General features: G+C 39.1%; 16 protein-coding genes across 38 annotated transcripts; 7 read left to right on the top strand and 9 right to left on the bottom strand.

The window, feature by feature from the left end:
- Nucleotides 1-831: 831 nt before the first annotated feature.
- Nucleotides 832-4,639, bottom strand: LOC113783750 (rho GDP-dissociation inhibitor 1). The gene is made up of 5 exons (XM_027329965.1): nt 3,809-4,639; nt 3,649-3,715; nt 2,387-2,605; nt 2,164-2,288; nt 832-1,530 (listed from the first exon to the last, which is right to left on the bottom strand). Exons 1-5 carry the CDS (start codon nt 4,097-4,099, stop codon nt 1,447-1,449), a joined length of 786 nt encoding a protein of 261 aa, XP_027185766.1. The 5' UTR covers nt 4,100-4,639; the 3' UTR covers nt 832-1,446.
- A 1,981-nt stretch (nt 4,640-6,620) lies between these two features.
- Nucleotides 6,621-9,711, bottom strand: LOC113783059. The gene is made up of 3 exons (XM_027329080.1): nt 9,455-9,711; nt 7,193-7,405; nt 6,621-7,090 (listed from the first exon to the last, which is right to left on the bottom strand). Exons 1-3 carry the CDS (start codon nt 9,653-9,655, stop codon nt 6,869-6,871), a joined length of 636 nt encoding a protein of 211 aa, XP_027184881.1. The 5' UTR covers nt 9,656-9,711; the 3' UTR covers nt 6,621-6,868.
- Nucleotides 9,712-17,556: 7,845 nt separating this feature from the next.
- LOC113783305 lies at nt 17,557-18,516 on the bottom strand. Its single transcript, XM_027329398.1, has one exon. The coding sequence runs from the start codon at nt 18,514-18,516 to the stop codon at nt 17,557-17,559; it is 960 nt and encodes a 319-aa protein (XP_027185199.1).
- A 2,353-nt stretch (nt 18,517-20,869) lies between these two features.
- On the bottom strand, nt 20,870-21,977 carry LOC113783304. Its single transcript, XM_027329397.1, has 5 exons — nt 21,669-21,977; nt 21,460-21,571; nt 21,288-21,369; nt 21,129-21,180; nt 20,870-21,059 (listed from the first exon to the last, which is right to left on the bottom strand). Exons 1-5 carry the CDS (start codon nt 21,975-21,977, stop codon nt 20,916-20,918), a joined length of 699 nt encoding a protein of 232 aa, XP_027185198.1. The 3' UTR covers nt 20,870-20,915.
- A 1,376-nt stretch (nt 21,978-23,353) lies between these two features.
- Nucleotides 23,354-27,480, top strand: LOC113783057 (ER membrane protein complex subunit 3). Its single transcript, XM_027329077.1, has 8 exons — nt 23,354-23,695; nt 23,804-23,897; nt 25,395-25,514; nt 25,632-25,680; nt 26,051-26,150; nt 26,231-26,292; nt 26,446-26,504; nt 26,868-27,480. Exons 1-8 carry the CDS (start codon nt 23,541-23,543, stop codon nt 26,970-26,972), a joined length of 744 nt encoding a protein of 247 aa, XP_027184878.1. The 5' UTR covers nt 23,354-23,540; the 3' UTR covers nt 26,973-27,480.
- Nucleotides 27,481-34,083: 6,603 nt separating this feature from the next.
- LOC113782887 (fibrous sheath CABYR-binding protein-like) lies at nt 34,084-35,840 on the top strand. Its single transcript, XM_027328833.1, has 2 exons — nt 34,084-34,203; nt 34,895-35,840. Exons 1-2 carry the CDS (start codon nt 34,189-34,191, stop codon nt 35,381-35,383), a joined length of 504 nt encoding a protein of 167 aa, XP_027184634.1. The 5' UTR covers nt 34,084-34,188; the 3' UTR covers nt 35,384-35,840.
- A 1,278-nt stretch (nt 35,841-37,118) lies between these two features.
- LOC113781907 (E3 ubiquitin-protein ligase UPL5) lies at nt 37,119-43,681 on the bottom strand. Of its 3 annotated transcripts, none has more exons than XM_027327768.1 (3): nt 41,511-43,681; nt 38,855-39,450; nt 37,119-37,677 (listed from the first exon to the last, which is right to left on the bottom strand). In XM_027327768.1, exons 1-3 carry the CDS (start codon nt 43,411-43,413, stop codon nt 37,414-37,416), a joined length of 2,763 nt encoding a protein of 920 aa, XP_027183569.1. In that variant the 5' UTR covers nt 43,414-43,681; the 3' UTR covers nt 37,119-37,413. The 3 variants fall into 3 exon arrangements, with proteins under 3 accessions (XP_027183569.1, XP_027183571.1, XP_027183570.1); XM_027327770.1 differs by having other exon boundaries at nt 37,476-37,561; XM_027327769.1 differs by having other exon boundaries at nt 37,596-37,677; nt 38,804-39,450.
- Nucleotides 43,682-45,674: 1,993 nt separating this feature from the next.
- On the bottom strand, nt 45,675-49,889 carry LOC113782692 (F-box protein CPR1-like). 3 transcript variants are annotated; one of them, XR_003469837.1, is made up of 5 exons: nt 48,421-49,889; nt 47,215-47,292; nt 46,937-46,998; nt 46,596-46,824; nt 45,675-46,021 (listed from the first exon to the last, which is right to left on the bottom strand). XR_003469837.1 is itself a non-coding variant. In XM_027328590.1 (3 exons), the coding sequence occupies exons 1-2, from the start codon at nt 49,629-49,631 to the stop codon at nt 47,253-47,255; spliced, it is 1,251 nt and encodes a 416-aa protein (XP_027184391.1). In that variant the 5' UTR covers nt 49,632-49,889; the 3' UTR covers nt 45,675-46,021; nt 47,215-47,252. The 3 variants fall into 3 exon arrangements, 1 of the variants encoding a protein (XP_027184391.1); XR_003469836.1 differs by lacking the exon at nt 46,596-46,824; XM_027328590.1 differs by lacking the exons at nt 46,596-46,824; nt 46,937-46,998.
- Nucleotides 49,890-52,227: 2,338 nt separating this feature from the next.
- Nucleotides 52,228-55,406, bottom strand: LOC113783121 (F-box protein CPR1-like). Of its 16 annotated transcripts, none has more exons than XR_003469885.1 (5): nt 54,145-55,406; nt 53,929-53,949; nt 53,739-53,811; nt 52,767-53,021; nt 52,228-52,511 (listed from the first exon to the last, which is right to left on the bottom strand). XR_003469885.1 is itself a non-coding variant. In XM_027329160.1 (4 exons), exons 1-3 carry the CDS (start codon nt 55,251-55,253, stop codon nt 53,772-53,774), a joined length of 1,170 nt encoding a protein of 389 aa, XP_027184961.1. In that variant the 5' UTR covers nt 55,254-55,406; the 3' UTR covers nt 53,329-53,580; nt 53,739-53,771. The 16 variants fall into 16 exon arrangements, 5 of the variants coding, with proteins under 5 accessions (XP_027184961.1, XP_027184962.1, XP_027184963.1 ...); XR_003469890.1 differs by having other exon boundaries at nt 52,228-52,507; XR_003469887.1 differs by having other exon boundaries at nt 52,767-52,975.
- Nucleotides 55,407-64,024: 8,618 nt separating this feature from the next.
- On the top strand, nt 64,025-67,448 carry LOC113783821 (tonoplast dicarboxylate transporter). Its single transcript, XM_027330050.1, has 6 exons — nt 64,025-64,609; nt 65,475-65,952; nt 66,095-66,138; nt 66,227-66,322; nt 66,427-66,937; nt 67,112-67,448. Exons 1-6 carry the CDS (start codon nt 64,142-64,144, stop codon nt 67,186-67,188), a joined length of 1,674 nt encoding a protein of 557 aa, XP_027185851.1. The 5' UTR covers nt 64,025-64,141; the 3' UTR covers nt 67,189-67,448.
- Nucleotides 67,449-68,359: 911 nt separating this feature from the next.
- LOC113783037 (cysteine proteinase inhibitor A) lies at nt 68,360-69,036 on the top strand. Its single transcript, XM_027329050.1, has one exon. It carries the CDS (start codon nt 68,456-68,458, stop codon nt 68,828-68,830), a length of 375 nt encoding a protein of 124 aa, XP_027184851.1. The 5' UTR covers nt 68,360-68,455; the 3' UTR covers nt 68,831-69,036.
- A 5,331-nt stretch (nt 69,037-74,367) lies between these two features.
- Nucleotides 74,368-80,155, top strand: LOC113782830 (putative MO25-like protein At5g47540). Its single transcript, XM_027328760.1, has 11 exons — nt 74,368-74,672; nt 75,223-75,384; nt 75,558-75,676; nt 76,428-76,502; nt 76,691-76,784; nt 77,264-77,323; nt 78,098-78,166; nt 78,891-78,989; nt 79,312-79,356; nt 79,461-79,563; nt 79,655-80,155. Exons 1-11 carry the CDS (start codon nt 74,550-74,552, stop codon nt 79,729-79,731), a joined length of 1,026 nt encoding a protein of 341 aa, XP_027184561.1. The 5' UTR covers nt 74,368-74,549; the 3' UTR covers nt 79,732-80,155.
- A 1,076-nt stretch (nt 80,156-81,231) lies between these two features.
- Nucleotides 81,232-85,795, top strand: LOC113782934 (inositol monophosphatase 3). 3 transcript variants are annotated; one of them, XM_027328914.1, is made up of 12 exons: nt 81,232-81,463; nt 81,611-81,660; nt 81,886-81,936; nt 82,674-82,754; nt 82,892-82,995; nt 83,098-83,182; nt 83,585-83,639; nt 83,726-83,769; nt 84,310-84,378; nt 84,466-84,623; nt 84,845-84,951; nt 85,529-85,795. In XM_027328914.1, exons 1-11 carry the CDS (start codon nt 81,451-81,453, stop codon nt 84,939-84,941), a joined length of 807 nt encoding a protein of 268 aa, XP_027184715.1. In that variant the 5' UTR covers nt 81,232-81,450; the 3' UTR covers nt 84,942-84,951; nt 85,529-85,795. The 3 variants fall into 3 exon arrangements, with proteins under 3 accessions (XP_027184715.1, XP_027184714.1, XP_027184713.1); XM_027328913.1 differs by having other exon boundaries at nt 84,845-84,975; XM_027328912.1 differs by lacking the exon at nt 85,529-85,795 and having other exon boundaries at nt 84,845-85,258.
- Nucleotides 85,796-85,949: 154 nt separating this feature from the next.
- LOC113782933 (cytochrome b561 and DOMON domain-containing protein At4g17280) lies at nt 85,950-87,651 on the bottom strand. Its single transcript, XM_027328911.1, has 2 exons — nt 86,945-87,651; nt 85,950-86,753 (listed from the first exon to the last, which is right to left on the bottom strand). Exons 1-2 carry the CDS (start codon nt 87,560-87,562, stop codon nt 86,172-86,174), a joined length of 1,200 nt encoding a protein of 399 aa, XP_027184712.1. The 5' UTR covers nt 87,563-87,651; the 3' UTR covers nt 85,950-86,171.
- Nucleotides 87,652-101,062: 13,411 nt separating this feature from the next.
- On the top strand, nt 101,063-104,030 carry LOC113782949 (U-box domain-containing protein 4). The gene is made up of 2 exons (XM_027328933.1): nt 101,063-102,921; nt 103,542-104,030. The coding sequence occupies exons 1-2, from the start codon at nt 101,524-101,526 to the stop codon at nt 103,602-103,604; spliced, it is 1,461 nt and encodes a 486-aa protein (XP_027184734.1). The 5' UTR covers nt 101,063-101,523; the 3' UTR covers nt 103,605-104,030.
- A 1,548-nt stretch (nt 104,031-105,578) lies between these two features.
- LOC113783431 (inositol transporter 4-like) lies at nt 105,579-108,289 on the bottom strand. Of its 2 annotated transcripts, XM_027329563.1 has the most exons (6): nt 108,006-108,289; nt 107,656-107,726; nt 107,217-107,552; nt 106,969-107,076; nt 106,239-106,850; nt 105,579-106,095 (listed from the first exon to the last, which is right to left on the bottom strand). In XM_027329563.1, exons 1-6 carry the CDS (start codon nt 108,139-108,141, stop codon nt 105,613-105,615), a joined length of 1,746 nt encoding a protein of 581 aa, XP_027185364.1. In that variant the 5' UTR covers nt 108,142-108,289; the 3' UTR covers nt 105,579-105,612. The 2 variants fall into 2 exon arrangements, with proteins under 2 accessions (XP_027185364.1, XP_027185365.1); XM_027329564.1 differs by lacking the exon at nt 108,006-108,289 and having other exon boundaries at nt 107,217-107,431; nt 107,656-107,691.
- Between the last annotated feature and the right edge of the window lie 4,072 nt (nt 108,290-112,361).

Below are 112,361 nucleotides of genomic sequence, written 5' to 3'. Positions count from 1 at the left end.
CTATTTGATAATTCAATTCAGTAATAAAACTTAACGATTCAAATCTTAACATATTTAGACGCATTTGATGACAAGAAATAGAATATTTAAGTTAATTAAGTGGCATTAAATTTTCTAAACAAAATTTGCTCCACAAAATAAGTAATAAACTATTCATTTATCACTTAATATGATATAGTCTCAAATATATCACATTTAATACTTAACAATTTAATAAATCAATGGATTTAAACTTCAGATTTTAGAATTCAATTTTCATACTTCAGTTTTAGCAAATGCACTCTTAGTTCTTGCTTTCTCTGAAAATTAAGTGAGTATATAGGTTGGGAGAAGAATGGGTTAGGTGATATAGAGGGCGGAGATCACAGGTTTGAAATCTTCCATTTAAAATAAAAACAAGGAGGAAAAAAATGAGTATGTCGGCTAACAAATTTTTTTTTTTTTGGGGTAAAAAATATATAGGCTAGCATTTGGATGTCCCAAAATTTATTTTACGTTACACAGTAATTGTATCCATCAGATGTTATACCAAACGAGGAAGAATTAGCACCGCATAATTTTCTCAAGAACAGCAAACCAAGCATAACCCTCTTTCACCCAAAAAAAAAAAAAAAACTCATTGTTCCTAGCCTTTTACTTCTCAGACCACCGTGCGTTTGGAATGGCAACCACCGGAACGATGGAAGACGCGATATCCAGATTGGAAGGTGTCGTAAATTTCATCGTTTCTAAATTGTGTGAGATATATATATATATATTTGGAGCTAGATATGCAAATTCCAAGATTCATGGCATGGTAGCAGTCTAATAAGTAGAAACTGCACCGGAGAATGAGGAACCAAAATAAATAAATAACAAATACAGGACCACTTTTTTCACTTACTGAAAATTGGGTCCAAAAATCCAGTCGCGAACACCCAAATTTCACTACATTCATCTCTCACCACAATTTGTTGCTTGCAATATGGACAATAATTGGAGAGAACCTGGATCCGCATGCGAGCGAGTACTGGTAGGTTATTGCAGTTTCTAACTCCAATTGTTAGTTGCTCTTCCCCAGAAAAATAGGTCAATGAAATGTCAGGCTGGGCTACCAAGGAGAAGTCATTCCTCTTTTTAAGATTGTTACAGGCCAAGCTTAAGTTTATTGTGAATAACACTTCAAAAAGGAAAAAAAAAAAAAAAAAAAAACAATGACCTTACTTGTACCAAGAGAATGATAAACAACAATCTAGAAGCTAAACACTTCGAGCATCAATCAATCAATCATTGACAGATTTTCTTTCTTCCTCTCTTTTTCTTCTCCATTCCATTTTTTTTTTGTCGATTGCTGTCTGTTCTCTCCTCCTTCCTCGAGAAAGTTTGAAGAAAGATTGGCATAACTAAGCTACAACCCAAACAGAGCTACATTCTGCGGCGAGGAAACTAGATTTCCAGCAAAAAGCATCAATTATTGGTTGCCTGCCACTCTTTCTTGATTTCAAATGTGTAGTTGATCTCCAAGTAGCACTTATTATCATCATCAAGAAACTGTACCAAAAAAGAAACAGAGAAAAAGACAGGAAGCAGGTTAGGATAGCAAAAGGATTAATATTATTATTCCTCAAAATGGCCTCATTGAACCCAAAGAAAAGATGCATGAGTTTCAAATAAAGCCAAATTTTCAAAATCTCATTATCTGGAACTTCATCTTTACATATGCTCAGCTCAGTTGTTGTCAGCATCAATTGTCGTCAAATAAAGATATCTTGGATTTAGCATCAAGAGAACATTTTGAAGTAAGCTGTCCTTAAGACCTTACTTAAATGCTTAGAGCATTAAATGCAAAAGACAGGGAAAAGGCAAAAGACAGAAGATGGTCCACCAGTATTCAGTTTAGTTATCCCACCATGTGCAAAAGTGATCAAACTGACATTGATCCATCAATCCACCAACAACAATATACCAGAGGTGGCTGCCACCTTAATAATTCCCACAACCAATTGAAAACAACCAGTCAAATGGTGATTATGTTTAACGACAAAGAGGGAATTCTCATTGCAGCAGAAGCTATTCAATGTATAGTAGCAGGACTTTGGGGAAATACTTTCTCCACCCCTTTAGGCAGTTAAAAATGAGTAATTTGAGCTTGCAGAGGCAAAATGGAAAAAGTGCAAAACTCACCTTTGTTCGAGCTGAGTATGATCCTCTTGCAAACATGCCAGAAGGGGTTGTCTCTTCTGGCATTTTATGTGTGTAAGGTTCTGCCTGCGGACTGAAGGTTCCTATCATTTGTTTTGTACTGTCCACTGAAATAAGAGTCATAAAAGCATCAAGATTCATATGAGAGCATCAACAGCCTTGACATTTTGCGCTACAGTATTCAGAAAGGGTAAGGAGAGCGTACCTTTAATACCAGTTTTCCAAACTGTATTTGTGTATTTGAGGCCTGATACTATGTTATTGTTGACCTGGAAAGTGAATTCGAGGCTGTAACGGCTGCCTTCTTTCAATGCAAACCATGGCCCTCCTGGCTTTCCATCCTCAGGAATCGGAAGAAAAATATCAGATCTTCCAGGAGACTTGATTGCAAGACTTAAGATCCTCACTTCAGGATCCAGAGTCTCTATAATATGAAGGCCGTGAGAAAAGAAGAAATTGTAAGAAATGCATTCAAGCAGCAGATTCTTATTAAACAAAAACAGCATTCATGCTGCTCATGAAAAGCACATTCAAAATTTGCATTTGTCCCATGTGCTGCCGAAGTTATTTATGTTGCAAAATAAAAAATGATGCGGAGCGTACGGACGAAGAAAATCTATCATAAACATTTTAAAATTTTGAAACCTGTTTTAATGGCCTTTTTTCTCATCACAGACATTTGAAGCATAGCAGCAGAACTTTAAGCTTTTTTTAAAAAAAAAAAAAGAAAAGAAGTGAACGTGATATCACTTTGGTTCGTATGTTCAAAATCGAATCTCAAGCAAATAGTGAATGAGAAGCACAGGTGCTTTAACTTTATATGACGCGTACATTACTTAAAATGATTGCGATGGACAGGCTTTACCCTGCAATGACCATCTGAAATTACCCCTCTTTGTTTGATTAAAAATTTAATCTTGATACAGCCAGAAAACAGCACCAGTTTAATACAGATCGGCCATCTACTTAAGTTTCTGAAACAAACGGGGCATCCATTAGTCAGGGAACTTCAGCCATCAGACAGAACAGGGACTCCTTTTTATCCCCCAGGGTTCAAAATTGTAGCGTTAACTCAAAATTCGAATCTTCTTGTCTGAAGGGGGAAAAAGTTCCCTCATTTCCTGTAACTTTATCTTTCTATAGTTCCTTCCTTAAGGGACAAAGCTACTATTTACGAATTACAGAAATCAAAATCAGGCTTTATAGGTTTACATTTTATTGTATTGTGGATACAAATTTGTTGGTCGTGACAAACTACTGACAGCCAGAAATTTGGCAAAATTATGTTAGCAGATTTGAATTCTGTGATAAATATCTCTAGTATGTATCTGCATTTTCACCGGAAAATGGGGTTGCAAATGGAACTTAGAAGATGACAAATTGAACTGTCTTTTCGAGTCAAATGCATCTGAATCCTCATGTATGGAAAAATTCGTTCAGCAAAGATAAAAGCAAGAACACATTTACCTCCAACAGAATTGATATCAACACTCCCAAGGAGTTGCTCCTTCCACCTTCTCAAACTCTCATCATCCTACACTTTTTGCAATACAAATTATCAGACATGAGACAGAAATGCCGATTAATCAGGGAAGAGAAGATGAAAATAATTCGAGCAAGGACAGACCTTATCCTTCTCTTGAAGTTCTTTGAGGGTAAATTGAGGGCCTAATTGTATATTGGCATCAGAATCTTCATCCTCCTCGTCTTCCGTGGTATAAATAGAGCTCTCACTCATCTGCCTGTTGATTTTTTCAACAGATTCTTGCTCAATCTCAGGGTCAACTGGCGCCGTTTTACCAGCATTAGTTCCTGGAGCAGGACTTGTTCCCCCATTCTTCTCATCCCCATTGTTATTATCATCAAACCCCATGCTACTACTCTTGGAACTTGAAACAACTCCAACAGCCAAAGACATTAACAACAACAAACCATTCAACAAACAACTAATACAAGCAGAACCTCCTCCCCCTGTCAAAGGAAAAAAAAAAGAAAGAAAAGAAAAGGAAAAGAAGGCCACCCCTTCACTCCCTGAATTCAAATCACAACAACCAGAAGAGGATAAGAAGAGGGGGACAAAACAGGAAGAATCTCCTTCCCTCAATGGAAACAACAAATTGAAAATGTCACGCCACGGATAGAGAAGGGTGGGGTGTGTGTGGGGGGTGGTGGGGAAGGTTATTCTTTAAGCTAAGAAGTCAAAAGAATCCAAAGAAAAGGTGAGGAAAGGAAGGAAACAAACTGGGGTGGCAAAAGAGATTTTTAAGAGCAGAAGGCTTGTTGCTGATATATGTGAAAGTGAGAAAGAGCGGGGGTTGTTTGAGGAAATGGAAGCAGGGAACGAAATGGTCATGTGGTGATCCGGGCTTGCGAATAAATGAAAAAAGTAATGAATGCGAGAGAGAAAGAGAGAGGTGGTGAGATCGTGAAGGTCACTTAGTGGCAGTAGGTTTCACGAAGACCACGATTCGAGGGGGCTTCTACACATATGATATGAGGACAGCCTCGGATTGGGTGGACGATGTTTAGTTTGTTTGACCCCTTCTTATTGGACGACTCCTAAGTCCTAACTCCCCTCTTCCTCAGTCTTAGGCAGCCTTAATGCTTATGCACTCGTACTCACTCACTCCGGAAGAAACTCAACTCAAAACAGAACAGATTACTGCAATAAACACCTTTTCATCACATAACTCATCTGTTTTTTGTCAAAGTTTAGGTACAAAATTGCACTGTAATTCATTCCAATCCAAGTCGTAATCTTTTACTAATGGTGTAATAATCATCATCTTTTACTAAGTATTATTTTTTTCTTTGGGGGGGGGGGGGAGGTACAAATTGCATAATGATCTGGCCGCTGTTGGCCATTGATATCGCTACACATTCATACCACAAAGATTTTTGGTTGATATCATATACGGCCGTACCTTTTTTAACACTAGTACCGGATTTTTAACACCGGCTCATTCAACGGAGTGACTAATGCTGTCCACTCAATGCTGTTGGCAAGTACACAAGGACAGAAAGACCCCAAACAAAAAATGAAAATGCCTTTTGTTCGATGTATGTACATCTCTAGATTTTAATAATATCTTGCTTTGACAAGAAAGAACCAAACTTTTTCAACAATCGGAAGTTGGCACTACTGTTTCTTTCTTCTCCTTTAATTAATCTCAGGCGAGAACTTCTGCTACAGTGAAAACTTAGCAGTCCAATGGGAGAATGGATACCATTTTTTGCTTTCTGTGTTAAGCTGCTTTAAGATTATTCGTCAATCACATTTTTACCTCTCAGAAACTCTTAGAACACGCAATCCACGTAACCTCTGCCAAAGTTTAACTGTGTCAATTATGCATTATACTAGTACATAATTTTATCTTCATATTAATATTGTCAAGCACAGCAGGTGAGCAGAGTTCCCCAGAAATAATGACAAAATTATTTGTTTGGCATTACTAAGTACAAACACCAAAGTACACCAAAACTGCATTGGACATCGAACTGTGGAAAACATATTACTGCTAGTTGATTTTTTCAAGTAAGGTTAGTTGGGTCAGTAATCTATCCGCCGCTATTTTCAACTGCAATGATCAAACCAACTCACAGCTAATCAGTAACCCGAGAACGGCAAATTCTTTTGCAGCTCCATTTGGTAAGATTCGGGACATTATGTCTCTGGAGCGTTAAATACTAATAATAATGACTTCTTGGATAGAGGTCATTTGTACAAAGTTGCCTCGACTCGAATCACTGGATGCCCAGCCCCAGCAGATGATGATGATGATGATGATATAAACAGATGCAAGAAAAGGAGATCTGCAAGTTTGCGAGGCGATAATTGACATAATTAACTGGCCCCATATGATTCAAATTGATGTACCATAACTGGTAGGTTGACTAATAATTTGCCCGGTTAAATGCTTACGCTTGATGAAGCTTTATTAGTTTGGGCGCATGATTGATGTTGAAACTTTACATTCGTCAAATCCGCAGCATAATCAGGAAATGTAATCAATTTCGCCCCAAGAACAAACTTCAGGGTCAAGCGTATTCATGAAGGTTGGATGATTTTGTTTTGTGTGGTTTACAACAGCTTCCCCTTCAATTCACTCCTCTGCTACTGGATGGAATAGAGAAATATTGAGACGAGGTGAGGCGGACAGCTTACCGGATGGCTCTTTATGCATTTACTGTAGAAAACGTTTCCAAATTTGAAATGTGTGGAGATAACACAACACAGACACCATCATCAGTGGCACTGGGAATTTGAACATTAATTTGCCTGGTTCGGCATCCCATATTTCTCATGTTTGCACGTACACATTAATTTGCTCAGTGAAGTATCATGTATTTTTCATGTCGCCAATCCATAAATGCATGAGCCGATTTTCTTTGGAATTAGTACAAAATTTTAGGATTGGAGGCAAATTCCACTAATAACATAAACTAACAACAATGAAAAGCCATTTGCATTCAGCTTGATTGGGAATATGACTTCACCATTACAAGAGACGGAACTGATCCTATGAGCCTTCTGTCAGAGGACCAGGGGCACCTAGCAGGGAAATCCTATTTGCATGGTGGTGCTATATCTTCAGAAAAAAAAGTGACAAGTATCTTAAAAAGACCAATATAATTAAAGGAAGGACTCTTAGAGAACCAAAATTGCTGTTGCAGGCGGACCAAGCAATCAACTACTTCCCCATTTCTTCATTACACTCTCTCTAGCAGAAACGGGGGCAGAAATTTGCCTCTGTTGAACTGTACGAAGACTAGGATTTGTAACTGAATTTAACTTTTCCCTGACTAGAGTTGTTAAGAAGGTAAGCCCATTCCTTGTTCCACGCAGAAGAAACAACAAAGGATTGAGAACAACGGCAATCATCAGATCACCCTTTGCAATAATCAGATACTGTAGGCATGTATAATAGGGAATTAGAGATATGATATGTAGATAAAGAAAAAACTTTGTAAAAATAGGAACAGTGAACAAGGAACTAAATCAAGTCCTTACCATGCCAATAATACCTAAAATTGTGAGACTAGTCTGCTGCGCCTCTTCCCAGAAATGGTCATCATCAGACCCACCAAACCATCTAAACCAACCTCCTCTCCCAGAATTACCTCCTCCACCTGCCTGTTCTCTTCGCTTAAGTTCTTTGTCCCATTTCTCAAACTCAGTCTTTTTTCCCCCAAGGGCACTTTCTAAAGCTTTTCTAGCCTCCTCCTGCAGAAGAAAAGGATGATACAAGTCAATCAGATAGGATAAGACCTAAAAAAAATAAAAGGCTGAGAAAACGAAAAAAGAACCAATGAACACAAAAGAGGTCATTCAGGTAGTTTTTAAGTATCACTGCAACCAGAAACCTCTATTCCAATTTATCAGACTTAGAAAGCAGGTCATCATTTTGACAGAGCATTCCTCGAATTTTGTTTACATAAAAATATACAATTTGCAAGACAATGAGGTTCATGATTCATCCCTTCACTGCTCCAAGTAGACAAACAAGAGAAGAAGGTGTTCGATCCAAATTTATCCAGTAAAAATGGAAGATTTGTCACATACATTTTTGCCAACATTTAAGGGCCTACTTTGTGGATTTCTTAACACTGAATTTGACGCTGATCACAACAGAAAGATGGAAGAATGGCATCCTCCAAGTGTTTTAACTGTTCTAGAAGGGAATGGAGAAAAAAATCATAATTAAACAAACCAATTGTTACATCAATCAAAACTCCTCACTCTGAAACCAAAAAGTTCAGTACCATCCACAACACAAGTCTAATCAGAGACAAAATTAACTATCGATCATCGAGCAACATGAAAGAGTACTTCCCTGCACATGCACTTGCAATTTGATCTATAACATCTAAGTGATTAGCAGCAGAGTACAGAAGCAAAATAGAACAACTTGACCAAATACCACTAAAATTAACAGAATAGGAGTCCCAAGAAAAAAAGAATGCCAGGACTGAAGCAGATCTGTCAATTACCTTATAATGCCAGAACTTCACCAATCATTGTAAATGACTCGTAAATTTACAATACGACCAAGATTTTCTGCTATAAGGTAGCTCAAAAATCAGCAGTCCGGATTACTATAAAAGCTATTAATTATCTAAAACCAGAATTTCCAATAGTGGCTAATCATTTTCTTTTCATGCTTTCACTTTCAGATATGCAACATTGGAAGAATCACCAAAAGGCACAATGCATTATGGCAATAACTTCATTTACTTCCAGCGTGTAAGCAGGACTAATTGTTAAACTAATGATACCTCGCATATGATAAATATTGCTGTGAACAAATATTCACACCACTCATGGTTTGGACTTTGATTCGAAATCTGGTCCACTTTTGCACTTGCCACCCTCCCCCAGTCTCCATCTGTCAGAAGCAGTCCCATAAGCCAGCAAGAACAGAAACATTAAATGGCTTGCATCAAGTCTAGCAAACCATATCCAGGTCTTATTGCTTGATCACCGACCATTCACCTCCAATATTCACATTATATTCCAAAAGGCCTTTTTTTTTTCAATCGTCTTCTTCTGAACCTACCAAAACTTGTATCAAATGCACAAAGCAATAAGGTCAAGTTTACCAATGAGATTTAGCTACGTGGTACTAGAGTCGGCTCCAGAGCTGTGATATCTTGAGTAGGAGCCCAAGCTGGAGCCCAATTTTCCAACCCAAAACGAAAGACAGCTCTCAGGTTGGTTTTATACATGTCACTCTGTGTGTAATTGATAGTAGGTCAAGTTTGCTACTTTTGAGGTGTTCGCCATATTCTAGGTTAAGTGCTACATCAATTAGTTGTCATTGCTATATTAGTTAGTCCAAAAGCTGAAATCTTCATATTAAAAACATCCTCAAATTTCAAGAAACCCTAATTAAAAGAAACATTAACGCGTAAAAAATATCCCTTTCCAACCTTTCAAGACTTCTATTTTAATGTTTCACTGTTAACCCAAAAACCAGATTAGTAACAAAATCCACCCAGAGCGTTTAACTCCAATAACACACTTGAAAGGGAGGAAAAGACAACAGCGGAAAAAATTTAATGAATAGCTGAACTTAGACAATTAGTCCTGAAATATCTTTATTTGAACTAGTATGAATTACACAGAACTATTTCCATGACTTCTCTTGCAAATAGTTTGCAAAATTTAGTTTGATAAATTCTACTGACAGGGTAACACAAACTATTCATTCAATAATTTATTCTCAAACAACAAAAGGGAAAATAGTGGAAGGTCTGAGAGGGGATGGGATACCTGTTTGCGATTGTTGGAAAATAGGCAAGAAAATCTGCCGTTGCATTGGAGGCTCTGCTGAAGAGATGCCCAGGTGGGGTTGACTCGTGCTGAGTTGTTGTAGCTGGTTAGTTGATTGCGAGCTGAGTTTTTGCGGGGCGGTGATGATTTCCGGTAGTGCAGGGTCGGCAACGGAGGCCTCTGGCTCAGAACCTGCGCCATTGTTTTTCTTCCCGGTACTCTGCGTTAATCCCCCTGTACAGACGTTCGCATGATAACATTAGGTCCTATACGCCGTCGTACTTGAACGAATATTTTCTTTTGTTCTTTCTTTGTTAGAGTAATGGTAGTGTAATACTACTCACTATTGTTATCGAAATAATTAATAAACAAAGATTTACTAATAAACAAAGATTTATAGTAGTACTACCCTTCTAGTATGCATCGGTAGCACTTTTTTTTTTTTCTTGAGTCCCCCATAATTTTGAAAAAATCGAAAAGTTTGCCCGAACCAATTTGGCTCATGTATCGAGTCTCAATAAGTTGGAATTAGGTAAAATCAAGATACATTTAATCACTAATATTGGTAAAACAATTTACTAATGCATATTAAAGTAAGATTATCTAATACCAACCAAATCTCCAAAATTACTAATAACAATATTATATATCCCGTGCCTATATATATATATAGACACGCACACACATATACATATATGTATGTATGTGTGTATGTGTGCATAAAACTACTAATACATTATCATTAATGAACACCAACAAACTATAATTTATTGATTATTGACTAATTTGCTAATCTAATATATGGAATTAGAACCACTAGGGCTAGTCTAGCGATCAATAATAAGCTCTTAAAGTTCATTCTATTGTTAGATTCAATTTTGAATCTTAGGTCTAACAGCTGATGATGGGAAGGGTGAAGAGGTGATTTTCGTTCCGCTGGAGTAAGTCACCCGAACTGGAGAAGTATTTTTATCTTGGGTAGCTCTCTTGGACGTGGTCACCTGCTTGGGTAGTAAGAGGGGCTGAATCCCCTGGTATAACTCTGAATCTCAAGTTAGTTCGGTTGTAAGGAGGTAGTATAATAGAAGGGAGTAGTATGTTACCAGAGAATTGGTCATCATCCCTTTCTCAATAGAAATGTTGAGAATTTATAGAGGAAGGATAGGAGAGAGGGACTGTCTGCACGAGTCCCTAAAGATCTGAGATGGTCAGTGCATCCGGTAGACTTGACCGATCTTTATGAGATGTGAGGGGACATCTGTCAGGTTCAGGCGGCGTGTCAAAGCAGCCTTCCCAGGTGTCAGATGTGTCAGGAGTCACATCGTACCTTTCTGCAGTTATCAAATACTCAAGCGTCACTTTGGCTAACGATCTTAGCCGAAGTGGTAATGAGGTGGGTTCCAAACCAACAGGTCTTGCCGAGGTGGCACTTCAGGAGGCACTCCATGAGCCGAAATGACCATCCTCACTAAGCCCCCCAAGCTTCGAGAAGAGCGAGGTCGGGGTCTCCCGAGGTCGTCACTTCCCGAAGCTGACGCGCGTGTAGAACACGGAACATGGCAAGGACACGTCACGACTGTGTAGATGTGACTGGGGGAAGGTGAAACGGGGGCTGGCAGCTTTAACGTCGGATCAATACGATCGATTGTCAGGTGAACAGTACCTTCATTAATGAGGGGAGAGAGAGCTTTAGGGAATCCCAAAGATCGCGTCTCTTCGGTTCCCCCCTGTTGCCTATAAATAGGGGTTTCTTTTCACCGTTCCATTCTTTACCAAAATTTCAAATCACCTCAGAGCTCTGTCTCTTTGCTTTTTCATTTCGGCAATCTTTCCAACCTACATCTTCTTCAGCAACTTCTTCACTCCGCATCTCCTAAGTAAGTTCACTTCTTCTTTCTGTATTAATGGCTAGAACAGCTCGCACACACAAAGAGACGGTGAGGCCTGACTTCACCGAGGCAGAGAGGCCCGACCCTTCCGATGAGAGAACTGCATCCGACGCCGAGGAAGGAGGTGCGGAAGCGTCTTACCGAGCCTGGGGAGGAGGTGCGGAGACATCTCGCCGAGCTGAGTCTCCGGAAGAACAGACCGAAGAGATTGAGGTCGAGCCCGAGGTCTTGTACAATGATGACCTCGGGAACGAAGTTCCTAGGGACGAAGGTGTACAGGAGCCCTCCACTCCTCCAAACGTGGCCACGCTAAACTATGGCCAGATGCCGGCCTTCATCAGTGCGGTGGACCAAGATTCCATAGCCGAGGTGATCCGCAAGTACCCGTGGAGGAGGGATTATAGTATCTACCTGCCGCGCCCACATCAGTCCGCCGCCCTGCCTCCAAAGGGTAGGGTAGCCATCTACATAGAACAGCTGGAGGCCGGGCTCAGGGTGCCAACTACGAGGTTTCTTCGGGACTGCCTGAGGTACTGGGGGGTGAGGATTACTCAGCTCACCCCAAATGCAATTCGCATCCTCATCGGCTTCCAGCTACTCTGCCGACATCAGGAGATAGAGCCGAACGTCAACCTCTTCCGTCCTTGTTATTCACTTAAGAACAGCGGGAGCGAGAAGGGGTGGTTCTACTTCGGGAACAAGGTTCCAAGGTTGGTATATGATGCCCCGAGCTCAATAAAGGAGTGGAAGAGGAACTTTTTCTTCGTCCCGGCTGAGGACTTCCCCAGGGGATTCTGGTGGAGACCTCCCACTTCGGTCAAAGAAACCTCCCGTGGCAAATTGGAAGAACGCAACTTCCAAAAGTTGACGGGGTCGGGCCTGAAGATTAACTGTTGGGACTTCCCTGAAAGAGTGCTCGTGAAGGGCGAGCTCAGCCGAGCCTTGATAAGCTCGGGCCATCCCGTCCTCATCTCCACTAGGCTTCACATACCTTGTACTTTTTCATTTCTCACTTTCTTGTTTATTTTCCTTGAATTCTAACTAATTTCATTTCGTGCTTTGCAGTAATGAAGGTTTCCGACCTGATAACCTTGGAAGAGGTCGAGGTGGCAAAGAGGCCAGCCAAGAAGCGCAAGGAGGCTGGTGAGTCCTCATCCAAGCCGGCTAAGAAGACCACTGCGGCGGCAGACACTCGCGAGCCTGCCGTGGTGATCATAGGCGAAGGGTCGCACACCTCGGGCACGCCGGGAAGGTCCAGAGCGTCCATTCCAGTGGGAATTCCATCCCATGGAATAACCATAGCCTCTCAACCTCGGGGCCGGGGTCGAGGTGCGACCGTTGTCCAGGATAACCCCGTCACGGGGTCCTCATTATTCAACCTCCACCATATGCTTTCTCTTGCAGCCGGGGAGGACAAAAGGCACTCGGGGGCACATTTCTGCCCGGAGTGGGAAGTCAATGTCAATGACTGCTGCAAGAATCCCCAAGTCGCACACGAGCTCCTGGTGAATTCGGTTCTGCCACGGGACAACACTTATACCAGGAAACTGAATCCAGCCGAGCTGATGCAGAGCGCCGCGGTCTCTTGGGCTTCCACTACAGCGTTCCTCGCCGAGATGTACCAGCGCTTCGGTCACTTCATAGAAACTTACGAGTCACCGACCGAGCTCCAAAAGAAGATCACCGAACTGGAAGAAAAGCTAAAGGCCACCGAGCTGGAACGGGACAAGGCCACAGCGGCGAAGAAGAAGTTCGAGGTCGCCAATAACTCCCTCTTGACTGCCCTTGATGAGGAGAAGAACAGGAGAGTTCAGGAGGAAAAATCAAACAAGGAGGCCATCGACCAAGCCGGGGTTACTGCCGTGGTGGCCTTCCGGAAGTCAGAATCATTTACTCGCGACCTCGGCGAGCTCACCAGGCCAAGTTTCATGTTCGGCTATACCTCGGCCATTAAAGAGGCAGCGCCCTTCCTTACTTCTGAACAGTTGGAGTCCCTCCAAGATGCTCAACATTACAATGAGGACACCAAGGAACTGTACGACCGTATGGCTGAGGGCATCCAAGATGGGAAAGACTTAGCCGAGGTCCGTGCTGAGTTCAACAAATGGCTCTAAGAGTTTGATTTAGATGATGAGGGCAGTGAGGGGAACAAGGCCGGCGGAGGAGATGGACAGCAGGGAACCGAAGCGGGGGGTGAGACTATGGGGGGCCAGAACCCCGGAGGAGGAGATGCTTAGAAGCATCTATTTTTGCAATAGGTGGGCCGAGGTCGTAGATAACCTCGGCCATTAGCTCTTGTAATTGGGGGCCGTGGTCATGAATGACCTCGGCCTCTTGCTTTTCGTATTTCAATAAATTTGCTTTTTTAATCTTGCATATTTTTGCCTCCCTTTCAATTGAGTTCAGTTTTTTTCTTTTAACTACTGCTTTGTCCCCTTATTTGTCACTTGTAATGAAATAAGAACGGGTGAGAAATAACTTAAAAAAGTGAGATTTAAGAACACGTACCTTTCAAGGGTAATACAACTTAAGGTTCTCAGCATGCCAAGTTCGGGGCACACGCGAACCATCTCGGTAAGCCAGTTTACAATATCCATTTTGGCTGGACTCAATAACACGGTAGGGTCCCTCCCACTTGGGGTTAAGTTTTTCCTGGGGTTCAGCTCGGCTAACCGAATTCTTCCGGAGTACCAGGTCTCCTGGACTGAACCTTAGGTGTTTGACTCGAGCATTGTAATAACCAGTTAGGATATTTTTATAAATAACAACTTTGGCCGCAGCCATATCGCGCTTCTCCTCGGCGAGGTCGAGATCAACCCGTCGCTCCTCTTCGTTGACCTCGGCAGCGTACGCGGCCATTCGCGAGTTGGGAGTGATGAACTCGGCCGGAACGACAGCCTCGGATCCATAAGTTAGAGAGAACGGTGTTTCTTGAGTTGCTGACCTCGGCGTGGTTCGGTAGGACCACAGCACGCTGGGGAGCTCTTCCATCCATGACGATCCAGCCCGGTGAAGCCTGGTCTTGAGGCCATGGAGGAGAGTTCGGTTGAAGTTTTCGGCTTGTCCATTTGCCTGAGGGTGTCCCACCGAGGTGAAGTGCTGTTTAATTCCCAAGTTTTCACACCCCGTTTTGAAAGGATTGTCCGCGAACTGTCTGCCATTATCCGAGATGACCACCCGGGGCAAGCCGAAGCGACAAACCACATTTTTCCAGAAAAATTTTTGAATGGCCACTCCGGTGATGCTTCTCAGGGGCTCCGCTTCGACTCATTTGGTGAAGTAGTCCACTGCTACCACCACGTAGGTATAACCACCCGGAGCCCTTGGAAATGGGCCGATTATGTCAGTTCCCCACTGCTCGAAGGGCCACGGCGAGGTGATAGGAATCATAAGATTGGTTGGTTGGTGGTGCTCAGGGGCATGGTGCTGACAAGAAGGACAGCAAAGGACCATAACCTGGGCATCTACCCTCATGGTGGGCCAAAAGTACCCCAGCAACAAAGCCTTTTTCACGAGCATCCTGAAACCGACTTAGGCACCACAGAGTCCCTCATGAATGTCTTGAAGAATTCTATCGCCTTCTTCTGGGGTGATACATCGTAGCCATGGGCCGAGGTAGGACCTCTTGTACAAGAGGCCCTGTCGAAAGGCGTACCGAGCTGCTTTACGCTGAAGTTTGCGTGACTCAGCTCGGTCTTCGGGGAGTTCACCTCGGCTGAGGAATCGAACTAGGTGTCCCATCCAGGTGTCCCCAGGGTAGATGGGATACACCTCTTCCCCTTCGTACCCCGGTTCGGCTAGAACTTCTACAAGGACCGTTTTGTTCAGGTCAGAAAAAGAGGTAGAAGCGAGCCGGGAGAGAGCATCAGCTCTCCTGTTCTGTGACCGTGGTATCCTCTGGATTTCAAAAGACTAGAAGTGTGCCACTAGCTGGAGGACCTTGGAGAGGTATCGATGCATCACCTCTTCCCTGGCCTCGTATTCGCCTAATATTTGGCACACGACGAGTTGAGAGTCGCTATAGACCATGATATGCGCGGCCCCGAGCTTGCGAGCTAACTGCAGGCCGGCGATGACTGCTTCGTATTCGGCCTCATTGTTGGAAGCAGCAAAATCAAACCTCAAGGCATACGAGCAAATTTCTCCTTGGGGATCTTTGAGGAGCAAGCCGGCTCCACTACCCTCACTATTGGATGAGCCATCCACATGCAAGGTCCATCGTTGAGGCTCGGCGGTGGACGAGGTGACAGCTTGGGTAGTAAGCTCGGCAAGGAAATCCGCGAGAGCCTGGGCTATAATTGCCGTGCGAGGCTCATAGGATAAGTCGTATTCTCCCAGCTCGATGGCCCACTTGGTGAGGCGTCCAGAGGTTTCCGGTCGCGATAGGACCTGCCGAAGTGGTTGGTCTGTCCTCAGGCAGACGGGATGGGCCAGGAAGTAGGGCTTAATCCTATGAGCTGCATGAATTAAGGCCAGCACAAGTTTCTCCGCCTGAGTGTACCTGGTCTCCGGACCTCGGAGGACTCGGCTAACATAATAAACAGGTGTTTGGACACCTTCCTCCCTTATCAGTACGGCACTTACAGCTTCAGCGGCGGCAGATAGGTACAAGATTAACTTGTCCCCTGGGCGAGGTGAAGTGAGTGTTGGGAGGTGGTTGAGGTACTCCTTTAGCTGCTCAAACGCCTGTTGACACTCTTCAGTCCAGGAGAAGTTGTTGGCCTTTTTGAGGACTTTGAAAAATGGCAATGCCTTGGAGGCTGAATGCGATAGGAATTGATTCAGGGCGGCCAACCGCCCCGTCAACCTTTGGACATCGCGGACGCACCGAGGTGGAGACATTTCTTGAATTGCTTTCACCTTGTCTGGATTTGCTTCAATACCTCGCCTGGAGACGAGGTAGCCCAAAAACTTCCCCGAAGTTACCCCCAGGACACACTTCTTGGGGTTTAGCATCATTCGCGTCTTCCGAAAGACTTCCAGGACTTCTTTCAGGTCGGCAAGGAATGTGGAGGTTGTCCGACTTTTGAGGAGGATATCATCTACGTAGGCCTCAACCATCCGGCCGATCTGAGACTTAAAGGCTTGGTTAACCAAGCGTTGGTATGTGGCCCCGGCGTTCTTCAATCCGAAAGGCATAGTGGTGTAGCAATATGTGCCTCGGTCAGTGTAGAAGGAGGTCTTTTCCTGATCCTTCGGACTCATTCCGATCTGGTGGTACCCTTTGAAGGCATCAAAGAAGCAGAGGACCTCATAACCCATTGCCGAGTCCACCAAGGTATCGACCTTGGGCAACGGGTAGCAATCCTTGGGACAAGTTTTGTTGAGGTCGGTGAAGTCGACGCACATTCTCCAAACCCCAGTGTCCTTCTTTACCATGATCGGGTTGGATAACCAGGTCGGATATTGGACCTCCCGGATGATCTTTGCAGGGAGGAGCTTGTCCACCTCTACGCCAACAGCTCGGCTACGCTCAGGGCCGAGGTGCCTTCTTTTCTGTTTGACCGGGCGGATTTGGGGGTCGACGTTCAACTCATGTATCATGAGGTGATGCGGGACCCCTTGAACCTCCTCTGCGGCCCAAGCAAAGACGTCCCGGTATTCTCTGAGGAGGCTCACCATACCTCTTTTGACAAGACTGGGCAATCGGGTACCGACGCGAATCGTTTGATCAGGCTTCGTGGGGTCCAGAGGGAATTCTTCCACCTCATCCCCAGTCTCCAGCCTCGGGATCTTCTCAGCTCGCTGAGGATCGATACTATCTATTGAGAGGATATTTGACCTCCTCTCGGGCCTTGCTCCGGAGGTGGACGGGGAGGCTGCTTGTAGAGTGGCGAGATAACACTCCCGGGCAGCGCAGACGTCGCTGCTGACCTCGGCTACCCCCTCTGGAGTAGGAAACTTAAAGCTTAGGTGATAGGTGGAGTATACTGCCCGCGAAGCATTAAGTGTAGGTCGGCCTAGGAGTAAGTTGTATGGGGAGTCAGTCTTGACCACTACGAAATTGACGGGGATGGTTCTGCAGCGGGGGTGACGCCCTACAGTCACTGTCAAAGTCACCATCCCTTCGGGGTGCACAATGTGTCTCCCGAACCCGACAAGAGGGGTTCTCACCGGGGTCATGCACTCCCTGGCCAGTTTAAGGCTCTCAAAGGTACGGAGGTACATGACGTCAACTGAACTCCCCGGGTCAATGTATACCTTTTTCACGATTTAGTTATTGGTGAGGATTTCAATCACCAAAGCTTCATGACTGCTGGAGGCAGCTGGGACGGGATCACTGGGCCCGTAAGTAATCACCTCGGACAGGCGAGAGCTCGACTCAGCCTGATCCGGGTTGGCTTGTCTGTAGGTCCTCTTCCGAGAGTTTTGACTATCTCCTCCCGTCGGACCTCCGGCAATGGTGTTGATGACTCCGGCAATATTTGGTCCATATCCTAATCCTTGACCTGAGGATCCGTCTCCGGGTGGCCTCTTCGACTCCCTAGGATCCTCAGGAGGTTGGCAACTGGTTCTCGACGTCCACCTCTCATCTTGGAGTTGGTCACCTCGCTTATCACGTTGATTCTCATCACGCGGATGACCTCCACTTAGGCGGATGAACTGCTTGAGGTGGCCTTGTCTAATGAGGTTCTCGATCTCTCTCTTGAGATCGTTGCAGTCCTCGGTTTCATGTCCTATATCTCGGTGATATAAGCAATAGAGGGTCGAGTTCCTCTTGTCCCTGTTGCCCTGCATCTTGGGGGGTGCCTTTCCAAGGTTATTTTGTTCCATTATGGATAGCACCCGAGACCGGCTAGTGTTCAAAGGAGTTAGTTCAGACTCGGGGATAGATGCCTTTCCCTTAGATATCCTGTCAAACACACTGCGGCGATCTCGGGCAGGACTTTGGAAGCCACTGCCCGTCCCCACCTCAGTTCGGCCAAGCTCTTTTCCCTTTCGGGGGTCGGCCCTCGGGCGAGCAGCTTGAACCTCCTTTTTCATGCGGTTGAGATCTTCGGCTTGTATGCCCTTCTCAACCTTTAACCACAGCTCGTGGAGGGTGCGGGGATATTTCTTGTGAATCCCCGTGTTGAACACCCCGGAAACGAGCCCATGGGTGAAAGCGGCGATGTGTGACCTGCTCATTAGGATCAGGTATCTGCACGCTTTCTTCATGGAACCTCTGAACATACGACCGAAGTGACTCACCCGGGTTCTGCTGCATGTTCAGCAGATAAGCCGAGGTTCGGGTCGTAGGTCGGGATGAAATAAACCTATGGAGAAATCTTTCCACCAGTCCTCCCAGGGTTGAGATGCTCCTAGGTTCTAATCCCCAAAATCATTTTCGAGCTGTCCCCTGGAGGAATACTGGGAAGGCTCGGCATATGACGGGGTCAGGGATGCAGTATAAGCGGAAGGCCGAGATGAAGGCATGAATGTGATCCTCGGGATCACCTCGGCCGTCATAAGACGGTATCGCGGGCAGCTTGAAGTTTGGAGGAAGCCTTTCCTCGTTAATGTCGTCGGTAAAAGGCGAGGCCCTCATATAATTCACCCCAGGTATTCCCAGGGGCCGAGGTTCTTCCTCAGGTCGTCGCCCCAGGAGACCTCGAGAAAAGGCCTTAGTTAGGGAGGCTACCTTGGAGGTGGCCTTGGAAAACGCTCGTTTCGACGCACTCCGGCTTAGGCGCCTCCCATCAGACTCCTCTTCAGATGAACCTTCAGGAGATCCATCTGACTTTCTTTTAGAGGACTCAGCCTTCTGCTTGCCTTGCCTCTTTAAATATTTTCCCAACTCCTCAAAGATGTTGGGGTTCTCGGTTACAAACTCGGCCATACGAGTGATGGCTTCTTCGTTTGCGGGCTGGGTCCTTGGAGGCCCCTGCCCTTCAGATATGTCTTCTTGTGAAGCTGCATTGCTTTGCTCAGCACCAATGGTGAGAGCTTTTCTACTCTTAGAACGCGTAGGCTTCATACTCTGATGTCTTTGCGTTCCCACAGACGGCGCCAATTGAAGAGGTGATTTTCGTTCCGCTGGAGTAAGTCACCCGAACTGGAGAAGTATTTTTATCTTTGGCAGCTCTCTTGGACGTGGTCACCTGCTTGGGTAGTAAGAGGGGCTGAATCCCCTGATATAACTCCGAAGCTCAAGTTAGTTCGGTTGTAAGGAGGTAGTATAATAGAAGGGAGTAGTATGTTACCAGAGAATTGGTCATCATCCCTTTCTCAATAGAAATGTTGAGAATTTATAGAGGAAGGATAGGAGAGAGGGACTGTCTGCACGAGTCCCTAAAGATCTGAGATGGTCAGTGCATCCGGTAGACTTGACCGATCTTTATGAGATGTGAGGGGACATCTGTCAGGTTCAGGCGGCGTGTCAGAGTAGCCTTCCCAGGTGTCAGATGTGTCAGGAGTCACATCGTACCTTTCTGCAGTTATCAAATACTCAAGCGTCACTTCGGCTAACGATCTTAGCCGAAGTGGTAATGAGGTGGGTTCCAAACCAACAGGTCTTGCCGAGGTGGCACTTCAGGAGGCACTCCATGAGCCGAAATGACCATCCTCAAAGGGTATTCTGATTAACTTCTATTATCTCAACTTCTCTCTTGGGCTAAATATTATTTGTATCTAAAATTTGAGGCACTAAATATTGTATATGAAAGGTCTATAATCTTCACACTTTCCTCTTGGACGAATTTGGATGCCTGTTTATACTCTGGCTTTTTTGTTTAAAAAAAAAATTCTCCTGCCCCTCCTCACTTTCTCACCCCCACGTTTCGAATTCTAAATTTGGCAACATTGCAGCCCTTCCCTAATCATTGAGAACTTTGGCTTGATTATGCATTTTGCTGAAAAAAATGGATATTTTATTCATTCCCAAAACTCGTTTGTAATACTTTGAAAAGCTTATTAAATTTGGAGGATGAACTGAAAGCTTTCAGTGTGAGGTCCATGCACAAATGCACTTAATACCGTTGTTTGGAAAATACAAATTTGGCACCCTACATCGCGTTGGATCTAATTTATGCAGTCCAAACATGTAATTTCTCATTAGTTTTTGGCATTGATAACTCTACATTTGCCGCTGCTGTCCGATGAATGGTTAATTGCGAAGAATGATGTTCTTCTTTTGGCCTTGAAACTGCGCAACGGATCTTCTGTCCCACACTCTGTGCCACTCTCTGTCCCATTTTTTATTATATTGTTATTTCTCCTTCATAAACATCATGTTTTAGTTCTTTTTTGTTTCCTTAAGATTCAATAATTATTAATTCAGTAAAAAATAAATACAACAATTTAAAAAATATATATATAATAGAAAATTAAAAAATACAGCAGAAAATTCATAAAAAATCTCATTTTTTATGCATTTTGATTTTTTGATTTTGTTAAATTTTGTGTATTACTCAATTAATAGTTATTGAATCTTAAGGAAACAAAAAAGAACTAAAACATGATATTTATGAAGGAGAAATAATAATATAATAAAAAGTGGGACAGAAAGTGACACAGAGTGTGGGACAGAAGATCCGTTGCGTTGAAACTGTCACCCCTACCAATACTTCTCGACTCCATGGATTCACACATGCCTAGAAACGATGCCTGAGATAGTACAGTAATGCGGCCACGAGAAATAAAATGAAGAAAATTTTCATTGCTGCTTTTGCCTTTCCTTGAAATGAAGCCCTGGAACAGATGTCGTCCATGGCACTCGTCAATGATGTAATTGTTTTCTGTGGAACATCGAGGTTAGCCCATTCACATTGCACTGGGAAGTAAAATTGAAGTCTAACTATACTCACCAGTCTGAGGGGCTCAATATGAAGGATTGGCTCCAAGAACATATCTACGTTACTGGATTATAAAGCAATCAAACAGAAACAATTAGTCACAGTTGAAGCTGACAGTGAAGACAACTAACTAATGCAAGTTAAATTTCTTTCATCTGTTGTGCTACTTACTTTATGACCACCTTTCCCTGATAAATGTGACAAGTGTAGAAGCTCAGACCTTTGCCCAGAGGGACGCGATCCTTGCCCCATTCTGAAGAATGGACATAAAGACGAAGGATATTCTTTAGTCCACGTTTAGACAGGAAAAAAATAATTAATAAATATGAAAGGGGGAGAGAACCTAGTTTCCAAGATACACCAACATTCATTCCGTCATGGAACGTCGGCTGCACCACGATTTCAATGTTATTTCCCAAGTTCTTCATGAGAGAAGAGAAGAATCCCAATACTTGCTGCATGCGAGGGTATACAGAGAAGCCCAGACCAGAAGGTTAGACGTGCATTCAAGGTTTGTGTGTGCGCGCGAGCACGTGTGTATATTCAGCTTACCTCCTTACCATGAAAAGGTTGGAAGGTGGAGACAAAATTGCAATTGCATAGGCATTCTTCTCCAATTATATCAGACAGTTCATTGATGTTCTTATTCTTGATTGCCTTGTAAAGCTTGAGAACTGTTTTCAGAGCTCTGCGATCATCAGCTTCTGACCCTAATCCTTGAGCACTGCATTTGCATGCCACCGACAATGTACCCTGGTCTCTGGGCAGCAGCTTATTTGTGGAAGAAGATTGAAAACAGTGAAACCTGTCCGAAAGGCATGCTCTTTGGCGTAGGCGTTGGTGTGGTACTTCGTACGGCATCGTCGGGCACGTAAATGGAAAGGAAATAGAGATCATTTGGCTGAAGAATATGAAGGCAGGAAGGAGATTGAACCTGTGAATTGAAGATCCAAGAAATGAATGTCGGATTTAGAATTGTTGGAGAAAAGGAACAAATGTAGTGCATGGATGGAAGGTAATAAGATCGTATATAAAGAATAAAGCAACAATGCCGCAGCTGCAAGCTTGGAACCTTTCTGAAAAGTTGCGAAAGAAAGCAATACTCAAATAGACTATTACAAGATTTCCTCTAAAATAAGTTTCTCTTATATACCTTCAAAGAAAATTTAACGCCAAGATTCCGACATCATTCTGCAATCGAAATTCGAAAACTATACTAGGCTTGAAACGAAAATCACATGTCACCTGTTAGTGTACTTTTTTTTTAACAAGGTTTTGTTTGACTTTTTTTTATTTTTGGACGAAATCAAGGTTTTGTTTGACTAGGAAGTGCTTATACTTGGATTGCCATTTCTCCCCAAAAAAAAATCTTATATTTTTTGTGAACATATTTTTTAACTATTTTTAAAAAAAATTTTAACGAGGTTTTGCTTGACTGGGAAGTACTTATTTGAATTGTCATTTCTGTCAAAAGTTTTTTACATTTTCTGTGAATATATTTTTCTAATAGTTTTTTGTTTCACATATATTAAATCGTTATAATATATATTTTTTAGAAAAACTCTAAAGTAGCAATCCAAATGAGAATGCAGCACATCAATTAGTAGAACCAAAGGTTGGTTGGGACTCCAAAGAAATAATTATTGAACCCCCCCCCCTCTCTTCTTTCTGTAGATACTTTTTCTAGAGTGATTAAAAACACTCTAGGAAGATGAGTTAGTACATTATGATATTGAGATGGAAATCACATTTTTCAAAACAGTTCTACATTTGTTATCTCAAATTACTTAGATTTTATTGAGAAGCATTTAGAAGAGTGCATGCACCAATTATTCTCCAAACCCCTTTAGGGGTTGTAGTTTGTGTTAGAGTCAAGAGATGAACCAGATTATTCAATACTCGAATTGAGTTCGATTTCATAAGAGCCCGTTCGAATTTAATTAGCCAATTAATCAAACTAAGTTTGAACCATATTTTATATTCAATGAAATACAAATTCGATAAAAAAGTTTGCTCAACCTTGATTCGAAAAATAAACAAACAAAATTTGAACAAAATTTCAAACTCATTAAGATAATCAAATAAATTTGAGCACCAAATATTCAACTTGATTGGCATATGTACACCCTAGCTTGCATTGGTTCAAGCAAACTTTGCATACAACTGCTTGGGCTAACAAATTTAGTGAAGAAAGCCCAATACATAACGACGGCGTTTGACTGGGAAACCGGATAATTGCTAACTTCCTTTCGTTTTCCGTTTTCCCTTTAGGGTCAAAATATCCGCCGTCACTAACTGTAGCCTTCTGGTTCTAAATCCTAACGAAGCTCTGTGAAAGAGAAGCATATTCTTTTCGATTGGATTGCGAGAAAGCAGAAGCCTAATAATCAATTAATCAGTCAAGGGGAAGGAAAAAAAAGAGGAATGGCGGAGGATTTGGTACTGGACACGGCGATAAGGGACTGGGTGTTGATACCACTATCGGTGGTGATGGTCCTAATCGGAGTCCTCCGCTACTTCGTCTCTAAGCTCATGCGTAGTTCTTCCCAATTGCCCGATCCTAAGATAGTCAAAGAAGGGTATACTTGCTTACCCCTAATCTGGAGATCTATGTTTTGGGTATAACCAAAATATTTGTCTATTTTTTTGCCTTTTTATAAAAATTTATTTTCAATTTAATTGTTCAGGCAGGTGATTATTAGGGCTAGGAATTTAAGGGCTGCTGCCAATTTTATCCCTGCCAAGTCCTTTCGTGCTCGTAAAGTTTACTACAGCAATGAGGTTCGATTTTCTTTCTTCTCCTTTTTTGTTTTTGTTTTTGGCTTAGGTAATTGTTATGCAAATCCCCCTCCCCACTTAAAAAAAAAGGTTCTTGTGCCCTCTTTTGCATCGGGATCTAAGAGTCGGTAATCCCAAAAGCTTTTTTACTCGTTGCCTTTCATTTGTGCAAGCATTTTGACTTTCTAGTTAAGAAAATTTATCTTTTTCCCCGGCCCCCAGGGAGGTGGCTTGGATTGGCGAGCAGGAGGGTTTTTAGTCTAGTGCTAAAATAATGGAACTTTATACAAACTATTGAAGAAATGAAAGGGAATGCAAAGGCAGACGTTAATCTGAGAATTGAATTACAATAAGTGATAACTAAAATCTGTGAATATTTTGTAGTATAATGTGTTTACTGTCAGATTTAAGGGAGGATGCTATTGATGATGAAGTTATTGTGGAAACTACAGCATTACTTAGATATTCAGAGCATGTGCAGACTGGAAATATGTGGGATGCCACAAATCTGTGAATATTCAGAGCTGCGAAATAAATGAATAAGCTGAGAAGAAAAAACTTGAGCCAAAGGCCCAAGGGGATGCCACCAATCCTGCCAGAGATAAGACATCTGGCCATTACCAACAACTATCTGAATTCACTTCCTAGCCGCAGCACATAGCTTTACCACTCACTTTAGAAGTCTTATGCCTAATGTTGCTTCATTAGTCATCCTTTACCTTTGAAATTAGTTTGAATTCTGCTGTTGGGGCTGATAATAGACTAGAGAGGTTTAAGAAATACAAACCCAGGGTGCTGATCTTATGCTTGGGACTAGCATTCTTTCTAGTCTTCATGTTTATTACTATCCCCTTGAGAAAATGCCTGGCTGCTAAAAAGGTTGGAAAAAATCAGTATGAAACTCTGTGTTGTTTACTAGGTAGTGCACTTACACTTGTTTTCTTAGGAGTAGGCCTGGACTGTGAACTTAGACTGCTGAAAGTGTCAGAGGAGATGCAGCCATATGTTCCTGTGACTAAGGTGCAGCAGTGCTATTGATAGAACAAAAACTGTTATCTGAAATTTCAAATTAAGTAAGAAGATAGATGATGGACTACTTTTAAGGAAATTTAATTGGAAGAAGTTTGAGCAAACTATTTTGCCCTCTCTCAAGGCTTCTCATAGATTCAATAATCTTTGGCCTTTTCTTGGTCCATAAAAATCTAAATATAGTGAAAAGGCTGTAAAAAAGAAATTAACTTGATGGGGGCAGGCTAGGGTAATCTCAAAAAAAAAATTTTCAGTAATGACGGATCTAGGGCGAGATAAGTATAATTTACTCAGGAAGTATGTTAACTAATTTCTGTATAACATGGGCAATGGAGGTTACTTGATTAGAGAGTAAAGAAGCGAGGTTTCTCCATGATGTGGGTCTGTAGAAATCGAAAATGAATGCATTTTGTTTACTCATCATTTGCTTAACTTATATTTTGATATGTGGATTATAATATGACATTTCAGGAAAATGGACTGTTATTCGTGCCCAAGGGCCAAGCTCAAAATGCACAGGCACAAATGTTTTCTGACCCCAACATGGCTATGGATATGATGAAGAAGAATCTTTCAATGATCATACCACAGGTGAGAAATAATCGATTATTAATTTTTCTTGATGACACAGCCTATAGCTGAATCTTTAATGGTTTTACAGAGATAAAGCTGAATCTGGCCATTATAACTTTATCCTCTCTTCTGCAGACTCTAACTTTCGCGTGGGTCAACTTTTTCTTCTCGGGTTTTGTAGCAGGTCTGCCTGTTCTTTTTCTTTCATTCTTTTTACCTCGTCTAGTACTACATTGATATTGTCTCTGTGTTACTTCTGTATGACGAGCCATTCTATGATCTGGTCTTCTTGATGTAGTTGCTAAGTTGGCTAGAATTTGAAGGTCTTGGTTGTCATATAGTTTATTGTATATATGCATCTGCAACTTTGATTTCTACATCTATGTTGTTGATTCAGTCTGGCTCTTTCTTGGGGATTGAAGCATGACGTTTTTGCCTTTTGCTTGGATGACATACTTTCTATAGTTCTCCTCCTAGTCACTGATATTTTTTTTGAGGTTGGTCTTGTATCCTAATGGATACTGATGTAAGCATCTTAATATGTTCTTCCTCAGCAAAGATACCGTTTCCACTGACACAGAGGTTCAGATCAATGTTACAGAATGGTATCGATTTGAGTACTGTTGATGTCAGCTATGTCAGCAGCCGCTCATGGTAATTGAGTGTTGTTGTCAGTAAAGTTTTTCTCTAGTATTGCATTGCTTGGATGTTAATAAATCTACACTGCGTATCAGGTATTTCCTCAACCTGTTTGGGCTAAGGGGCTTGTTCAGTCTTATTTTGGGAGAGGAAAATGGTAAGTATCCTGAATATTACTGGTTCTTTTGAATCATCAATCTGGATGTGCATTTTCCTCTCTCTGTCTCTCTCTCTCTCTCTCCTGTTTGCCTATATGAAAGAATGAAAACGTTATCATTCAGTGGGATCTTAATTTGCTGCTTTCATACAGCAACTGATGACACACAACGTATGATGCAAATGAGTGGGTTTGGTATGGATCCTTCTAAGGTATGTTCTTATGGACTTTGCTGTTGACCATTGATGCTTGGAACTATTAAATGATGTGAATATCACTTCTTGGTTTCGAAATGGAAGTATGCACTTTGAGGTGAAAACCCTCCAGAAAAGCACGTAAAGCTCAATATCCTGATTAGTACTCGACTCTTTTACTGACATTAACTTGTTTAGGGTTTTCAGTTATTGCGGAAATGCTGTTGTGCTAAATGTGAAAATAGTGTTTTTAGAGCCAATCGATTGATTAATATTTTTGCTTTCAAGTTTCCCTGTGAGACATGGCTAAAACATTACTCTGTCACGTTTGATAATTGGACGAGTGCTTTTAACTTGAAGCTTTTTTGCTACTCTTGTCAGAGTTTGAGTGCCGAGAAAGATGGTCTAGATATAGTCCAGCATGAATGGGCCTTGCCGAAATTTGAGCAGCGGGCGGAAGCAGTTTTGAGGAAACTCGTCAGCTAACAACCGACAAATGGAGAAATTATGCGTTGCCGCATCTGATCGTGCAACTGTATTTGGGGATTATGTCATCAGCCTGGAAGTTGGAAAGATTTTACCTACCATGTAGAAAAAGATCAAGATGACCGGGAGCCCTTGAGCTCCCTGCTGTTGGTGCTTCCATTTGAGAAATAATTTTATTAGGCGATCGGACTCTGCTTCAACATATTTCAAAGTGTGTTATGGAGTTGAATCCATAGGTTAATTGCTTTGGAATTTACGCTAGTAGTTGTAATGCAACAGCTCTGAAAGTTTGTAGGATCTTTTTTTTGGAAAAAAAAAAAGGGTGCAAGAGACCGTCTCTGGTTGCCCCTGTTGGATATTTTTTTTTTTGGTTCTATTTATTCAGAATTTGCGTGCAGGGAATTGTATATCTGGATGTTAGTCTGGTCTGTTATATTTATTGCTGATTATTCTCTGGAAAGACAAAATAGGAAAGCTGCACCAATATAAAATTCGAGTGTAAGATGCAGTATTGTAGTAGATGAGGACCTTGACGAGGCACGGTGATGATACGCTAAACGAATCCACCGGCAAATGAAATTTGAAAGTTTCAGCTGATGTTGCAATTAACACTGTGGATTAGGGACGGCAACGGCCTGCTGCCCACTAATTTCCCCCGTCCTTTGCGCCCCCCCCCCCTCCCCCTGCCCTGCTTTTCTTGCGGGGGAGCTAATAAAAAGTTGCCATATAATTTTTTTATAGTCAAAATTTGACAAATAATTAAGTACTAAAATATTAACACATCATTAAATTATTATTCATTATAATTTCACAATTGAAACTTATAAAAACAATTAAACAAGAGTTATTTGAATACAATCCAACATCATGAAACAAATATAATTAAAGTAGTGAAGTTTTCATTTTTGATATAAATATAATTATTAAGTTATTATTGTGTTTTTTTTTTTGAGGAAAAAAGTGTTATTATGTTAAGTGTAATTATGAATTTAGTATAAACTTATTAGTTAATCTAGTATAATTAATTAATAATTTCTATTAGAAAACATGTATAATTATTAATCTAATTATATTACATATACTAATATCCATTATATAATACATATAACTAATAATAATATTATTATAAATTTATAACTAATTAAATTAAATATTATATACATACATTTATTTATTTATTTATTTTAACAGGTGAACGTTTCTAAACGCAGGGGGCAGGGGGATTACCCCCGTCCCGTCCCATTATCCCCCTACGAGGCGGGTGTTCCGTCCCAATTAGGAGTGTTTCGCGAATCGAGCGGCTCGAATACGAGCTCGAGTCGAGCTCGTCAATATCGAGCTCGAGCTAATTAAGTCGATTTCGAGCTCGAGCTCGAGCTCAAAAGCATTAAGTTCGTTGGCTCGCGAGCGGCTCGCGAGCTCAATTATATATATTTTTTTATTTTTTATTTTAATAGTAAAATTACATATATATCCCTAATATTTTATTGTTTGTTAAAAAAATTATTATTTTATTCATTTTTAAAAATAAAATAATAATAATTATTTTTTTATTTTTTAAGTTCGAGCTCGACTCGAATTTGAGTCGAGCTCGAGGTCGAACTTGATATTTTGAGCTCGTCGAACTCGAGTTCGAATTCGATCTTCACAAAATTAACTCGAGCTCGACTCGATTAGCCAAAGCTCGACTCGAGCTCGACTCGTTCCCTCCCCCCCAGTTCCCAATTGCCATTTCTACTGTGGATCCTCTGCGAATGACAATACCCTTCCCAAATTAGGCATGTCAGGGTGACAAAGTGGCTGCTGATGTGTTAATGGGTCCAGAAAAATACAAACTACTTTTATCTTTAATATGATGGTAATGGAAATTATATGCACTCCGTTCAAATATGGTGATGGAAAATAGAAATGACTGAACGAAACGATCCTGCAGCACGAGGACGGCAGGAAGGAGACAGAATTCTGTGATCTCTCTGCTTTCTTCCTTGTGCCTTCACTAACTTTTTTTTTCTTTTAATTGTCGGATTGGTCATTATGCTGCCTCGGAACTTGAACTTGCCATAATCTATGGTGGAGACCGTATCAAATACGAACAAACACAGTGCCCAAAGCACATCCAACTCTGCCAAGTGCCAACCCCGAAAATGTAAACTTCGAGATTTGATTATTCAGGTTTGTTTGGATAGGGTATTATTTGAAATATTATTTGGAATAATTACTGTAGCACTTTTTGTGATGTGATGTATGTGAGATAAAAAGGTGATTGGAAATATAAAAAGGTGGGTTGAAAAATGTGTTTATGATGCAAGCAAAATATTATTTGGGATAAGTTGGTTATCCAAACAAGATTTCCACCACCACCACAGCCGCTGCATGAACAGGTTCTGCCTGCGATCATGCTAGTTGGTATGTGCATTGATCCTTCATTGAGGGATGGGATAGAAATGAATTTAAACGATCAATTCTTGAGTTAGTGGTCTTCAAAACGGTTGAAACTTTAACAGAGAAAAGCTTTTCGTAGCAGAAATTAAGGATTCTTGACAACCTCTTGACTGCTAAAAAAGATCCATGAGTAAATGACACGAGACAAAAGCGTGAAAGCGGACCAGGTAAGCTGCCCAAAGTAAAGAATTTACGAAAAGAAGAGGGAGGGTCTTTGCTAAAAAGATGTGATAGGGCCCCGTATCTAACAGTCCACGGTAAAATTTATCATTTATGTATCACTGGCTGGCTTTAGCCTTTCGTTTGCGTAATTAACGGGGGTTTGGAGCGAAGAGCGTGGCCTTGTTATTCACTAACGAGCTTAATAAGATCATGTCCCATCCAACCCAACAAATGCAACTTAATTGCAACTGTCTATGGGTTGATTTGAGAGATCCCACATTTACATAAATGTCGGGACCGAGTACTGAGTGCTGCTTTAAAAAAATTATGCTCTTCTTCTTTACTGAGTCATGATTCAAAAGATTATGGCGGTGAACCCTGTTTTGGATCTTATGCCGAACCCTTTTTTTAGGCGTCTTACCCTTTGATGGTGAATGCCATCGTCGGCCCACCAGTAGGAATGACAGTACCATGAAGAGGAGACACCGTTAGGAATTACGGTACCAAGAAAAGGAGGAGATGGCCAAACACTAAGCTGCAAAAGACTTGTTGGTGGGTTCTTTCAACTGCTGGCTTGTAGTTTTGAAGAGAGGAAGCCTTTCTCCATCATCCAACGTCAACTTCACCAAAAGTGTTTCCGCTTACTAGTTACTACTGTAGTATTTACTTGGGGCTTTTGTTGTGGGGAGGAAAAAATGAAAGGCTACAGGTGAAGGAACCATTGCTACTGTACGTGCCTTCTATCTATGTATAGCAGACCCACAAAGGTCTAGGAACCAGAGAAATTTATCAACCACTCCTTTGTTATTATTATTTTTTTTCAATTAAACGCCTGTTGCGTGCTTGTGCTGCCTAGTGTTGATTTCCCAATTCATATTTGCATGGTAGATATCACTTTTCTTTCTCTTTTTTTCCCACATTGCGTCAGCCGCATGATCCTAAATTTTGAGGCTGCCGATTCGATCGATGAACTGTTTAAGAAGACAATTTCAACAAGAATTGCATCATGTCAACGTCTTCTCTAGCCAGCTATGCACAGTAACCCTCATCAACTGCATCTCCCTGCATTGCTGCCCCGCAAAATTGTCCTATTACAATTGGTTCTCACAAAAATGAGATCAAAGCTTGAAATCATAAGCCCGTTGGAAGAAACAAGTGCCATGACGTGAAAGCAAGAAATTAGGACGGGGAGATGACCGGATGATATATACATATTGTTGGGATCCATAATATATAGAACAGGAGAAAGGTGGAGAGTGAATATTAAAGGATCATCACGTCCATCCCATCACAGATAATAATAATATTCGGATGGCAATTATGTTATGCAAGACCGGACCAAATAATGAATGAATGTATGAAATGGAAGAAAGAACTGAAGAACGCGGTCTCGTCCGATCCGATGTTTGGTAGGCACACGTGGCATGCGTCCACTTGGTCAACAAAACCAATCGTAGTGGGCCCCAAACCCGCCGTCCAACTCACACTTGAATCGACTTTTCCCTCTTTTTCACCTTAACTTTACAGGCCAGCCGGAGGCGGAGAGGGAATATACGCCAAGAAATAGGCTTGACTCTCGAGAGAGAGAGCTGGATGACGAATGATTTTGATGGGCAGCAAATTTCACATCTCGCATCCCCACCCCACCCCACCACCTAGCTAGGCTGCTAATCTGCATGCCTCAGGTTATTAATCAAATTTAATTAGCAGCAGCAAATCAATACTACTGCGTAGGTCTACCGGCTAATGAATGAGATACTGCGGTTTACTAAAACCGGAGGCAAAAGGGGAAGAGAAGCTTCTTCGAAGACATTTGATGGTGATTGCGCACTTTGTTCAATGGTTAGATGCCCCTATAAAGAGGTGCGTACGTTCCCTCATCAGATTTGAAAAAGAAAGAAAAAAAAAAAAAAAAAAAAGCCGACCCAAGTTAAGAAGAAGTGGTAAAATTTACGTGGAGCATCCGTCCCAAATACCTCATTTCCCATCTGCGTAGAAATTCCTTATTTGGGTTGCTGTTTTTCGTCGAAAAATTTTGTCGTTTTCCGTGATCACATTTTCCTATTATCTTTTTCCCTCACATACATCAAATCGCTACAGTAATTTTTTCATGAAAAATCATAAAAAATACAATCCAAACACATATATTGATTTCCCTAAATATTTCTTTGGTCATATCATATGGACGCATCAACTTCTCTCCATGCTTCCCTCTGTGTACATATATATATATATATATTCATAGCTGGCACCTGCCGTGTCCACCGTGGAATGTTAGGCAAGTGCCAATACCAAGTACGCCCGTGGTGCCCTTGATAAACCAAAAACCAATATACTAGTAATTTGTTTACAGATCTTGCCTACCCATGGATATCCTCCTTGGATCTAAAAGTATTAGTAGCAGGTTTAAAATATTCAAGTGACCGAATGGGTGGCATGATTTGATGAGAGAGATTGGCAGAATGGCCAAAAGGGGTGATGAGTGTGATCAAGCGTGGCAAATCAGGCGGCACGCAAGTGGGTCCCCCTTCACGAGTTGTACTATCTGGAAAGCAAAGCCAGCAGTTGCCGCTGAAAGATGGATTCAGATGGGACCCATTTTAAGGGATCAATTTTAGAAAGGGCGGTTTCCAAGGCTCTCGAGATTTTTTTTCTCTCTTTTTTTTTTATTGTTTGTTTGGTGCTGCAAGTACACAGTTTTTTTTTTTTTTTTTTTTTAAATTCCTTTGAGTAATTTTCCCATTATATTAAGGTTTAAATTCATCCCCTCGATTGTCCGCACCAAATAGGCGTTGTTTGGAGAGGAATTTTTTACTGAAAAATCTGTACGTTTTTCGTGGACATATTTTTAAATCACCTTTTTATTTCACATATATTAAATCGTTACAGTATATTTTCTACAAAAACTTCAAAAAATTGCAATCCAAACACGACCTTAAATCTCGATTCTAATAATAATAATTCCAACAAAAAGTGAAAGAGGTTTTGATCTAATAATTAAAGCAAAGAATGGAAGAATTAAGGAGTTATTGGATTCAAATTCTCCTCTGCTACTTCTGGCTGCAACTTGCCACGTCACTGTTTGATGAATTTTGGCGGGTCCACGTAGGTTGGTACATATACCGATCCACGTCAGCGAAAAAGGGTCACTGTCCCCTTTGACGTCTGCTTGGATTTTGGCTGATGTCCCAAGAGCGAGCGAAATTTCATGGCACGGGTTTAAGCTTTGCACCTTCCTATTTTTTGGCTGCTGATAGAGATGGCATTGGTACCAACAACAACAACACATGCCATGGGGTAGAAGATAATTATTACTTTCACTCCTAATTTAGCTGCTCGAAGTTAATAACAAGAATTCAACGTATTATTAATATATGATTGATTATTCCGTAAACAATAAGGAAATCTGTTGATATTTTAGAGGGTTTGGAAAAACTCAACAGTCTCTTTCTAGCTGCACAAGTTCTTGATACTCTTTCTATCAGACTGCGACAGTTGATCATGAAGAAGCATTAATTATTATTTTTGACGTGGCCCTCTGTCTGGATTTGAATGACCCCTAGAAAATTCAGTTACTAAAATTGGAGAAAGAAAAGAAGAAGAAAAAGAAATACCGTCCAACGAGTAAAATCCGACCAGGGTTTTGCATGAAGATCCTGACTAGAATTAAAAAGAAAGTTTTCAGAATCCCAATAGTCTAAATGCATTCAAGTCAACAATAATCTTACCCAAAAAAAAATTCTTTTTTTGAATTGCTTTGTCTGCTCGGAACAGATGTACTATTAGTTAACTGGGAAAAGGAGCTACGAAGCCAAATTCTTGGGTTGAGAAAACTGATCAAAACAGAAGAGAATGCCATGCATTCTAATATATTTGTTCAAAAGCACTTGAGCGGCAACATAATTCAAAGTTCTCATTCGGCTTTGCTACTGCAGATGCAATGCTGCATGCATGGCTTAAAATCATTATGCCTTTCCTCTTTTTCTTTTCTTTCTTTGGGACTTCAGTTTATGATATACAGTAGTAGTTTAGATTCTTTCTCCCTCTCAATTTGACAGTACATCAGACAATTACCATTTGTAATTTTAAAATTTGGCAGACGAGTTACACAGATTTAGTTTAGTCGAACATGAAAGCACTACTATAGTCCCAGTCACCTACGTGCCCTACTGCACAAAACACAGAATGAGCCACTCAAGAAAAGCTATGATGGCCAACGTTAAATGGCCACCTCCACCATGTGGAATTGCCAATCCACAAAAAGTTATATTATCAAACAATTAATAAGGCAAAAAATCCTCAATCAACACAATATATATATATAGTTTAATTTCATCCTCTGCAAAGTAAAAACATTTACAACTAGACATCGTCCTACTGTCCTTCCTGTCACAGATTTGATGCGTGATGTCCCCCGTTCCTCTCTACCATTATTTATGATTAATCACCACTCTTTTACTTCTCTATAAATACCCTCTCACATTCCTTTCTTCTCGTCACCTCCTCATTCGCTCACTCCCTCACTCACTCTCTACTTCTGCCTTTTGCTTCCGGCCCTCTTCTATCTTTTTCTTTTTTGATTCCATAGTTCACTAGTTCTCTTTGATTAGCAATGGCTACCGCTGAGGTACATAATATTATTACTTTTTTTTCTTTCTTTCTTTTGTTTTTTTTCCCTCCACTTTAGCTTTTCTCGTATTCATAGTCTCGTTGAGCGTTGTATGTCTGAATTCTGAAGTTGAAAGTTATCAGAATTCAATACACAGCCGACGAAGCTAGCTCAAGAAACCACGTTAATTGGGTGTATAAATTAAGACTTTGCTAGTACTCCTACTTAAAGGGTGAAGTATTTATATTTTGTATTGATGATCAAGTTTATGATCTTCGATTTTATTTCTTGATCCGTGTCATCCTGTTTCTTCTCAAAAACCATTAACACTTTGGAACACACGTACTAGCAAATCATACATGTAAACGATCGGATCAACTTGTGATCGATTCATCAAATAGCAGTTTGCCTTAAAATAGGTAAAAGCATGGAAGTTAGTAACCTAAATAATACAGCAAAAAATAGATTGAGGGCCTGTTCTAAATTTTCCTGAAACCATTGGAGTGGTGTACGGTCGGTTGGGCTAGCCAAAGCCGACCATTAATATCATCCAAAGATCCATCACAATCTATAGCGCCTAAGGATCATATCACCACTATCTAACTCGATAAATTCGCAAGCTTTTTACTTGCTGGCCAGCCAAATGCTCATGATCGATCAAGCAAAACCATTTACTATCATTCTCATAGTGAGTCTCTGTTGTTTTCAGGTTGAATCAGTTCCAGGTCCAGTTGCAACCGAGGTGGAAACTACCATCCTAGAGGCCCCCAAGGAAGAGACAACAGTGGAGACAGCAAACCCTGAGCCAGCGGCCGAAAAAACAACAGAAGCCCCAGCTGCAGCTGAGGAATCAATTGCTGTTCCTGAAGCCGAGAGAGAAGCACCGGTTGAAGTTGAGACCAAGGAAGTTGTGCAGGAGGAACCGCCCAAAGTTGAAGATCCTGCTGTTGAAGAGAAAACAGAAGAAACTCCTGCAGTCAAAGAAGCTCCAGCAGCAGAAGAAGCACCAGTAGCAGAAGAAGCAGCCAAGATCGAGCCAGTTGAAGAAGTAACAGCCCCGGCTGCTGCTCCTGCTGCTGCTGCTGAAGAAGTAGCTGCAGCTCCGGCTGAGGAAGCTCCTGCAGCCAAAGAAGAGCAAGCAGCTCCGGTTGTCGAGCAGGGGAGCACTGATGTTCCAGTGGAGAAGAGTGAAGAGTAGAAGGCATCCAATACGCGTAGGTTGAATTGAGATACTGCAATATGTGGTGGTTTCTCTTCGATTTTCTACTAGGCTTGCATGCTAAAGTTGGTTTAAATAGTTTGTTTTGCTTTTTGCTTATATTTGGTTTACTATTGTTATGGTTATGGTTCTGCTTATGAGACTATGAAGCGAGGCTTACTTTTAGTATGGGTTTCAAGAGCTAGAGCTTATACCGTCCCTGGGGATTGGGTGACCTCACCACACAGGCGCAGCAGGGCTACCTGATCTTGCGTGACAGCAATGAGCAACTTCCAACTGTGGTGATGGTCATCGGCAGTCATGCTAGTGGATTGAACGGGATAGAAATTGTCATGGTTATTGGGTTAATTTGATTTACTTTGTCTACCATGGTTTGATGGATGTATCTCTAGCTTCCAGTAATAAGAATATCATATTGTTGATTTTTGTTTTATCATTCTCAAGTGGTCTGGTTCTGCATCTACCTAGAATTTCCTATTACCTTGTGGCATGCTTCAAAGGTATTCTTTTTCCGTTTCTTCTCCTCTGCTCGTCCTTTTGTTTGGAGAATAGAAGGTCGGACATGGGAACTTGAATTGGACAATTAATTCGGGGGGTTTCCATCATCCGCAAAGAAGATGATAGAAGAGTTCCAAACAGAACTGTAAATGAGATGTGCATCTCACTTTCTATAGCATTTCCATACGAATGTGACATCAAAACCGTATCCTTTGATCATCTGCCTATATTTTTCTGAGCAAAAAGAAAATTCGGGCATTGAATGGGAATTCCCTCAGGTCCACACATCTCCCCTACGACCGCTACTACATTAGCTACTCGCCTTTGACATGAATCCTCACTTCAACATGGTTGAGGACAATTCAAGGGCAGCAACAAAACAATTCATTCCTGCACGTCAAAACAGTTGGTATCTTAAAAATGGCATGCTTCATTCCATATCCAGCTGATAGAGATAAGCTGTTAAAGAATGACCATTTGCCAACTCATAGCTCTCTATCCCAATAACACCACGTAAAATTGGTTGTGTTTAGATTGCATTTTTCATCATTTTTCATGAAAAAATTATCATAGCAATTTGATATATGTGAGAAAAAAAGATGATAGGGAAATGTGATCACGAAAAACGACAATATTTTCCGACGAAAACAAGCAATCCAAACAAGGCCTAATCGGCTTCTAAATCATGCATTGTTTTCTCAGCCAACATTTGTCCGCTTTCCGCATCAGGAGAAAGAGAGAGCCTTCGATAATCGGTACAATAGAAACATGTAAGGTCTGCATACATCTCTGTGTGCACCACCCAAAATGTAGCGTCTCTATGAAACAAAAAAAATTAGACACAGAAAAGCTAGCTGAACACAGATCAAACAACCAGCCTCCGACACGCCCCTGCACCTTCGAGGCGGCCAGAAAGCCTTCATTGGCTCTCATATGAGAAAAGGTCCAAGGCGTTCCCTGCACATGATTTAGAAAGACACTATATTTTTTTTTCCCTTAACAAGAAAGAGGTAGGATTTAAGAAATGAGGAGGGAAAAGAGGAATTTGAGCCCAAAACTTTTTTTTTCAAGTCCAGAATCTCAACCTTAGCTATCAAACCAAAGGCTCCTCAATACGAAAACACTGATTTCTAAATGTGAGAAACCCCAATTTGCCCAATTTGTTGGACGATTTGATCCCCAAGTCTAATAACAAAGAACATAGCAAACAATACGATTTGATCCCTACGCCTAGAAACAAGGAAAATAACGCTCAGACAGGACCAACCAAAAATTCAGTTGATGTTTAATCCTTTCAGCCTTGACTATTTATTGTTACTATATCAATATAAACAATTGATGGATGAGGAGACCACCAAATTACAACCTTTCTGGAAGTAGACAGAATTGGAACAACACCTCCATCCAAAGTTCCAAACCTTGAGATGAGAACAAAAAGAAGAATTTCTATATTCTGTACAGGCTGGCTAAAGATCTTTATGTGCAGTTCAAAGTCCTAGCATTTCCAGTTATCACCACGTGCCAAAGCTGCAACCAACATGCTCTTGAGTGATGAGAGAAAGCCGATCCTGCATAATGGGCATAGAAGGGTATGGTGGAAAACATAATCGGTAGAAGCAGGTATGAGAGGAAGGCAGGCGATCATTAGGCTCAAGAGTCCTGTAAATGTATAATTTAGAAGCCAAACCACCAAAACCCTCAATAGGTAAATGTTTTATTGAGGTCCAAAAGAAGAGAAGAATCTTTTTCTGCTCAGCTGACATTTGTTCAACAATCTGTAACAATTGCATTTTAAGCGTATGTTAACAAGTCAAGAATTGATTCCAAAACTTTAAGTTGATCTTTATAAGCTTACTGTAAACACAAGCACAACAAGCTGAGAAGAAATTGACATTTAGAGTACCACAAGTAACATGAAGCAGATTAGTCTACATTTGTCATTTGCATTATTATCCTGACCCTCCAAGGTCTATGAAACATAAACCTCTATCTGCATATAACACATTTACTTGGACTGGCAGCGACTCACCATAGTGCCCTATGAAAACAAACCCACACCCACCAGATAATTCCAGCCAAGTTTGCATACCCATGCTTTGCTGGTGCAGTTTCTATAACTTGGTGAAAGCATGTAATACACAACACTTTTCCAGGAGATTTTACCAGGAAGGCGACGGTCTTGCTTTGCAAGTAACACGGTAATCAAGTATAAATAAGGCTGCCATCTTGTTCATATATAAAGAAATATGTGTGTGAACAGTGTGAGGAAAAGAAAGCCACCTGATGACAGCTTCAGTCATTGAAATGGATACACAACCAAAAAAACTTCAATGAGCTGAAAAGAATAATATATGAACCATCTCCGAATTTCCATGAAGTAAACCACAGTCCACACAAATACATACAAGCAAGCCAAATTAAAGAGTTTCCCACAACCTGCAATTAGGATGTAGTAGTAGATGACTGCAAATTTGTGTGAGTTTTAAAAGTCACTGCTTCATACATCAAAATGATAGCAGAACAAATAATCAATGATCTAGATATTGAACAATAGAAGAGGCAAGACAATGAATAAAATCCTAAAAACATTCTTAAAACCTTTCACTTCCTACTCACTTCAGAAGCCAATGTTATAACACAAATAAGACAGGCTCCCTTTACCATGTAGCAGCTAATGACAACTTTAGAGTGGTCTAATGACACATAACCATCAGAGGTACAATTCCTTTCATCTATGAAATCTCGCAGCAATTTAGGGACACCAAGACCACCACAAGCAGGAAATTCAATTGTTGTTTCTACAAGCATATTGGACAGTAACTTTCACTCTAAAGAAACGGGTAAAGTAACAAAAAAGAGTGCACTTAGCATTAAAAAAGCAAAAGCACCAAGAATGGATACCTCTAAATATCAGAAAATGGAGATAACACAGAGGAATCAAACAAGTGCTACCTTCCAGAACCAGGATATCTGAGGATCAGTATCTTTGTAGCCATTCAATTCTGTATGTGCTATCCAGTCTTCCACAGAAATGGCATTTTCACTCCCACGTAGCATCCAGTTAAGATCTTCAGGCTCCAGGCTTTGGAAAAAGGATTTGTGAATGTGAATGCTTGAGCCACTCATAATGTTGGAAAAACCTTCACCAAATTTCCTTACAGGCTCAGAAATTGAAGTAACAAAGCGATGCTCAATGAGAAAATCAACATACTTCTTCCTATTTTTGCTATTCACAACAATGTTTTGCCCATCAGGACAAAGCTCAATAACCTTCCTGGTGCCCAATTCTTCAACTTCTTGAACAAATGTCAGACCAAGAACATCTTGATCCACAACCTCAGGATCCATCTCCAGTATCTGCTTGCAGCTATTGTACAAGTATGGGTCTACATCCTGTATGTCCTCTAATGAAACACCCTTTCCAGCTAATTGCAGGACAAATGCACGATCCAAGACTATGCCCACTTGTATTTTGTGCATCAACGCTAATGCTATCACTCTGCCACAGAATTTATAGTAATCAAGGTGCAGAGGGTTCACCTTAGATGCTGCAAACAGAAAATGGTACAAATGACTAGCATTAATTTTCTTGCTATGAAAATGACCTTGTCATATAAATATCTTTTCCAATGTGCTAAAAGCATAGAGGAACATATAACTTCAACCAACAGTCCATCAGAAAATCTGCATTTTCAATGAAAATGCAAGTAACAAAGTAATTTTTACAAGGCCAATTACACATAAGCTAAACAATCAGAAGTTTTTCACTGTGAAGTAACAAAAAGAAGAGCACTTCATTCATGACACATCCAAAGGTAGTCTCGTGTTAGGCGACTATTTCCAGAAAGAGACTCTATGAGATGGTTTTTCAAGAAGGCATCATCAGTACTAAAACAAATTGACATAAACTGTGTTAGACTTCCATATTATCCCACATCCAATTTGTAGTGTAAGCATAAAGGTCTACTGCATATTCCTGAAGCTGCCTCTCCCAAAAATCCTTATTTTTATCAAAATTTTCCTCAATTGGACACTATACTCTCTATAGTTCTCTTGGTGAACATGCTTAATAATAAGTTAATAACTGGTGAATATCAAAAGGCTATAGTGCATGGATCCACAATGTGTCAATCCATCTCTCCCCATAATGAGCACAGCCTCAGGGTTGCCAAAACCATACATCTCAAAAGTGCAAACCATTAAATCCCAAGCTGCTAAAATGCTTCACTTTGTTAGAAAATTGTCTACTGCCAGCATTAGGTTCAAAAAGCAAGATTTCACGGCAATACTTGGCCTTGAGGATAGAATGAAGGAGGGATCTGAATTACTCAATGTTTGCTTAGCAAGCATTGCTTGGTTAAATGCTCTAAGCTCTCTAATAATGGGTTAAATTGCTTAGCACTAATCATGGGTCTCTTAACTTCAAGAGTTTGTCTCATCAGGTCTTTACCCTCACATGAAGGTTCTGCTCAAGCTTATAAACCCTTACCATAATAAGATGAGAAGAAAGTAACTGAGAAAGTCATGACGGAAAGGGAGAAGAGAAGATACGAAACAGGAAGTTGTTGAGCTATACTTTTCCAGTCATTGTTAAGCAGATAATATATATTGAAATCAATCTCAAAGCAGCAGCTTGAAAGCACTCAATCCATTTGGAGGATTCTATATCATCTATACGTTAACAGTTACCACTGCTATTGCAGAACAAGTACGATTTAGATCATTTTGATTCTTTCAGCCATCTCATCAAAGCCTTTTACCTTCTCAAAGGTGATAAACAGAAAGGACTTGCTCAACTCAACTAAATTTCACGTAAAACCCAATAAGGTCTATCCCTAATACCTGGGTCAGGTGGGAAGCAAAAACAAGAGAAAAGGCAAAACGGAAGCATCAACATTCAGTACGGCAACTTTAAGGGAAGGACAAAAATGAGAAGGCACCTTTTCCATAAAGCAGCAATAACAGTCTTCCACCATAGTGAAAGTATTAGCATCAAAGTGTAACATGGGATGAGAAGTGTAAGACGACATAAGAATCCCTCAATTTTCTCAAATTTATGATATCCACAAATAAAGGCATCAGACGAAGACAGTTTTTTTTTCTTTTTTGGGTGGGAGGGGGGGGGGAGAGGGGGGATTGGGAAGCAAGTGTGGTGTAATCCAAATGGAAGCACTCAGAATAATAAACTGCTATAAATTTAGTGAGCAATATTTTAGGATTTTTTTTTTAAGGGACAACATTTTTAGCGGTTTGGCATCAAGTACCCAGGAGCTAAATGAAACACCAAATGGTGCCACATTTGAACAGTTGTTGGACTCAACCACATATTGCAGCACCTCAAACAGATAACCTAAGTTTGACGAAAAAAGGAGTTGACATGAAAACAGACATCAGCAAAACATGCACTATGGATGCAATAAAGATTAGGCTATCTCAACAAGAGATGGTTAATTGTACCAGTTTACAATAAATAACCAGTCATCCAAAATGTTAAAAGTGATGTCAACCAACAACCAGATGTCATTTCAATTTATCACAAACATGTCAGACTTCAGCACAAGGAACTATCAAACTTACTAAGAATGCTCAAGATGCAATAAAAGCTTACCTGGATTTGGAAAGAACCTTCTGCGATCCTTTGGACAAGCCTTAAAGAGAGCATTTTGAGGATTGAAGATTTCTTGACAAACCAAGAAAAACCACTCCCGCAACACTCCAGGTCCAGTAGCTTCCTCATTCTTGAACTCCATAAATAAGCCAGCACGCAATGAGTCAGAGGCTGCATTGGCAATGTATTCAAATGACTCTGATAATAACTGCGACCTATCAATAAGCATCTCATGCAGCTCCTCATAATCATCCTTTACCTCAGGCAGTAACATCATTGCTAAATGCCTCCTCACCTCAAAGTTAGTCACTTCCTTATGGTCAGTAATCCAATCATTATCATCACTCCTCTTTGCAAATTTGAGAACCAGATAACATAACGCCACCTTTCTTTGCCCCATATGTGTCCAAAATATCTCCTCAGCACCCTTGTACAATTTTGATATGCTACCCAGTTCTTTCAAAATAGTAAGATACTGGCACCAACCAGGTAAAAGATGCTCTCCCTTCCCTTTCTCAGCAGCTGCCAAATGCTCCTCCAATTTCTTTAAGCATAGGTCCATCTTCCCCAACAAATCATCAAAAATTACACGCAGAGATTTTATCTCATCAGCATAATATGGTACGTTACACTGCCCAGCAATACCACCACCACCAGCAGCTGCACGGAGCCTATTAATGCCCAAGTGAAATGCAATTGTATTCCTTATCGGAAATGAAAAGGCAACAAAATCGAGCACATCACCTACTGCTGGTCCACCACCTGTGCTTGACTCTAAACTCGATGCTAAGTCCTGTGACAACCTACCCGCCAACTCACGAAGAAATGTAAATATCTCTATGACAGCAATACCTCCATCCTTGGACATTTTAGTCTCCCTGCCCCCAAAGCCAACATATTCTACCATCGAACCTAAGCAACTACGACAAGTATTGTACAAAGGGTCCTCAATCCCAGCTCCCCTACCCAATAACTTACAGAACTCTAAAACTAAGTGAGCCAAATGCCCGTAAACCTGTCCCTTGCAAAAGGTCTTGCAATTCTGGATGAAATGCTTAATGCAATCATCAGCACAATCTCTATTACTCTTTACAGGTGACAAGTAAAGCATTACCAGGGCGGCAGGCACAGAAGACGAAAGGAATATCTGGAGGTAAGAGATGGATGATTCTACGTCTTCATCTTTCTGGGGAATGTCGTTGAGGAATTCGGCAAGGCGCGATTTCACGGTAGGCCCCACGGGTCGGGTCCGGTCGCCCTTGTAAAGATGTAAAATTTTGGACAACATATCGTCGACGCAGTGCCAAGCATTGGGATGCCTAGTGCTGCGCATGCGGCTGACTAGTTGCAAGCCGGTGTCGTTTTGGACGTCACATTCCGACAGCGACTGCTCCCACTGGAGCTGCTTCCCCCGGTAAATTAGCCTCTGCTCCTCGATAGGAATTCCGGTGACCGACTGAATTTTCTCGTGAACTGACTTGACGGAGTCGGAAGGATCGGCGTGGATGACGAGCGTCTTACCGCCGGAGAGCATCCGTACAAAGAACTGGAGTCCAGGAGCGAAGAAGGAGGAGGAGGAGGAGGAGGCGCTGCTGCCGCCGCCGCTGGAGTCGTCGTCATCGGAGGAGGCAACGGCGGCAGCTGACGATTCCGAGGACGAGGGTGAAGATGATCGGGAGGGTTGGGAGGGATGAAGAGGACGGGGGCAGGTGAAGGAAGGGGCAAGATGGTCTTTTCGCATCCTGGCCAAGGCGGGGAAGAAGGAGTTTCCTAGGGAGAACAAGTCGTCGTCGTCGGAATCATCAGAGTCGCTGTGAAAGTCGTCCAGCTTGCGCTTGATGGAATTGGCGGTGGTGGTGGTGGAGACGGTCCAATTGTGGATGGTTTCGAGACGAGAGGACATTTGGGAAAGGAGGCGAGAGGTTTTAGCCAAAAAAACAAAAAGAAAAGGAAAAAAGGGGATGGACCGAAACCCACCGAATCGGAATTCAATAAATCTGAAGGAGAAAGGCCATGGGACGAAAACCTAAGCTGCTAGGAGGCGGGTTGGTGGAGTAGGGACTGATGTGTGAGTGTGTAGAAAAGAAGAGGAAGGTGATAACGATGGATGATCATGAGAAGGGACTGAGCGGACTTCACCCACAGCCAGAGAGAGAGAGAGAGAGGACTAGCGCTGCCGCGACCACTGAACAGTGAGAATAGAGGGATTAGTAGACCTAGGAATTAGTTGAAATGACTAAAGAGGACTGATTTCTGCTTTGCCGCAACGCATTACGATTACAGTCTGTCTGACCCTGTTTTCCTTTTTTATGCTGATCCCCATTCCGATGTTGGCTGTCTACGTCTACGTATATATATCTATTGTTGGACATTGGATATTGATGAGTTTTCTTGTAGGGTGGTTTAAAACAATTTGACGCTCAAGGTTCTGGGGATTGATGTGAATTTGGATAATTATTTCTAAACCCTATTTTATTTATTTTTTATGCCTAATAAAAACAAAAATATGATGATGTTATCCAACAGCTTTTTTTTCTGACAATTAAGCCTGCTTGTAGCTGACAATTAAGCCTGCATCTTATAAGCCAGCCGAGTTTGGATTAGAGTGTTTGGGAGCTTTTGTTACAAAATAAAAAAAGAAAAGAATATTATTGTAAGTAATGCGAAGTATATGAAATTAAAAAAATTATTTAGAGAATATGTCAAAAAAATATTTTAACAACTTCCAATTGAATAACTCGCAAACCAAGTACTCCTACCACCAAAAAAATTTTAAAACTTTACCTGAATGTCGAGTTTCTCTTGACCGGTTTAGGTCCTCTTGTCCACTGCATACATACCGGTCTAAATTGGTGGTGGTTCACCGAATTCCCATTGACCTGTTTAAATCTTCCTGATTTTCTTTAAGTCCTCCTCCTTCTAAAGTTGAAGCAGTCATGGTATAGAATTTATCGTATTAATAAAAAAAAAATTTTGAAAAACTCATAATACAAGTGGGACCAATCTGACTTGTGTCAGAATATTTGTTTGGGTCGAAATCGAATCATCCTGTACTAAACATGATACGCGGGCCCAAATAGGATTGAGCACATGAATTTCACGTACGTACAAGAGAAAATATAAGAAAATTTTCTTTATACTCCATTTTTTGTTAATTGCACTCTCACAAACTTGTTTGGGCTTATTTTAAAATATCAATCAGCTCATATATATATATATATATATATATATTTGTTTCTGGATCTATTTATATAAGAAAATTTTCTTTACACTCCATTTTTTGGTTAATTGCACTCTCACCACTTGTTGTATTATATAATTTAGTAAATAAAAATCATGTGATAAAAAAATAGTGAAAATGTGATTAAAAAAAATGGGAGTGCAAATAATATTTCTTTTATATATTAAAAATTCCATGTATTTATTTTCTTCTTCTCAATTTTTCTTATTTGCCTATTCTTGTCCCGTCTAAATATCCAATAGCTAGATTTAAACTAGTGCATTGATGCATTAAAAGTGTACTATTCAATAAATAAATAAATAAAGTGTACACTCATGCACCGGAAATATACTTGAACTTGAGCGTATTCGTATAAGAAATTACTTGAAATATTATTATTAATTACTGTAACATTTGTTTATCTAAAATTCAACAACTAGAAAGGTTCTACTCTATTAACATTGGAGAGTATATCTATTTAAGCAGGAAGAATATCTATTGCCGTTGGAGTGTGTGTATCTACATCCATACTCATTAAATTTGCATTTGAAGTTTAATTAACTACATTGGAAATGAGTTAAATTTTTAGGAGAATTGAAATTTGTAGGATCCATGTTGGTAAAAATGGAGAAAAAAGAGATATTTTTATTCATATTGATAAGATGGCTGTATACACGTAAGCCGGTGAAAATCCTAGCAGGCCCTACCGAGGCCAACTTGCATCAACAGTTACTCAATTTCTCATGGTGAAATTTGCTTGAAGGAATCAACACGACGGACCTGTGATGAAGATTATTATAAACTGAATGCCACGCCCCGTAATCTCATTCGCGTGTAAAATAGTCTTAAAAATCTATTTCTGAAGTACCCAAAAGTTTTTATGATTAGAAATTCATCAAACAAATTTAAAATACAACTAAAGTTTTTAACTTCACCATATGAAAAAAAAAAACCACAGACAAGGAGAACATTAAGGTCAGAAAGAAAAGGTCTAATTACAGGAACAACTCTTTGAGTTCAAGATAATGTTGATGAGCAAACCCCAACAGCAACTACAACGAAAATGACACGGCCACAACAGCTCTAACCAGAACACCACTAAATCTAGCATCATACAATCATCAGCTCATGCTTGATCATTCAATAAATATTGCTAATGGATCCAGAAAGCATCCCTCTCTAATTTTTGGCTTCCAGCTCCAGCAACTCAAGACATCCTTCTTCGCATCCACACCCAGAAACACAATCCAACCCACGAACATAACAAACAAGCTCAAGAAATCAAGCAAACCTGGAATTGTGCAACACCCATAATCAACTCCAACAATATCCCAGCAAGAAAGTAACAAAACGTAAAAGGCCCTCAAGAACCGTGTAATTTCCAGGTGAGAATGCATACCATCACAGTTTTATTCAGCTGCACAACCTTCCCTTCTTAAAAAACAGTCTTTTAAACATAGATCTACAAGTAAAATCCTAAAAGATGGCATCTAAGCATCTTGTAGTCAAGAATGACATGACCAAAAGCTATACCCATATCCACTATGATTGTGAATCCAACGCCAAGAACAGCTCGCCACAACCAAGGCACATCATCCATAAACTAATGCTGGGACGTTGACTGATCATGAAGATTCTAGCAAGGGCAATATGGTGGAACATCACAACTTAAGTGTGATTCTAACTTCCAAAGAGCCTTAAAAGTTCGTGCATCTAATAAACTCTATTCTTGTTTAGTTTAGCTTTCAGCCTTTGCTTGCTCTGAATTCTGAGTGCATGCCAATCCCTCATGGGTATAGTTTCAAAAAACTGTCCATTCCTATGATTAATAAGTCAAAGAGGTATGAAACAGAGACGATGCTCACCTCAGCTGACACTCCTTCCCAAAGCATAAGATCATGAAATTCAATACAGCATAACTGAAGGATAATCCTCAAAGGGACAGAAAGTTCAGGCTCTAAATTGAAAAGGAAGAAAGGAGAAAGAAGCATGTTCAGACTAGAGACATCAACAAATGAATTGAGGATCGTAAGCATCAGAAAATCCATTTTAGCAGCTTCCATGAGAAACTATTCGCACTCCTGCTACATAATTCTACATATTTCAGAGACAGATATTTAAAGACCGTCAGGAATGTGCAGATGCACTTCATTAAAATAACACAAACAAGAACAAAACTGGTTCAAAATTCTGAGTGAGTTGTTACCTGTCTCTTTCTCTGTCCTTAAACTGTCTGCTAGATTTTGTGCCATTATAGAACATATTCTTCTGAGAGAGCATTATAAGTTTTGTCAGTAACAATACTATTGTCACAAAGTTACAAGGTTCATCAGATAGTAACTCACCACAATAAACGATATAGAATTAGTCTTTGCTACAGTGTTGTTGTTAGAGAAAAACTATTAATCAACTCCTTTAGTAAAGATCAAAAAGTACGACTCATACAGATGCTATAATCTCCCGTAAAATTGCTGAACAACTTACTTTTATTTTTGGCTCCATAAACATCCATAGCTGGAGTCTTAAAGGACCAGTTTAAATCCCTTCGACAGGAAATCATCCCTGAGAAACAAAGTAAGTAAGATTAAGCCAAAGGTCATATTCTTTCAATGGGATGGGAAACAAAAGATTCTCTGTAGAGACAGTAAATTCCCCCCCCCCCCCTTCCTTTCCTTCTTTGTTAAAACCAAAGGGATGAGGCAGTAATGACCAATCTTGAGTTGACCATGAAGGTTAATGCAGATATCTGTTCTTTATGAGCTGTAAAAACTGAAAACATGAGCGCTCCCAAACAAAATAATCACCAAAAAGAGCTACCCAATAGGAGGAGAAAGAGAACTCATATAAACTTTTGCTTCCACTAGGAGGAGGAAGGCAAATAGAGGAAGAAAAATTTAACCTTCTATTATGCACTTGTTCATATGCAAATACTTGACTTGCTCTTCAGGGCTTTTTTGTTATTCTTTTTTCTGTTTGTGCCCACTGATCAGTTACCAGTTTAACAAGTTTCAATATTCTGAAGTCAATAATCCTAGCTACATGCGAACTTCACTTTTTCCCCCTTTTGTTCTTGCATGCATCTCACCTATACTTTGTTGTTGGTCTTTTCTCAAGAACTAGCAAACAGGGGCGGATATGTTACCGAAGGTCAAAGGAGGGCAGTGACCTAGCTATATCAGCTGTAACACCACCAGTGTGAAATTGTCACAGCATCCAGTATCTATCCCAAACCTTATCAAATCCGTGTTTCAGGATTCAGCTAAAGACTAAATGAAGCATGTGACAAAGTTCACAACTTGGTACTTTTGAAAGTGCAGATTGATCTGAAAGAAAAGAAGAGTTATTCTTTTATATTTTTATGTCCAATTTAGCAGCTTTGGATAAAGAAGTAAATTCATAGCACCCCTCATCCACCAGCCCAAAAAGTAAATTGACGGTATTTTTTACTACCTTCCAAGTCTTGAAAATCCGGAACAGATCTACCTTCACATGAAGTAAAATCGGGAGTTCCAAAAGATATATAATTTTGACCTTAGTATTTCCAAAAGGCTGTTAGAAATAGTAGTAATATTGGTACCCGTGGAAAATTCAATGGAAACAGAACAGCAATTACATTTAAATAACACAACCATTTACATTTAAATAACGCGACCAAGACTTTAGTAACATTAGACTCCATTTTATTAGTACCTCTTCTTCCGGGTGTCGTTCATCTTTGTATTTTTTTGTCTAGTAGCCCTTCTCGTGATGCCAATCTCATCCTCTCCACCACCACCACCACGACAGCCATTTTCAAGAGGAAGAAGGCTTCCAACAAAAAACTCGGCGTAGAACCTAAAAGGCAAACCCTGGACATCAACGTCTCTAGTAGTTTTCCTCGTCAAATCATACCAAACAAGCTTTTCATCATCGCAATTCAACAGAACCTCGTCGCCCCTCCTTGAATAAGCTAAAGGGCTAATAAGAGAACAATGCTCATCAATAAGAGGAGGAGCAATCGACAAAAGCTTAGTCCAGGAGCTCTTCACATGGTACTCCTTCATGATCCATATATTAATCCTGCGTTTTTTGCGAACAAGCAAGCAGAGACACCCAGCCATTTCATCCACACTCAACTCAACGTTCTCAAGCAAAAGATCCGGTTTTGGGATCGTATAGTGCTTTTCAGTCCTCAGATCAAAAGCTACAATTTCTTGGTAATAGTTGTCGAGCGATAAGACTGTATGCACAGCCCCGTTAACATGGACACCCCACCCTCTTATTCGGGGGAGAGGAAAAGGATAATGATCAACCCTTCTCCAAGAATTGGTTTTCAGGCTATAGATTTTAGCTTCAGAACCGATCCAAGTGGAATCGGGAGATCGAAATTCGACAACCCTAAGAACTTTATAATCATCGTCTTGAGCAACATAGCCAAACCCATACCTCTTGTATAAAGCGTTGTAGTCCACAGGAATCCCAGGAGGAGGATATTCATGAGGGGAATCGGGTAAAGTCTTGTATTTTCTGGTACATGGGTTCCACAGAAAAGGCGTTTGATTTTGACCCAGGAGAAGAACCAAGCCATTGCAGGAATTCGACACATCAGAACTGGAAAAGGGGGGCCTGAGAGGGCGGGCGCAGTCGAGGGAATCCAAGTCAATGGAATAGATTCCCAGAAACCCAAGGATGAGGCTTCGATTGGTGGTGCCGGCGGCTTTCTGAGATTGGCGCAGGTGCATCTGGACGAAATCAGGGCTGTCAATTAAAGAGCGCCATGGCTTAGAAACGCATCTGAATCGCAGGAGAGATGTCGCCGGCAGACGGGAGAGGATGTCCAGGATGAGCTCCCAGGGGAGATTCGGCATCCTGGGGACTTGCGAGGGTAGGGGAAGAGGAGTGGAGCACACGGAAGGAGACATTGGAGCGGATGATATGCTTCAGCCGGACGGAGAAACAATCCACCATGTTAGGGTAGGTCGGAGCGGTGCTTTCGGTTTGGGTGGCCAAGGAAGGGATGGGATGGGATGGGACAGGGATGGGTGGTTGCGGTATTGTGACGAAAAAGAGGCGTGTAGGGCTACACGTGCCGCTGTTTATTGTTGGAGCTGTGGCCTGCTTTAGTAGTACGCAATCTGTTGGGGACAGCAGCGGGACCCCCGTGAAATTACATATTGCGGTGGCCGACCCAGGTTACTTACATCTGTAAAATATTAGTGTAGTAGTTTGCTTATATAAATGTTTTAGAACTGACTGACGCATTCAACCAAAGAAAAAAATTCAAAGAGTGTGCGAGTGCATTTATCTTAACCGAGGAGGTGGCTGGCCTTGAACGCTACACGAGCCAGCCCAATTAGACCATACCAATGTCATAATGCATGAGTAGAGTAATACCAATTGCATCGTTTTTCGTGATCACATTTTTCAATTATCTTTTTCTCTTATTTACATCAAATCGTTACAGTAATTTTTTAATAAAAAATGACGAAAAATGCAATCCAAACGGAGCCTAAATTATTGATAATTGACCCCAAAAAAATCAATGATTCACAATTTATTATTTCAATAACACATGTATTTTATTGATTTCTTTATCTTTTTTTTTTGTGATTTTACCAATTATTAAAATCAATTTTGTGCTTTCAACTTTGAAAGCGTGGTTCTTCAAATAATCAAACGCCAAACGCCAAACCAGGCCTTGTTTGGATTGCGGTTTTCCCAAGCCCATTAACCAAAAGAAGAAAAAACATGGTTTTAGAACTCTCTTCACTGTCAAGTTCGGGATTCGAAAAAACTTCTATCGCTGTCAAGATCAGAGTTTAAAACAGCCCTCCTCATTGTTCGAATTCTATGATAGTTAGTGTGGGAGGGTCAAAAATAAATAAACACCATTATGTATTGGGGATATTCATATTTGGTTAGACAAGGACTAGTTTTCTTTAAAAAAAAAAAAAAAAAAGAAAGTTGAAATTGCTAAAGAATAAAAATAAACTGCAGTATCGAATACAGATGTTAGCTTTTGTGCAAGTTCATGTAACGAGCCTTTTAAGAATTAAACTCAATTAGAAAATCTACGCAAGAAAAAGGACAAGTTAATCGGAGAGCAAGTCTCAAAAATAGCCAATAGAATCTCAAGCTTGATGCTTGGAAAATGAACCGCTATAGGATGTAGAATTCTACATTTTTCAATTTTTTAAAAAATAATGTACGGTAATGATTTGATATGTGTGAAATAAAAAAGTGATTAAAAATATGTTCACGAAAAACTTAAATTTTTTTTTATAAATAACTTCAATTCAAACAAGAACTAAAGGTTTTGTTTGGATTCTATTTTTCTAGATTTTTTGTAGAAAAATTACTATAATGATTTGATATATTTGAGGTAAAAAGATGATAGGAAAATGTGTTCACGAAAAACGTATCAATTTTTCAAAGAAAAATTGCTATCCAAACAGGACCTAAGTCCTTGTTTGGAATTTGTACCCAAATTTGTGTATCGGGTAGAATATGTACCCAAATTCAACATCTTTTCCACCCCACCCAACTGTTCCAACTGCCACTTCCTCCTACCCGTCAACTATTGGATCTGAATTTTAAAGGACATAAAAAGTACCTACCACACACTTCTAATCGGAATCTACTAGCTGTCAGAAGTGGGCACTCTGCTTTTTCTCCTCATTCATGAACTTTTGTACGGTTCAATTAATCCTAGGAAACAACCAGCTACTCCAATTATACAAGTAATTGATGGTTAGGAGAGTTTTAAAACTTTTCTCGGATATAGATGAAGAAATTCGATCCTTTGATCCATATTTTTGTCCAAAATTTCTTGAAATTTTCATAGCGGATACTTGATTGTGGCGTTTCAATCTCTTTCGAATTCTCCATTTATTCCCTTAGATCCATTCCTTTCACTTAATATAAAGTAAAAGTGGATATAAAATAAAATTTATCATATTAAAAAAAAAAACTAACCTTTGAAAACCACTGAGTTTTGAACCAGTCATCATCAAAAAAGGATTAAATCCCCCTCTGAACCATAGGTTGGAGGTTCGAACCCCACTTGTAGTGAAAGAAATCTAAAAAAAATATCAAAACCCCCCTTTAATCTAATCAGATTTATATATTTACTAATCTTTTATACACAACCTTTTTAGACTATTCTCCCGAGAGAAAAAAATATTGTCATTGCCGTAAAAGGGCAAAAAAATTAACCCCCGGAATCTTGCAAAGGTAAACCTAGCCCGCCTCAATGAACTTTTTTGCTTGCTTTATTAATGAAAGTTGGTAAATGTCCAATAATCACATTAAGCCTCGTCGATTAATCCTCGAGCAGTACCAGAAACACGTTGATGAACTCATTGCTTAGGAAGTATCTATCAAATGCCATTCGACTCAATAATCACATTTGTTTTTGTTCTGCTTTAAATTGTTATTTTTTAAAAGTTTTTTTAATGTAAACATTCCTTTATTTGCTAATGACGTCACCTATCGAATCACCTACCATTCACCCGGAACAAGATAATGATAGTAGGTCGTTTCTTCAAACTTCGGATTATGATTGTTTTGAAAATCATCATAATTTACCAAAGAAGTGATCCACTACCATTTGCTAGAGATGGTGGAAAAATCGCACCATCACGCCACATTGCATTGCCTCCGTAGAGTATATGGTGTACAGTGCAACGTGTGATACACAACAATAATTATATATACCTAACATCTTTCCCTTGGCAAGAGTCAAAACTCGAGACTTCGATTCCAACATCATTTTCCGGTGTGGGCTCTCCCTTACCAGCTTCCTTATAAGAAGGGAAAATCAAGTTTAGAATGGCAAAGATCTGTCTAGATCCCCATTAATTGCCAAAAAAAAACATTTTCCAATCACACATTATTGCATCCCAAAAATTGCTAAAACATATTTTTTTAAAAAAAAAAAAATTCAAAAAACTGTCAATCTTGCGAAATCAAAATTGCCTCCCATTCACATAATTTGACTTTTAAAGAATATATCTACACGCTAAAGAGACCAACAAAGAGAGTCAAAACAGAATTACCTCAAGTCTTGGTTCTTCTTCGTTCAGGTATACCACAGTGGGACTCTGATAACGTTGATGCCAAGTGAAGCCATGTTGCAGATTTCTTTAAAGCTCTAATTATACAACCTGCTCTGTCCAGTCACCACAAATATCACAAAGATCATTCCATCAAACTGCCTTCCAGATGATCATCATAAATCAATGATCATTTCACCTTGCAACACAACCTAACTTCTTAGTTTAGAATCACCAACATTTTACCATAGCATGTCCCTTGATATATAAAAATTGCAAACACAAACGCCAGTGTCAGCTACTGCACGCAATTAATATCACATTCACTACTCCAGAGTTAAATGCATTGGCTAAAACAAGATATCAGGCGGATATATGCAACAAGCGGCTAAAGGTTTTAAAACTACATAACAAAACAATTAGCACTACTCTTCACTGTCTTCACTTCATCACTTTCACATCTGTTCAGCAAGTTCCCAGACAATGCATTAGTTCCCAACTTTCTTTTGAAGCAAAACAACATTATTGTGTCGGAAAAATTATGAAAATATCACCCTCTCAATCATCTTAAAAACATCAGCGTTGCATTGAACAATTATTCCTAGCGTTAGCTACAGCACACAATCGATATAGTATTCAGTAGTCCAAAGCTAAATACATCAGTTAAAATAAGATATCAGGTGCATATTTACAACAAGAGGCTACAAAGTTCAAGATTACATAAGAAAACGACTAGTATTATTCTTCAGTGTCTTCACTTCATCAATCCATGAAAAACCTTATGAAAAAGACTTGTCACATCTGTTCAGCAAGTTCCCTGAGAATAAATTAGTTTCAAAAAGTTCTTTCAATGCAAAACAACATTGTGTCTGGAAAATCTACCGAGTTATGATAAAATTAACACCCTCTCAATCATCTCAAAAACGTCATCATTGCATCCAAAACTTATTATACCGTGTAATACTAACACCTTACCAGCTTAGTTCGCTCCAGTTGCTGCCAATTTTTTCATAGCACCAGTTTAAATCCCTCTGACAGGAAATCAACCCTAGTAGAACAAAGAGAAAATTAAGCATGCAGCGTGAGGCCTACAGATGCAGTGTGAGAGATAAAAACAAGACTTAACAAAGATAGAAGCAGACAGCTTTTTCATATCCGTAATTACCAGTGGGGAGAAAAACCAGACCTGTAATCATTAAAATCTCAACTAGTCATGCTGCCACACTTACGAAGCCTAAAGAACAAGAAGAGCACAAGGAACTAAATTTGCCCTAGTATACATGATATGTAATATTTCTGTGTGTTCATGCAAATGTGTATTTAAGAGAAAGAATAGCCTCGGAAGAAAGCACAACAATTCTAGACAATTGAAACAACTTACCTTTTTTTCACTCTACTTTTCTCCTGCTGGCGTAGCTCCTCAGTTTCATCCCCTTCTCCGGAGACATCAGGCTGAATGAGGCTTGCAACACATACCTCAGCATAAAAGACAAATGGCAAACCATCAACAGAGACATTCCTAACAGTCTTCCTTCTCAAATCATACCAAATAAGTTGTTTATCGTCGTGGTTCAAGAGAACCTCTTCACCGTTCCTTGAATAAGCCAACGGGCCAATGGTAATATACCGCTCAACGAGTGGAGGAGCGATTGTTAGCAATTTAGTCCAAGATTCTTTCACTCCATATTCCTTCATTATCCATACATCCGTTCGATACCTCTTTCGAGGACGAACCAAACACAGACAACCACCCAAGACCTCCACAGTGAACTCAAGATCAGTACCTGTAAAATCCGGTTTTGGCAAGGTATAATGCTGCTCAGTCCGAACATCAAAAGCCCAAATCGACGAGTCGAAGTAACCAAGATCCCCTGTTCTCACTCCCGTATGCAAAACACCATTCAAATGAGCACCCCAGGCCCTCTTATAAGGAAGCTGATAAGGGAAATTTTTTATCTTTCGCCACTTATCCGACTTAGAACTATAAAGCTTCGCCTCAGACCTAATCCACTCCGAATCAAAGCCTCTAAACTCCTCAACCCTGACCACTCTATAATCATCATTCACAGCATCATAAGCAAACCCATAAGTCACATAAGCAGAACCAACCTCAAAATCAACCGGTTGTTCGACCGGAGTAGCCGGTAATTCCCTGTACTTTCTAGTGAAGGGGTTCCAAATAAAAGGGATTTTAGCCAAAACAAGGATTAAGCCATTGCAAGAGTTGGATACATCTGAGGCGGAGTATGGCGGGCGAAGCCTATTGGCAGCGTCGAGAGAATCCAACTCAACAGAATAAATCCCCAAGAATCCAAGCATGAGGAACAAATTTGAGCCAGTCTTTTTGGACTGAAGCAGATGCATTTTGATGAAACTACGGCTATCAATCACGCTGCACCATGGTTTCGATACGCACCTGAATCTCAGGAGGGACTTGACCGGCAGCCGGGTGAGGATGTCGGTGATGAGCTCCTGCGGAAGATTGGGCATCTTTATTAGGGCTTGGAAGAGGGGAAATGAAGTTTGGTAAACGCGGACGAAGGGCCGATTTAGTAGCACTTCAGCTGATTAGTCAGTCGTGAGAGAGACTGAAGGAATTGGTCAAGTCTTCCAGCCTCGGGATGCTACTCTAGTAAACATACTATAGATTGGAGCCTCGTGGGACTCGGGGCAGGGACGGTTGTCCTGCCAATTTTAGCTCATTTCAACTGCGCGTAACATTGGTTCAACTGCGCGTAATTTTTTTTTCACAGGATGTATTTTCACAACAGATACTGGTGGGCCCCACACTTGACTCGAATTTCGAGTTACATGGTGTTATTTCAGCCGCACAAAATTTTGAGGGCCAATTTTCAGCCGCACAAATTTTTAACCGTGCAGGGACGGTCATACTGATGACCGTCCCTGCCCCAAATCCGAGCCTCGTGTGGTATGGTTTGTCGATGGTTCAATCCCAATAATGGTTCGATCTATCTTATTTCTTCAAATTCATATTACTCTGTTAGATTATACGTAGCTCCTTCAAATTCACATGAGTATAAATTGCATTCGTATGATTTCACAGTTCAATCTCTATTAATTTTTCTTTTTTCAATTGAATCACCTTCTACAATAGACTTAGAGTAGAAGGAGATGCAAAGTAAATTGTGATGGTTGACCCAAAAAAAAAACATACATACTTGGAATGTCGGATGGACGTCATTGTCGTTCAGATGGCGGTGGATTGAAAAATTGTGGAGTAGGAAAAATTGGTCGCCAAGTGGTAGAGAGAAATACCATTAATTGTCCAATTATCTACAACTAGACTAGACTTGAGAGTATAGTCTTTCAGGTGATGTGAGCTATTACATTTATGGTCTGTTTGGATTGTGAATTATTAGAGATATTTTTACTGTAGTATTTTTTATGATGTGATGTATGTGAGATAAAAAGGTAATTGAAAAGGTGAAAAGGTGTATTGAAAATTGTAATGATGATGTAAGCAAATAAATTTGGAGAAATAAAGCCCAATCCAAACAAAATGGAAGCAGATGAGGCAGGACTCCTAACCTCTGTTTTCAAACTCGGACCGGACCGGCCGGTCGAACCGAGAACCGGCCAGGTAGCCGGTCCGAGTCACATTAAAAAACCGGAAATTTAAAACCCGGTCAAAGCCGGTCAAAAATCGAGTTTGACCGGGAAAAAACCAATTTTTCCGGTTCAACAGTAATTTTTTTTAAAAATATTCAAACTTTTTAATATTATGTTTTGACCCCCTAAATTGTTAAAACTTATTGATATATCTCAAATATTTGATACTTTATAAATATTGTCCTAAAATTTTATGTTATTTTTCAATTAAATTCATAATTTTAATTCTAAACTTGTTAATATTTATTAAATAATATAAATTGCTACTTGATTGTTATAATTTCTTTGTATTTTCTTGTTAAATATATTTGAAACATCAAATATATATGGATATACCTTTATTAATATCAATATATATTATTAGATATTATATATATAATATTTTAATTTTTAAATAATTTTTATTTATGACGTCATCCGGTTCGACCCCTATCGACCCTCGGTCGAACCCATTGACCCCTGACCCCTGATCTCGGCCGAGTCGCTATCCGGTCCGGTTCTGAAAACATAGCTCCTAACCACCTCCTCTAGAATAGTTGATTCCTTGGCTTACATTTTTTTTTTGAATTTTTTTGAAAATATTTATCAATGGGAGCAAAGGCATCTGTCTAGTTTGATGACTATGCAGTTCCTTCGAATTTCCTATTAACCCCTTTGAATCTATCACTTCGAAAAAAAAAAAAAAAAAAGATAGGTAGGGACTGCTATTTTTTAAGAAAAAATTTCAACGTTTTGTTGGGGATTGCTTTCCATAGTCTATGTGGGTGTCTCCTCTTTCCATGTCTGCAGTGCCAATAGATGGGGAGCATATTTTGAAATCGTGTTCGAGGGATCCAAAGTGTACCGCTGCCACCCCCACAGGCCCACACACCCCATTCCCGGCCCCCACCGCCCAAAAAAGGGCAAAAGAAGGACGGGGTTGGTCACCTGGTCCAACGCGTTGTTTCGCCTTTCTCGTGGTAAAGATGAGTAGACAGCTCATCAACCTGCAGAAAGGTTTGTCATGGGGAAGTTTCCACTTTCAAGCTTTTCCCGCTCTCATTTTATTTGCTTGCGTAAGATTTGGAGTTTTTAAAGGTTTTACTGTAATAATATATACAGCGTAGATGATTAGGTGTTTTTGAGTATGTATTTTTTGAATTTAAAATTTCAGTGAAATATTTAAAATAAAAAAAAAAACTTCTGGGATGGAGTCTCTCCAAAACACAAATTTTTTTACTAGTTTCTATTGGACTCTTAAATTTCTCTTGTTTTTACATTTTTTTTAAAGATAATAACAATAGCTCTGTTACTCTCGGGGATGAAGTGGTCAAGGACCATAGCTCTATCTGATTTGGTTATTGTTTGAAGACTTTTTTCACTACTGTCTCATCCATCCTCTTTTGTCTTAGCTTCCATTTTTTGGCCTTTTTTTTTCGAGTTTAAAGAAGATTTCAAACTATGCAGGGGTAAATAATAAACAGTAGTACTGTGTATCTATTTGATGATTCGACGGTGATTTCATCCACGTCGATTCTTTCTCTAATTAACGTCTCTAGGCCTTCCCTCCGCTTAGTACAAAATCAGAGCAGGAGCAGAACAAAGAAAAAAAAGGTAAATGATGAACAGTGATGGATTTGAATATCATTTGGTGACTGATATTATGCTGACAAGATTGCTGATGTTTTTTGGGCCCCAGTTGTTGACTCCGTTCTCCGGGTAGTGTGACCGTGCAGGCCATCTAACTTATATTGCGACCCTACAGCATGGCTCTTGGGTTGGCATAAATCTCAAATTCTGAAGCCCAAACGCACTTTTGCCGGCTTGCAGATAGAAATCACTCAAAATCAGTTGGGCTTCTTGCATTAAACAGACTGGCAGTTAATTGGAACCCTTTGCATGTTTTGTTTTGTTTTGTTTTTTTTTTACTACCGGTCTTGCTTTAAGTTTAAGGTTGGAAAACATCCGTGATAATCTCCTTTAGGTCTTCATGTCATGTTATAGTAGTCAATCTCTTATGCATTCAATATCAACACCACATCAGTATAAATTATAATTTCAATTTCCAATGCGAGATGAGAGAGAAGTCAATAACATATTATTGAACTCTCAGAAGAAAATGATGTATTGTAATTCTAAAAAACCGACATGGGAAGTAACTGAAGTTTTATAAATACTACAACTACAACAAGCCGAGGAACATTTGATGCAAATTTATGTTGCATGTTCCAAGGTTTTGACATTTGTTCCAGAGAACGATTAAAGATTGGCTTTGGCTGTTGTGTTGGCTGTTGGCTGAGAACTGACAAAAATGGAGTAAGGCTGTTCGGTGGCAATCCAGAAGTCTACTGAAATCTGAGGCAACTGACTTTTTTTGGCTTCCCCAGTCGCACGATCCAAACTAGTTTTAACATGTGCAATCTTGGCTTTTATTTTATGCACCCGAAAAATGATTTTCTTTCCTTTGGTCTTTAATTTGGCCGCTACACTATACATAATAAGTAGTAGTTTCTTTTGCAAAAGAAAAGTTTGCTTAAACCATCATGTGAATGAGAGACGCCTTCACCGCTTGCTACCTCGGAATCAAAATCAGTTTCGTGTTAGTACATTTTGCGTGTAAGTGGAGAATTTTCTAGGATGGATGAAAGAAAATAATTATTATTCAAATGCTTTTGGTCAACAGAACAGAAGCCTTGCATCATGAATGATCCATTATGCAGTATGGTGGTGTAGTTAGAGATTTTGGTCGAAGATTATTGATTTTTCAACCGCCGAAAGTCTGGGCCTGCGCCTGCATGTGAGGCAAAATTACAGATTGATTCCTTGGCCACAAATTCATCAAAAATCAGAAGGGACTAGCCTCCAATCGTTTTGGCCGGCCGTTCATTATTATTTTATTTGGCTTCAATTCGTTGTTGTTGTTCGTTTATTGCTTGAACCACCTGACAACTCGGCTTACCTTAAAGTAAAAACCTTGGAGAGATGCCTTTTCCTTCTTCTTCTTCTTCTTCTTCTTCCTTTTGTTAAAAAAAAAAAATTTTTTTTTTTATCAAAATGTTGCTGTGATGTAATGTAGAAAATGCATGGATATTATTGGAGATTGAGATTTGTCCAAGTCATCCTCTTAAAACAGTTATCAGGGCCCTCATGTGTGCATTATTGGATCAAGCTGATTGATTCATGTTAGCGAGTCCACACGTCTCATCCTCTTATATTATATTATTAAATTGGCAGATGAATGCACCAGCTCGGATGCAACACTACTGCCTGCTTAATTCTGATTATTTAACCATCAATTTCATTGGCAATTGTTAAAGTATTTTCTTCCAAATACAAAAATTGGCTACGACTTAACGATACAGGCCTGCCAAGTGTATCCAATGACAGAAGGCGACATGTAGTTAACCCCCACCGTCCACAGGTCCCCCCCCCCCCCTTTCCTCATCCTTTTCGGTTCTTGCCCGATTAGTCAATCTCAGCCAGTGTTTGACAAGAAGAATTAGGTTGAGAAGTCCATGCCAAAAAAAAAAAAAAAGGCTATGCATTTGAAACGAGTGTTGATAAATATTTGTATTCGTCGAGTCGATTCTCGATTTGATCTCAAATTAAGCGTGTATAACAAGATTATTTGCCTTCTTAGAGTGAGAGAGAAATAAAGACTAATAAATAGGGATTAGAAAGACTAAACACAAAGAAACACGTGTTATACATATTTCTTCTATTTCTCCAAACAAAGCAATTCACAATAAAGAAATTATGACTATATTGATGATGGGTGTTAAACACCAAAATTAAAATTCCTACTCTCAAATCTTAAATTCAAGTATCGCAATGAGTAGGATCATCTCCTCAGATATCGGACGATTTATCTCCTCAAGAGTAGGGGTTTTAGGAGTATTAAAACTAAACAATCAACGTAAATAAAAATAATCAAGAGTAAGCAAATTAAATTTAAATCAATAATAAACAAGTTATAGTCAAAGAAAAAGTTTCGAAAGTAATTCATACAGCTGCTTATTGATGTAATAATTATTTCATTTATTCGTTAATAAATATTTTATAGTTACCAAATACGCACGTTAGCTACTTCTGTAATCAAGAAACAACTATAGGTACGCCCATAGAATTTAATTTCTTGATTGTATTAAAAATTAAGTCTATATTGAACATTGAAACAGTCTAAAAAGATGACATCCGAGGAAGACTTTTTTGTTGCTATTGGAGAAGTAGTCCGATCCTTACTATTCTCCAGTTTTAATGAGACGGAGGAAGTAGCACTTGTTCCTCAATCACACGGTTAATTTATACTCCAATTTAGGAAGTGCCGAAGTAGCAATAATTTTCATCCAAAGTATGTGGTACTGGTCACTTTTCATTTTGATAGTTTCTTCTTGGTACATGCAAAACAAAACTGGAAATCCGATGGGGGCAGTTTAAGGTTATGCGATGGCATTCATTCGAGTTCCCGAACATGACATGTCACGGTCGGCAGCCCTCCTCCACCACATGGCACGACGGATGGGGCTCTAACAGTTACAGGTGGACCAACAGTAGCGATTGGTCGACAACTACGAACCGTAAATAATACACTACTGCCTCTGCGAACCGTAAGGAGGCGTTTGCTTCCTATTTTGAAATCGACATCATAAGCTCCATAATGAATATCGAATGGCGTTTTGGTCATTCCCTCTTACATCGAATGCGGTTCGTTCTATTAAAGAGTTAACTAATTTTAATTCCAAATTATAATTGGAGAACGATATGGGGCGTCATTTAACACTTGACTTGATTAGTTCATTTTCATTTGCCTTGTTTGGATTGCTTGTTTCCGTCGAAAAATATTGTCGTTTTTCGTGATCACATTTTCTTATCACCTTTTTCCCTCACATATATCAAATCGCTACAGTAATTTTTCCATGAAAAATGACGGAAAATACAATCCAAACACAACCTTAATTCCCAAAATGACCTTGTGAGATAGGATTCATATTGTTAAAGATGCGAATCCAGTCGCTTGTGGGAATTATTATGTCAAAAAAAATAAATAAAATGTTTTAAGCAGATGCACCTGCACCAGATAATACCAGATACACGGTAGTAGAAGTTTTTATGTCATCCTTGGCTCCACGTAACTGCATATGTGGAATAAATTATTGACATTTAGTGATTTTATCCTATGGCTTTCTTCAGAAATGGGACTGTACAGAGAATTTAAATGGAAATGTTATAAGATCAGATTTCTTTCTCACTTTTTTTTTTCCTTTCTAAATTTCGTATTTTTGGATAAGAGTAATTAGAAAAATTCATGAGGTGCAATTGGTTGACATTAGCGATTTGTCTGGCTGTAGTGATTAATCTTCCACGTCAGGAAGGACAGCGCAGCGACTCGACTGCGCTTGGAGATTTCTACGCGGACATATAGAGCCTGCCTGTCCCGGTTAAATCCTTTCACTAAAAGAAAACTAGACAAAATTAAAGACAAGTTATGTACAAAATATATATATATATTTTTTTTTTACACAAGAGAGTATAGATATACGATACAGTCCTTTTATTTGTTTGTATTTAAAAATTTTCGGTTTACACATGTATGGATTTAGATATGCGATGCATTGTCTTTATTTATAATTAAAAGTTTTCCTTTACGTGTGTGATGAATTTTGACTCGTTCCTGCAAAGAATATTGTAAGTACACTACATAAGTGTTCAAAATTTGATTTGAGTTGGAAAATTTGATTATTGAATAAGCAAATTATGCATTTTTTTTATGGGTTCACTTTTTATTATTTATATATTATGGTTGTTATTTAATTGTAATAGTAAAAAAGAGATATTATTTAGTTTTTTAAAAATGTTTTTGTTGATTTCTTCTTGAGCTTTTGTGCTTTATCCAGAACAAATAGTTGTATGTCAGTATGGCCGTTATCTTTTTACTAATTTTGCTTGTAAAATGTTGGCTAAAGATAAATTTGAGTTGCTTTTGGAAACCTCCTATTTGAATTGCTATTTTTTAGAGTTTTTTTTTTGTAATAGAAAAATGTATTGTAACAATTTGATATATGTAAGTTAAAAAAATAAATATGTTCACAGAAGTAGAAATTCTTTTGGGAAAAAATGACTTTCTAAACAAGAAGGTTTCAAGGGAAAAAATAGCTCATAGACAAAATTAAAATATTGCAATGCAAATCAAAGGATGTTTAGAATGAAAAAAGTGATATAATAAATGTCCAAAAAGGCACCAAATAGCTGATCAACAAAACAACAATGACAGAAAATACCAAAGACAGACAGTGACTTGAAGCAACATGACAGAAAAAACTAAAGACATTAATGACTTAAAGCTTAGAGAGAAAAAAAAATAGGATGAAAACGAAAGACGAAGCAACATGCAAGAGCAAGAATAAGATAAAAACAAAAGAAGAAGCAACATGGAAGAAACAAAACAGCAATAATGCACAAAGTACATCTATGTATAATAGATAATGTACATACAAAATATGCATAAAAAAACAAAAGAAAGCCAGGAAGGAGAACCTGAAGAGAAGTTAAAAAGCCAGTGCAGATGAAGAGAAAAGAGCAATGTCTTCTGGCGCTTTTTTATTTTTTTTTTACCGCTTGTAAAACTGAAACCAAATTTTGGAGTGGAATGATAAGCAAAGCCAAAGGCAAAGCGGCGGGCAAAACTGATGCAAACCAGTCTCGAATGTTATACAAATACGATTAAGAAGAAAAAAAGATCATGTAAGTAGCATCTTAAAGGAGAAGAGAGTAATTACACTATGTTAATCACTATTTACTGATTAAGGCCTGATTCGCATCCAACAAAACAAAAGGTCTAAAGACTCTCCAGCTAATGAGAGTGGGCAACCACACAAAAGGAATCTAGCAGGGCAAACGTACAAGTAAATAATACATTGGTTAAGGCAGCACTTGAAAATAAACGGTCTATTTTTCTTTTTTCTTTTTTCTCCGAAATGCACTTGAGAAGGGAACTACAGTAAAGTTGCAAAGTGTTTCTTATGAGTTGAAGGATGTTCTTTTTTATTTACAATCTTTTTTTTTTTAAATTTTAAGTGGAGTGCAGTTCAAAATGCTTTTTTTTTAAAAAAAAAAAATTATGGTTAATATGCACTTGAAAATCAGCTGTTATTCACTTTGTTCTTCATATTGAGCGTAAATATAATTATATATATTAAACAAGATTTTATATTAAGTGAACTGGGCAAAATTACATTAAGTCAAATAAAAACACTTGAAAAGGGAAGTACAATGGAAGCACAAGTCAAAGAAATAAAAAAAAAAATTGGGATCTTGCATTTTGTTCAACATTTTTTTAATTTCATTTTAAGTGAGGTTGGCTTGAAAATCACCTACAGATGCACTTCAAAAGGAAACTACAGCACGGAATACTCGCTAATGCCTTCCATGTGCTCTGAATATCCAGTCCATTATTTGGAATAATTTTTTTTTTAGAAAAAAATTATTATTGTTACCCGTTTTTTTAATACGATGTATGCAAGTGGTTGAAAATGAGTTAATGATTAAAGCAAAATTTTTTCGATGATAAAGCAAATAAAAACTTTTCCACGACTTCTCTCTGCAGTACGACACCAATACTTTTTTCTAGTCTTCTAGTCTTATCCATCACCAGTTCCAGTTACCAATTACCATACCTTTGGCATGCATATATAGCTAGCTCCTCGCAAGCCTAAACCAGAGGAAAAACTTGATTTGTCATCTTTTCTGATTCCGTCTTGGCAAAGAGTAAAATGGATGGCAATGAGAGTAGGCATCACGCTGTCCCCGACGACTCAAAAGCCCCTCTGCTTCCAATATCTGATTCAATCACCGTCAAGTCATCCCACAGCCTCAATTCATGTATTCAATCCGTCTTCACCCTCCAAAACTTCTTCATTCTTTTAGGCCCCTTACTGTGCGCCGTTATTTGCCTGTGCGTAAAATTTGATGGTCCGGGGAGTAGTGGGACCGCCACCGCCGCCACCAGCCGGAACATGTTGGGTGTTCTGGCGTGGATGTTCGCTTGGTGGCTCACGGAGGCCGTTCCGATGCCCATCACTTCCATGTCGCCCCTCTTTCTCTTTCCCCTCTTCGGGATTGCTTCCTGCGACGATGTTGCGGAAGCTTATATGGATGATGTGATTTCCCTCGTCCTTGGAAGTTTCATACTTGCTCTGGCTGTTGAGCACTATAACATACATAGAAGATTGGCCTTGAACGTGAGTTCTCCTCGTACCCATCAATTAATTAAGTACATGTTTCTTGCTCCTTTTTTTTTTTTTTGTTTCATTTGGATTTTATTGTTTGAGTTTTGAAACCAATATTTCAAAACTTGGAATGAATGTTTTTTTTAATGGATTTTGGATCGTTCTACTGGTTGGGATTTTCCAGTTGTGTCAGCTTGCCGTTTTTTGTTTTTTGTTTTTTTTTTTCCCTTGTGGACGTTTTTGCTTCCACCCGTTCACGTCCAACCACAGATAATATTTGTGTGCCGAATTAAATTTTCTGTTTTTAACAAGAATTTTGTGAAGCAGAAGGAAGTAGAACAAAAGTGTCTACTTTAAGAAACGGTTGAGATTGCTCATCATGCATGTCCACATTCATTAATGCATACACAATCAATTTTGCAAAAAAAATAAAATTCATATTTTTGACCTATCAAACTCCATTTAAATGTCAATTACTGTACTCTCTTTTTTTGTTTATTTTTTTTTAACCCAAAATACTTTTAAAAGCATAATATGCATTGCAAATGGATCAATTACTACTAAATCTGTTTCGAATATTTTAATTAATGAAGGGGAGGACAAAGTGACAGATGTAAAATCCGAACCAAACAATTCCAACCTAATTGTCCCCTCCCATCTTTTGACTCATCAACCTACGTCCATCCATCATCATCACAGGACCAAAACTGCTAGCTAGCTAGTCAGTACCATGTTGTCCTGCCCTTATCCCACAAAAAAAAAAAAAAAAAAAAGAAGAAGAAGAAGAAGAAGAAGAAAAAGATGATGATGAATTTTTTGGGTGAATTTTTTTTTTATCTTGACTTGCATTATTTTGTCAATGGGGGTCCGTATGCAGATAACTCTGGTATTTTGTGGTGATCCCTTGAATCCACCGTTGCTTCTGCTGGGGATTTGTGCCACGACAGCGTTTGTGAGCATGTGGATGCACAACGTGGCAGCGGCGGTGATGATGATGCCCGTAGCTACTGGAATTCTGCACAGGTTACCGTCGGGCCCCACTCGGTCCAACGAAGTCACTAATTTCTGCAAGGCTGTCGTGCTGGGCGTAATTTACTCCGCCTCCGTGGGAGGGATGAGCACGCTCACCGGGACCGGTGTCAACCTCATATTGGTGGGGATGTGGAGGAGTTATTTCCCTGAGGCCGATCCCATCAGCTTCAGCACCTGGTTCTTCTTCGGCTTCCCGCTGGCTTTGCTCATTTTCTTTGCTTTGTGGGCTATACTTTGCTTGTTGTACTGCAGGAAGAGCTCCGGCCAAGCTCTCTCAGCCTATCTCGATAAATCCCACTTAAGAAGGGAGCTTGACTTGCTTGGTAAGCCCAGGACTTTTACAGCTTCCGATTCTGCTCAACGATCGTTTCTTTCTTCTTCTTTTTTTTTTTTCCAAAAGAAGAAAGCGCTTTCAATTTTTATTTATGATTACAAGTCTAAAGTTTCATCTGATCCACTGTGCAGGTCCAATGGCTTTTGCTGAAAAGATGGTTCTAGCCGTGTTTTCTGTAAGTCTAGTCTGGATTTAATTAGTGATCAAATGTTGATTAACTTCAGCTACTTGATTTCTGATTTTGGGCTAGTTGTTACTGTTAGATATTGATACTGTTATGGATGACGAGAAGCATCACAGATGATACTCCCGGATGGGGCGCTCTATTCAAGGGGCGCGCTGGTGATGGAACTGTTAGTGTAAGTGTTATCCTACCTTGATGCTTCTTGGCTTCTTGCCAGCCATATTAAGGTAGTAGTTTCTGTTTAGATAGCTTTAAGCGCTTGGTCTGCGATGTGCGCAGGTGATGATGGCAACCCTGTTGTTCATAATTCCAAACAAGAAGCAGAAGGGAGAGAGATTAATGGACTGGAACAAATGCAAGAAGCTGCCATGGAACATCGTACTACTCTTAGGGGCAGGCTTTGCAATAGCTAATGGAGTGAGGTCAAGCGGGCTGGCAGACATCTTATCCAAGGCTCTGGATTTCTTGGAGGCTGCCCCATACTTGGCCATTGCTCCAATTGTTTGCCTGATTAGTGGGACAATCACCGAATTCACATCTAATAATGCCACCACAACCCTTGTAGTCCCACTCCTGATCCAAATTGCAAAGACGATGCATTTGCACCCACTCCTCCTCATGGTGCCAGGTGCCATTGGGGCACAGTTTGCTTTCTTGCTCCCAACAGGAACTCCTTCAAACATTGTGGGTTTTACAACCGGACATATTGAGATTCCGGACATGATCAAGACCGGATTGCCCCTCAAGATTGCTGGCACTTTAGCGCTGTCTATTTTGATGCCTACTCTTGGTAATTTAATGATCCTCTTAATTTCCTCCTCAATCAAGGTTTCTTTAGAGCATTTTGCCTGATAATCTTTCATCGCATGTTGATGTAGTAAAATTGAGGTACTGGACTTTATTCTTATGCAGGCCTCTCATGAACAAGATTCTGTGACATTTACTTTGTTGTCTCTTCTTGCAGGTACTCTTGTATTTGGAACGGACAAAGAAGTTGTACACATGACAAACGGTCCCTTCCTGCACAGGCATCGAATTTGAGCACTCAGCCATTATGGTTGTTGTTTATTCATTAAGCAAGCTTTACTTTCTATTAGACGCGAGCTTAGATTTTTTTTTTTTTTTTGGGGGGGTTTTCTTTTTCGTCCTCATCCATTCTGTATTTATTTGTAAGATTCTATTGTGGGGTCAATAACTTCGTAGGGCTAAGGAAATAGTCATGTACTGCTAATGAATAGAGAATGCTGCTGCATTTTCAGCTAGTTTTCAATGGAAGCTTGTGAGTTTCGTATGATTTTCAATTGTGGCGTCGTCTTCTTTTTCTTTTATTATAGTGAATTATAAAAATTTCTGCTCTTGGTTTTCTCCAAGGATGCTAGAGCCAAATTACGTGATGATTATACACGTTTTCTTACCCCAACCAAAAAAAAAAAGGAAAAATATCTAAAAAATAAATTGATGCCCCCAACATAATAAAAGAAAAGAAGTAACAAAAAATTATCCATCATTCTTACTTCTTACCAACAAGATGAGAAACAAAAAACAAATAAATAAAAATAAAAGGACCATCCACCACCGACAAGCTGAAACACGTTTTCCACTGGAGATGTGATGGAGCCAAGGACAGGTCAATTTGCCAATAGAGATTAAACGAAGGTCCATATATTTTGCCACTAATAAGGAAAACACAACCTCTACATTTATTCAACTTTTAAAAGGAAAGAAATAACTGCTATCAAAAGAAACGAAGGAAATAATTATTTGTAACAAAAAATCAAGAGAACATTTATTCATAATTTAATACAGATTCCATGATGATAAATTACTACGTCTCAGCACAGTCAAATTGAAACCCATCCACCAGTACCAACGCATAAAACATCAAAACAAACGTAGCCTTCGGGAATGGTTTTTGACTCCAATTCCCGCAGGTTTGATTTTGGTCTGATTCCGGTTCAAAATTGAACTGTGGTTGATATCTAAACTGGAGCCAAGGACAGTAGGCCAGGTCATGCTCAGGCTGTATGGCATTGAGCCAGCCATCGACGCTAAAATAACATCCTACTGATCTTATAAACTGTACTATTTAGCCACTAATTAAGGAAAGTAAAATCTGTCTTTTCATTAAACATTTTACCACAATGAATGAAGTCAATAAATTGTTTCGTAACAAACACGGAGGATGTTTTTCTTCTATAATTGATCAGGGATCAGGGATATAAATAACGCCCCCAATAGATTGAAACCGCCCGTTCAAAATCCATCCATCCATCCATCAGCCCCTACACCAATAACCGACGCTGCAAGAATGGCTTCTGCCTTTCCCCATCTCCTCCTACTCACCACCCTGGCAGCTATCTGTCTTTTCTCCGACGTCCCTTCCGCGGCTTTGGGTGGTCGCCCCAAAGATGCCTTAGTCGGCGGTTGGAGTAAGGCTGACCCCAAGGACCCAGAGGTGGTAGAGAACGGAAAATTTGCCATAGATGAGCACAACAAGGAGGCCAAAACCAAGTTGGAGTTTAAAACTGTGGTGGAGGCGCAGGAGCAAGTGGTGGCCGGCACAAATTACAAGATTGTGATTAAGGCATTGGATGGCACTGCTTCAAATCTGTACGAGGCCATTGTTTGGGTCAAGCCCTGGCTCAAATTCAAGAAACTTACTTCCTTCAGGAAACTTCCCTGATCAGATTTAAGAGGATGTAATAAGCATGTGTATTTCTTGCTTAAAACTGTGGTATGTATAATCATGTGTAGTTCTTGCTTAAAACTGTGGTATGACTATGAGAGATGTTTGAAGTGTACTACAAGAGCTTTCATACATATGCAAGAGTTGAAGCACTTGTTTGCTTCTGATAATAATAATAATAATACATCGTTTTATTTGATCCATCCATCATTTGTTTATCGGCTTGTTTAATTTAATCCTGTGTGTATCCTGCTCTAAACCTTTTTTTTTCTCTCAGTTAATCCTAGAACCTTTTTATTTTCTTAGTTAATCCTAGAACCTTGCCTGAAGAAAGCCAAAATGATCTGCGTAATAGCGGTCTCTGTCGCTTGAGTGGTGGAGTGGGGATGATAAGAACGACTGAGAGTGTAGTCTACATCTGGGAATGCAACTTTACCAGGGTCAAGCCCACAATTAACGCCATGCTCATGAATCAGAAGTCTCTCCTTTTTTTTTCAAAAAAAAAAAAAAAAATATGAATGAGGTGTTTGGATTGTATTTTTCATGATTTTTTATAGAAAAATTACTGTAGCGATTTGATGTATGTGAGGGAAAAAGGTAATAGGGAAATGTGATCACGAAAAACGACATAATTTTCCGACAAAAAATCGCAATCCAAACAAGGCCTTAACCAGTCTTCCCCAAAGCAGCCAACCCAAGCATCAGAAAACCGTAAAAAAAGAGGTCTCCAATTACCACTGAATCACAAATCTTATGATCTATTGATATTAAGCATGAAAAATTACAATACCAGTTGGGAAATCATCGAGTGCATGACCATTGTCATTATCATCGAGTCCCCATGTTTTCTTGTTTCGCTACCATCCATAGTTTACTGTGGGCCTGCTCGGATCATGTATGTAATCCTTACCTAATTTAATTTAGTTTTTCAGTTATCGTAAAATATTGTCTAAAGATAAACCAACCTATCTTGCCTACACTTGGAGGTTGATCCATCCAACTCCACTCGCTAATGAATATGTTTAGGCGTGTGATACGTTTTGAAGGGTTTAAATGAGTGACTCAATTAGACCAATTTAAATAGTAGGTAGTAGGTTGAGTTGCATCACCCATTTATGTCCATTTAAAATTTAAAAAATCATTCAAAATATCCCTTACATTTCGTAAAATGAATTTTTCAGCCTTCACTTGTAAAATGTTACTTTACGTCTCTAGATTCAAGCTACCAAAATTTAGTTCCAATTAAAGTTTTCGACCGCTTTTTAGCTGAAATCACAGCACGGTCCACATGAAGTCATGTTTTATGTATAAAAATGTCAAATCCCACAATTTTAGTGGCAAAAATGATTATATATTTGATTGGATCTTACTTTTTTAGGGAGAAAAATGAATATAGTTCAGGCTAGATTCTATTTTTCTATGAGCAAAAATAAATATACTTAGATCAGATCATTTGTTTGACTATAAATAGGATCTAATTTTTTTTGCCAATAAAAAAATAACCATATATGAGTCATGTAATGGATTTAGAGTAAAAATTAGTCGAAAACTGAGGTTGGGATCAAATTTTACTAATTTAATTTTGTAAGGGATGTAAAGTTACCATTTTAAAAGTGAAGGACAAAAAAATTTATTTGACGAAATGTGAAGGATATTTTGAATGATTTTTCCTTTAAATTATACATTCAAAATTAATTTTTTGGTAGGTGTTGAGTGGATAAATTTGAATTTCTTATCAAACCAATAGTAATAAAGTATCGATATTTCTTATTAAATAACAATCAAAAAGAAAAAGAAAAAGAAAACAAAAAAGTAAGTGAATTTTAAGCAGGCCATATTGGGTAATTAGGTGTACCCATACCCTTTTGAGAATATACACATTTTAGTGCATTTATTAGATAGATAGAAATAAATTCAACCAATTATGATCAGTCTCTCGTCTGAATCACCGATTTTCACACTTTTACCTAACCTTGAGAAACAAACGAAGACCCGGAAATGACAAACAGTTAAAATTTTAAAACCGAACTCAAATAGGGAGCTGATCATCTCTCATGGGCTTGTAACCTTAGTTTAGTAATATCAAATTTGTGAGATCATAGACAGGCTCAATTGAGCTAAGTTGCACCCATTCCGTACAATTCAACCTTGATCCAAAATAATCTTGATTCAAATAATTTTATTGTTTCAAAGAAATAAAACAAGGCTGTTTGGATTCATGAGATTCAAATAGCCTGTTTATTCATGGAGGGGGAGGGTTGGGTGGTAAAATGGGAGGGATTATAAGTAGAATGTTTTGGGTTCAAACCATCCCACTTTCTGAAAAAAAAAACAAAAAAACTGTTGATTTTAAAATTGTCAATTGCATTGCCATCATAACTTGGTTACTTGGGTAATTACTGAGAGCCCTAAAAAATTAATGAAATCCTAGGGACCAAACTTAGGTGAGGCAAGGAAGGGCCACCGCATTACGTAGTAGGGGTGATGTTAAATCAAGTAGCTCAACTTGAACTAGAGCTACTAAAAAATACCGTCCGGTCTATTTCGAACTTAAGAATCAGCTTGATGAGCTCTAATAGAGTATTATATTAAATAATTAAAAAATAAATATTACACACACACACACATGCACGAAATGGACAATATCTTTTTTTTTTTGTCGATACGATAGCTTCCTACGCTATGGGGAGGGGGAGGGTTTAAAGAGATCTTGAGGTAATTCGGAAGGGACTGAACTACCACCGGACCAGACAGGTGCATTATGCACCCACCTTGATTTTTTAAGCAAGACCACATTTAATTGTGACAAATTGGTGGCCCACCAAGCCTTAATGCATTGGTGGTGGACAATACCTGCTTGGCATTGTTTTCGAGTCTTGTCAAGTATTTCTGCAACTTCCTCTAGTCAAGTTTGAGCTGGAGTTCCTTGACTCGTTCGAACTGGAGTTCGAGTTTAAATGACATTCATATCCTTCGAGTGAGTTCAAACTCGAATATGGTGCTACTTGTGTTCGGCTTATTTTGACAGCCCGCCTACCATGGGTGGGTGAAGGATCAAGAATGCACTTAGGGCGCGGTTTCCATGGGATTAATTATGCTTATGGTAGACCTTTGTGATAAATTATTTGGAGATAAGGCGGCCCATACCAACTGATGTGTGAAATGTATGTGAAGCAGGGGTGTTAAGAAACCATCAAATAAGTTTAGTTATCTTTTGGACGCTTTCCCCGTACATATTTAACAAGGTTCAATCTATTTTTGTAACTTTGATAACAGGATAAGCACACCGACAAAAATTGTAGTTCTACTATCTTCTCAGAAAAGAAAAATTTTTTTTTTTGAGGGTCTACTATCTCAAATCAGTTATGCAAAATTATCTCTGAAGACAAGTATCCATTCTGTGGCTTGCAGTCCTTATAAGGTGTAAAACTGAGCCAGACTCTCTGCCCACTGAACTTCTTCAAAACCAAAATAATGTGTAGAAGATCTTTCAAGCATCTCCTTTTTAACCAAATCCCTTGGGGCACCATTTTCTGCTTTGGTTGCTTGAACCTCTGGCCTAATCGGGATACAAAGCTATTTCATAACAGGCCATCTTGTGAAGATCCTGATAACTTCTGCTTGTAAGATTTGACCATATGTTTCTATATTTATGCATCAATTTCAACAAAGTGAAAATGTTGGACCACATTGGGCCTTGACTTTTACACAGAACGAGTGGTAAATATATGAGCAACTCCTTTTCTTTTTCAAATCACTCGTGAAGAAAATCAGCTGAAATCTTGAGTGGTTTGATTCAAATTTCATGCCTGTATCTCATGGAACTAGTCGGTTTTTCAAAGATGTCATTGTCTTAGAGTCTAACAGATAAGCTTTTTTTTTTTTTCTGAAGTGAAAAACGTCAAACTAATAGCCCAGTAAAATATAATTATCCACAACAGCTAACGATTAATCAAAAAGTTACGAAAGAATCTGGAGCTTATCCAAAATCAGATCCTTATGGTGATAATCAAATTGGTCCCAAAATGGGCAATAGTGCTTCAAAAAATTGACTGGCTAGTTGATTTTCGATGATCGATATCATTAAAAAATCACAGCAACAAAATTGGCATCGAAGTTGATTTTCAAAAGTGGATTTCATTAAAAAGCCAAGCAATAATAGGCACTCTGGCGTACGTGGCTCTACAATTCTTCACTAACAAGCACAAATTAACAAGAGTTAGGACAGACCCACCTGTTCTCTGGCTCCACCATAGACATACCAGAAGGTATATCAGGGATATCAACCCTTTTTTTTTAAAAAATTTTTTTTTTTTTTTGATAAAACATCATAATTTCGTTAAAATCTACACCAATGACAGAAATTATATCATCAAACATATATAGAAGTTAAAGAATAGATCTGAAAAATAAATACTACACCTATGAAAGACAAATAAAAATAACACTATCTCAGGGTTCTCAAACTAATACAAGGGGTTTGGCGTTATCAACTCATGTAAGTAGATGCAAATCAGCCGACTCATGTAATGATTTTTTTGATAAGTTAACTTTATACGTAATCCGATTTTTTTTGCTAATCTTTGTTTTCTATTTTTTGATTTTAAAATTAACAATAAATACAAAAGAAATGCCCAAAATCACTACTAAATTATGATAATCTCACTACTCAAAAAATTTATAAACTCTGAATCAATTATTTCAACATTTTATTTTCTATCTTGTAAATTCATAATAAAATACCATCAAAAGTATCATATCACAGTGATAAAATTATTATTATAGTTGTTTATCAAATAGTATATATGGACATGAAAAATTTGACACCTTTTCCTTATAATTATATTAGATTATCTTATAATTCTATAGGAAACTAAATTAAAATTCATTATACAAGGGTATTTTTGGGTATTCATTTAAAAATTTGACTAAGTCAATATTATTTTAAGATTTTGTTACTAAAACTATCAAATCAAAGGAGGTATGTATAATTTTTAAAACTTCAAGAGAGCTCAGGGAAATTATCAGAAACCTCAGGGGAGGTTTCTGAAATTATCCCAAAAATTTTGTTGTCTAAGCCGACGAACGGAAACCTATTTTATTATGAGGGGTTCATTTAAAATTATCGTTGTAACGCTTGCTCCGCGTCACAAGTCACGCTTTCTCTCGATGCTGCAATAAAATCCAAAAAGGTTCGTATTCATGTGGTCGCAGATATATCCAAAGATTTGAGCTAAGCAAATTCAAAGTGGCTATTACTAGTGGCAGTACATTTCCCAGAAGAACTGCAGGGGACGATGGAATCTGATAAACCGATGCCCCGACACGAAACATACCAGTAAACTGTTAAACTTGTTTTTTTTTTTTTTCCCAAACCCAGGAGAGTGATGGGAATAAAAAGGAAAAAAATGAGTTGAGAAACAAATATCTTTAGCTTAATTTAGGTTTAGAAAGCAACAGTTTTTAATGCAAATCTGGAGAAGTTAAAAGTGGATAAATAGTGGGTGGAATTGGAAATTAGAAGGGATTAAAAATAGGGGTTTGCTGGTCAGGTGGAACCTCAGCTGCGACGCACGGAGCCTCGGCGTCGTCAGCTGCATCAGTGACTCAGAGGCAACAGCACCAGCAGCAGCCGCCGCCGCCTCGAAGGCTCCCATCGTCGGCGGCATCGGATAGCAGCGACGGTAACGGTGGCGGCACTGGTAGTGGGAAAAAGATGAAGGGCTTGTTTAAGTCCAAACCCAAGACCCCGGCTGACCTCGTTCGTCAGACTCGGGATCTTCTCATCTATGTCGATCGCGGCCCCGATGCCACGCGCGAGACCAAGCGCGAAGAAAAGGTAAAGCTCCCTTTTTTTTACGCTTCTATTTTGTTTAGGTTTTCTAGCTCTTCGGTTTTCCCTTGCTTCTTTTCTTGTTGTTTAATTAGAGGAAAGAGCTGATCTGGGTATGATTTAGATTTGTTTTTCTTTTAAATGGAATTGTGTGCATTTTTATGTGAATTTAAATTATGGGTTTTTTTTTTGGGAAATGCTAGATGAAGTGGAGTTAGATGTTCTAGATAGGAATGGAAGTGTTGCAACTGGATTCAATTTTTCTTCCGTGTTTTTTGTTTTTCAATTTTTTGGATGAGGAGGGGTGAGAAAGTGGTCGGGGATCGGATGCTGAGAATCTAACCATCATGGTAGGACGAGTTTGGAATTTAATATTCTATAATAGTTAACTGTTTCGTGCTGTATGTATACATTTCTGGTTTTTGGCAAGAATATCCTGTTTCTTTGTTGAAGTGAATGTATTTAGTGGGAGTTTTGTGTGTGGATGTAGGTCAGCTTATAATCTGTGTTTATTTAGTTATTGAGACTGTAGCCTTTTTCAAATTGACGTCTGCAGATGACGGAATTAAGCAAGCTTGTCAGAGAATTGAAGTCAATTCTTTATGGAAATAGTGAAGCTGAGCCTGTAACAGAAGCTTGTGCGCAACTGACCCAGGAGTTCTTCAGAGAGAACACACTACGCCTCTTAATCATCTGTCTGCCAAAGTTAAATTTGGAGGTAAGTATGATGGATATTCTTCTTAAATCCACTCTGTCCATTTAGTGCTGATTTGTGATGACAACCATCATCACCTATTTTCACTATTCTCGCTTTAAGGTGCGTTGGAAGTGGAATTTGGATACTTTTTATTTCTGCTCATTGTTGATTCTGACATGGTTATCCTTTCACAGACCCGTAAGGATGTTACTCAAGTTGTTGCAAATCTGCAGAGGCAGCAGGTCCAGTCACGATTGATTGCCTGTGATTACTTGGAAGCAAACATAGATTTGATGGATATTTTGATAGGCGGGTAAGCAGCTGTTTTAGAGCTTTCGGAACGTTGTATTAGTGAATTTTGATGAATTCCTGGATTTGACTTTTCTCGTTTCAGTACCCTTTGGAATGTTAATCCGATTAATCTAGGTTTAGAATGATATGCTTTTCACAAGATTCTTGAGCAGAAGTCATTGTGTTACTTATCCACATCATGTGTTGCGAGAGGAAATAATTTATCTCATGTCGAGTTTGATATGTCATTATGCATTTATCTGGCTGTATTTTCAATAATGAGTTCCAGTCAATGAGAGATGGAACTCAGCAAGCTCATGTAATTGTGAAATGAATGTGATCTTTTATATGTATAGAAAGAGAATACTACAACAACTTCTGATGGGAGTATTTTCTTGCTCTTTTTTTTCCCACCGTGGGGGTGATAATTAAGTAATGAAGAAGAAACTCTGAATCTCAGTACAGTGTAGTATATAAAGCAAGTTAAAATCTACATTACATTGGGTACTGATATAGTAGAGTTTTAATTGGCATCATCTTAAGTTGCAAACATTTGCTCTCATGCAAAGTGCCTTTCTTTCTAATTACACAGCTTAAAAGTCATTCATTTATGTCTTTCTAAATATCATCTCTGGAAGATGTGTTTTTGGCTGTTCCCCGTGTCTTAACTTTACTAGAAGTGGGGTTTCTTGTTTCCCCTCATTGTTGAATTATTGTCTTTTTTCTTATTTTGGGTTATTTAACTCATTCATCTTTGATGTTGGATTATTCAGTTATGAGAATCCAGATATGGCTTTACACTATGGTGCTATGCTTAGAGAATGTATACGCCATCAGACTGTTGCAAGGTGCCGAAAGTTAATCTTTGTTTTGGTTGTAATTTTGCTTATTTGATTTTTGGGCTTAAGTATTGGAAAGGGAAATAACACCATACGTTTGCCTCCTGTTTTTGGCTCTGATTATTTGACAGTAATCTTCTTTATGAGCTGTTTTACCTATTTAACTTCCATATTCTAAAACTTGCCATCATTCACAGGTATGTCTTGGAATCGGAGCATATGAAGAAATTTTTTGATTATATTCAACTTCCAAATTTCGATATTGCTGCTGATGCTGCTGCAACTTTCAAGGTAAGGTGCTTCTGACTAAGAGCGCAAGAGCTGTTTTACTAGAGAAAGTCCTTTTTCCTGTTAATGTGTAAAGCAAATGTATATAAGCTGTGCTTAGGCTAGTTTCCCTTCCTTCCATAGTTTGTTCTTCTTATTTCTTCAAGTGATTTGTAAATATTTATGTTGCTGGTTGAGCTTCATGTACCTACTAATGCTTCAAGTAGAAAGGTGCTACAAGCTATGTGCTTTGCTAGTCTTTTCTATAAAATTATGTCGGAAAAGAAATGTTGACCAAGTTTTATGTCTGGGATTGCAATTGGAGAGTAGTTTCTATAGCATTTGCTTAATTTTTATGGTGTTTACTCTTTTTCCACAATTGGCAATCCACCATTCTGCTGTTGTCTTGTGATAACTGTGCACTCTGACTAGTGATAGCAATCATTTGTAATTTCATCTGGGATTTATCAAGCATCAGGTTTGACAAGTTCGTCACATTGCAGGAACTCTTGACAAGGCACAAATCAACTGTAGCTGAATTCCTTTCAAAGAATTACGACTGGGTAAAGGATTTTGGTTTGCTGCATGCATATTCTGTTATCTCTCTCTGTTGCCCCCTCCCTCTCTCAGTGTGCCTGTGTGTCTAACAAATATCGAATGTACCCTATTTGGAGCTTCAACAAAAAGATTTTCTTGGATATTTTGTAAGTCTAGCTGTTAAAAGTTTTGTTATTGCATTAGTTTAATTTATGTTTTGGCATCAGGGATTCAGGATCACAATACTTATTCAGTTAATTCTACTTTTTGTAAGAAATTCAGTTAATTCTGGACCTCCCTACCCTGTGATGCTCGTGTTGTTGATCTGGCATGATATTATATGATTCTTGTGTAGCTGCTTTGACATGCTTGGGAAGCTTTTCTACTTGGTTGTCTAATAATGTTCTTGAATGTGTTTAGGAGCTGTTGTTTATATTACAAATAATGTGATGATTGAAATACTGAATCAGCATTTCTCTGTGCTTCCCCTATTTTGAATATTAATCTCAGTCGACCTTTTGTTGTTGTTCCTAATGGTTCTTCTTAGCAAGGATTGACATTTTGTTATGGAGCAATTGTAGACTGCTATTCAGTATCTAATGTGAAATCTGATATCACAAGATGCCAATGATCAATACTTGTATCGGTTTATTACATCTGTTGCTTTCTGTGTGCAACATGATTCTTTGCCTAAGCAATCTATGTTACCTTCTTCTTTCTCTTTTCTTTTCTTTAATATGTAGAAAAAAACTCCCATGGCAAGCTATGCTTTAGATCCTGATTAATGTTCATGGTTGCAGTTTTTTGCTGAATATAACTCAAAGCTGCTTGAATCTCCAAACTACATTACCAGAAGGCAAGCTGTCAAGGTAGGGTTTGGATTGTGATTGTACCTTGTATGGTTATCTAATTTCTATTGCTCAGTCTTGTTTCTTGTCTTTGATATATTTATTTACAATAAAATGTTAATTCTGCCATTCTGTAGGGCCTTACTGTGACATATTTGATTTGCATATTCACTATGGCGTATATTATGAGAGAATTCTGTCCATTCAATTTTATGTATGTTGATTGAAAATGGTGTATGTGCTTACTTAACGGTTTATTGAGATGCAAGGAGTAGTAGTTTTCCAATGAAGGCATCTGCATAAGTGTTCCTTAATCTATGCCTTTCAACATTTTTTTTTCAAACTAGGAGGAATATTGAGAAAAGGATTGGAATTATAGTTGTTAAAATTTCTAAAAGCCAGGCATACAGGAGAAAATGAAGGCCATCTTGTAGTAAATTTGTGTTCAGGGGTTTCTCTCCATTCTTTTTGAAGTGCGAGTCTCTCTGTTATTAAGAATTCCAAAATTTTAACTCTTTAGTTTGCATTCTCTTACTCAAGTGAACTGAAGAGCTATACCATGGCACATGCATCTGATGCATTTATTCTGTCCATTTGGCCTTCTTTTATCCTATCAGCCAAAGAAAATTTAGGCGTTCATAGGATTAATTGTAATTTATCGTTTTAGTCCAGTATTTATTATTATTATTATTATTTCTGTTTGAAAAGTTATTGTTTAAGACAATTATTCTTTTGGTGGTCACAGTTGCTGGGGGATATGCTGCTTGACCGCTCAAATTCAGCTGTCATGACTCGATATGTTAGCTCAAGAGACAACTTGAGGATTCTAATGAATCTTCTTAGAGTATGTTTTCTCCTCTTGATTGAGAAATACCATTTGGTTGGGCCTCTCTGTCTCTCTCTCTTCTTGGCGTAAATAAAGATATTGAAATAGTCTGGAGATCATCTTACTGCAACAATGTAATAAAGAAATTGTTCTAAACGAATAGATAGATATTGGCTAAGGTCAAATCTTATTGTACTTTGAATGTGTCATTCACCAAACTCCCTTTTATTCCTTTCTTGCCCCTTGCCGTTGTAGACGGTGAACTATATTTTGTTCTTTTGTCTCTTTTGATCTGTTACATCTGTTGTTCCATACTGAACAAACACTTGTTCTCTGGCAGGAATCCAGCAAGAGCATTCAGATTGAAGCATTTCATGTTTTTAAGGTATTGCTTCGTATCTCAACCACCCTGGTATATGCTTTGCCAAGAAATCAAGGCCAGGTTGGTGTTGGTTCTTCCTGACCAAAAATGCAATTTTTGTCCCACAGTTATTCGCTGCCAATCAACATAAGCCCCCAGATATCGTTGGCATCCTTGTGGCAAATAGAAGCAAACTTCTGCGCCTCTTTGCTGATTTCAAGTTGGATAAAGGTTAGAGAGAACAAACATGGACGGTTTACCCTCTCCTGGAGCTTATTGGGTTTAGCGCATTCTAATTCTAGTTGTTTGCGTCTTGGTGCAGAGGATGAACAGTTTGAGGCTGACAAAGCCCAAGTTGTCAGAGAAATTGCTGCGCTAGAGCCGAAAGAGGGCCCATGAATGCGGCTTTGTGTAGTTCCATTAGTTGACATGGCCATGTTATTGTAATATCTGTCGGGAGTTATTTTCTTCCCTCCATTTTATTTGCAACGATAGTTTCTAGTGACAGAATATCTGGAAACATGGACCCCCTTTTCGTAAAGCTTTTCATTTCTTTTTCTTCTTCTTTAGTTTGCTGGAGGTTTTAATATTCCGGATACAAAGCTGGAAGACGATACATTCAGCAAGAGAGAGAGATGTGAATATGAATGTGAATGGTGCATGATATATGACAGCGAGGAATGTACATGGCTGGTATTATTAATAAGAATGTAAACCTTCAAAGCATTTTGCAGACTTGTTGGTATCTTGAGCATTGTAGAGGAAAAACCTGTGTGCTGCAGCAAATGAATATGGTGAAGAAGCTGTAGTGTTCTGTTCTGAATTCTTGATCTAGTTTTTGTTTTGTTCGTTAAAAGGAAGGTGAAGAATGCTTTTTTTTTTTTAATAAAAATTTTTAATCATTATGACAATTTAGGTGTACAAGTCAATGGAAGAAAGCAAAAGAGAACAAATAGTAGTAATTGTCTAATGTAGCAGTATTTGTCAAGTAATCAAAGAAGGTCCTAAATAAAGTCGCAGTCCGGTGCACGGTTTCATGGTAGCTTTCAGATGAGAGGAGAAATGGTGTCGAGAATAATAATAGAAGCCTTCAACAGGAAACAATCAAAATAATTCGCCAGATGGAATCAGAATTTTGGCATATTCCTCAGCATCTCCCTTTCTGTCAGGCTGCTTGGTGGAAATTCTCGTGTTCGCTTCCTCTCTCTCTCTGTCTCTCTCGATACAACTAAAATCAAAACATGTTTTTAGCCGTACGAAAAATGACACAAATGTTACCATCTGGTTGGTTCCAGAACGGCTGATTTTTTTAAGAACCAGGAAAAAGAATAAAAAAGGGCTGCCTTTCCATTTTATGTAAGCTAGCGTGGAACATCTAATGAGCATATTACGAGTTGTTGTAGCAACCAAATAATGCAGGCGAGAATTTTCAAGAATGTTTTATTCGCTCCGATCTCCCTTTCAAAGGATATCTACCTTTCAATCATGTTTAACCCTCCCTATTGATCCTCCTTTTTCCTTTTTTAACAAAAAAAAAAAAAAAAATATCATGTTCAACCCTTTTTAATTAAAAGTTTAGGCAGGTCTCGTTCATATCAAAACTTGTTTTGTTATTTCCAAAATCATAAGCGGAATTGGTTCAAGTTGAATTTGGAATCAAAATTGGCAAGTCGGACTCATTATTGGAAGTGTGTATTTAAGATAACATTAATTATTTGAAATGTTTTAAAAGCTAATAAGGTGAAAATGCTACTAATATAACCAGATCAATTGATTTCAGGTATCCCCTGTTCCTAGTCCCTACTCCTTAGCTTTAGTACTAATCAGTGTGACCAGTCGTCCCATAAATAAATAAAACAAAATAAAAAATGCCTATAAAATTACACCCCCCTGCTACTAGCAAAATAGTTGGAGGCTGCCTGCCCTGTTTCAATTCCATCCCCCCCATGCAACGAAGCATCGGCAGTCCTTGTTGTGGTATCAGCCAAATTACGAGTACCAGTTGGATCTAAAAGCGTCCAACCGCCCATCATCCCCAACCCGCTACACCCCCACCCACTCCATTTCTCTTCACGTCTGCGTCGCCCTCTTTTTCCCATTTTCCCCCAGAAGAGAAGAATGGCCCCAAATGGTAGGACCCCAATTAATGTTTTCACGTCTACAATTTCTTTTCCTCTTTTTTTGCATGTATCTGTTATTTGATTGTGAAGGAAATTGTGCTGTCGCTGTTTGTAACATGTTTCTTGGGACTGAAAATTCGTTTCTTGATTGAAATCAGTGGAGGAATTCCTGTCCGTTGCAGTGGGTGCCGCAAAGAAAGCTGGAGAGGTGAATACTCTCACACTCATTCAACCAATTTTCTTCTTTTCAAGTTTAACGCTTTCTCCATTGTTGCTTTTCCCTTGAGTTGCTTGATTGATTTCCTAAGCTCCCCCACCCCCTTCAATTTGTTTGACAGGATTTTATTTTATGTTTTTTTCGCCTTCAACATCTTCAAAAAGGTTGTCATTTTGGGTTTACTTTTCTTTTCATTTTTCTCTTTCATCTTAACAGTTAATCCGTAATGGGTTCTATCAGACCAAGCATGTGGAGCATAAAAGCCAGGTGTGGTGAACTTTTATTGTTTCCCCTTCGAAGTTCATTGAGCTCTGTTCTGCTGGTGTTCACCTTTTTGTCTTTGAAGTTCGCATGAAAGGCCAAAACTTTTGAGATCATGTCTTCGAGTCTGGGGAATTTTTCGATTTTGATTTTGTTGCTGATACTTTCAAATTTGACCGATTGCCGTTAATTGTGACTAATGTGATTTTACTTGATTAACGGTGGAAAGATTGATTTTTTTTTTTTTTTGGGGGTAGTTTCCGCTACATTCAAATTCATTGGTAGTTTCCGCCAATGGGAGTTGGGTACGGTATAAGGGAAAATTTGTTCAATGACGACAAAACAAAGATTTTCAGGATTTTGGAATGCTTATATATGTGGTTTCTTGATGCCCACATGAAGGCAAGATGTTCAATGCTTGCTACATTGGGGCGTGGAGGTTCAAAATTCTAAGAGCAAGGACCATTTTTAGTTGTTTACAATTGCATGTGATATGATGGTGCGGTTTTTTTTTCCCCTGCACTTTTCCTATATTTTTTTTTGAGCATTAATTTTCTATACACTGATAGTATATATACTTTCATCATTAGATACATGACATATAATTCGAATTTGAATTTGAAATCCAAATTTTGCATGTGTCATACATCCAACCATAATAGTGTACACAGTTTACTCTCTTTTTAAAGGCTCAATGACAATTGGTTATTGTTTACCTTCCATGCTATCTCCCTGCAATGAAGGTGGATTTGGTCACCGAAACTGACAAAGCATGTGAAGATCTCATATTCAATCACCTTAAGCAACATTTTCCAAGCCACAAGGTAAACTGTCATTATTCTGTATGCCTGTTGTGGGCTGGGCAGTGTAGTTTGAATTGTGCTTGATGAGGATGTGTTTGTTTTTGTTTTTTTTAATGACATTTGCACTAATATTTGTTCTAATAATCTGCTCCTGCTAGTTCATTGGAGAAGAAACTACTGCTGCTTGTGGTGTCACAGAGCTAACTGATGAACCAACTTGGATTGTTGATCCCCTCGATGGAACAACAAACTTTGTGCATGGGTAAACATTTGGCCTTGCCAATAAGCATAGCTGGTGAGACAGACTTTCTGATATATGGCAAGTTACTAAAGCAATTTACTTTGATAATATGGTGACTCGTAGGTTCCCTTTTGTGTGCGTTTCTATTGGTCTTACACTTGGAAAGGTCCCAACAGTTGGTGTTGTCTACAATCCCATTATAGATGAGGTGAGACACTACGTTTTTTATTACGAAAAACCTACTTGTTTTGGTATTTGAACTATCAATGTTAGAGAAAATGTACATGTGTAGAAAGCTAAGAAATAAAGCCAGAGGGATCTGTCTTAAATAATTGAAATGTTTCATGAGTAATTTCTGTAGTGTCTGCCTGAGTCCATCTTGCAAACCTGTTAAGCACGACGCTTCTGTTTTCTTGTTCCCTTCATTCTATTGAGGTTCCTTTATCCAGTGGATAGTGGGTTTCCAAAATTATGCTCATCATGCTCACAAATAGCAAATCCAATAGATGTATAGCAACAAATGCTGATTGAGTTGTGGCACCAAAAAATAATAATAAATAAATAAAAAATTGCTGGTTGAGTTGAGAAAACTCTTTCTTCTACTTTGCAGCTTTTCACTGGGATAGAGGGGAAAGGAGCTTTTCTGAATGGAAAACCAATAAAAGGTAAGTGTAGTTCTGCAATTAGTGTGCTATATTTTGATGCTATTCAAACTTGAAACCTCTCAGTAACTCATTTTGTTCATATGCAGTGTCTTCTCAGTCTGAACTCGTCAAGTCTCTTCTTGCTACAGAGGTAGGTATTCAGCTATACGTAGCTAAACACATACTGGTATCTTTTTCATGGAACCATTGGGTAACTCTTCATCCATCAGCTGTAGCACATTTTAAGAATGTATGCTGGTTACAACATTGAGGCCTTCCCTCATTTTATACTTGTGAACACCACCAGCTTTCTTCAGCAACATGAACGTATCATAAGCATGCAGAAATAGATAATAATTTAAGTTCTTGTAGACCATGGACATTTTTTCAGCAACAGATTATGTTTTTGATGAGCCTTGTCTATTTCTTTTACCCTTTTAAAATTTGCATTAAGCATTCCTGTTTGAATAACTAGCTCGAAAAGCGCTATAGCTTTGCCCTTTGGGAACATCGAGACATTGGTTCTGATCCAGCAGCATCAGATTGTGGATGACTTCATTTGATCCTTCTTCACTCTCTCTCTCATGTGTGAATTCTATGAGATAGTACAAACTAGCATAAAGTTTATTCATTTTAAATTGTGGATGTTTAGTTTGCTTCCACCTACTGAATGAATGATTCCTGGAAGCAGGCTGGGACAAAGCGTGATAAACTAACTGTGGACACCTGTACGAACAAAATTAACAGTTTACTGTTCAAGGTAAAATAAATCCTTGCAATGGGATCAGGAGTTTAAATATAGTTTTTAAATTGCATAATTAATATTACTTGTTTCTCAATGCATCAGGTGAGGTCTCTTCGGATGAGTGGCTCCTGTGCTTTAAATCTCTGTGGTATTGCATGTGGAAGGCTTGATCTCTTTTATGAACTTGGATATGGAGGCCCTTGGGATGTGGCAGGTGGTGCTCTCATTGTTAAAGAGGCTGGAGGTGTTTTGTTTGATCCGTAAGTCCTCTGAACTTCTGACATCTTCCTGGTCTATTAAAAGAATTGGATCTGCATGCTGCTCATCCAGTAGTTCTGGAGTTCAGAATGTCGTTCCAAAATGAAACATGCCAAGTCTCCAAATGTTGCATCCGTAGATATAGCACTGAATCTTATAATTGCTTTAACTTAATATATGATGAGAGGCTATTTATGAGTATTGCATGTTGCTTTTGCTGCAGGTCTGGTGCTGATTTTGATATCACCTCGCAAAGAATAGCAGCTTCAAATCCTCTTCTCAAGGATGCCTTCATTGAGGCATTGCAGCAATCCAAATGAGAGAAACATGGTAACTCAGAGAGCTACCACAACAGTTCCGTAACAGTCACCTTCTTATATATTATGAAGAATTACAGATTATTCATCTATTCAGTTCACATCAAAGGCTTTAGAAGCACTCTAATTAGCTGGAAAATGGCCTAGTCAGTTTTACTGAGTTGCAAAATATTAGCTGCACCAAATGCGCTGTAGTGTCCAATTGATATGACTACCTTAGTTCCAAGTTCACCCTACATTGGATGGAGCTCCTAAAAATGCTTTTTCTTGATATCTGAAGCTTATGGCTCTTAAGAAATTGCTGGTTCTATGTTTGAGTATTTTCTGCCTCTCGTCTCTGCGCTTTGCTGTTTTCATAGCCATGCCGCGGAATGTGCATCTTTGCACTATTGTAGTTTGTTTCTTGGAAACTCTTGTGGGCATTTTTTTTTTCCAAGAAAACGTAAGATACTTGATTTTAGCATTGGTTGCATAATTAGGGCCTAAAATTGTGGTTCGCATTAGAAAGCGATCAACATAAAAAGTTGGCTTTTTTTCATGGATGGTTGAGAATATGATAATTAAATTATTGATATCAGCACATGTTGCAGGAAGTGGACGAATTTACTGGGACAAATAAAGTAGATTAATGAAAGCAAACGTAACGCAAACTACTCTATGCAACAGGATGGACGGAGTGGTTAGTTAAGCTATTGATGTCACGACATGGAATTTGGAGGCTAATAATAAGCAAACCATTACCAAATTTCTGTCATCAGTTCCTCCCTTGTGTTAATGCAGCGATAAAGGTATCCTTTTTTATACAAGGATTCGAAGCTACTGTACTTTTTTTAAGAAATTGCATATCGTTTAGAATTTGCTCTGTCTGTCAATATTTCTAGGTCTCTGCAAATAATGAAGTGTGTCATCATACACCTATTGCTTTTTCTACAGAGTACAGGCACCTATTGATCAGAAATAAGACTACGGAAAAAAGACATATAGATAAGAGATTTTAACCATGGAAAAAAATAATAAATCCGCAGATGCCATTCAAGAACCAATAGTACCTACATATGGGCACGGCACTAGCGTGGAGTCCTAAAATTCTACTACTACTAAATCATAAACTCATCTTAAAACCTCTGCCGTCGAGTTGGAAAGTATACATGCGGTGCATAAATAGGTACGACCGAAAAGGAAAACACTAAATGAAAGAGTTGTATAGGGAGGAATAAATCTCAAGTTGGTAAACTAGACCGTCTCAGGTTTCCTTCCTCCATAGCCATTTAGTCCATTTGTCCCATTGGTGCCGTGGGACGATTTGTCAGCACCTGCAGATCTCTTGCTCCTCTTCAGGAACCAAACAATTACTTCCAAGACAAGGGCAAGAGATGCCAGGGTCACCAAGATGCCAATGTATGCTCTTTTCCATTTCTTCTCCGGGCTCAGGATATCCAATCCTTTGAAAATGTTGGCGATGCTGATGCCGAGAATTCCGTATCCGACCAAGTAATGGTAGCAATTCCAGTAGCTTCTCCACTTGTGATCCTTCTTCGGCCTTATAAGCAAAGCACTCACCTGAACCAATGCCAGGGTAAAGAGAGCAATGCCAAGGCCCCTATGGACTGCGTACGTGACTCCTGAAGACTGGCTCCCCAGGCGGAGCCCAGTACCAAATCCAGCCACGCCAAGGATGAAGGCCGATAATTGGCAGGTAACATGAAGGTAAAACCAAGCAGGGTCCGCCAAAGGAAATTCCTTAACGTATCTTGCGATTATAGCCCCCAGAGGCATCAGAATTCCCCAACTCACTGCGTTCAGCACCCCATGAATCTGAAACATATCAAAAAGCGAATTGGGTCAGCAATATCATGATTAACTTTTTCTTTACAAATAACATGCTAAATAGATTCAAGGAATGCCTATCTATCTACAAGTCTTTTATTTTTTATTTTTTTGGGGGAAAGAAAAGATATATAATCAGGAACTCAAGAAAGAAAGGGAAAAACGATTAAAGGACTTGCATTCTTAGCCTTGAGTTTTGAACTTGAGGCTCCTGCTGTGGTCTTAGATTCTCCAGAAAGTAGGTTGAGAGTGCCCATGGATTGGACATTAGGACCAGTGGTGGGATGCATTCCAGGACTGTCGTTTGAGAGTGGACCATCTTGCCACACCTGGTTCAGAGTAGAGCTCGAATTCTGCAGCTTCAAGGTAGCATAAACGATCATCTCATTATTCGAATAAGTAGCAGATAAATCCGAAACTGGGAAGCTCAAATCTCCTTCTTGTAATCCCGTCTGGTAACTTTTTATAGGCGAAGTGTAGGCTCTCATGGTTCCATCAGATTTCTGGAAAGCCACGAGTGCTTGTGATCCCACCATCCCTTGAGAAGTTGGATTAATAGCCCAAGAAACCCATCTTGATGATGATGTTCCCAAGCGCCTAAACGCGATCTCAAGACTCTGGGAAGATGGGCTGTACGTCCAATGAAGATAGGAGTTCAAATATGGAAGATCGCTGCAGGCACTGAAAACTTTATTGCTAGCAAAGTTGTACTTCGAACATGACTGTGCAGAAGTGGACGACATAAACAGAGCAAACAGGACGCCAAGAATCACCATGCATCTTCTTGTTGCACCCATCTTTGTCAATTAGCCTGTTGATCAGAAAGATAATTAGTGCGAGAAATATAACTAGTGCTTGCGTTGGAGAGATGGGAAGATTGAAGGGAAAGACTTGGAAGAGGGGGTCTTAATATAGGAGACTGGTGGGGCAAGAGTAGTTAGTTAGTTTGGTGAGGGGTTTGCAATTGAAAAGGAAACATGGTTCCAAGTTTTGTTGGAGATGGGGCACCTGTCAAAGATCATCAGAAGTCATTCATATTATATGTACTTCAACTAAGTATGCTTCGATTTACGTTTCAACAAACTGCCCTTTTCAACCCTTAATGTCTCTAACTTCAACTACAATCGTACGATAAACAACTTCCTGCTACATTATACTAATGAGGCTTCTCGTAGAATTGATAAAATCCAAACTGAGAAGCAAGGCGCATGAAGATTGAAGATTCGAAGAATAGAGAGATTACCTGAATGAATTCGTGGGTTAAAACTTCTAAAGTGCAGAAGGCTCGATAGCTATAATCTTAATGTCGAAGAGGGCTCGATGGCCTCTTATATATAGAAGACTATGGAGCGCCAATTTCTGTGACCTTGTTGGAAAAGGAAATACTACCAATTTTTAATTCAGATTATGGCAACGTTTATTTTATTTTATTTTTCTTCCGCACCGAATCAGTCTAAGATTGGGAAATCGATCTCATCTAATGGTTTCCTTTTCCCTTGGGAATTAAGAGTCCTTTTGGTTAGAGATTTAGGTAACCACTTGGAAATGAAATTCTTGTAGGACTAGGAAAAATACTAGGCAAAACACAAAACTTATTCTTCCCTACCCACTGAGATTATTTTTTCCTACACGTGGCCGAAAATTTACGTACTTAATATTATTATCGAATAATAACAACAATAATGATTCATTCAACACCTGCAGAAGCTAGAGTTGAGTTCAATTTCTGTAATTTGGGGCACTGATTTCTCGACTGACTTACTAAATTAATTCACTAGCAGAACGTGTGAAAGGCTTCATGGAATCCACCTCAAGTCTGATGAACTTTATCACAGCTTAATTGGACGTACACACAATATTATGCTTCGTTCTGCAGAATGATATTTGCATGAGGAAACCTTCCCCCCCTTGTTTTTTTTTTTCCAACGTTTCCCTTTGTATTTGCACACCTCTTTTTTTTTTTTTTGGGAAGACTTTCACATTTTCAGCCACGCTCTTGGAGAAAAAGACATATTAAAAAAAAAAAAAAAAAATTTAACCAAAGTCTTTAAAAAAGCTTGAGAAAAAAAAGGTTCGAATCATATATTGATCGTTGCCTAATGCTTGGGGAGAATTGAAGGTCAAACCAAGTAATAGTAATGGGGTGAAAAGCCACCATCATTGTTGCGGAAGAAGAACTGCAACTGTAAAAGAACTAGGGAGAATAGTTTTACACGGATTGCCTTATTCCCAACAGTCCTAACCACCACACTTTGCAGTTTGACTCGGGTGAATCTTGACCCAATAACAGATGAACTGGTAGTAACAACTCTTTCGTAAGACTATCGTCAAATGTAGGATTGTAGTAGTAGTAGTAGTAAATTGGAATTAGGTTTCATGAGATGATAGAGTTCTGCTGCAACACCCATGACCCACCCAGCCTGGTCAAACCAAACCCTGGCTGCCTCTGGATGGGGCCCATGGGGGCATAAATTGAGAGATTTTACTTCGTAAGAGCCTAGGCTATATATATATATATATATCTACAACTATATTGAAGCAATTCCGAGATTCAACCTTCACAAATCCCTTTTTTTTAAAAAAAAAAAAAAAAATTTCCTTGGGTTGAGGAGGTTGCAGTCCCAAAATACCATCTCCCACCAGCGCATGTTTCCAGGGGGAGTTTTGGCCCAACTAAGGGTGTCGCTTTGCTCTTGGCCTCTACGCCCTACTCCTTTAGCATGACCCGAAACCAGGGTTACCGAACAGTAAAATTAAGTAAGAAGACATTTGGAAGCTTAGATTAGCTAGCTGGACATTTTGGTGTGATCATGACTCCATGTTTTACTTGTTAATGATGCGACGATATTACATAACGAATCTATATGATACATATATATATATATTTAGCTCCTTGATTCATGTTGTTACACTTGGCCAAATCTGCAGCTCACATATGATGGGAAGGGAGGCTTTTAGTAGCCTACAACCAATCAGCAAAGGGGAATATAAATGGATTTCCTGAGGGTACAATTGCGGAATTATGACACCAAAATGGCTCGTTTTGGAATCTATCTGCTTGATCAAACCTTTTTTGTTTAACTTCATTATTCTACTTGCATTTATGAACACGGCCTCAAAGGCGCCGTGGTAGATTTGGATTTGGTGAGGAAAACTAAAAATCAGTACTGTGTGTTTAGAAAAGAAAAAATGATCGGTTTCATCCTTCACATTTCATAAAAATATTCTTTTCGTCCCTCACTTTTAAAATGAAACAATTTCGTCCTTGACATTTAAAAACTGAAGTTCTTACATCCCTGAACCCAAATTTTGATTTGAATCAAACCATCAATCAACCTGATTACAAATTTTGGGGGTGTAATTGGTAAATCACTTGGTTAACTCAACTTGATATTCATGTAAAATTTAATGAACCCAAAAATAAAAAATTATAACATAAAAAAGAAATATTAATCTTTTCTACATTATCATTGTATACACTGACGGTTTTATGTACCGCCATATCATTTCAATTTAAATTTAAACACCAAATTTTATATTTATGATACACATCTAGATTCGCAAGCGGATATACTAACTTTTTTTTTCAACAAACGATAATAGCTTTATAAATATTAACATTTGATACTACAAGGATTACTTACAAAAGGGACAAGAGCCCTTTCATCTAATTTGTTGGCTTCTATCAATCAACTTGGGAAGTCACCTTCCCAATCTATTTCATTAACTAGCTTTGATGCAAAAAGTGCAAGCGGATATACTAATGGTGTATGAAAAGATTTACCCAAAAAAAAAACTCTACTATTCCAAGACAAAGAATGGCCTTTTATGTTATAATTTTTATTTTTTTGGTTTAATAAATGTCATATGAATATGATGAAATTGACTGAATGATCTATCAATTCTATTTTCGAAATTTATTACTGGGTTATTGAATGGTTTGATTCAGATTGAAAATTAGATTCAGGGATGTAATAGTTTTAATTTTTAAATGTCAGGGACGAATTTGCTTCATTTTAAAAGTGAGGGATGAAAAGAATATTTTTGCAAAATGTGAAGGATGAAAAACGTCATTTTTCCTTTAGAAAATGTTGATTTCACATCGGATCTCTTGAGTTAGGCCTTAATTTGTTCCATTATATATATATTTAGTAATTAGTGCCCTTCTGCTAGTTTACCTTGTCATTCTTGCATGCATCTGACGTCTGCCGGACGAGAACTAGCTGCAAGCACCAAAAAGATGATCAAGAAAGCTAGAAAGTGACAGAGGTGGTGAACGGCGCAAGCATGATGAGACATTAGCATCATTATTGTTGGGTATCATTGTATTACTATAAATTGTAGCTGTACATAAATTTAAGAAAGAAAAGAAAAACACCTGACCTGATCTTCAGGTCGATCACCATTGCAAATGTGATTTCTTTCCAGAATCATCCCGGGCAGACGACATTTACCTACCTTTTTCTTACTGGTCCTGTTACTACTAGGCAGGTGGTGGCTTAGCACAGGAAGTCAGAAATGCGCCACTGCTGCGTGTAAGGTATGGTGTTTCTTCAAAATTTATACGCGGCAAATAATCACCAGAGCCTTGCATTATTTAACTATCCACTCTTTAAATCCTTACAACATGCCAATTTTTTCCACCACCTTTTCGCTCTAGGTGCGTCGTCGCAGTGGAATTTAAGAAGTGGAAGAGGGGAATTGGAAATTGAAATTAAATTTTCTAAATTTTTTTGAATTTCAACTTTAGCTAGCTATTAAATTAAAACCTCCTCGACGTAGGAGGAATTTACTAATTGAAGTAAATTGACTTCGTCTGATTGATGAGTCTATTGTTGTTTTCTTGCTTAGATCACAAAAATGTGCATTACATATTGGAATGATGGAGCTGCAAGTGTCTTGTCAGTACATTTATCATATTCTTTTTTTCTCCTCGAGGAACGCAGTTCTTGTGTCGTATGTTACAACAAATTTTCAATAAAAAATAAATTCGGTTGATTGATATGCGAATTAAATTACATTTTAAGTTTTAAATAGTAGTAATAGTTAGGGTCTTTGGATGCTTTAAATCAAGAATCTACGCATGCAGAAGAAAGAAAACCATTTTTCAAACGAAATATCAAATTCTAAAAAGTTACCGGACGGGGGACATGCGAAAAAGAAAAGGGGGAAAAAAAAAGGTTGTAAAATGCTGAGAATAGAGAGGAAAAGGGACTGGCGTCAAAATTCCCGGGGTTAGACTTAGTCCACCAGAAACTGTATTGGGCTTCAAAAACGGGCCAATTGGAGACTCTAATAGGCCTCCCGTAGCACAAACCCACCTCTAGAAGGTTTCCAGGACTGAGCTCGAATAGAGTTTCAGGACCTCAAATCACAAGTTCATAAGAGAAACAAATAGCGATGGAGAAACTAACCCATCTATCAGGTCCTGGCCCATCAAAATTAACCACAGCCAGCAGCCAATTTTGGGCACGTGGCATGGACCGGTGGACCCGCACTACCCACTATACCCAATGCTTTTTCCTCTTTTCCCGAATGGACCCAATGCTTTGCTTTGACGATTGCTGCCTCACCGCAGAGCAGAGGAGTGGTTGGAATTTGCAAGGTTCAACGAATGGGCTATATTAAAGTTTGTTAGCCTCAGCCACCCCCTCCAACCCTAGCAAACATGACGCAATAATATGTTACATCTCTTTCATACTTTTTCTAAACGGTTGTTCACTCTTTGAAGCAAAAATCTCTAAATTATCAAAGAAGAAAAAATATAATGGTTCTTTAATCTCTTCTTCTTTTTTTTTTTTTTTTTTGTCAATTGTCAACCCTACTCCTACTCCTACTCTATCTACGGGGAGGCTCAACTGAGCCTATGGGGACCGATGGGGACAGAACCACCACCGGACCAAACGGGTGCACGACGCACCCGTCTGGATTTGAAGCAAGCCACAAGAATGGCATATTGGTGGGAGGCAAGGTTTGAACCCTTGCCTCCCACCCACCAGCCCAAGGGCTTGGTGGGTTCTTTAATCTCTTCTTCTTTGGTGGTGATATCTCAAGCAAGATTTTTATCGTACAAGTGTGAGTCTCTTCAACAAACACGACGAATTACTCGAGTCATGCTGCAACTGAGTAGCTATATTTGATTCTTCCTACATATCCTTGTTGATATTCACTCAGAAGAAAAGAGGATGGCAGACATCTAACAGAATGCATGGATTATAAGCTTCCTTTGCAGCTGTTTCAAAGCAGTAGAAAGAATTCCTTTGGTGGCTCATTAATTTGGTAGGAAAGAACAAAGTCAAAACGAGGCTCAATCAACTGATGATAATCCCTTGTTCTGTCACAGTCAAATAGTAATCCCTTGTTCTGTCAAGAAATTCTTTAAGTTGCAAGAGGAGGAGGGAAAGGAAAATATGTAATTGCTACTAATGAATGAAAGAAGAAGCTTCATTTTGACCAAAAAAAGAATGAAAGAAGGTTCAAGGAAAAGACTTGTGCTTTTGAGCAAGGCACAATGCTAATATTCCTTCCCCTTGCTGCCCCCACTTCTGGTATCCAAAGGATGATCGACACTCGCATGAGTTTATCCACTTTAACAACTTTTGCAAGCACGCTTTGAGATTCTGGGGTGGGTCAGAAAGAAGATTGTCTCAGAATTAAGCAAAGCTTGAAATTTACTTACTTTTTTATCAGCTCTTAACTCAAACTATATGCAGCACATCAGATACAGAATCTGAAGCTCTTTCCCTCGCACTGCCAATGTACCCGGACAAAAAGAAGATTTATTTACACGTGGAAAAAACAGACTTCTAACTAAAAGTCCAATACTTTTTTTTTTTTGCGGAGGATATGCCACGATTGCTTTTTCTTTGTTTGAACCAATAGTTTGTTTAGCTAGAGGATCAGGATGGCAACTTGGTCTGATTAGTACTAATCATAAGTGTCAGTACGACAAAATTACTAATTCAACACGCCTAGTTTGTTTATAGGGATATAATAATATATTATGGTTGGAGTCGCTCGAACACCTGCTTCTATAAGGCATTGTTGAAGTACTTTTGGACCACAATCAGACGCAATCCACCATGCCAAGTAGGTCTCATTTGGTCTTCTATATATTTGTATTCATGAATCTTTGTATCAATCCGGCCAACAATAAGAGAGTACACTTAAAAGTTTCAATTAATAATGAATTAGTTGACTCAATATATATATATGTATAGAAGAACGTCTGATTGGTCAACCACTTAAACCCCTCTGTAGATGAACCCTGTTTTTAATTATACAAAGTCAACTGCGAATCATGGGTAACGTCTACAAGCAACAAATCGCATCACAAATGGTTTGTTTTTGACATGAGAAAATTCTGTCATTGAGAACAAGTGCAAGAAAACGTCAACTTGCACGCAGACCCTAAAAACCGCGCAGAGTAACCAAAAAAATTTACTCCAATTTGGGTTGGACGCAGTGGTGCCTATGTGATACCCTTTTAATTTTTCTTGCTTTTTTTTTTTTTTTGACACAGGGGTGTCCGGGTCAATTCTTACGGGACCCGACTAATCCCCTGCGGCCCGGGTCTAGCACCCCAACCCGATCCTAACACTTTTTTTTAAAATTTTTCTTGCTTAATTGTGTATTTCTAACTATTTTAGAAAGTGACAGTCGCATGTGCCTTGGCGACCACCAAATTACTTCTAATTGGCGGAATTTTTTTTTTCCTTAATTGGTTTTCAGGCAACAGGAGAAGATATTAAACAGCTGTTATCTTAAACCAAAAAAAAAAAAGTTTCTTTTAGCATTATTATTATTTCTTGCACACAACTTCCTGTTATGACCTGCATCTGTTCAGGTTCAAGGAATATAAATAATCAAATCAACTACTACTACATTAAGCATTGTACAGGAAGCAAAGTTTACATCAGACCATTGGAGGACAGGATGCACACGTCAATATTGGATGACAAAAGTGCCGATTATTTATACTCTGGAAACTCCAAAAAGATTTGACATCTTCTAACGATGACGATAACACATACTGCATCATTAGCAGCAACTTGCAGCCGATAGTGGTTGGTGGGATTTACTGATGACCGTCCCTGCACGGTTAAGGGCCAATATTTGCCCTCAAAATTTTGTGCGGTTGAGATTACACCATGTAACTCGATTTTCGCGTCAAGTGTGGAGCCCACCACTATCTGTTCTGAAAATACATCTTGTGAAAAAAAAAGTTACATCGTGTTTAACCAATGTTACGCGTAGTGCAAAATGAGGACAACCTTCACAGACGGTTGCACCTGCAACCGTTTGTGCCCCGTATCCGTGGTTGGTGTGGTCACCCTCATAGAATGAGTACTTTTTTGCAGGAAATAATATACTATAACTCAGAAACCTCGTTACTCTTGGCGGCCATCAGTCACAAATCCAAACTTTTTTTAGTCGGGCATCAAAAGGTTAACCCAACTTACTTACTTTCTACTACTTTACAACTGCTTAATCCATCCTTAATGCGTGTGTCGGAAGGAAAGCTATTGCAATGATCTGCACGCTAGACCTAGACTAGAAATGTTTCTTTATTGAGAATTGGGTTCATCTTCCTTTTCTCGCAATTTTGTTGAACTGAACATTTATCATATTTTGTCCTACATTTTGATTGCGAGGACCTCGCCTCCCCCCGCCCCGTCAGCTTGTTTAAGGTTTCTTTTTGCCCCCATACCATTTAATCACAATGGTCATTAATGTCCTTAGAGCAAGTCTAAAAGAACGTGAAATTCAACTTTATGGTGGTGTTTGATCAATGAAAGGCCTCATTAATTGGCGTTTAAAAATACTGCACTAGCTCATCTCCGTGTCCAAGTCCCACTGTAGCATGCAGTAATTGCATATCATACTCCATTATTTGAGCAATAGAAGACACAATTATGCATGAGTTATGGTTGTGAAATCACATAATTAAGCTATTGATTGGATAATTAATGCGTGCGCAGCATTGGTTTGGTTGGCCTCAATTTAACACCTAACCACTTTTTGCCAGAGAGTAAGAGTACTCAACAATGACTCAATCCCAACAACCGTTTGGATCGATCATTTTTTTTAAAATAAGTTTTTCAAATACAATGTTACAGTAATATATAATAACTCAAAAAATATTTCATTTATACAATATATCAAAATTTTGGTAGTAAAAATTTTTCATATACGATGTTACAGTAAAATTTTTCAAAAACAACTAATCCAAACATAACTAAGCTAGAAAAATACTACTTATAATAGATAGGGGGGTTACGTACCAGTCCTCTACAAAGTTGGTAAACAACTAAGCATGTTGTATCATCCAAGGACAACATGGCATCAGAAAAATTCCACGTTTGCCAAATTAATACTTCTGGACTGCAACTATTTTGACATTTTTAAGCTGTTTTGGTTTGGCTAACAGTAGCTAAGTGTAATATTTATTAGTTGGCGATAAGCAGCAGGCAGTCGTTATACGTAGCAAATTTTGGGGTTTTGTAATATGTCTTGCCAGCTAGCACTAATTGTTGCCTAAATATGGCTTTGACCATTCTGAATCTCTAATGTTGCATCATAAATATTCATAATACTATGTGATAGTGGCTACCACTGAGATTTTTTTTTTTTTTTTAATGATATCCATCGCTCAGTACATGTATTTCATGCATAGTAGCTCCCTTCCTTCCGAAAAATAAAAAAAAAAAAATCAAAAGAGAGATAAATAAATTCATGGTAGCTAGCTAAGCATGCCTGCCGCCCAGTAAAACAAATGCCCGCCCATGAGTGGACCCTGCCCAGAAAATTAATGAGATGGATTTCTTCGAGACTTTGAAAGTTGAAACTACAAACCTTCTGCGTTGGTTTCTCTTCCAAAAGAAAAGGAATTTTGATCCGTACCGTGGAAATTTATAACATCAACACCAGAATTTGATCGTGACAAATTGGACGCAGCAACGTTACATTATGCTGCTCCGACATCGTTGACCATAAATAGATAATTGGTTGAAAAAAAAGCTACTAGAAGATTGCAGACAGAAGCAAACCACCAAACAAAAAGAAAGGGAAGAAAACTGCAAACCAAGAACCAAAATAATCTGGGTTTCAAGCCAGAAGAAGCTGGAAAAAGACTAATTAGAAAGGGTAACAAACTGCTTTTGATTTCTTGATTTGAGATATAGTAGCCGGCCGGAAGTAGGAGGTGATGGAGGCGCCGGCCTCTCCAGCCAGCGAGGACGTGTTACGGGAAACGGTTAATGCCTTAAAATGGGTCCATGCAACTGCGCTGTATTAACCGATGCCATCATTTTCCAAGTAAATTGCTTACCCAATTTGACATATCGACTCTCTTGTACCAGGTAATCACTTGAACCGATTGCTTGGTTTGGATAGGGATATTAATAGATCCCGGATCAGAACCTATTGTGAGTTAACTAAATTTGCCCCGAATCCAGTCCAACAAATCTGCTACCTATCTCCAAGAAATCAGCATTAATACAAGACAAAAAAGCATGTCCAAATCATAACAAACTCTACTTGTACAATGCCAAATACTTACAGAACATGGCTACGCAAATTGGAGCCACTTAGGCTATCAGCGATTGATAGCCAGCCTAATTGGTGAACATTTGGCTTCCTTCCTTCCTCTTTCTTTTTTTTTTTTTGTTGTTGAGGTATTTGCATTATTAAGATTACAATCAGTTTAAATTCATTCTTATTTTTTATTTCGTTGTTAAAAAGAACTAAATTAATTAAAATTAGAAGGTTATTGGATAGGTCAATAACTACTAGTAACCAGCAGTTGTATTGGGGGGTAGATAATTTGTTTTGAAGCTACTTTCTCTCAGGCGCTCCTTCTTTCTTTCACATTAGATAAAGTTCAAAGAATGTTTGAGATTTTTTTAGGACTCCAAATATCATCTTCTCCCTAAATGAAGCACATTACAGTACCAAATAAATCGAAAGTCTATAATTTTTTTTTTGGGAAATGTTATTTGTACTTACATTTTTATCAATCACATTTTTACTATTATTTTAATCATATAATATTTATTTGTCGAACTATCTAATAAAATAAATGATATGAGCGTAGATAATAAAAAAATGGAATGAAAATAACAAATTTTTTTTTACTCCAAATTGAATTCGACTGACTTCAACTAAATTTTACTTGGGAAGAACCGGACCCTATTTGGTCAGCGGCCTCTGTCAACAGCAAGCGAACTGCTGCATGGAAAATGTTTTAGTAGTTGACTGGGGGATCAATTTTCAAAGCCCCTGACACCGTCCGATGAGGATCCAACGAACAACTTCACCGCAAACCGACCAATCTCCAGACTCTAACCTGGAGGAAAGTTTAAGAAAAGGAAGGGATTAGGCATTTATTAACACCACCCGTCCCAGTTGACAGTTGTGAACCACTTCCCAAACGCTACTCTCCTCCTACCAAAGTGGCCTCTTGTCGTAGCGGCAGCCTCCATGCGAATCTGCTTCCGCTGTCACTCTCTCCCGCAACCCAAAAGAATCGAGAAAAATGAAAAAAAAGGGAAAAAGTTTGTTGACTTTATTCCTTTAAACACTTTATCCCCCTGCCGGGCCCCTTCAGGCTTCAGGTTGAAAAAATGAGCTCAGCGGAAAAGAAAACAGGAAAAATAAAGGTTTGTTTGGATAGTTTCATTATCCTAAATAATATTTCGCTTGCATCATAAACACATATAAACACACTTCTCAACCTACCTTTTTATATTTTTAATCACTTTTTTATCTCACATACATTAAATCATAAAAAGTACTACAGTAATTATTCCAAATAATATTTCAAATAATACCCTATCCAAATTATAAACGTTTTCATTCTTCATTCTCCTTCTTCATTTTTTTTTTTTGGGTTTACTGTCTTACTTTTTTCAGGATACACTGCATCAAGTTCGCATCACATCATTTTCCCTGGTAATTAACCAAAGTGGGATAAACAGTACCTAACACCCATGAGTAACACTTTTTCTTTTTCTTTTATTTATTTTTAAAAAAGGGAAACCTTTGACAGTTATATTTATATCATATTAATCGCAGATCTCTGACTAAAATCTGTATGTATCTTTTGAATTATGGCTTGTAATCAAATGAATGATGGAGATTGGCATGAACTCCTACTGGCATGAACTCCTACTTATTTATTCTTCACTCGAGTAATTGTAAGGGAGTGAGACTGACGTTAGTCTCTATCTGCTTGTGAAGCAATTCCATGTCAACCTGAATTTATGTACACAAATCAATATTCATTTTCTCAGCCTTCGGCTATCACTAGTTTGTGACCACCGGCCTTCTCCCTGGTGGCCACCACCAGGTCCTTTAAGGCTTGGTGGGGGGAGGCTTTGTGAATCCTTATCTCCTACCAATTGTTACATTATACGATTCTCTAAAAAATTCATATAGATATACAGTGCATTCGTCTGATCTGATGGTGGTTCAATCTAAATTGGTTTCCATCGATCCAATTGGACTCCCCTTAGAATATGTTCGAGTAGGAGTATGAGTAGGTGTAGAGTAGACTATTGCTGATTGTCGAAAAAAAAAGAGAATATCACTAGTTTGAAATAAAATTGTTTGGATTGCATTTTTTAAAGAATTTTTAGAAAAAAAATTATTGCAACAATTTTTTTTTAAAAAATGTGATGTATACAAGGTTAAAAAAGATAATTAAAAGGATTATTCACGAAAAATGAATTTGTTTTTCTCAAAACATAGCAATTTAAACAAGAAACCATTTACAAGAAAGAAACTGCTCGTGGAATTCCACAATTTCCAAACAAGTTGAAGTCACGATTTTGCCCTATTTTTTGGATGCAATCCTTTTACTACTAGTAGGAGTACTCTTTTTTTTTTGGTTCATTTTTTTTATGTTTGTCTTCACAGAGCTTCACAAAGAACAGTCAAGTGAGGGAGCTTCGTTCCTTTTTCATTTATTTATAAAAAAATAGTTTATGGTTCTGTGTTGTGTCCTGATATTACTGTGTTGTTTGGATAGTGTTTTTATCCCAAATAATTCATTTGCATCATAAACACATTTTTCAATCCATCTTTTTATATTTTCAATTACATTTTTATCTCATATATATCACATTATAAAAAATATTACAGTAATTATTTCAAATAATATTTCAAATAATACATTATTCAAACAAACGTGCATGAAAAGATTATGAGGAGGGAAAGAGTTTATCTCATTCTGAAGCCTAAAAGCCGTTTGAATCAAAATTTTGTTTTAAAAAAAAATACTGCACCGCGATATCATGTGCATGGAATGTAATGAATACATTAAAGAAATATTTTACCTGAAAAGAGTCGCAACCTATAAATAAATTTGGCATGGGGCAAATCTTCAACTGGTACAAATAGCTCATCATTAGGAGACTATTGCGACATTGATGTCCAGGATTACACAGGAAAAAAACCTAGAAAAGCGTAGACTAGGTGGTAAATTAATCAAAAGTTTGGATTGTTTCGACGGAAAATTAGCCGTTTTCGTGATCACATTTTCTTGTTACTTTTTTTTTTCTCACATACATCAAATCGTTACAGTAAATTTTTCATAAAAAATCATAAAAAATGTAATCCAAACACAACCTTAGATTTGAACTCCAATGTTGATTGAGTTAGAGTTGAGTTTGAATTGTTTTAAAAAGCAATTGAATCGATTTCTAGTAAATTAAACCACAATTTGTGCACTCGTTAAATCTTATCAGATAATATATTTATAATATAATCTTTAATTATTTATTACAAAATTATAAATTTTACTACAAAAATCAAACTTGAAAAATCGATTCAACTCGATTCAATCAAACTCGAATAGCATAAAGTAATTTAGAGTATGAACTCGAGCAAATGCACTGCTTAGAGTCGATTCGACTTAACTCTGCAGCAGCCACTGCCACTGGGAGCCTAGGGGATAGTAAAGAAACGACGACGTCACCTAGTTTCCATGTCGCCGACGTTCCACTGTAACCATCATTGGGATTTGCTAGGGTCACCTGATCTCTTCACCCCCGGGAAGCTTTGCCTCACACACTTCTGAGAGTGGGGCCCCCAGCAGTGGATCACATTCCAGCTGTATGTTCCTTTGTGAGACCCAAGGACCCAATATAATAACACAGCGCCGTGAACTTATCAAATAATACACCCTTGCAAGCAGAGCCCACCAAATGGACCAAACCAGAACCTTCCATCACTCTCAGTACTCAAATTCATCCATGATGCAAGGTAAGGGCTACCCTCCCTTTTAATTCGCCAGACCCCTCCCATCATAATATTCACTTTACCCTCCTCATCCTCTTGCTAGTCGTCTTCTCCATCATCTCCATTATTACTATAGCTACTACCACAGTACGAGCCAAACACGCCACTCACACGGATGACTGACTCTTCATTCCACATCCACTCCAGTCCAGTCCCGAGGCTCCAGCAAAGCATATAATTTCCCGGATTATGGAAATTATCTCGCCACCACCACCACCCACCACCACTCACCACCACCACCACCACCACCCCAAGTAGTTAGTTACTTAGTTGTTTCTGCTATGTGTATATATGAAGGTTGTTTAGTCTAGATTTTCAGGTGGAAAGCATATTTGTATTTGTTGGTTGGTCATCCAAGGAAACAAACCATCATAATACGAGGAAACACAACACAGCAGTCTACTCTTCTTCCACTCCTCAGGATTAGAAGCATTAGGATTAGGATTATAGCGATAGGATGGTGTCCGTAGAAGATTCCCATTCCCATACTTACTCTCACTCCATTCCCAATTCCACCTCTCGTTTCCCTCAAACGCCTCAACAACACCATTACTATTACACTCCCCCGCCCCTCTCTTCTTCTGCTAAACTTCACCGCTCCATGGGCCGTTCCATGCGCACTATTCGCTCCAATTTCTTCCAAATCCATGACGCCTCCCCCGACCACCCTTCCCTTCTCTCCCTTCCCCAAATTTCTACCAATGTTTCCGAAAATTTGTCTGACTCCGCCCTCATCGACCTCCGTCTCGGCGAACTCGCCACCAAAACTGCCTCCCACACCCCCGCCGGAGGGGTTCGGGATCCCGCCGCCCCGTTCGTAACTGAGGATTTTACTTACCTTGACATGATTTCCCGTTCCTTCGGCAGCGACTTGTCCGCCTGCTCCAGCGACATCTCCGGCGAGCTCCACCGACTCGCCACTGTCCCCGATCCTGCCCCCATCTCTGAGCTCCAGCCCCAGGACGAGCCCGAACCCTGCACTGGCTTTCTCCAGAGGGAAACCTTCTCCACTGAGATTATCGAGAGTATCTCGCCGGAAGACCTTCAGCCCACCGTCAAACTCTGCGTAGACGGACTCAATTCCTCCTCCGTCGCAGTTCGAAGGTCGGCGGCAGCTAAACTGAGGCTCCTGGCCAAGAACAGGGCCGATAATCGGGCTCTCATTGGCGAGGCTGGAGCTGTCCCGGCCTTGATACCGCTGCTCCGGTGCTCAGACCCCCTGACGCAGGAACACGCCGTCACGGCCTTGTTGAATCTTTCCCTCCATCAAGATAACAAAGCTCTGATAGCTGACGCTGGAGCTGTAAAATCACTCGTTTATGTGTTGAAAACCGGCACCGAGATCTCGAAACAGAACGCTGCCTGCGCCCTGCTGAATTTAGCTTTAGTCGACGAGAATAATAAATTGTCAATAGGCGCATGCGGGGCTATTCCTCCGCTAGTGGCCTTGTTGATAAATGGGTCCAACAGAGGGAAGAAAGATGCTTTGACAACTCTCTACAAGCTTTGCTCGGTCAAACTGAACAAGGAGAGGGCGGTGACTGCCGGCGCGGTGAGGCCGCTGGTGGGTTTGGTCGGAGAGCAAGGGACAGGGTTGGCAGAGAAGGCGATGGTTGTGCTGAGTAGCTTAGCTGGGATTGAAATGGGCCGCGATGCAATTGTGGAGGAAGGTGGGATTGCTGCCTTTGTGGAGGCTATTGAAGATGGCTCTGATAAGGGGAAGGAATTCGCGGTGTTGACATTATTGCAGCTTTGTGGGGATAGTGTTCGGAACAGAGGGTTGTTGGTCAGGGAAGGGGGGATCCCTCCCCTTGTGGCGCTGTCTCAGACTGGGACTGCTAAGGCTAAGCACAAGGTGAGGTTTTGATCTTCTCTGTGATTGATTGAAGCTCCCATTTCTCGGCTATTTCTTGTGTTTGCGATCAAATTAAGCTAGTTTCACGTAGTTAGATATCTGTCTGCTGCATTCTGTTTAGGGCGTTAGATGGAATGACAGGTGATAACAAGCCAATGTTCCTGAGTTAACCTGCAATTTTGAGAATTTATTGTTCCTGAGTTGGGAGTTAGCAAGCCAATTTGGAGAATTTGTTGTTGCGGAAATCTTGAACTTAATTTGGTTTGACTTTTTATCCGAACGTATCCCCGTAATTGATAAGAGTTTCTGGATAAATTTGCGTAGTGTTCGAATGAAGTTTGAAGCCTCTAGTTAAGATATATAATGCTGAGATTTTACAAGTTATCGTTCATTGATTGTTGAATTTATTGTTTTCTGGGTATTTGTACCGAGTATTGATTTTGCTTAGGAGGTTATGAATGCCCCGTGGGCTATTTAAAGTTTGCTTTGCCATGATTTCCCCCGTCCTGCTGCCTATGGAAAGGATTAGAGTGATATGTTGCTTTTATATGTTCAATTAGACTCTATTTCTTGACACATGAAATGCCGAACCTTGACGCCATTTTCATCCTCTTTGGCAGGCTGAAAGGCTTCTGGAGTACTTGAGAGAACCAAGACAAGAGGCTTCTCCTTCAACCCCGTAGAAGGTATTGATTGGTTGCCTTCATATCAAACTATCAGCGCTTGCTGTGGTTTGGTTTGTTTTTGGCTGTATATAGGAAGGAAGGATTTGGATAGTTTGTACAGAGTGAAGCAGAGTTTGGGATTCTACTATTGAGTGGGGAAAACATATATACTGCTAGGAAATAGTAGTATGAAGAGCTGACTTTTAGAAGCATTATTATTTTTAATTATTATCGGGTAGGTCTTTTTGAGGGTTTACATCCCTCCTCCATTAACACTACTATTGTACGGCGTTGTGGGTGAGATTTTGGTTGCCTGGTTTTGGTTTTGTTTGCTAAGGATTTGGATTGTAATCCTGTAGTTTGTTTTTGGATGTCCAAATTCATTGAAACTGATAATAAGTGATTATCTGATTCCTATAAACATGCGGAGTGTTATTGGTCATTTTCTTCTTGACTAATCATACTAGACTATTGGCGATTCTCGCTTATTAATCTCTTTGGTTACGCCTGTTTGGTTGTTCTCAAAGTCAAAAAGGCCCCCACTAGCTGATATGGAACTATGCAAGCAGCTCATTCTTGCTCCACTTTGCTTGCTCAGCCTCCTCCACCCCCTCTCCCCACTTAAAATCATTTTATTGGGTCTTTCACTTTCACACATGTTTTTACTGATTGATGTCTGGCATCTTTTATTAGTGGGGGCTTGCTACTCCAATACGAGGACACTGCCTTTTCATCTCATTCTTCCTGTCAGTTTCTCCATTGAAGAACTTAAAAATGTTCTAGCATACTTGGTATCTCGGACCCTGTTGCCGCCATATGGTTGGCAAATCAAAGATGGTTTGTGATCTTATTAGAAAAACAGTGAAAGGTTAAAGGGATGGTGGTGGTGTTTTGGCCTCTTGGTTATTATTGGACTGGAAATGCTCACGAGGCTAGAAGATGGTTTTTACTTTTAGGGTCCATGTTACGTATCTTGATGTCTAATTCTTTCTTTTTAACTAGTTGGGAGAGAAAAGGTGAGGGGCAGAGGGGGGCAGTTTTTGATTTTGAAGCGACAACGCAGCGGATGAAAAATGATGGAAGAGTTCAGTAGGGTCCCTTTGAACTTGCCAGTGTTTGTTGTAAAGTAAGTTTGAGTTCAAATGGAACGGGGGGGTTGCTCGTTCTGTGGGGCTGCATTTGCATATTCGCGCTGTATATAGCCTCCTATGGAAAGTAAGAAAGCTGGCTGGCGCTGGCCACCATCTTTTTATGGTTTTGGTGAATTCATTCTCCTTCGTTCTTCAGTATTAGTACTGTGTTGTCCTTATTAGCTGGCGGACGGAGCAACTAAAAATATGTGTTTGGATAGTAGGGGTCCGCTCATCAATAAATTAATATTTTACTCGGTTTGAATTTTCTTTTGCTATGGCTCTCAAATCTTTTTTTGTCCGTCTGGAGTTTGTCCGCCTGCCCTTAGAGTTCAGACAATTGTCCTGTATGTATTTGGCTTGTGATGATTACTTTCTGCATCATCAATAGTTTTAACTCAAGATTGTGAACCTCGGAACCGCTGCTAAAGTCGGGCTCTAATGACTGGTAGTTTGTTTTATTGTGGAGTTTGATAAAAAGAAGAGAAGTTGTAATCAGATATTCGAATGCCGACTAAAGTCGGGTTGTTGTTTTGCAGTCCTTTTCACTAAATGTCCAAAAAATTAAGGAAATAAAACCTAGACGGACGGTAGAGATTAATTGCTATCCGACGGATGAAAGTCTCAACAACGCAAATTGGTCCGAGTCCGAAATTGTTGTATTTGTAAGTTTACCAGCACCTCTTTGGCCAAATAATATATAGTAAGTACTTCACTTGAGTAAATAAAACCAACGTATTGAGTAAATAAAACCAACCCAAGCGCAGTTGGAAATTAAACTTAAAAAAAGTTGATCAACATTAAACTTAGGCAGGCAAGACCTTTTTTTTTTTTTTTTTAATTTATTTACGCAGCAGCAGCAGCAGCAGCAGCTGCAGCAGCACTGGTTTGGATATTCACCTGCCACTGTCCTTTTCCTCTGCTTTTCCCTTGCAGCAGAACAAGGTTGGCTTGTAACCCTCTTGGAGCACGCTCTCAATCTCCTCCAATTGCAAACCTTTGGTTTCAGGTACGACGAAGAAAATGGCCACCAGTCCAAGAAAGGAGAATCCAGCAAACAAAAGGAAAGTGCCGGCAGACCCAAGTGCCTCTGTCAGCGTCAAGAATGACTCGCTGACAATCAGATTAGCCACCCAGTTGGAGACTGCCGCAGTTCCACCGCCTAACCCTCTGTATCTCAATGGATATATCTCAGAGTTCACGATCCAAGGTGCAGTCCCCATCCCAGGAGCGTACGAAATGATGTACAATCCTAGGAGCAGGACGGTGAAAATTCCGAATTTGCTCGGACAGCCTTCGGTGAACCATACGCGATGTTGTTCGCTGTGGCATTTATCCTTCAGACCATCGTCCACCACTAAGCATGCCCCAGGTTGATACTGATGAAAGAATCACATATTCAAACGAATCATCAATCAATTTATTATTTGAAAAAAAAAAAAAAAAACAGAGTATCATTCACAGATTCGTGGAAACCTCGAAAGAACAGCGTTTAATAACAGCATGTAAAATTAAAACTCACTTGGCTAGCTCCATTAGAACAAAAGGCACACTTTGGAGATGCGTTCAAGCATGTCATGCAATTCCAAGATGCAGGATTTGAGGCTTGGACGAAGCTGGGACAGGTAGAATTGACGCTAAAATTGAAGGATTCAGAGTGACTGACTCGTGGGGCATGAGAGGCAGCTTCAAAAAACATGACGGATAACACCACCAGACAAACTATGATCCCAAACATGGAGACTATCATCAATCTCCTCCTGCCATATCTGTCAACAAAAAGCATACTGATGATGGTACCCACAACATTAAGACCAGAGGTAATCAGAGATAGTGCCAAAGCCGTCGAATTTGAAGCAAATCCCGCAAATTGTACTATGGTAGGGCTATAGTACATAACGGTGTTGATACCAACAAACTGTTGAGCTACTTGGACGGTGATTCCGGCATACAGTCCCCTCCGGACCACTACATTACCCCAGGCCGCTTTAAGCTTCGCGAAAAAGTTTTCATTTAAAGGCCCTTCCTGAGCTTTCTCAGCTTCGATGGAGGCTTTTAAGGCCTGGACTTCTTCCTCAACTTCCTCGGCAGGATAAATCTTCTCCAGAATCTTCCTAGCTTCGTCCGTTTTATTCTAATCAACAGAATTCAAGGTCGCCAACATCAAACTTTGATGAAAATTAACCGAGAATTGGTATTATTGAAACACCACAACAGAAAATTCGCAGTACTACCACTAGATATGTATTTACCTCCATATAGAGCCATCTAGGAGACTCAGGAAGCCAAAGCATCAAAAGAAATTGGATCAGAGCCGGAAAACCTGCTACTCCAAGCATCCAACGCCACGTCCCAGGCGTCTAGGGCACATGAAATAAATACAAGTCAGAACTTCTTCACTCCTATTTTTTTTTTTTTCTTCCTGTTTTAGAGGAAACTTGTACCGGTAGTATGTTATGTTTCAAGAACGTTGCTTTGGGGATTCAATCTTATCTTATACCTTGGTGAATGCATAGTTGATCACATAAGACAGAAAAGCTCCTCCGGTAATCAGCAAACCATTGGTACTAACTAATGCACCTCTAACTCTAGCAGGAGAAGCTTCCGAAATATAGAGAGGTGCTGTCATGGACGCCATTCCAACTCCCAATCCCACAAATATTCTCCCAATAATGATCATCCAGGGACCAGGAGCAGCAGCCATAAGTATGGCACCTGCAACGAACAGCATATCAGCTAAAAGAATTGATTTCTTCCGACCACACTTGTCATTGAGCCAACCACCAAATGCAGCACCAATCACAGCTCCTGCTACTGCCATGCTAACAATAGTTTCCTTCATGTGACAGAGAAAGTATCATAATAAACCATCTTGTCTGATAGTATTAATTAACCAGTCGTTTCATCGTGCAAACAAAAGGCATTTGCAAGTAACTTACTCGCAGAAATGTGTTGTTTTTAACGGAATCAAAGTCATCCCGGATGTAGAGCAAGGCACCAGAAATAACACCTGCATCAAAACAACGACTTCAATAAACTTGAACAGAACGCGTACTACTATTTGATCAACTACTACTTTTGATAATTTGAAGCTCATGCACTGTTCTACATTCTGGCCCCTCCCCGGATGGATTGATTGACGAGCTAAAGCTGCAAAAGTAAGAGCTTGAATGCAAAGAAATATTTTTGCTTCATTGATGCATTCAGCAGCAGCAGCATTTAATCATTATCAGACCGTACAAATGATGAAGTGGTCGTTCGAAATTAATAAGGAGCGAGGTCTACTTACCAGTGTCATAGCCAAACAGAAGCCCTCCAATTCCAGCTGATAAGGCAAGGCGCATAATATAAGGCGTTCTCCAAATCGTCCGCCAGAATTCCGTGAGCTCTGTTCTGCTCACAGCAGTAACGCCCCCCTCCACCATCTTGATTCCAACTACAGCAAAAAAATATCCAAATGGATAAAAAAATGGAAGAAAGTTTCGATAGATGCTTCCGAGATCAAGAAAACCTGCAGGGAAAACAACATTTGAGAGTCAATCATTCTACTCAATAGAATCGTAACGTGACAGAGTGCAGAAATGATGACTGCAGTCCCTGGTCAATTGTACTGGTAATATTTCAACCATATATATAGGCACGATTCAGAAATGGCCAGACGAATCAAAGACTGCCAGCAATGTCACTGGATAGATAAGTGGAACTGAAAAGGTGGTCATGTGTTCCGTCGGTTGTCTTTGAAATCTTTTACTTTGTCCCCAGATTCAATTAAGACGTTGAGCCCAGGATGTCAATATCATTTAATTTGTTACAAGGATTCAGGCCTTCAGCTTTCATGTAAACTTAAATAAATGAACACAAGCCATGATTCCCTCCCACGAGACAACATCAAGAAAAAACTGCCCACATGAGCCCCATTTTTAATTCAGAAGGTTACGAAATCTTTAATTGGATCAGGTCCAACCTCGAAAATACCTTTCAATGTCAAACAACTTATATATTTGACTCGGAAGGAGAAAAGAGAGAAAAGAACACGACAATATTGGGCTCATGATATCACAGTTGACGGATGACGGTGCAAATGTCGGACAAAGAAGAGACGGTGGAACGTGACTGCAAACGACTCGGACCTAACCAGCCCTCCACTTTTTTTTCTCCAGTGGTCCAAAAGCATCAGGAAGGAAGGATTTTCCTTGGATTCTAATTAGGGAAATCCGGAAAAAAGAAAGATGAACGCCAAACAAAATCATATTTGCCACGAGAAAATCAGAAATAATTTCAGAACACGAGAATAATTACCTTTTGTTTTTCCTTTTAAAAATAAAATATGAATAGAGCAGTTTTTCTTAGCCGAAAGGTTCGTTATCAACTAGAAAGAAAGCGCCCATGCACAGCTTCCTTCTGATCAGAAGGATACGCATCAATTGGACCAAAAAAAAAGGGGCCAGACAAAGTCCTCCTTCTTGTTGCACTCCCTCGATGTAGTTTTTTATTATCTTTCCAGGAGGAGGAGGATATGGCTGCTCTTTTTTTCTTTTTTTTTTTTTAAGATAAGAGTTGGGATCTTCGATGGAGTAGTTTGGGAACGGGAGTTGGGAATACAAAGAGGAATGAGACGGGCGTGTTGGATTTAAGGAAGGGGGATGGGGAAGTCTGATTAAATAAAACCCCTTCCAAATATTGCGGAAGCCAATCTGGCAACGCTGTAATTAGATGAGAAATTATTGGGAAGGAGGAGGAAGATGGGCATATAATACTTAACAACTTAAAGCTGGAATTAGACGAGAAAATATAGGGAATTAAGGAGGAGGAAGATGGACACTTTAACAACTTAAAAACTTTCAATCTTTTTGTCCTAATTCTCTGTATCATTCTCTTCTCACAAGTTATGAATGAATTCAACTTCTTCCACACTTCTGACTACCTGCTGAAAAGCAGATATAACATCCCAAAAACATCGGCCGGGGACTAGATGAATCTTGCGTTTATCCAGCTACATGGACAAAACATCCCAAAAAAAAAAAGACAGATGCATGAAGGACGCACGTCCCTCACACGTGAAAGTACGTGTTGTTGTACGAAACTACCACTGCTCATGAACATTACGTACCTCAAAACTTTCTTCTCAACCTGTCCAAAAGACTTTCTGCTAAATTAGACTATTGCATCTTTGTTGGTTATCCTATAGGGTACTTATGGAATTTGACGGGACTGGAGAGCCATGGAAAGTAGGAGGAAAATTGATATGGGCAATAATTAATGTTCAAGATTCCTGCATGTGACAGACTTACCATCTTACGACCAAATTGTACCCACGACAGAATAGATTCCATGAACGATGATTTCATTTTTACGGATAAGGTTAATTCGTACTAGAATCACTTGTCTAAAAACCCAGTATGGAAACTTACTTTTATTATTATTTTCATTACTTTTCTGGGGCGGAAAAGAAAGCTGCAGCTAAGGCATGCTTCATCTTCCAATCCTCCTTCCTATATTCGCCAGTTCTACAGCGAGAAGATAGCTACGCAAATTAATTGCGGATTAAAAACGGATAATTTTATGATCCGGTCAATGCAATTCTGTTGCCTATAATTGTGGTAATATATCGTGTAATAATTGCAATAGATATAGTCGAAACTATGTGGCCAACCATTGCGTAGTAGGAGTAATTTTGTTTCCCCTCAAAAGAGTTGGGTAAAAAAGAAGTATAAAACTAATCCAAATGGTTGAAAAGGCAGAGATAAAAAAAATGGATTGCGTTAATAAATACCTAAAAAAAAAAATATCATGTTACATAAATTCGCTGTTAAATGTAAGAATATGTCATGTGCCAACTCAAAAGGTATAAAAATTGGCAAATAAAAGATCAGTTATTCATGAAAAAGAAAGAAGTTTTAACGTGAAAAACAGCTTGATCTGGATTATAAATAGCAGCGGTGGGTGCGGTGGGTGGAAGATGGCAGCAGATACTTGCTACGAAAACGAAAAATGGCAGATAGGTAGAGCTGAAACTCAAAAAAGTTTCGAATATTTTCTCAAACATGATGTCAAAATCATAAATGAATGCAGCTAGTTCTTGCATGAAGCCCTTATCCTTCCATCATCCAAACAAACAAACAAACAAAGCTCAATAAATAAAGGAGATAAATATATGCTGTAGAAATACTTGCCTTCAAGTTTAATGCGTCGACGACGGATAACTTGATTAATTCTAATGCCTTTTTCTGTCTCTTAATTTCTTTCTTGGTTGCAGAACACAGCAGCTTGCGATAGCTTTATTTATACCGCAGAGCAGATGATTTCCCTACCCCTTTTCTCAGGTATCCGTTTTCAAACGATTTTTCATTTTATCTTCTTAGCTAGTCACAATCATCTGATGTATGTAGTGGTCCAATGGGCCTGACAGAGAGGGGCAGAAAGGACATGGTGATGGAGGGAGGTGATGTGAGATAGGCAGCCATTGTTTTACTGGGCAGGGTACAGTTGTACCTCCAAATATTAATATTGTGATGCTCATTTTAGAAGGTAGGTAGCATTCCCACACTTGGTACAACCTTTCATCTTCCATCGTGATAGCCTTGTCTCATTTAAGAAGAGGTGGATCCACCATGACATTTTCCCCCGCACCCTGCCTACACTCTTTGCCCAAATATGTAAATTTTTTGCACATAAATCTTGGTAGAATTTCTTTTGGTAAGGATTTTGGAATTTTTTAAATCTTGTGGGTTTGTTTGGATAGTGAAATTATTCCAAATAATATTTCGCTTGCATCATAAACACATTTCCCAACTCACTTTTTTATATTCTCAACCATCTTTTTATCTCACATACATCACATCATAAAAAGTGCTATAATAATTATTCCAAATAATATTTCAAATAATACTAGAATTTTTGCACAATGATCAGTTCTGGTTTTGGTAGGTCATCGAATAGGCTATCTATCTTTTCGCCACGTGGAGGTCTTTTAATGTTTATATATATATTTTTGTTTTCTATTCTTTGTAACCATTAATTCTCATCTTTTTTTACTTCATTTGTAACATGGTCCCTTATTTATAATCAATTTCAACAAATTTATTAATGACCTACCTTATATAAATTTGTATTAATTCTACATTATTTGTTTTTTGTCAATCAACTCATATGTTTCCTTTTCTAATCATCTTCAATCACATGCTTTTATTCCTAATATTGGTTTGACTATTTATTGCTATTACTAAAATTTAAATACAGCACGCCACATTAATGTTCATGTGGATAGTTTTTCCCTAATTTAATTTTCACGTACATAAGTATATATATATGTATGCATGCATGCATGCTTGCAAGTACATGAATCTTTTAAAGATGAAGGTTTAGTAAAAAACTATCCACATGAACATTAATGCAGCGTACTTTATTCAAATTTAGTAATAGCAATAAATAATCAAACCAATACTTAATATATATATATACATATTAACTAGTTTCTTTCCGATGCATTTGCACAGGCACTTTTTATATTCTATAATTTTTATTTTCTTGAACAAATAATGTTATAAAAGAACTTAAAATACTATTTTATAAAATTTAATATACTAATTATAAGACAAATATTAAATTTGATAGGGAGGTAGGAAGAAGGGGGATGGGGTGTTTT

Source organism: Coffea eugenioides, chromosome 9, assembly GCF_003713205.1.
Source record: "Coffea eugenioides isolate CCC68of chromosome 9, Ceug_1.0, whole genome shotgun sequence".
Taxonomy (NCBI): domain Eukaryota; kingdom Viridiplantae; phylum Streptophyta; class Magnoliopsida; order Gentianales; family Rubiaceae; genus Coffea; species Coffea eugenioides.
This window is presented reverse-complemented; position numbering and strand designations above follow the sequence as displayed.

What these genes read in the sequence shown, in the direction of transcription:
- LOC113783304 (XM_027329397.1), bottom strand. Translation starts at nt 21,977, where the DNA reads ATGCCGTACGAAGTACCACACCAACGCCTACGCCAAAGAGCATGCCTT. An exon ending in TGGTGTATCTTGGAAACTAG is followed by an intron (nt 21,370 to 21,459) that starts GTTCTCTCCCCC and finishes TCCATTCTTCAG; the next exon opens with AATGGGGCAAGGATCGCGTC. An exon ending in ATATTGAGCCCCTCAGACTG is followed by an intron (nt 21,060 to 21,128) that starts GTGAGTATAGTT and finishes GATGTTCCACAG; the next exon opens with AAAACAATTACATCATTGAC.
- LOC113783059 (XM_027329080.1), bottom strand. Translation starts at nt 9,655, where the DNA reads ATGGCGCAGGTTCTGAGCCAGAGGCCTCCGTTGCCGACCCTGCACTAC. An exon ending in TTTCCAACAATCGCAAACAG is followed by an intron (nt 7,406 to 9,454) that starts GTATCCCATCCC and finishes TTTCTTCTGCAG; the next exon opens with GAGGAGGCTAGAAAAGCTTT. An exon ending in TTTTAGGTATTATTGGCATG is followed by an intron (nt 7,091 to 7,192) that starts GTAAGGACTTGA and finishes ACATGCCTACAG; the next exon opens with TATCTGATTATTGCAAAGGG.
- LOC113783121 (XM_027329160.1), bottom strand. Translation starts at nt 55,253, where the DNA reads ATGCCCAATCTTCCGCAGGAGCTCATCACCGACATCCTCACCCGGCTG. An exon ending in AAAAGTAGAGTGAAAAAAAG is followed by an intron (nt 53,950 to 54,144) that starts GTAAGTTGTTTC and finishes TAATGATTACAG; the next exon opens with GTCTGGTTTTTCTCCCCACT. An exon ending in TCTGGTTTTTCTCCCCACTG is followed by an intron (nt 53,812 to 53,928) that starts GTAATTACGGAT and finishes TTGTTCTACTAG; the next exon opens with GGTTGATTTCCTGTCAGAGG.
- LOC113782830 (XM_027328760.1), top strand. Translation starts at nt 74,550, where the DNA reads ATGAAGGGCTTGTTTAAGTCCAAACCCAAGACCCCGGCTGACCTCGTT. An exon ending in TTCTAATGAATCTTCTTAGA is followed by an intron (nt 78,990 to 79,311) that starts GTATGTTTTCTC and finishes GTTCTCTGGCAG; the next exon opens with GAATCCAGCAAGAGCATTCA. An exon ending in TGATTTCAAGTTGGATAAAG is followed by an intron (nt 79,564 to 79,654) that starts GTTAGAGAGAAC and finishes GTCTTGGTGCAG; the next exon opens with AGGATGAACAGTTTGAGGCT.
- LOC113782933 (XM_027328911.1), bottom strand. Translation starts at nt 87,562, where the DNA reads ATGGGTGCAACAAGAAGATGCATGGTGATTCTTGGCGTCCTGTTTGCT. An exon ending in CAAAACTCAAGGCTAAGAAT is followed by an intron (nt 86,754 to 86,944) that starts GCAAGTCCTTTA and finishes GATATGTTTCAG; the next exon opens with ATTCATGGGGTGCTGAACGC.
- LOC113783037 (XM_027329050.1), top strand. Translation starts at nt 68,456, where the DNA reads ATGGCTTCTGCCTTTCCCCATCTCCTCCTACTCACCACCCTGGCAGCT.
- LOC113783750 (XM_027329965.1), bottom strand. Translation starts at nt 4,099, where the DNA reads ATGTCTTTGGCTGTTGGAGTTGTTTCAAGTTCCAAGAGTAGTAGCATG. An exon ending in AACTTCAAGAGAAGGATAAG is followed by an intron (nt 3,716 to 3,808) that starts GTCTGTCCTTGC and finishes CAAAAAGTGTAG; the next exon opens with GATGATGAGAGTTTGAGAAG. An exon ending in CATACTCAGCTCGAACAAAG is followed by an intron (nt 1,531 to 2,163) that starts GTGAGTTTTGCA and finishes TTTTTGGTACAG; the next exon opens with TTTCTTGATGATGATAATAA.
- LOC113783305 (XM_027329398.1), bottom strand. Translation starts at nt 18,516, where the DNA reads ATGTTCAGAGGTTCCATGAAGAAAGCGTGCAGATACCTGATCCTAATG.
- LOC113781907 (XM_027327768.1), bottom strand. Translation starts at nt 43,413, where the DNA reads ATGTCCTCTCGTCTCGAAACCATCCACAATTGGACCGTCTCCACCACC. An exon ending in AAGGTTCTTTCCAAATCCAG is followed by an intron (nt 39,451 to 41,510) that starts GTAAGCTTTTAT and finishes TTCTGTTTGCAG; the next exon opens with CATCTAAGGTGAACCCTCTG. An exon ending in AGATATCCTGGTTCTGGAAG is followed by an intron (nt 37,678 to 38,854) that starts GTAGCACTTGTT and finishes CAATTGTTACAG; the next exon opens with ATTGTTGAACAAATGTCAGC.
- LOC113782692 (XM_027328590.1), bottom strand. Translation starts at nt 49,631, where the DNA reads ATGTCTCCTTCCGTGTGCTCCACTCCTCTTCCCCTACCCTCGCAAGTC. An exon ending in AACGACACCCGGAAGAAGAG is followed by an intron (nt 47,293 to 48,420) that starts GTACTAATAAAA and finishes TTTGTTTCTCAG; the next exon opens with GGATGATTTCCTGTCGAAGG.
- LOC113783057 (XM_027329077.1), top strand. Translation starts at nt 23,541, where the DNA reads ATGGCGGAGGATTTGGTACTGGACACGGCGATAAGGGACTGGGTGTTG. An exon ending in CCTAAGATAGTCAAAGAAGG is followed by an intron (nt 23,696 to 23,803) that starts GTATACTTGCTT and finishes TTAATTGTTCAG; the next exon opens with GCAGGTGATTATTAGGGCTA. An exon ending in AAGTTTACTACAGCAATGAG is followed by an intron (nt 23,898 to 25,394) that starts GTTCGATTTTCT and finishes ATGACATTTCAG; the next exon opens with GAAAATGGACTGTTATTCGT.
- LOC113782949 (XM_027328933.1), top strand. Translation starts at nt 101,524, where the DNA reads ATGGTGTCCGTAGAAGATTCCCATTCCCATACTTACTCTCACTCCATT. An exon ending in CTGCTAAGGCTAAGCACAAG is followed by an intron (nt 102,922 to 103,541) that starts GTGAGGTTTTGA and finishes CCTCTTTGGCAG; the next exon opens with GCTGAAAGGCTTCTGGAGTA.
- LOC113783821 (XM_027330050.1), top strand. Translation starts at nt 64,142, where the DNA reads ATGGATGGCAATGAGAGTAGGCATCACGCTGTCCCCGACGACTCAAAA. An exon ending in TGGTTCTAGCCGTGTTTTCT is followed by an intron (nt 66,139 to 66,226) that starts GTAAGTCTAGTC and finishes TGTTACTGTTAG; the next exon opens with ATATTGATACTGTTATGGAT. An exon ending in CTGGTGATGGAACTGTTAGT is followed by an intron (nt 66,323 to 66,426) that starts GTAAGTGTTATC and finishes CGATGTGCGCAG; the next exon opens with GTGATGATGGCAACCCTGTT.
- LOC113782934 (XM_027328914.1), top strand. An exon ending in ACAACAAACTTTGTGCATGG is followed by an intron (nt 82,996 to 83,097) that starts GTAAACATTTGG and finishes GGTGACTCGTAG; the next exon opens with GTTCCCTTTTGTGTGCGTTT. An exon ending in TTAACAGTTTACTGTTCAAG is followed by an intron (nt 84,379 to 84,465) that starts GTAAAATAAATC and finishes TCAATGCATCAG; the next exon opens with GTGAGGTCTCTTCGGATGAG.
- LOC113783431 (XM_027329563.1), bottom strand. Translation starts at nt 108,141, where the DNA reads ATGGTGGAGGGGGGCGTTACTGCTGTGAGCAGAACAGAGCTCACGGAA. An exon ending in CTAGATGGCTCTATATGGAG is followed by an intron (nt 106,851 to 106,968) that starts GTAAATACATAT and finishes TCTGTTGATTAG; the next exon opens with AATAAAACGGACGAAGCTAG. An exon ending in GTTCTAATGGAGCTAGCCAA is followed by an intron (nt 106,096 to 106,238) that starts GTGAGTTTTAAT and finishes TTCTTTCATCAG; the next exon opens with TATCAACCTGGGGCATGCTT.